Source organism: Heterocephalus glaber, unplaced genomic scaffold, assembly GCF_053883595.1.
Source record: "Heterocephalus glaber isolate CG9 unplaced genomic scaffold, H.glaber_assembly_v1.0 deba00001234, whole genome shotgun sequence".
In the NCBI taxonomy this organism is placed as follows: domain Eukaryota; kingdom Metazoa; phylum Chordata; class Mammalia; order Rodentia; family Bathyergidae; genus Heterocephalus; species Heterocephalus glaber.
The window spans coordinates 1-104,284 of NW_028258221.1; the positions used below are offsets into that span (position 1 = coordinate 1).

The following is a 104,284-nucleotide window of genomic DNA, read 5'->3' on the forward strand; positions in this document are numbered from 1 at the left end:
AGGACAATTTTTCCTCAAAGATTATCTGCCCCCCACCCCCGTCCCACGTGGCATCCTCTCTGCATCTTCTCTCCTGCAGGCTGTGTGTGCAGCTGCCTCACAGGCCTGTTTCGCCCATCTGCATTTGTCACTTACGTGTCTCCATTTCCTTCCAGCATGAATCTTCCTTGAGGCGGGCCACGCAAGCTACTCTTCTTCCCAATGCCCAGGAAGGTTTGTGCACATCATAGCAGCGCTGCACAAAGCTTCCTCTACAGGTCCTGTCCCCATCTTCTGAGGACACCGCCACATTGGATTCAGGGGCCCTCTACACCTCCCTTGAGCTCGAGGACCTCTGTAAAGACCCTGGCTCTATGTTCAGTCTTATTCTAAAGGTCTGGGGCTGTGACTTTGATGTGTCTCTTTGGGGGACACAATGCAAGCCACGGGCTGAGATAAAAGGTTGCATGGGAAATGCAGACAGGAAGGACGGGTGTGGTGAGGAGGGACTCATCCCACCGTGAGATATAGGTGGTGCTTGAAGAAGCAGCCAAGGAAGGGAAGCAAGTGAGTATTCCCAGGAAGGAGGCAAGGAGCCACTCAGCAATCCCAGAGCTTTCTCAAAGAGGGGAGGATCAGGAGATGGAGGGAGGGGCGAGGCAGAGGAGGGAAAGGGGATGGAAAGGGAATGAAGAGGTGTGAGGTGCACGGACCATGTCTGCACAAGGAATGGAAAGCTCATGTACCGCAAACATGTACGGAAAGGGATGGGGATCAGGAGATCGGGGGTGGGGGGGTGGGAGGAGGGGAGGAAAAGAGGCTAGAGAAGAACTAAGGTGTACTGCGCACACGTACCAGCTCCCCACAGGGAATGGAAACACCGGATGGTATGAACATGCACTGATAAAATGATCAGGAGAACAGGGTTGGGCACAGAGTTGAGTGTGAAGACCCTGGAGGCAGTTTCCACTGTAGCCTTCTCCAGTGAGACTTTTCTGCCATGGAAAAATATACATGGCATGAAGTTTATCGTCTCAGTCTTTTTGACATGTTGAGATCAGGAGCACTCAGTATATTTCATCATTCCCATCCGTTTCTAGAACTCTTTTATGGTCCGCAACTGAAACTCCATCTCCACTTCCTCCCATTCACTCTCCTCCCAGCTCCTGGCATGCACATTCTACTTTCTGTTTCTAGGAAATCTGCCTCCTATAGGTGTCTTGTATAAGTGCAACCTGCAGTATTTGCCTTTTGATGGCTTACCTCACTCAGCACGATGTCTTCAGGGTTCATGCAGGTTGTAGCATTGGCAGAGTTTTCTCCCTTTGTGTGCTGTGTCGAGGCCACATGTGTTTATCTTCCCATCCATCAGTGGACATTTGGGTTGTGTCCCCTTTGAATGACTGTGCATAATGCCGTGATCATCGCTATGGAAACATGTTCTCAAGACCCAGCCTTGACCTCTTTTTCGCGCATGCCCAGAAGTAGCAATGCTGACTCACATGTGGATTCCTAGGTCAAGTTTTCCAGGAATCACTGTACAATTCCCACAGCAGTGCACAAGGATGCCCGTGTCTCCACACCCTTGCTCATATTTCTCTTTTCATCTTTTTGGATGAAAGAGTTGACCTTGAAGATGTTTTTATTCAAGCCAAGAGGAGGCAAGGAACCAAGGGTTCTACATGTTTCCATCTGCTTTTGTCACTCAGGCTTCATTTTCAGAGGACACAGAAAAGGTCATGGGTAGGCATTATTATAATTGATGGGAGTCATCTGCATGTTGACACTCTTCTTTTGTGTCACTGCCGATGGGACCTAGGGCCTTGTGCGTGCTACACAAGTGCTGTACCCTGAGCGACACCTCCCGCCCTTGTTGGTTCTCTTGATGTGAATAAATCCCATCGCATAGCAAGACGGGCAGGAAGCACTGTGTGTGAGGGCTCTGGAGTCTGCACTGCCATTTATGTCTATGTCGCTTATTGAACTTGCATATGTCCTGCATCTCTTTGTGCTCTTTCTCTTCAGCAGTAAGACGGGGATCACAATTTTACATCTGTTACTGGACTCTGAGGATTGAACGTACCCATATGCACACAGCACTGACACAAGGGCCTGTGTTATGCAAAACACAGGGTAAAGCTGTAGTGACTATTTAATGGGAGCCAAGGATTTTGTAGGCCTTGTTTACTACCTCAAATTTTACCTAACAATACTTCTCTTCCTGTAGGTGGTTCATCACTTTTCATTATTGGTTGGGCATTTTCCTCTTCGTGAAGAATGATTCCTACTTCTGCAAAGGATAGTTATCATTCCATCTTTCTGTTGTGGACGGTGACCCTCCGCACCCCTAGGTAAATGTGTAGAGAAGTTACATGTAGTTCTCTTACTTGGCCTTTGAGAAAAACATGTCCCTACACAGACATCACCAGATCCACCCCAAACTAGCACATTTTCCTGACAACTGCAGCATTCTCCTTGCTGATGCCCTCTCTCCATCAAAAGTGCCTGATCCTGTGGTCCATTCCCTCAGATCTCCTTTGGCAAGGAAGTGCTCTGGACAGTGAATTCTCAAACCTGGCCATCATTTCCACCCCTGTCTCACAAGGCAACTTTCACAGTAGCCAGCTGCCTTCCCCTCATGAGAAAGCACATCCCAAGGAAGCCTGGTGCTTACTGGGGCCTGGTTGGAGACAGCAGACTGCATGGGAAGGAGATGGACTTTGGAGGCCCCTAGAATGATTTGCATGGGCAGCGCCCACATCGCCCACCTGCTTGGGCAGACATTACCACCACCTTTCTGGGAATCAACCCCAGGGGTGGCCCCCCAACTGTAATTTGTTATTACTCCTGTTATTACCACTTCCATGCATTTGAATTGACAGGGGAGACAAATAACTGAGTTCCCAATCTAAATGTGAAGTGTATGCTTTGCTTCATACAAGATATTTGCTGCATATGAGGTACATCAGGATGGTTTTAAATTGCACCCACAAGAAGCCAATAGGTAGAGTTTGGAGCAAGCAATGGGTTAAAAAGGTAAATGGGCGTGGTGTGTGACACTTCCCATATAGATCCATAAGGTCAGGCTCAGGCCACCTTTCCTTATAAAGTATGTGTGCTTTTCATTACAAAGCATTACAGATAGGCTGAGGGTTTATCTCAGTGGCAGAGCACTTCCTACCATGAGTGAGGCCCTTGTTTCAATCCACACTACTGTAAGACGAACCAACCAGTAAGCAAATAGAGAAACAAATTGTGGAAATATATGTAGATAAGAATGAAAAGCTCCTCTCTACCAAACTGATTTCCTTAGAATGACTCCTTTTGTGTGCATCTTTTCAACTTTTAACAAATATGTTCATATCTACTTGTATATATAAAGAAAAGCAGATATGGTTTTCCTTTAACACAAATGCTCACACCATGCATTTTCTTATTCATTTTGGGTTTTACATTTTATTCATTTTGGATAGTATTTTTTCTTCCTAGACTTCATATGGGTTAACTCGTTCTTCGTAATGGCCATGTACTATTGCACTATGATGTTGAAGATGCCATAATTTACTTGAACACCCCTCTATTTATCAACACTTTGGTTACTTCCAATTTTCTCTATTGCAAAGGACCCTGAAATGAACATTGCTCCATATATTTGTACAAACTCTTATTTCAGTATGAATTCTCAAGATGGGAATTGATAGACAAGACATGAACATGCCTGCTTTTGAAAGATTCTGCCACACTGTCCTCCAAAATCACCTACCAACTCATTCGCCCACAGCTGTCATGGATTCCTAGGCTTTTTTCCCTCCTTCTTCCCTCCCCTCCCTCCTCTTCCCTCTCCTCTCCTCTCCTCTCTCCTCCCCTCTGCCACTCCCCTCCCTCCCTTCCCCTTGTTTCTCTGTTTTCTCTCTTCTCTCTCCCTCCATCCCTTCTTTCCTTCCTTCCTCTGTCTTTCCCTTTCTCAGTTGTACTTTCTTTTCTTTCTTTGAGACAAGGTATCTGTATGTACCTGAGACCAGCTATAAATCACTATGCAGCCCGAGCTCGCCTTGAACTCTAGATCCTCCTGCCTCAGCCTCCTCAGTGCTGGGATTACAGGTGTTCTGCCACACACAGCTGCTAGGCTTCTTTCTCTTCTCATGTAAAATATTTAGGACAGCAGTACCTATGCAGAACTTTTCTGTTTGTTTGTTTTTGTTTTTGTTTTTTTTTGCTACCAGGGATCAAACTCGGGACCTTGTGCTCGCAAGTCAGGTGCCGGAACCACTGAGCTAAATCCCCGGCCCCTGAAGAACTTTTAAATACAAATTTCATATGTGGGCAACAGCATGTAAATATTTACCCCCCTCTCCCCATGACTCATGTTCTGTTTTTTCTCCCTTCCTTGGTGTTCCTGCCCTGGCTTCCTGCTTCTGCAACATCCTCTACAGTTTTCCTGGAATGAAGCAGCACATCTGTGCCCTGACTGCCTTCCTGCTTAGTTCCGTGGCCTGGGTGTTGGGTATCATCGTAGTGAGCAGCGTATCCTGGCGCATGTGGGAACTTGACAGCCAGGTTTCTCTCGTTGCCTTCATTGGCCTTTGGGATGCTCAGGATTCTCTCAGGCAAAACAACTCTGGCACAGTGGTTGATGTGCTAGTAGTGGCTAACATGCACAGGGGGTGGACCCAGGTAGTTGAGCTTGAGTTTGTGAAAGATCTAATGGTGTTGGTGAAGTTTATACAGCCAATGGCCCTGATTCTCAGCACAGTGGCCTTCCTGCTCAGCAGGCTGAAGCCCACCTACCCAGAATTCCTGCGACTCTATTACAGAAGCTCGGTCCTCCTTCTTTGCCTCAACTCTTGCTGTGTGGCTCTGGCTGTGAGCTGCAACTATGTCATGGACATTTCTGGCCAAAGCGCCCTTGATTTCCCATTAGTGCTTACTGTGGGCAAAGAGGCTGTGACCAAGAAACACTTCCCCTATGTGTTCCCACTAGGCATCGTCACTGCCACTCTGTCCTTCCTCAGTGGCATCCTGTGCTTTGGGGCCATGATCTGCACAAAGCCCAAGTCAATGGCAGTGGCAGATGTGCCCTAAGGGAAGCTCAGAGCTGAGATGGGATGTGTGGGAAGGCCTGAGCACTGGGGGTGTGGGGAAATTGCCACCTCGTTGGTATACTGAGGCAACTCTGTCCTCGCTGCAAATAAAATCTCTGCCTCTGATTCTCAGCACGTGTCTCAAGGTCCTGGCCTCCTCTGTGCTGTCGTCCATTTCTTCTTTGAAGGGTTTCATTTCTGGAAGTCTGCCGCCCAACACTTCCTGTTCACATGCTGCCAAAATCCACAGGCAGGGAAGTGTGCTGGCTGGTGTGTGCCAGCTCACATCAGTGACAGGGACCAACTCCAGGTTGGCTCCGAGTGTGGAAATAGGCTCCTGTGTGCACACAGAAAATACCAGTTCTCAGAGCTTAGAGGTCTGCCAGATGCACCCATTGGTGAGTTTGTAACAGCAAATGAGAAATACCAACAGGCACTCAGGATGTGAAGGCAGAAAGCAAACTTTATTTACATCGATGGGCCTGGTTGGATAATTCCTCAGAGAACCAGGCCCTGTCTTTCTGTCTGTCTACAGTTTATATAGGATTTGCAAGCAGGAACTAGTACAGATGCAGAGCAGGCAGTTGATTGGTTACATACATAAAATCATTCTCACTGATTGGTCTATAGCGAGGTCAAACTCAAGGTCAGAAACATATTTGGCGTATGCATCAGTTCAGGGTAGGGTCTGCCATGAGGAGCAGATAAGCAAGACACGTACTTAGAGTGGGCCTCATAGAGAGTACATTACATTCCAGAATGTGTTCAAGCTTGGAGCAGAGATAGGGAGTTATGCTCTTGGTGGTACTAGTAGGTTGCATGGGGAGTTATGCGTCTGGCAGTGCTAGAAAGAAAATGTGTTTACAATAATCATTCCCTACAGAGCACAAGGCCATGGAGATTTTAACTCCATTTTCAGATTAACCCATACCACACTTTTCCTTTTCCACGGCAGATCAAGTTTTCTCAACCTTGGCACTGTGGACATTTTGGGGTGGGTTGTTTGGGAACAGGGAGGCTGGGCTGTGCATTGAGGATGTTAGGAGCATCCGCAACCTCTTCCCACTAGAGGCCAGTAGTGGCATTCGTTCCCCCAACTGCAAAAACGCAAATGAGCAGACATTTCCAAGTGTCCTCTGAGGGGTGACCGTGTCCCTGCTGAGCCCCAGTGGTCTGGATGTCGCCCGTGACCCAGGCCACTGAAGTTACTGGTGTGTTGAGAGGACCCTGACAAAATCGCGAACCTCAAGAAACTGCACAGTCTCATGCATTACCTTAAGTCAGGGTCTGCTGGAGAATTTACTTCCCCTTCCTGGGGACATTTGACAGTGACAATGTCCATGAACAATGTGATCCCCAAAGTATCAAATGCTATGTTATGGTTACACAGCTGGATAGACGCAGGTGCTGAGAGAATCGGGAATCTTGGATTACAACCTAAAGCAGAATTATGAACCCTGAAACAGATTATGAAAAAGCAATAGATGAAGTGATAAAGAGTTTGTAAGAGGCGGGGAAGATAAAGTGAGAAGGCCCATTGAATAGTGCATGGAATTTCTGTAAACTAAAAATAGCCGGTGAGAAGGCAATCGTGGAAGTGCGCTTAAGTTTTTCCAGCATTCCTGAAAGACATGAATCCTCAAGTTGAGAAAGGATAGTGTGTCTCCACTAGGCTAAATTAATGTAGACTCATACATAGACACATAAGCAAACGCAGGGACTTTCAGGTACAAAGAGAAGTTGTTGGAGGAAACCAGAGGAGAAAAAGCAACAAATGAATGATAGAGGATGTACAACTAGACTGACAGACCACAGACTTTCAACCAACAGCAAAGTGAGAGAAAACAAAAACAGAAATGTCTTCAAAGACATGAACTTAATGCTCAAGTGCTGAGTCCGAGTCCATTAGTTACTAAGCCACTGCTCAAGAATGAGGACAAAGTCCCAGGGATGTAGCTCAGTGGCACCGGACCTGCCTCGCAAACACAAGGTCCTGAGTTCAATCCCTGGTCCCCCCCCAAAAATAAAAAGAATGAGGACACAATGAAGATAGTTTCAGAAAAAGGGCTGTCAGAAGGACACAGTTGGGAGAAAAGAGAATGTGCATGTTATTGTGCTATGTAAGAATTGAAGATGGGTGATGGCTGATAGCGGCTAAAGCTTGCTTGTGGTCTTTTTCACAAGTCATTCATTAACTTCAGAATTTAAGCCAATATAATGTTAAAAATGTAAAGCTAACTTTTAAACAGAATGAGATGAAATTCAAGTGGAAGTATGTAAAAGGAAAAATGTTATTTTTCAGTGTCAGTATGATTGTGTAAGAAACGTGAAAGACTGGTCCTATTCCACTTTTAAGAATTTTCTAGAAAAGGGAGTACCACAAAGACAAAACAGTGTTGTGATTCTTGTGGTGATAGTAAGAGGAGAGTAACCCCAGGAAGGCACTAGGGAATATTTTGGGATGATAGCCAGGTTCTGTATCTGGGGGATGTTCACTGTCCCACAATTGTACAATTTACTAAAATTCTTCAAAACACATACCCTAAATCATGTAAATTTTATAGTGTATAAATGACAGATGATGCCTCAGTTTACAAATGCTTCTGTTCACAAATACTTTGGTTCCCCAACACAAGTATTGGGCAAAATTTTGCTTCTGTTCACAAACTCTGCATTGGTTGACAAACACAACTGTGGCTGTCTTTCCCAGAATCAGGGAATGAAGTTCATGAACCGAGGTACCACTGTGTACTGTAGTAATGAAATTCAAAAAGAAAACTCTCTCCATTCCTATACATCAGTGGCAACCTTTTTTTTCAGTTCTGTGGCTTTAGCCCATGGATGGCCTCATTCAGGCCAGGCAAGCACTCCACCACTGAAGCATATCCTTAGCCCCAGACAAACTTTTTTTTTGCTAGTGAAGTTTATTTCGTGCTTAGAGTATTTTTTAAGGCAGCACAAATTACAAATCCAGTGGTAGAATATTTAATAGTTTAAAAAGGAACACTGTTGTGAAAATCTTATTGATTCGGTGGCGTGGAGCATCGCGCGAGGGTCTACTTTCAGGCGTCAGCCTCCACCGCCTCCTGGAGCCCCCTCCAGGCCGGGACCCGCAGTCCCCAGCATGTCCTCCTGGGCCCCCGCCTCATCCGTGTCCAAGAAGGAGCCCCAAATGCCCGACCCCCGTGAGAAGAGTGAAGAGGAGGAAGAATGAGGTACCTGTAGGATGTGAAGTGGAACTGACCAGTTGGCTGCCAGATTTGTATTAATCTGAATCTCAGGAAAATGCTCTGGCAAATTGCTTAGGGAGCTATTCAGAAGCAAATGAACAGTAAATCGCTGCGGGAAGGATGTTGAGTGATCATATGGATTGCTCAACAGTGCTTGATCTTCATTGTATATACCCCTTTCTCCTGTACATCCCTAAATCTTATCTGTCTTTCAGAGTCAGTGCCCATATTTTGTTCCCTTTTCCCTAATAATCCTTCCTTAGCACAAAAACTTATTTGCATTTTAAGGTGTTTTGTCATCATTATGTTAGATTATGATATCTGTGTCTCATTTTCCTATTACAGATGGTCATTTTCCAAAAATATTCAATGTCTTAGTCATCTGTTCATTTCTTCTATCAAGTGCAGCTTTCTAGAAAATAAGCATCTACTCAGATGATTGAAAGGACTGCCAACAATATCTAATGTTATTGGAACAATTTATTTGACTTTATTTCAATTAGTGAGTTTATTTTTTCCAGACAGGGTCTCACTATGTAGTTCAGGCTGGCCTTGAACACACTTCGTAGACCAGGCTGGCCTCAGACTCATGGTGATCCTCCTGCCTTAGCTTCCCTGGGATTGGTGCTCACCATCATGTACAGAGGTAAATGATTTTAGATAAAGTAACATCTTAAACTTTATAAAGCATACACTCATTTTCTGAGTCATTTTTTGTTTTAAGCGGTTAGGGCTAAACAGAATTTTAACTTTCAGAATGATTTATTTTCATCATTATGAACTTGTAGAATATTTTTTAGCTGGTAATAGATAAACTGTACCAAAATACAGTTGGATATGACTAGCTCTAGTATTCTTCAGCATAGCAGGAGGACTGTAATTTACAACAATGTATATATTTAAGGCACTGGGGGTGTAGCTCAGTAGTAGAGCACTTTCCGAGCATGCACAAGGCCCCGGGTTCAATTCCCAGCTCAGCGAAGAATGTATATGCTTGATGAAGAACTAACGGAAAGAGTTCAAAACCTACCAAAACAAAGAAATGAGGAGATGGGAAAAAAAGAGTCTCATCATGGAAGGCAAGAGGGAAAAGAAGAAAGTAGAGGCTGATAATCCAAGTGTCTTCTTTACAGAGAGAACCATTTATGATTGCACAAGGCAAGGGACAGAAACTTTGTGAAATTGAAAGGATACATTTATTTCTGAGTAAGAAAAAAGCAGATGAACTAAGAAATTTACACAAACCGCTTTACAACAGACCAGGCACAGTGTCCACATTAAAGAAGAATGTGGGTCAATTCAGTGGCTTTCCATTTGAAAAATGGAGTATCCAATATAAAAAGAAGGAAGAAATGTTGAAAAAGTTTAGAAATGCTATGTAAAGGAGCATATGTGAAGTTCTTGATTTGGAGAGATCTGGTGTAAACAGTGAACTGGTGAAGAGGATCTTGAATTTTTTTTTTTTTTGTACCAGGGATCAAACTCGGGACCTTGTGCTTGCGAGGCGGGAGCCAGAACCACTGAGCTAAATCCCCAGCCCTGAATTTTTTAATGTATCCAAAACCTTCAGGCAAACCATTGCCAAAATCTAAAAAAACTTCTAGCAAGGGCAGTAAAAAAGGAACGGAACAGTTCTAGAATGGCAAGGAAGGCAAAGCAAACCAAATGTCTTGAAATTCTGTCAGATGAATCTAGTAGTGATGAAGATGAAAAGAAAAATGAGGAAGAGTCTTCAGATGATGAAGATAAAGAAAGTGAAGAGGAGCCACCAAAAATGACATCTAAAAAAGAAAAAACTAAACAGAAAGCTACTTCTAAAAGTAAAAAGTCTGTAAAAAGTGCTAACACTAAGAAGGCCGAGAGCAGCACCACGAAGAAGAATTAGAGCAGTTCCAAAAAAGAAAGTGAATCTGAGGATAGTTCAGATGATGAACCTTTAATTAGAAAATTGAAGAAACCACCTACAGAAGAAGAGTTAAAGGAAACAGTAAAGAAATTACTGGCCAATGATAATTTGGAGGAAGTCACAATGAAGCAGATTTTCAGAGGTATATGAAAATTATCCTGCTTATGATTTAACTGAGAAAAGATTTCATAAAAACAACTGTAAAAGAGCTGATTTCTTGAGATAGAAGACAGAGATGACTTGTTCCCATAGTTTGGAAGATCTGATTTATACATTATACCAGCAAAGAGAATGTATTTCCTTTTCTAAATCCTTGTGTTGGTAGAACTTACTGCTGACCTTTTTAACTTGGGTGTTAATGTAAATTTGAGTTTGTCATTTTAAATTGCATGTTGTGCTGTTTTTAGTTTAAAATATTGCATGGCAGTAATTGTTACTTGCTTTTATAGTTGTATTTTGTACACTTTAATTTCTTTATATAAGGTTATAGATTCCTGAACTGGGCTTTAGTGCACTTAATATTAGCTTGCTTAAGACATACTTTCAATCAAGTAGGACAAAAACTATTATAAATGCCATTTATACATGCAGAGACTATTGCAGTATTTAGTATATGAAATATTTTGAATACATATCTCTCCTGTCAGTGAACTCAGTGGCAGTGTGTCCATCTTGTTAAATTACACAAGCTTTCTGGATGACTAAATCAGAACTTTCTTCTGCATGTGTATATATGCCAAATTGTCAGCATGACAGAAGGGACATATATTATTTTTGTATTTTTTAAAAAACAATTTGTTGTATATAAAGTATTTTTATTTCTTTTTTAAAAAGAACACTGTTGTGGATTACAATACTACAAATCTAATGGATTTGCACAAAGAGAACCTAAAAAATTGAGGAAGACTTTACAGAAATTATCTATCATATAACGACTGGGTGATTTTTTTCTGAGTATTTATGGTTTTCCTGTTTCTTGTGGCTTCCGTACTACCGTCCATCGGACCTGCCCCTTGTTGTCTGGTGAAAACCATGGTTCACATTGCTGATTTCCACCTGGGAAATACCACCCGGTATTAGCAGTCAAGAACAATAAAATATGAAGTTTGTCTTTTTAAAAACATTAACAGTGTTGTGATTTTAAAAACATCAAGCATACACTAGTGCAAATTCAATTAAGGACTTTTGCATAGAATAACAAAGATACACTGAAAACATACAGAAGACATTTTTTCCTGAGCAGAATACAAATATTATTTTATATCAAACTAAGCTTTGAATTTCCAAAATATAAAATACTAAAGCTTTTCTACATCACATAAAAATCAAGAATGTCCACCTTCACATAAAAAAATACACATACACAAAGAAAAATTCAAGATGAGATTCAATAACCATAATGTAAAATCTGGACTGATTGGCCAAAATATTAAATTATAGTAGCTCAGTTTGATGAATCTCAGTAAACTTCAATTTAAAACAACAAAAAGCACTGTTTATCAACAGTAAATATAACAATAATACTGTTCATATCATCCAACTTGAAAAATGTAACTCATGGCAAGAAAAAAAAGAAACTGTACACCAAATAAAGGAATAAAACAGGCAATCAACCTTTATAGGAATCAAGAGAACACCCAGGACTTAAAAAAAAAAACACAACTTCGTAAATCAGTAGCATCTCCTTTAAATGATGGTTAAAAAAAGAAAACTATAATTAAAGCAAGACTTTTTCTGTTTGTTTTTGTTTGTTTTTCTCCCTGGTACTGGGGACCAAACTTAGGACCTTGCACTTGTAAGGCAGGCGTGGCACCACTGAGCTAAATCCCCGGCCCAAAGTAAGACAGTTTTTATTATCAGCATAATCTAAAAAAATAGGAAATGTTGGACTATGTCTCTAAAAGACCTAAGTTATCACCCAAATACACATTTCTTGAGATAAGGGTCAAAATTCTCATTTATGGGAAATATGTTCTTTTTTTCACACAATGAAACTGAGAAAAATTACATCAAATGAGAAATCTTTTTCTCTAAGTAATCTTAAATACCCCCAATTATGTAAATCTTAGGAAATAAATTTTTTCTACTCAGAGTTGAAAAAGGTTATTATTAAACATACTCAAATCTTATTGCTTGGCATTAAATTTTCAAAAATTAAACAATTGTTTAAACCAAATGTTCTTAAATTGTATTTCAAACTTTATACCTGCTTTTATTTTCTGAATGAAAATGTTCAATGATAATTTAGACTGAACTCTGCAACATACAAATCAGCTATGATAAACTGTCCATTCAGTCCTGTCTGCTCTGTGACATCTATTCTTGCAACATTAACCTCAAAATCTTCTCCCCATTCAGCAAAACCTTCCCACTCTGGTTGAAAATGTCAAGCAGAGCATCAGGGAATATAAAACTCTACCATCCGCTCTCCTTCCAGCAGCTCCAGTTATTATCCGCGAGGATGCGCACATCGCGCCGCCTTGCAAGTGTCCAGGGAGTCCCTGAAGCAGCAGCCCCAAGACTGCAAGGGGACCCACGAGACTCCTGGAGGGCCCCATGTTGGCTGCTCCCAAACTTTTAAAAACTACAATTTCTAAAGGGAATATAAATCTTATTTATTTAAACTCATGAAAGATAGTTGATAGAGGTATAGAGTTGGCGCATCATGGAAACAGGCCTGTATTGTAAGTTTAGTGATTCCCCTCTACCTACTCCAATCGTAACTAAAACCTCAGGATTTTTGTGCTCATTTAAGGGCCATTAGTTGCTGTGATAAATGGTAAAATAGCCATGACTTCCCACAATACAGGGTTTTTGTTTGTTAAGCTATGTTTTCTTTGGAATTTTTTTCCTTTTGTATAATATCAAAGTGCTTAGCATAAAGTTGGTCTTTAAATTAACCAGCAGCATATGAATCTTCCAGTTGCCCTACAACCTTGTCAGTACTTGCAATGGTCAGTATTAGTTTCTACGGTGTATAGCATGGTGCATTGTTATTGTAGCGCTTCTAGTGCGCACTCATATCTTGGTGTCAATGTAAATTGCATGGGCATATCCCCCCCCACATCCCAATAAATAGAGGAAATAGATCATAAACCTGTTGCTAATCCTTTCAGTCTCATTCATATTTTGAATTAAAAAAGGGCTTGAGGATCTGAGGGTACCAAATTTGGGTCTCACCAACGAGGATGCTCTTCTAATTGAGGCCCTATCTTTTCAAATGAGTGCTTGGTACTTTTTTTTTTTTTTTTTTGCGGTACCGGGGATCAAACTCAGGACCTTGTGCTTGCAAGGCAGGCATGGTGAGTGCTTGGTACTTTTAAATGCAAGTGTTTGAAGCTTCCAGCTTTTCCAAGTTTTCCCAGTCATGTGGTTGTGCTATGAAGTCTCCCTGCCATCAATGAGTATTTATGTCTCTAAAAATACTGTTCCTTAAAATGTTTTAATTTTTTTCCCGTGCCCAAATAATTCAGTTTAGATATCAGTTTGTTTTATGACAAACAACACCAAGAAGAGCATCTTTTTTCTTTGCTTTTTACTTATTTGATTTAAATAATTATGGACTCCATGAATATTACTTAAGTACAAAATATGTACCAGGCACTGAGCCTATGATTTTGTTGCTTCATTGGGATACAGCCTAGTAGAAAAGAGGAGTAAATGAGAAGTCTATTATTAAGGGTAGACCTTTGGGTAATTTGTTATTTTGCCTTAGGACCAGAAAGAATTTATGTCCTCTTGAGTCACATTTAACTGATGCTCTAGGGCCTGGAATATGAATCTTTATCTGTTTCTTGTCTAATTTGAATTATAATAGTATCACCCAGTGTAAATAAACCTCACAACACCCCATCTCCATTAATTCCATTTCATTTATGGTCTTCTTGTCATATGTTTGCATATATAATACTATTTACCAATTTTGCTTCATAGCGTCAGATGTATTTCACAAGTGGAGTTTTAATTTGCATTTCCCTAATGGCCAAGGGTGTTGAGCATTTCTTCGTGTGTATATTGACCATCTGTACTTCTGCTTCCGTGAAGTGTCTATTCATTATGCTTGCCCATTTTTTGATTGGGTCTTTTATTTTGGGGGGGTTCATTTTTTGTATTTCTTTATATATTGTAGATATCAGTTCTCTGCCTGAGGAATAGCTGGCAAAAACTTTTTCCCATTCTGTAGGTTGTTTCTTTTTCTATGCAGATGCTTTTAAATTTGATATGATCCCATTTGTTGATTCTTGGTACTATATTCTGTTTAACAGGTGTTCTTCTCAGAAAGTGCTTGCCTACACTTAACACTTTAAGAGTTTTACCTATTTTATCTTCCAGCAGGTTGTTTTAATATTTAGAGCTTTGATCCATTTTGACATTAGTTTACTACATGGTGAGAGATGGGTCTAGCTTCAACCTTCTGCATGTGAATAGCTAGTTTTCTCAGCACCATTTATTGAAGAGGCTATGAGAGTCAAATACTCTTAAACAATAGAAGCAGATAAGCATAGCTATTAAAATATAAAGTGTAGCTGTCGTTTTATCAGTTCATCTTTATCAGCTAAGTGTTTTTACCATGGTTAACTCTAGTGGGAGGGAAACTGCAGTTTACAGAAGTGCCTTTATTTATTAACAGGCCTTTCTGCATTCTGTTTCACCAGAATCTAATTTTCTGTTCTTTTAATTTGCCCAGTTTTCAAGTTTAAATATTTACAGAACATACTTAATTACTCTTGGTATTTGACTTCGGTTTGCATTGAATGAGATTGCATGTGCTTCAAAGTAGGAAGAATTTGTCACCTAAAATTTAAATCTTCCACAAAATAAACATTGTTCGCCATTCCAGTTGTTCATATCTCCATTAATTCTTCTTAGTAGTTTCCTATAGTTTGCTGTGTAAAAGTCTTGCCTAACTTCATTACAATTGTATCAAATAGTTCCATAATTTCTGAAATTGTTGTAAATAATATTTTCATTAATTTGATCTTCTATTATTGGTAGTTGTTACAGCTTGTGTTTAGATGTCCCCTCAAAGCCTCATGCAGTCACAGATGGGGCTTTTTCTGGAATTGATTCATGGTGCAATGCTGGGCTCAAGGGCACTAGGATTAAGGGGGTAAATGCTACCCACCCTAAGTAGCCTGCATAAGAAAAAAGGGGCAGAAAGACTCTGTTGAGGGCCCCTTCCCCTTCCCTTGTTGCTTTGCTACCTTCTGGCCGCCATGAATTGTTTGACCCCCTGCCCTGTGCCATTCTGCCTTGGAGCCAGCCGAGTATGGATTGAAACCTCTACAAACTGTGACCTAAATAAACCCTTTCCCCTTTAACTTTGGGGGTTGAGTATTTTGTCTCAGCAAGGAGAGAAAAGTAACTAAGACAATAGTATTTGGAATTACAGTTACAGTTTATTTTTAGTAACCATGTATCCAGTAATGTAATCCTAATTCTAATGTATAGTATATAGATCCATGATGCTTTGGAAATAAACACATGCAGTGGGTGAATAATAACAGTTTTAATTTATTCCTTTTTAATCATTAGATCTTCTTTTTCTTTCTCTCATATTATTGTCTTACATATATGTTGAATAGAACTGGTGATGTAGGAATCCTTTTCTCATTCCTGATCACTAGGAGATATTTGAGGATTTCAGTACTGAATATGATACGAACCGCAGTTTAATGATTTTTCCCTAATCTTAATCGTATAATGCTATATCATTTTTCATATATTATATTTTATTTGTATTTATTTATTTATTTTGGTATGGGGAATCGAACTCAGAACCTTGTGCTTGCGGAACCACTGAGCTAAATCCCCGGCCCTCATATATTGTAGTCATAACATATATTTGTTTGTTTTCCTGAAGTTGTTTGAGTTCAAAATGTTAATCTATGTAAATTCATTCTGGGATATAACCCAATTTGTTCATGGTATATCAGATTTCATATAACTTGGACTCAGCTAAACACACTATTTTTTTTCATTTTATCATGCTTACATACTCTCTGATTTTCCTCTTTATGTGATACCCATGTCAGTTTGGTGTAACATTTATACAAAACACTGGAAACATTTGTAGGAGTTTCATAGAGTTTCTAATCTAAACAATGTCTTTGTGTGAGACTGATGTCACTTATTTCTTAATTGTGGGGAAAATTCACCTATTTAATCCCTAGAGCAATGGGACTCATAGGGAAGTTTTCTTTATAGGGGCCATTTGTTTAATAAACGTAAACCTATGCAGATTTCTTCAGTTTTATTTTTAACATTGAGTTTACTTTTGGTTTTATATTTCATGTTTTCAAATGTATTAGCAATCACTTGTCTTTTGTTTCTGTTTCCAGATTGAATAATGACATTTTTCATATTAATACATAATATGGGTTTTTTCTATTCATGATGAATGAATCATTTAAGCTTAATGAAATGTCCTTCTTTACTTCATTAGCTCTTTTTTCTGGGAATCTACTTTGGTATTACTGTACCCATTCCAGTTTTTTTGATGCTTAATTTTGCATGGTATATTCTGTATTATTGCTTTCATCTTTTCTATGGCTTTAAATTTATATTGCCCTTCACATGAATAGCATATATTTACTTGCTGTTTTTAAATCTGAAAATCTCTGCATTTTAATTTGAATTTTCAGTTGGGCATGGTGGTACACACCTGTAACCGCAGCACTTTGGGAGGCTGAGGCAGGTGGATTGCCCTGAGTTCAAATCCAGTGCAGAAGGAAACCATCTTTTAAATATAGGTAAGGAATTTTTATTTCTCAGATTACAGTTGCTATACATTTGTTCACTTAACTGATACTCTTTATATTTCCCATAAATGTCTTATACCGTATATAGTTCAGTAATAAAATACTTTAAAATTCTAATATATGTATTGTCAATTTAAATATTCTTTTTATGAAAATAAAAATGCAATTTATTTTATTGATAACGGCTAAAAACAGAGGAAAAACAAAAGAAAAGGCCCCATGTGGAAAATATGTAATTTTTTTCAAAATATAGAAATATCTACAACTTATATACAAAATAGTTTCCCTCCGTTTTCCATGCCCCTTCCTGGGGCGTCAGCGTCCACTGTGGTCCGGGAGCCCGTCCCCCGCGGGCACGAGGAGGTACTCTGATCACAGCATGCGCGCCACTTCTCTGCCCCAGACCTGGCTTCCAAGCTCAGTCACACGCTCGCCACAGAGCAGCTCATCTGCTATGACAGGAGAGGACACGGGGCCCAGAGAGGCCGGCTCACATGCCCAGGGCCACACGGCTAGGAAGTGACAGGGGTGGCTTTGCACCAGGCAAGTTGGCTCTGGCTTTTGGAGCACTGAGTGCCTCTGTGTGTTAGTAGACACCGCAGTGGCAGGTGGCACCCAAGAACAGCCCTGATCCCACTCCTCCCCGTGTCCACTCTTGGCCCTGTGTCCCCGCAGTGGCTTCCCTGAGCAGGGGGAGCCTGATCCGCTCCCTGCGACTGGGTTCGGCCCTGTGCTGTGCTTTGGCCATGGAAGGTTGGCAGGTGTGAAATGACCACAGCCAAGACAAGAGCTCTCTGACCGGGCTCGCGCTCTGGTGCCCTCCAGGGACATGGCCAGGCCAGACTGGCGCTCCTAGGAGGCAGGTGAGGGGCATGTGGGCCAGAGCCCTGCCTGGATCAGCCACTGATCTGCAAACTCAAGAGGTGAGTAAACACTTGGCACTGCATAGTGCTGAGATTTTGGGGGGTTTTGTTAGGCAGCTTTCTTGGCTTAATGACTAACAGATACATCCTGTGCCTTTGACTTTTCTGACTACACACAGATTGACCTTAACCAGCCTGGCAAGTTACAGACAGATAATCAATACTAAAGTTTACTCAAATATTTATTTTTTTTATTTTATGAAAGAATAAAACAGAATTTTACAACAAGAGAGTAATAATAGTTCATATATGTCATGTGTATTATCTTCAAAGTAGTTACTCAGAATATAAGATAGACCAAAAAGATTTTTACAAAGAAACAGGTAATAACACAAAACTTTCTTTTCAATGAAGATAAATACTCGTAAACACTATAGTGTTTCTTATGTGAGAGAAACTATGTGATGTTTAAGCTTGTGTGTCTGACTTATTTCACTTAAGAGTATGTTCTCAAGTTGCATCCATTTATCTATAAATGCATCTGGTTTATCTCTATGCCAGTGTAGTACTCCATTGTTTATAAACAGCACATTTGCTTTTTCCATTCACCAACTGATGGACATATATACTGTTTCCAACATCTAGATATTATATACTGTTCTGCTATAAACATGGATATGCACATATCCCTGTAACATGATGACTTTAACTCTTTTTGGGAAGATTCCTAGGAGGGGGGGAATAACTGGATCAAACGGAATTTCTATTTTTAATTTGTTGAGGAATCTCCACACTTATTTCCATAGTGGTTGAACTAGTTTTCATTCCTACTAACAATGTAGAAGGGTTTCTTTTTCCCCACATCCTCAACAGCATTTGTTATTAGATTTTTTGATGATAGCCATTCTTTCTTGGGTAAGATAGTATTTTTGTATTTCAAATTTGCATTTCTGTGATAGCCAGTGATTTTGTGTATATCTCCATGTATTTATTGGCCATTTGTCCCTCTTCTGAGAAGTGTCTATTCATTTCAGTTGTCCAGTTTTTGATTGGGGTCTTTTATTTTGGAGAGTCTAATTTTTTGAGTTTTCTATATAGTTTTGATGTTAGTCCTCTATCTGAGGAATAGCTGGCAAAAATTTTTTCCCATTCTGTCGCTTGTCTGTTCACTCTGTTGGTTGTTTCCTTTGATGTGCAGAAGCTTTTTAATTTGATGTGATCCCATGTGTTGATTCTTAGTGTTATTTCTTGGGCCATTGGAGTTCTATTCAGAAAGTCCTTGCCTACACCTATGTCCTCAAGAGTTGTAGCTATTTTATCTTCCAGCAAATTGTGTTTCTATTTTTTTTTGGTATCGGAGATTGAACTCGGGTCCTTGGGCTTGAGCAGCAGGCAATGAAACCACTGAGCTAAATCTCCGGCCCCTCGTGTTTCTATTTTAACATTTAGATCTTTGATCCATTTTGATTTTAGTTTAGTACATAGTGAGATATGTTGGTCTAGACTTACTCTTCTGCATATGGACATCCAATTTTTCCAGCACCATTTATTAAGAAGGCTATCTTTCCTCCAGTGTATGTTTTTGGCCCCTTTGTCAAAGATTGAATAGTAGAATGTGTCTGGGATTGTTTCTGCTTCTTCGATTCTGCCCCATTGATACACAGGCCTGTTTTTGTTCTAGTACCATGCTGTTTTAATCACCATAGTTTCATAGTATAACTTCAAGTCTGGGATTGTGATGCCAACAGCTTTGCTTTTATTACCCAGGATTGCTTTTGCTATTCTGGGTTCCCTCTGATTCCATGTATGATTTAGGATTGTTTTCTCTAGATCTGTGAAAAATGATGTTGGTATTTTGATTGGGATTAAATTAAACCTGTATATCAGTTTTGGAAATATAGTCATTTTCCATGTTTTGGTTCTGCCTACCCAGAAACAAGAGTATCTTTCCATTTTCTGATGTCTTCCCCTATTTCCTTTTTCAGAGTCATGTAATTTTCATTGTAAAGGTCTTTGGTTCCTTGGTTAGGTTAGGACCTAAGTAAATTTTGTGATGCTATTGCAAATGGTATTGTTTTGCTATTTTCTTTTTTTAGTGAGTTCATTATTAGTGTATAGGAATGTTACTCATTTTTGTGTGTTTATTTTGTATCCTGCTACACTGCTGAATTTAGTTATTAATTCTAGGAGTTTTAGGGTGGAGTTTTTTGGATCTTGTAAATAAAGGATCATGTTGTCTGCAAATAATGATATTTTGACTTTTTCCTCTCATATATATCCCTTTAACATTTTTATTTATTTATTTGCCTATTAAGTTTATTGGTACATTTTAGGTATACATTATGATCACGTTCATCACTGGGAATTTGTACCTGTACATGATATATCTTGGTTCTAGTTTTTTCCCCATTCCCCTTCCTTCTCTTCCACCCCTCCACCCCTCCCTATTTACAAAAGCTTTGTTTCCACTTTTTCCTTCTTTTCTCATATTTTTTCCTTCCCTTTTATTTCTCTTGCCTGATTGCTCTGGCTAATGTTTCAAGGACTATGTTTACCAGGAGTGGTGATAGTGGACTTTCTTGTCTTGTTCCTGATTTAGAGGGAAGGCTTTCAGTTTTCCCCCACTTAATACAACGTTGGCAGTAGGTTGGTCAGAAATGGCTTTTATCATGTTAAGATAAAGACCTTCTATATCTATTTTCTTAGGGCTTTTTTTTTTTATCATGAATAGATGTTGGCTTTTGTCAAAGGCTTTTTCTGCATCTATTGAGATAATCTTTTGATTTTTACCTTTGCTTTTGTTTATGCGATGAATTACATTTATTGATTTGTGTATGTTGAACTATCCTTGCATCCCTGGTTATGATGTACGATTTTTTGATCATATTTTGCATTCTATTTGCCAGTATCTTGTTAAGGATTTTTTGCATATATATTCATTAGAGAAATTGGCCTAGAATTCTCTTTTTTTGGTTGGATTCTTGTCTGGTTTTCAGATCAGGATAATGTTAGCTTCCAAGAATGATTTTGGAAGTAGTAATTCCCTCTTGATTTCATTAAAAAGTTTGGTGCTAGATCTTCCAAGAGTTTCTTGTAGAATTTGGCTATGAATCCACCAAGTCCTGGGCTTTTCTTGGTAGTTTTTAAAAATTATTATTACTGCTTCAATTCATTGCCTGTTATTGGATTGTTCAGAATTTTTAAGTCTTCTTGGTTCAGTTTTGACAATTCATACATATCTAGGAATCTCTCTATTTCTTCTGAATTCTCCAACTATTTGGCATATATTCTTGTAAAGTAGTTGCTGATAATTTTCTGGATTTTGGCAATGTGTCTTGTGATTTCACCTTTTTCATTTCTAATTGCATTAATTTGTGTTTTGTCTTTCCTTTTTCCGGTAAGGTTGGCTAAGGGCTTGTCTATTTTATTTATTCTTTCAAAGAACCAGCCCTTTGATTCATAGATTCTTTGTATTGTTTTTTTAGTATCTATTTCATTAATTTTTTCTCTGATCTTTATAATTTTCTCCCTTGTACAAGCTCTGGATTTGGATTGCTCTTGTTTTTCTAAGACCTTGAGATGCATCATTAAGTCATTTATTTGGGCTCTTTCTGTTTTTCTGATGTGGGCACTCACTGTTATAAACTTCCCTTGTAAGACTGCTTTCATTGTGTCCCAAAAGTTCTAGTATGTTGTACTAGTATTATTGTTTAATTCTAGGAACTGTCTTAATTCTTCTTTAATTTTCTCTGTGACTCATTGATTATTCAAGAGTGTATTGTTTAATTTCCATATGTTTTCATAGTTTCTGTGGTTTCTTTTGCTATTGATTTCTCATTTTTTTACACTGGGATCTGATAATATACATAGTAAAATTTTGATTCTTTTGCATTTATTTAGGCATGCTTTATTAGCTATTATGTGATCTATTTTGGAGAAAATACCATGAGCTGCTGAAAAGAATGTATATTCTGTTGTTGTTGGGTGGAACACTGTATATATCTATTTAGACCATTTGTTTGAAGGTTTGGTTCAATCCTGATGTTCCTTTGTTGATTCTTTGTTTAGTTGATCTGTTTATTTGCGAAAGTGGGATATTGGGATACTCCACTATAATTGTATTGATGTTTATCTGATCTTTTATGTCCATTAGATTTTATTTTATGCAGTTGGGTGCACTGTGGTTTGGTGCCTACATGTTTATAATTGTTATTGTTTCCTGTTGAATAGTTCTGTTAGCCAATAGGTAATGTCCTTCTTTGCCTCTTTTGATCAGCTTTAGTTTGAAATCCACCTGAAAATAGTATAGCTACTCTTGCTTGTTTTCAGGTTCCAATTGCATGGAATATTGTTTTACATCATTTGATTTTTAGTCTATTAATTTCTTTTTGTGTTAAAAATGTTTCTTGTATATAACATACTGTTAGATTTTTTTCTTGATCCATTCTGCTAATCTGTGTCTTTTGACTGGCGAGTTAAGTCTATTTACACTGATAATATAATTGATAGGTATTGATTTATTCCTGTCATTGTATTAATTTTCTGTTGTTATTTTGCTTTCTTTCCCTTCTATTTAATTGCTAGCCCTACTTGATGTATTCATTTTATTGGATCTTTTGGCATTGTTAACTTCATTATGTCCTTCTAGGATATCTTTGAGAATTTTTTAAAGTATTGGTTTGGTGGCCATGAGCTTTTTTAGGTTTTCTTCATCATGCAAATATCTTATTTCACCATCAGTTTGAAAGGTTTTTTTTTTTTTTTTGAGACAGGATCTCGCTATGCAATGCAGGCTGGCCTTGAACTAACTATGTAGCCCAGGCTGGCCTCAAACTCATGGCAATCCTCCTGCCCCAGCCTCCCAAGTGCTAGGACTACAGGTGTGCACCACCATGCCTGGCTTGAAAGATAGTTTTGTAGGATATAACAGTTTGAGTTGGAAGTTGTTTTCTTTTAAAGCTTGAAATACTTCATTCCATGCTTGTTTTGCCTTTAAGATGTTGTGATATCTGTTGTAATTTTGATAGGTTTTTCTTTATTTATAGTTGATTCATTGCTTTTGTCTAGCAGCCTTTTAAGATTCTGTTCTTGTGTTGTATTTATGGTATTTTAATTACATGGTGTAGGTTTTTTTTTTTGTATTAAATTCTTTCATTGGTACATTGTAGGTATACAACACAATTATACTTCTCCTTGGGAATTGTACCTTTATATAATGCATCTTGGTTCTTATTTTTTCCCCATTCCTAGCCCTCCCTTCATGCCCTCCACCCTTCCCTATTTACAAAGACTTTATTTCCATTTTTTCCATTTCTCATCATTTTTTCCTTTCCCTTCTTTCCTTTCCCCTGCCCCTCCCACTACCCCTACCCCTTTGAACCTTTTCTTCCTATTTTACATTATGGATTATTCATTCTAATCATTGGTACATTTTAGGTATACAATATAATGACATTCATCATTGGAAATTTGCACCTTTACATAGTCTCTCTTGGTTCTTATTTTTCACCCTTGCCCAGCCCTCCCTTCAACCCCTCCAGTCCTCCCTATTTACAAAGATTTTGTTCCTATGTTTCCATTTTCTCATATTAATCCCATTCCCTTCTATCCTTTCCCCTAGCCCTCCCACTTCCTTCCCCTTTGCCCCTTTTCTTCCTATTTCACATGACCTATTATACATTTAGTCCTTATTTACACTTTCAGTTTCTCACACCAGAGAAACTATTCGGTATTTACACATGTGTGTCCTATTTATTTCACTTAAGAGTATCACCTCAATGTGCATCCACTTAGCTATAAATGTCTCTAATTTCTCATTTTTTATGGCTGAGTAGTAGTCCATTTTATAAAAAAACCACATTTTCTTTATCCAGTCTCCAGTTGATGGGCATTTGGGCTGTTTCCAAGTTTTAGCTATTACAAACTGCCCTGCTATGAACATGGGTGCACATATATCACTGTGGTATGATTCTTTTAATTCTTTGGGGAAGATCCCCAGCAGTGGAATAGTGGAGTCAAATGGGACTTCCAGTCCTAGTTCTTTGAGGTATCTCCATACAGATTTCCACAGTGCTTGCACCAGTCTACACTCCCACCAGCAGTGGAGCAGGGTTCCTCTTTCCACACAGCCCTGCCAGCATTTGTTATTGGTTGATTTCATGATAGCAGCCATTCTTTCTGGAGTGAAGTGGAATCTCAGCATTGTTTTCATTTGCATCTTTCGTATGACCAGTGATGTTGAACATTTTTTCATGTATTTATTTGCTATTTCTACTTCTTTGTCTGAGAAATGTCTGTTCATTTCAGATGCCCATTTTTGGATTGGGTCTTTAAATTTGGGAGGTCTGATCTTTTTAAGTTCTTTATAGATTCGAGATAGTAGACCTTTGTCTGAGGAAGAGCAGGTGAAGCTTTTTTCCGACATTGTGGGTTGTCTCTTCACACTGCTGGTGGTTTCTCTTGCTGTGCAGAAGCTTTTTAATAAGAAGAGATCCCATTTGTTGATTGTTTGTGCTAGTTCATGGGCAACTGAGGTTTTGGTCATAAAATCTTTTCCTACACCAATGTCTTCAAGGGTTCTACCTAACCTCTGTTCCAACTGGTTCAGAGTTTCTATTTTAATATTTAGTTCTTTAATCCATTTTGATTTTATTTTAGTGCATGGTGAGAGATATAGGTCTAGTTTTAATCTTTGGCAAGCTGAAGCCCAATTTTTCCAGCACCATTTATTAAAGAGGCTATCTTTCCTCCAGTGAGGGTGTTTGGCTCCTTTATCAAAGATGAGATGGCTGAGTGTGTCTGGCGTTGTTTCTGCATCTTCTAATCTGTTCCACTGGTCCTCAAGTCTGTTTCTTTGCCAGTACCATGCTGTTTTTTATCACAGTAGCTTTGTAGTATAGTTGCAGGTTGGGGATTGTGATACCCCCTGCCATGTCTCTGTTACCTAGAATTGCTTTTGCTGTTCTGGGTCTCTTCTTGTTCCAAATGAATTTTTGGATTGTTTTCTCAAGGTCCGTGAAGTATGCTGCTGGGATCTCAATTGGAATTGCATTAAATCTATATAGCAGTTTGGGAAGTATGGCCATTTTCACTATATTAATCCTTCCTACCCAGGAGCAGGGGATGTCTGTCCATTTTCTGATATCATCTTCAAAGCTCTTTTCAGAGTGCCATAGTTTTCAGAGAAGAGGTCTTTGATTTCTTTCGTTAGGTTGATTCCTAGGTATTTCAGTTTTTTGGATGCTATTGTGAAAGGAATTATTTGCCCTATTTCTCTCTCAGTGAGTCTGTCATTGGTGTAGAGGAAAGCTATTGATTTTTGTGTGTTGACCTTGTAACCAGCTACTCCACTGAATTTGGTTATTAAGTCTAGAAGACTTTTGGTGGAGTTCTTAGGGTCTTCTATATAGAGTATCATGTCATCTGCAAATAATGACAATTTGACTTCTTCATTACCTATCTTTATTCCTTTTATTTCTTTCTCTTGTCTAATTGCCATGGCTAATGTTTCCAGAACTATATTGAACAAGAGTGGTGATAGTGGAGATCCTTGTCTTGTTCCTGATTTTAGTGTGAAGGATTTCAGTTTTTGACCACTTAGTATGATATTGGCTGTTGGTTTTTCATAGATGGCTTCTATCGGTTTGAGGTAGAGACCATCCATTCCAATTTTTGGTAGGGTTTTTATCATAAATGCATGTTGGATTTTGTCAAATGCTTTTTCTGCATCTATGGAGATAATCATATGGTTTTTGTCCTTGGCTCTATTGATATTACATTGATTGATTTTCATATATTGAACCATCCCTGCATCCCTGGGATGAATCCCACTTGATCAGGGTGTGTGATCTTCTTGATGATCTTCTGCATTCTGTTTGCCATTATCTTATTAAGGATTTTTGCATCTATGTGCATTAGTGAGATTGGCCTATAGTTCTCTTTTTCAGTTGGATCTTTTTCTGCTTTGGGGATCAAGGTGCTGCTTGCTTCCAGGAATGAATTTGGGAGTATTGCTTCCCTTTCAATTTCATTGAAGAGTTTAAACAGTAGTGGCAGCAGTTCCTCTCTAAATGTCTTGTAGAATTCAGCAGTGAAGCCATCAGGGCATGGGCTTTTCTTAGTTGAGAAATTTTTAACTACCTTTTCAATTTCATTGGTTGATATTGGGTTGTTCAGAATTTTTAGGTCTTCTTCGTTCAACTTTGGTAATTCATATGTATCTAGGAATCTGTCCATTTCTTCTGTGTTGTCCATCTTATTGGCATATAGGTTCTGGAAGTAGGTATTGATGATCCTCTGGATTTCTGCTGGGTCTGTTGTAATTTCACCCCTTTCATTCCTAATTGCATGGATTTGGGCCTTTTCTTTTCTTTTTCTGACAAGGTTGGCTAAAGGTTTGTCAATTTTGTTGATTCTTTCAAAGAACCAACTCTTGGCTTCATTGATTTTTTGTATCATTCTCTTAGTCTCCATTGCATTGATTTCTCCTCTGATCTTTATAATTTCCTCCCTTGTATGAGTTTTGGGGTTGTCCTGCTCTTCTTTTTCTAGAAGGTTGAGGTTCAGCATCAGGTTGTTTAATTGGGCTTGTTCTGTTTTCCTAATATGCATATTCACTGCTATGAATTTCCCTCGTAAGACAGCTTTCATTGTGTCCCATAGATTCTGATATGTTGTATTGTCATTGTCATTTTATTGAAGGAACTGTCTGATTTCTTCTTGAATTTCCTCTATGACCCATTGGTTATTCAGAAGTGTGTTGTTCAATGTCCATGTGGTGTTTATGGAATTTTTTGAGTTTCTTTTGCTATGGATCTCCAATTTCATGGCACTATGGTCTGATAATATACAGGGGATAACTTCAATTCCTTTGCACTTACTTAAACATGTTCTATGTGTGAGTATGTGGTGTATTTTGGAGAATGACCCATGTGCAGCTGAGAAGAATGTGTATTCTGATTTTGTGGGGTGGAAGACTCTGTAAACATCTGTTAAGTTCATTTGTTCAAGAGTTTGATTGAGTTCTTGTATTTCATTACTTATTTTTAGTCTAGTTGATCTATCTATTGGTGACAGTGGGGTGTTGAGGTCCCCCACTACAATTGTATTAGTGCATATATGACTTTTCATGTCTGTTAGTATTTGTTTTATATAGTTGGGTGCACTAGTGTTTGGTGCATAGATATTTATGATTGTCATCTCTTCCTCTTGAATTGTTCTCTTTACAAGGATGTAGTGTCCTTCTTCGTCTCTCTTAATCAGTGTTGGTTTGAAATCTACTTGATCTGCCAAGAGGATAGCTACTCCTGCTTTTTTTCTGGTTCCTGTCGCATGCAGTATTGTTTTCCACCCTTTAACTTTCAGTCTATGAGTTTCCTTTTGAATTAAGTGTGTTTCTTGTATGCAGCATATTGTTGGATTTTGCTTCTTGACCCATTCTGCCAGTTATTTCTTTTGATTGGTGAATTGAGACCATTAACATTGATGGTTATAACTGAAACGTATTGACTTGTCATTGCCATGACTTTTTCTTTTTGTTGGGTTCTCCCCCTTTACATTTAATTTCTTGTCATGCCAGATGGGTTCATTCTGCTTTGCTTCTTGGGGTTGTGATCCTCAATGTCTGTTCCTAGGATATTGTGTAAAATTCTTTGGAGTGCCAGTTTGGTATTCACGAAGTTCCTAAGGTGCTCTTTGTCATGAAAGTATTTTATTTCTCCATCCATTTTGAAAGATAGTTTTGCAGGGTACATCAATCTGGGTTGGAGGCTGTTTTCTTTTAGAGGTTGGAATGTGTCACTCCAAGCTCTTCTTGCCTTGATGGTTTGTGTTGAGAAGTCTGCTGTGATTCTGATGGGCTTTCCTTTGTATGTGATTTGTTTCTTTTCTCTGACTGCTTGGAGAACTTTGTTCTTCTGTTGTGTTTCTGGAATCTTAACAATTATATGCCTATGTGTAGATTTTTTTTGATCAAGGCTATTTGGAGTCCTATATGCCTGAGTTATCTGTATGTCAAGCTCTTTCCCCCTGCTTGGGAAGTTTTCTGCCATTATTTCTGTGAAGAGATTTTTTATGTCATCTGCACTCTCTCCTGTTTGTTCATTGAGCCCAATCAGTCTTATGTTATTCTTTTTTGCATCATCTAGCAGCTGCTGGATTGATTTCTCATGTTTCCTTATAATTTTGAAGCAATTTTTCTTTTCCTGGTCACTAATTGCAATCTTATGTTCTATATCTGAAATTCTGTCCTCACATTGGCTCATTCTGCTGTGTAGACTTTCAATGGAGTTTTTCATGTCCTGGAAATCTATTTGCATCTGTTTTATGGATTCTTTTTGTTTCTTATGTTGGGATTCCATCATGTTCCTCAGCTCCTCTCGAGATTTATTAATCATGTCTTGCACTAGGGGCACAATTTCTCCTGTTATCTGAGAAATTATTTCTGATTTCATTTTTTCCAGATCCCCTTTTGTTGCCAGTTCAGTGGGTCCAGGTGGTTGAGTATCAGAGTGTTCCCTCTCATTTCCCTTTGGGGTTGCTGTAGGTGACCTGGAAGTCTGGTTTTGAGACTTATTTATGTGTTTTCTCATTTTGACTGGGGCGGGGGACTGTTAGCGCCTGCACGGATTACCTCCTCTGAGCTGGGTGAGGTGGGACAGGGGCCGGGAGCAGCAGTAGGGATGGTGACCCAAAAGCCCTTTCCTGTGGGCTGGGAGCAGCCGGAGGGATGGTCGCCGAGAACATCCTTCCTCTGAACCAGGAGCAGTGGGATGGTGGCTCAGAAGCCCCTTCCTCTGGGCCGGGAGCGGTGGGAGGGATGGTGGCCTGGAAGCCCCTTCCTCTGGGCCAGGAGCAGCGGGACAGAAGGTGGCCCAAAAGCCCTTTCCTCTGGGCTGGGAGCAGCGGGAGGAATGGTGACCGGGAAGCCCCTTCTTCTGGACCAGGAGCAGTGGGACGATGGCTCAGAAGCCCCTACCTCTGGGCCGGGAAAAGTGGGACTCAGTACCTTGGTCTGGTGGTCTGGTGTCCTCTTCGTCTTTGTAGTGTGGAATTAGGTGGCTGCCTGTCTGCAGCGGGGTGATTCGGTGTCTTCCGCGTGACTCAGGACCTCGGTAGAGCGTGCACAGACCTGCCTTGTCTGCAGCTGGCTGATTCGGCGTGTTCTGTGTGACTCAGGACCTGGGTAAGGCATGGGCATACCTGCCTGTCTGCAGCGGGGTGATTCGGCGTGTTCTGTGCGACTCAAGACCTAGGTAGGCCATGGGCAGACCTGCCTGTCTGCAGCGGGGTGATTAGGCGTCTTCCACGCAACTCGGGACCTTGGTAGGGCGTGCACAGACCTCGGGGTTTTTTTTCTGGTCATGGCTATTTGTGGTTCTATATGCTTCTCTTATCTTTGTGTTAAATTTATTTTCCAGGTCTGAAAAGTTTTCTGCTATTACTTGTGTAAACAAATTTTTTATGCCCTTTGTTCTGTCTTCTGATTTTTCACTAATTCCAACTACTCTTGTATTAGTCCTCTTTGAGTAATCTAGGAGCTGTTAGACCCATATTTCATGTTCCCTTATTTTTAAGGTATCTCTCATTAATTGATCATTGACCACAATCCTGTCCTCTAGATCTGACACTTTGTCTTCACATTGGTCACTTGTGCTACCCATACTTTCAATTGTGTATTTAATTTCCTGGATTTCTGTTTGGAATTTTTAGGTAATTTTTTTTGGTACTGGGGATCGAACTCGGGACCGTGTGCTTTTGAGGCAGGCGCCAGAACCACTGAGCTAAATCCCCAGCTGTTTGGAACTTTTAAATAGACTCCTATTCTTTTATATGCCGGGGTTCATGTTTTGGATCTCATTCTTTAGCTCCACTAGCTGTTTATAAGTGTCTTCTCTAGAATTGCTGATTATTTGTTTCATTATGGTCATTGCCTGATTAGTTATATCTTCTTTAAATTCTCTAAGCACCTTATTGAACTGTTTTACCTCCATTGATACCCTTTCATAACAATCTACTGTGTGGCTTGTGATTTCCTCTTCCTAAATGTCCCCTGAACTGGTTTTGGGGGAGTTGGGAGTTTTTGGAGTCATTTTGTTGCCTTGTCTTTTCATGTTCCTGTTGTTGTTTGTTTTTTGTGCTGTGGTTTGCAAACTCTCTGGCCCAGTGCCCTGTTCTTCAGGACTGAGCCACAGTATTGTTTATGACCCCCAGGCAATCCAGATATTGTCATAGAGAGAAAACCAATTGTCAGCCACTACTGTGTTACCTTGGCTATAGTAGTAAATTCAACAGTGGCATCAAATGTCTCCTGGATGTTGGCAGACCCTAGGAACAACTCATGAGTAGCCCTTAAGCAGAAGAAAGAGGACTATGATTTTAGTGAAGACAATTAGGCCACCCACATATTGACCCGTTGTAATTCAGACCACTCATTTCTGCTAGATGCAGGCAGCAGTGCCAGAGCGCAAGTACACCATTTGATTAAATATCTTCTCCCTCAGGACCAGCCCTGTGGTGATTATGCTCTCCAAGCCTGGCCTCCTACATCAGAATACAGGCTCTGGGATCTTCCTGGGCTGAACCTTGCCCTCCTCGGGGCCCGGAGATCCCTGTCTAGCTCTCATCCCCTCTAAGCTTATCTCCCAGGGCTGTTTCTCACTCAGTCTCTGTGGTAGGGCACTACTTCAGTCAGGAAGCAAAACTCTCCTCCTAGGTGTTGGTCTCTTCTTCAATCACTTTGGTCTGTTGGTTTTCACCTCTGTCGCCCTGTGCTATGGAGAACCAGGAGCAGAGGTGGCATCACCCAGAGAGGGACACACATTTCTGAGTCCTCCTGGCTCAGCTTGGTTCCTGGGTCCTAGAGCACTTAACTCCTTAAGCTAAGTGCTACTTGTCTTTTTCTGTAAATGAGACTAAGTTCTTGTATGACAAACTGATTCTGCTGTACTGTATCATGGATAGTTGGGGGTACTATCAGGGCATATTCTGATATATAACATTTTGTTAACTTTTTGGCCTAATTTGAAGAGTGAAGTAGAATCAATCAGTAAGCATTCTTCATTACAAGTAAAGAAGAGAGAGAGAAGTAGATATGTATCTTTCTTTCCCTCACTTTTTTATATACATATGCTCAATTATATTATTTATAACTGTTGGTAGTTTTAAATAAAATATGTGTAAAGCAGTATGTACTAACAATAATACTTTTGACTTATCTTTAGCTGTTTTTAGAAGTTTCTACCCTCATAATAATGAATGTCCCAGAAATAATACACCTTCTCTACCTCCCTTTAACTCTGCTTCGGAAATACCCTTCTTTACATTGATATAATCCATGCAATTTTGTTTTTTATAAACTCTTGCCTAGGGTTATTGGAAACCTAGAGTAAGTATCATGTCCTAAATTCAAAGTAGTTGCTGCTCTCCCCTTATTTAGTGATATTTCTTTAATGAATTTAAAGTTTTCTTGTCTTCATATCTTATATTATAAATTCTTCAAATTACTTTGCAAAATCTAAAATCATTTAATTTCTAAAATGTCAGATATTAAAACTTTCTTATTATAGATCATATGCTATTTATTATGAGGTTTTACCATAAAAATAGGATGTCTTTAAAGTGATCATTTTTTTTTTTTGGTACCGGGGATCAAACTCGGGACCTTACACTTGTGAGGCAGGTGGCGGAACCACTGAGCTAAATCCCCGGCCCTAGAGTGATCATTTTAAGCCCATTCGTAAATCCTGTAATGTTTTAAATGTAGGGCATTTAAAAATAGGAATATAAATTAAAATGTGCAGTTTTCATGGGAATTGTTGGGAGTAGTTGGTATGAATTTCAAATACGACTATTTCTTTTTTTTTTTTTTGGTACCGGGGATCGAACTCAGGACCTTGCGCTTGCGAGGCAGGCGCCAGAACCGTTGAGCTAAATTCCTGGCCCTCAATATGACTATTTCACCAATAATAATGAGAATATCTTAGGAAGAGCCAAAATAAGTGATTAATTATGCAAAAGCACTTGCAATTCAAACCTATGCTTAATTAAATAAGATAGACTTGTAAAAAATGCTAAAGTCACTTTTCTAAGAAGACCTACCAAACTACCTCTTAACATCGATTTTTGTGGGAAGCAGGAATTCATGGGGAACTAACTACAAATGGGCCTGCCAGTGTCATAATGGCATGGTGAGGCTAATCTGTTGGCATTTGAACACACACACACACACACACATGCACACGCACACACACGCACACACAGGTAGACATTTTTCTCTCATTGCTCAAGCAGCCCCTCAGGGAAGGCAGGTCTCTATCCATGTCCCACCAGCAAATAAGTTAGGGTGTGTGACAGAGGGAGGTCAGATAGAACCCCCACAACCTTCAGGGACCTCTTAGCCAATTAGCCACTTGAGTGCTGTTGACACTGTCAGCCACAGGGCCAGCTGCTTGCTCACTCTCAGCAAGGGAGCCTCCTGCTGATGGCGGGGGTCCAGGGAAAGCTCTGGGTCGGGCCCTGCCCTGGGCTCCTCCAGGAGAAAAACAGCCACCCAGCCAGTGAACACACAGATCCGCCTTGGCCACCTCGGAGTGCCAGACGTCACTGTTCCTTTCTTCAAAGCAGCCTTCTCGGTGTCCCCAGACAGACTGGTGTGAAGTGGGCTTCCCTGCCCCTCTCTGCCTCCTCTTGCTCTGGGCCATCCTTTTCCTCCACAAGTGGGGTCCGTGGTTGGATGGGATGAACTCGCCCTGCTCTCAGTTTGCGAGTGTGGAGGCCGAGGTCGCAGGCTGTCCCTAAGTGGTCTGAGTGCTGGTAGGAGAGATGTATCCTACACCTGTTCCCACGGGCTAGCTCTCCTGTCAGTTTCGTTCGAATTATGCAATCACCGGAAGAGGACCGTGTACCAAAGCTGTCACTGGGCATCACTGAATTATGAGAGGCCAACCGAAAGACAGGCCATTACCCAATTATTTCCAGTACTGGGGATTGAACCCAAGGCCTTCACTGAGCTACACCCCCAGCCCTTCTACCACAGGGGTACCTCGGTTCTCAAACTTAATTCATTCCACAATTCTGAAGAAGATGGCCAGTTAGCTAGCAAGTATACGTTATGGAGGACCCAATTTTATTGCACAAATAATGAGTGAGTTGTAGATTTCTCACGAGCTTCTCATTCATTGCTTATTTAACTTATTAAAATGTCATCATGTGGATGGTTGGTGTCTGGAAATCCTGAAGAACATTTGCTTAATTCTCTCCTAGTTTTAGTTTAAAAGGAACTGGTGCCACCCGTACCTACCAGTACTAATACATTTGAGCAGAGTAAACATTAGTTTATTGCATCTGGTTTGCAATGTCCCATAAAGGGCCTTGGGGGACAACAATGGATATAAAACCACTGCCACCCTGTCCACTGTTCATTACTGAGCTAATCGTGCACAGGATACTTAAATATGCATTAAATATATATTTAAATATGCAAATTATTTCCTTAACTTTTGAAAAAATTGCTATGTACTAAACTCTATACTGTTTTTCATGCAATCACTTATGAATTTGATTTTTTTACAAATCTAAAAAGTATAGAAGTCCACATACTTTCTGTTTGATTTACTGTGTTTGTGAAAAGGAAGATGAGGTGTGGATTTTATCTCTTCAAAAGCCTTATATAACTGAAATTTGGAGTTTTTGTGAACAATGGGTGTTTTGAAAATATGATCAACAAAATTTTCCGTTATTGTTATTTTTGGGGGGGGTACCAGGGATTGAACTTGGGACCTTGTGCTTGCAAGGCAGGCGGTGGAACCACTGAGCTAAATCCCTGGCCCAATTTTCCATTATTTTTGAGCATTGAATTTGGGTTATGGTGGAAGAACTACCTTTAGCTGATGCCTCTAAGTAAGTTAACTGTAATAGACTCAGTATGGTTTGAAACAAGCAATAAGAATCTTTCCTTTTACTTTTCAATTAAAATGATGAGTAGTGAAATAAAAGGCTTAAAAAATGAGCATGAGAAGATGCATGCTGGCACTAAGAGTATGAAATGCAAACCTTATTGTGGTTGTGGAAAGTTTAAAAAGCTTGTCTTTCATAGATTAGAACATAAATGATTGTATTTGGGGACATTTCCTCTTCCTTCCTGTATGAAGTTGTGTTTATGGCAGCTCAGTTTGTTTTCCCTCCAGAAGGAGAAATGTTTAATTATTTTACTGGCAAATTGGTTGGGTAGGGAAGAGAAAAGTTGAAGATTTGGACAAAGATTCAGACTGATTTATACTTTTCTGTTGTGTATGTTTTCCCTTTGCCATGGACAAATCATGGATCGATCATTTGACAATGTTTCTTTTCAAAAAACTTGAATATGGAATCGATTTAGTATTTTCCACCAATACCTTAATGTTTGAAATTTAAATGTCAGGCCTTTGGAGATGGACTAATACACTTCTCACAAATGAATTTTTAATGGTCTGAATCCAGTGGTCCAATGCCTTCACGTGGTATACATACAAATTCCTACAGTTCTGACTGTCTTTATGAGATGGTACTTAGTGGTTGATTATTGAATTGGTAGAACTTTACATCCTATTACATTTTCATATTATTCAGAGTCACAAAAGAAAAAAGTTTACACTTATAATAAAATCTAGATATGGATGTGCTACTGCTGATTATTCATAATCATTCATTTTTCTCCCAGTCTACTTTCAACATCTTTTAAAGCTCTGAGTTTCTATTTTTTTTATTCCACCAAAATACATTTTGCATTTAAAAAAAAAAACAAAGTGCCTCTTTTGTCTCATCTTATGGAGTGACATATGGTAACATTTTTAGAGTCTTCAACAGAATAGTTTAGATTCCAGATGACTCAATTGTTCAAAAATCATTTTTAGAAGAAATAGTCTGATCATTTACATAACAGACACCACATTGAGAAGAGACCCCGTTTACACATCTGGTTCTGCAATCAGGAGGCTGGTTCGGTCTCGAGGACCTGCACCTGCAGTGGGGGCTGAGGTCTTAGGGGAGCAAGTCCCATCTGCACACAATTACCACAGCGCGCTGGAGTTACTTCCAATCGAGGGAGCCCATGAACCCTAATGCAAAGCAGATGGACCATTTCTTAACGTAGGAATTGTAGGAGCGTTGACCATCATAGTTAAAGAGAGGCGGAAATGAAGAAATTTGATTGACATTGTCCTTATGACCGATGAACGCTGTTGGTAGTTGAATGATAGTCCAGATAAATGCCTTATAGAGATTTGGACACTTGCATTTGTTTCTGGTGAGTTTAGGTTAGTTGAGCATCTTGAGTATTTATATGACTGCATTCAGTCTAGAGCAGTAATGGCTAACCATTTAGAGACCGAGTGCCCAAACTGCAACCTAAAACCCACTTATTTATTGCAAAGTGCCAACACTGCAATTAAATCTGATTACTGAGGTTTTAGTTTAGAAAAAAACAGCTCACACATTAACATCTTTTGTCTTAAAAAAAAACCACAATAACAGGGCTTTCAATGATACAAACAGCTTTTTATTGAAAGGTAAAAGTTTGCATTTGGCATGTTTTTGCACAATTAATGTGACCTTTGCTGTTGAATGTATGCTGATAATTTGTCAAAACTTGGCTCATACTGCATTAGTTTGAGAGCAATACATGCAGGACTAGGTCATCTCTTAGTCTGTTTCTTGTATCAGATTTGATATAATTCAAAGCTGAAAACAGCTGCTCACATGCTTAAGTAACTGGGGCCACTTGGCTTGTGTGCTAACAGAGAGGGCTCTTTGTGCCCACTGCGGCATGTGTGCCATAGATTCGCCACCATTGGTCTAGAGGATTAGACACCGGGCAGCCAAAAAGAAAGGTGGATTTGGAAGCCTTGGAAACTGCTCTCTAGGAGTTTGCAGAATGAACTGGTCATCTTCTCTATCGTGCAGAGAGAAGTCAAGTGAATCATGAAATGTTCTTAGATCTGCATCCTAGCCTCAGGAGAATATTTGTCTAGTACTTGCCTGGCTACCTTGAATGTAGAAATCACACACAATGGTCATTTTGTCCAGTTTGGTTTTTAATGCATTCTGAAGAAATTTTGCTTTTTTTTTTTTCTTGACACAACAGAGAGGTATTTTTGAATTAAAACTGATCATCAATTAGCTTTGTGATTTCCATCCTAGCAGGACTTTTTTTTTCTTAAAATCTGGGAAAGTCTTGTGGTCAGGGTAATAAAACTGTCTTATATTTGAACTTTTATATGGTACTGGGGATTGAACCCAGGGCCTTTGCACTGAGCTACATCCTCAGCCCTTTTTACTTTTTATTTTGAGACAGAGTCTCAAATTTATGATCCTCTTATGTCAGCCTTCCAAGTGCTGAGCTTACAGGCAGTATCTGGTTATGTTGTAAACATTTTTAACATTGCATATGTGTGTGTGTGTGTGTGTGTGTGTGTGTGTGTGTGTGTGTGATACTGGGAATTGAATGCAGGATCTTTGCACTGAACTACATCCTCAGCCCTTTTCTTACTTTTATTTATTTTTATTTTGAGACAGTTTTAGTAAGTCACTAAGTACTGGGCTCCAACTTGCTATCTTCCTGCTTTAGCCTCCCAACCAGCAATGTTGCTTTGTTTCTTAGTATTTACCTTTTAAAAAGCAAAAGTGATGGAGAGAGAGATTTAAGAAGGCAGCACAGAATTCCTGTGATAAGTTCCTCCCATCCCCAAGTCACCTTTGAGCAGAGAGGGGCTGTCACTGGTGCAAAGGTTTTTGTAAATATTTCGGTGTCCTCCTACTTCCCCTGGCTTACTCCTGAGTGGAGATAAAGTAGGTGAGCCTATTCCTTCAGCAAACATTTGCTTTACATTTGCAATTGCAGAGTTCTCCTGGGGATGCTGTGAGGGCCAAGAAGGACAGGGACATGACTGGACCTCTGGGGCTGTCCCTTAGAGAGGAAGACAGACATCGTTAAATGAGCATTTTGCTGCCAGGAGCAGTTAAATGCACATATCGCTGACAGTTACAGGCTCAGCACCGGAGAGGGGCAGAAGAATGGGGCCTTTATTTCCATTCAGAGACATTAGGGGAAGTGTCACAGGGGGGTGGCATTTGGTCTGAGCCTGGAAGTATTTAAGTGTCTGTAGTTGGAAAACAGACTGAAAGACATTTCAGAGTTTAAAACATCTAGCAGGCTATGGTCATGGGAAGGGCCTGGCGATGTGTTTCTAGGAAAGCTGGGCTTAAAGACAGGCTCTGTGGCAAAAATGTAAGATACACACCATGAGTAAGATGAAAGATACGTGGAAGGTGAGATACAGAGAAGATACCTCAGAGAGATGGAGATACAGAGAAAAGTTCACGTTCATCTTAGAGAAAGTAAGATCCAAGTGCAGGGCCTGAGAAGATGGAGGAGACAGTCTGACTTCCAACTTAGAAAATAGCCACAGTAGGAGTCGCAGGGAACGCGCCGAATCAGCCTGCGGCAGACAGGCAGGTCTGTGGACGCCATAGCAACGTCTGGGGTCGTGCGGAACGCGCCGAATCAGCCCACGCCCCGGCACCAATCCACTGGGCACCCACCCCCCACCCCTGCTCCTCTGTACAGCCACCTGGTTCCACACTACAAAGATGCAGACACCGGACCACCAGACCACTGTACTGGGTAAGTTGGAGGCATCTTCACCTCCCATCAGGACCAGGTCTATCTTCAGAGGAAGGGCAGCTGGAACCTGCAATACAACTCTGCAGAGTTCAACCCTACGGCAGGACAGGGAGCTCAACTTGGGACTTGCAGCCAGAAATCTGCCTGAATCTCATGGGTCTGCGACTGGCTTGCTGAGACTCACTGACTTATATCTGCACACTGCTGCCCACGTTGTCTATTGTGACAGCAGAGACAAACCCTGAAAGAGGCCCTTCATCGTCAATGCTTTTTTTTATTCCCAAAATTAGTATTATTAGTTTTTTTTCTCTTCTCTTTTCTTTTGCTCCTTATCTTTAATTTTTTTCCGTACTCTGCAAATATTTGTTTTTCTCTCCTTTTTTGCTTTTCTTTTCTTCTTTCTTTTCTCTTTCCTTTCTCTCTCTCTTACACTCACTCTCTTGCTCTCCCACATTGTTCATCTTCCCTTTTTGTCCCAGTTTTGGTCCTCATTCAGAGTCCTTCTTTATTTTCCTAGTATTCTCTTTTTCCCCTCTCATCTGTGTCCTCTGACCGCACTGCAAACCTTCCCCTATCCTTCTTCCCATCTGTCCCTCCCTCCCCAACCCCTTCTAACTCCCCATCCCAAAGGGTAAAGTTGTTATATTGAAGAGTTTATTCACTATATGTTGGGTTGGTCCTTGATCTTGCTTTAATTCACACAGCTAAAGGTGATAGATTAATAACTACCACAAAATGTCATTTTCAAAGATGTACTTGATGCAATGGTGTTGCTGATTGTATCACTTGGGCTAAGGTGTTGGTACTGATCTAGTCAATGAACCTTCCTAGGATAAGGAAAATGAGATAGTCTTAGAGTCATTAGAGACTCAAAACTTAAAGACCAGCTATATCTGGAAGACACCTCTGAGAAGAAAGCATTCCATAAGGGTTCTAATTACAAGCAACAAAGATACCTACAATAAGCAATTTCAAGCTATCAACCCAGGAGTTAAACCAAGGACAGTACCAAAAACAAAAATGAGAAGACATTTAAGCAAGGCACAAACTCAGACTTCCACCCCACCAAGGGGAAATCTGCACAGCAGAATGAACCAATGTGAGGATAGAATCGCACATATAGAAGATAAGATTGCAATTAGTGAGGAGGAAAAGAAAAATTGCTTTAAAATTGTAAGGGAACATGAGAAATCAATCCAGCAGCTGCTAGATGATGCAAAGAAGAATAACATAAGACTGATTGGAGTCAATGAAGAAAGAGGAGAGAGTGCAGATGACATAAAAAAACTGTTCACAGAAGTGATGGCAGAAAACTTCCCAAGGAGGGGAAAAGAACTTGACATACAGATAACTGAGGCATATAGGACTCCAGATAGCCTTAATAAGAAAAAATCTACACATAGGCATATCATAGTTAGGATTCCAGAAATCCAACAGAAGAACAAAATTCTACAAGCAGTGAGAGAAAAGAAACAAATCACATACAAACGAAAGCCCATGAGAATCACAGCAGACTTCTCAATGCAAACCCTCAAGGCAAGAAGAGCTTGGAGTGATGTATTTCAAGCCCTAAAGGAAAACAGCCTCCAACCCAGATTGATGTACCCTGCAAAGCTATCTTTCAAAATTGATGGAGAAATAAGGTACTTTGATGATAAAGAGCACCTCAGGAACTTCATGAATACCAAACTGGCACTCCAAAAAATTTTAGACAATATCCTAGGAAAAGACAATGAGGATCACAACCCCAGGAAACCCAGCAGAAGGAATCCACTGGTCATGACAAATTAAACGCAAAGGGGGAGAATCCAACAAAAAGAAAAAGTCATGACAAGGCTTTTAAAACTTTTGACTTCATCTCCCTAATGAGTGTATAATTCAATCTTATTATTGTACTGATTAGTATTTTTCTGATTCTAGAATTGCACACCATTCCTTGTGCTATACTGGCTATTTATCATCTTATGTCTACATTTTAATTGGGTTGTCTATTAATGAGCTGTAAGAGTTCTTTATATATTCTGGTCATAGGTTATATGCATTGGAAATATGGTCTGTTTAAGGGCTACTTTTCATTTTAATGATGTCATTTAAAGTTCTAAATATTGATGGAATCTCATTCATCAATTTTTTTCTTTTCTACATCATGTCTTTTGTATCCTAGGTAGTTCTTGCCTACCCTGAATTCATAAATATTTTCCCTTATAATTTCTTCTTAAAGTTTCATACTTTTAGGCTTTCTTATTTAGGTTCATAGATCCCTTCAAGTTATTTTCATGTATGGAAAAAAAGGGTTGAGGTTAAGTTTTTATAAACAGATACCAGGTGTTCTAGTGCCATTTGCTGAAAACACTATCTCTTCCTTGGCTCTTGAATTGAGTTTATATTCTATAAAATGCTAATGTTAAATAATCTTTCAAAAGTCAGTGGACCATATATGTGTGGTTCTATTTCTAGATTCTCTGTTTTATTCAAATGATCTATATGTCTTTCCTTACACCAACACTACCTTGATTACTGTAGCTTTAGAAGAAGTCTTAAAATTAGGTACTAAATGTCTTCCAACACTGTGTTTGATTTTGTTTTTGGTTTTTAACTTTTCTAGGTCCTTTGTACTCCTACACAACTTTTAAATTTCAATATCCAATTCTTCATTTATAGCAAGTATACACAGACCTGAATTTTTATATATACCTTGTGTTTTCTAATCCTGCTAAATTCAAGTACAAGTTCTAGGGGCTCCTAGAGATTTCTTAGTATTTTCTCTGTAGATGATCATTTCATCTACATATAAAGATTTTGCTTCTGCCATGCCAATCCTATCCTAGTTGTGTCATTTTATTGCCAGATTATTTTGGTGGGGACTAGGTTTCAAAGTTTAATGGACAGATAAAGAGTAAGCATATCTGGCCTTGTTCCCCACCTTAAGGAGAAAGCATTGTATCTTCTCCATTCATATAAGGTGTTCTCGCTGGAAGTATGGGGTACATGTCTTTAATCTGTTGAGAAGTTTCTGTTCTACTTCTAGTCTCCTGATAGCTTTTACCATAAACAGCTGTAGAATTTAGTCCAATACTTTTTCTCCAACTAGTGACAGGATCATATGGCTTTTTCCTTTCCTCTGTTAAAATGATGACTTTTGGGGGTGGACCTTCCAATGCTGAACCAACACTGCCATCCCTATAACAAAACCATTTTCTACATCCTGCCAGATCTGACTTCTGATAGTTTGTTTTGTTAAACAAATTTCTCTCTGTGTTCATACTTTTTTCTTCTATTATCTTTATCCAGTTTTAGGATTAGCACAATGTCGATTTCCTCAAATGAGGGGGGAAGTGTTCCTTCTTTTTTTTGCTTTAAATATTTGATATAATTTATCAGTTAAAATGTTTATGAGCCTGCTGTTGTCATATAGGTAGGTTTTCAAGCTAGGAATATACTTTCTTTAATAGGTGCTATTCAAATTTTATATTTCCTCCAGAATTAGTTTCATTAATTTGTCTTCCAAGGTACTTCTTAGAAGTTGTCAAATTTATTTCAAAAAAGATTTTTGTAATATGCTTTCTATATCCTTTTAAATTCTGTAAAATCTGTGGTCATGTCTCCTAGATCTTAATATTGTAATTTAAAAAATGTATAACTGATATTGTGTAACAGGAAGAAAAGGTCTAAAAGAGCAGGGGAATTGGGAGGGGTAGGGGAAGGGAAAAAAGGGAAAAGAAAAAATATGAGAAGTGGAAAAAAATGGAAACAAGATCTTTGGAAATAGGGAAGGGTGGAGGGGGTGAAGGGAGGGCAAGAGAAGGAGAAAAAAAATAAGAACCAAGAGACTCATGTAATGGTACAAGATCCCAGTGATGAATGTAACTGTATTTTATACCTAAAATGTACCAATAAAGTTAATGGGAAAAAAAAAAGAAAAAAGAGAAAAATTTCATGAACACCAAACCAACACTACAAGCAATTCTAAACAATATCCTAGAAAAAAACAATGAAGGCCATAACTCCATGAGTCCCAACAGAGGGAAGCCACCAGGCAAGGTAAGACACTAAAGGGAAAGGGGGAAAAAATAAGAAATAAAAGAGCCAACAAAAGTAAAACATCATGACAAGGATAAATCAGTATCTATCAATTATAACCATCAATGTTAATGGTCTCAATTCACCAATCAAAAGAAATAAACTGGCAGAATGGATTAAAAAGGAAAACGCAACAATATACTGTATACAAGAAACACACCTAACTCAAAAAGAAACTCATAGACTGAAAGTAAAAGGATGGAAAACAGTTCTCCACGCCACAGGAACCCAGAAGAAAGCAGGGGTAGCAATCTTATTTGCAGACAAAGTAGATTTCAAACCAAAACTAATTAAGAGAGACAAAGATGGTCCCTACATCCTTGTGAAGGGAACAATCCAAGAGGGAGAGATGACAATCCTAAATATATATGCACCAAATACAAATGCCCCCATCTATGCAAAACAAATATTAATAGACATGAAAAACCAAATAAGCACTAACACAGTTGTAGTGGGGGACCTCAATACCCCACTATCACAAATAGACAGATCATCTAGACAAAAAGTTAACAAGGAAATTCTAGAACTGAACCAAGCTACTGAACAAATGGACTTAATAGATGTTTACAGAGTGTTCCACCCCACAAAATCAGAATACACATTCTTTTTGGCCGCACATGGGTCATTCTCCAGAATAGACCACATGCTAGCTCATAGGACATGTCTAAATAAATGTAAAAGAACTGAAGTTACCCCCTGTATATCATCAGACCATAGTGCAATAAAATTGGAGATCAATAACATAAGAAACCGCAAAACCCCAACAAACACATGAAAACTGAATAACACCCTCTTGAGCAACCAATGGGTCACAGAAGTAATTAAAGAAGAAATTAAACAGTTTCTACAAGTAAATGAAAATGCCAGTACAACATACAGGAATCTATGGGACACAATGAAAGCAGTTCTAGGTGGGAAATTCCTAGCAGTGAATGCCCATATTAGGAAGACAGAGAGAACTCAGATAAGTAACCTAATGCAGAACCTCAAGCTCCTAGAAAAAGAAGAGCATAATGAATCCAAAGCTCATACAAGAGAGGAAATTATAAAGATTAGGGCAGAAAGCAATGCAATGGAGACTAAGAGAACAATACAAAAAAAAATCAATGAATCAAAGAGTTGGTTTTTTGAAAGAATAAATAAAATCGATAAACCTTTAGCCAACCTTATCAAAAAAAGGAAAGAAAAGGCACAAATACATGCAATTAAGAATGAAAAAGGTGAAGTCACAACAGATCCAGCAGAAATCCAGAGGATCATCAATACCTACTTTGAGAACCTCTACTCCAATAAAATGGAAAACACAGAAGAAATGGGCAGATTGCTAGATACAAACGAATTGCCAAAGTTAAATGAAGAAGATATAGAAATTCTAAACAGCCCAATTACAATGAGTGAAATTGAAAATGTAATAAAATATTTACCAACAAAGAAAAGCCCATGTCTGGATGGCTTCACTGCTGAATTTTACAAGACATTTAAAGAAGAACTAATGCCATTACTCTTTAAACTCATCAAGGAAATTGAAAGGGAAGCAATACTTCCAAATTCATTCTTGGAATCAAGTGTTACTTTGATTCCAAAACCAGGGAAAGACTCAACCCAGAAAGAGAACTACAGGCCATTCTCCCTAATGAACATAGATGCAAAAATCCTCAACAAGATACTGGCAAACAGAATACAGAGGGTCATCAAGAAGATCATACACCCTGACCAAGTTGGATTTATCCCAGCGATGCAAGGATGGTTCAACATTCGTAAATCAATAAATGTAATACACCATATTAACAGAGTCAAGGACAAAAACCATATGATCATCTCAATAGATGCAGAAAAAGCATTCAACAAAATCCAGCACCCATTCATGATAAAAACCCTAAAGAAAGTTGGAATAGAAGGTCTTTATCTTAACCTGATGAAGGCTATCTATGAAAAACCAACAGCCAACATCATACTAAATGGTCAAAAACTGAAAACTTTCACACTAAAATCAGGAACAAGACAAGGATGCCCACTATCACCACTCCTGTTCAATATAGTTCTGGAAACATTAGCCACAGAAATGAGAAAAGAGAAAGAAATAAAAGGAATAAAGATAGGAAAAGAAGAAGTTAAACTGTCATTATTTGCTGACGATATGATACTTTACATAGAAGACCCAAAACACTCTGGCAAAAGACTTCTAGACTTAATTGACAGATTCAGTAGAGTAGCTAGATACAAGGTCAACACTCAAAAAATGATAGCCTTCTTGTACACAAATAACAGACTCGCTGAGAAAGAAATTAGGGAAATAATTCCTTTTATAATAGCATCCAAAAAAATGAAATATCTAGGAATCAGTCTAACAAAGGAAGCAAAAGACCTCTACACTGAAAACTACAGCACTCTGAAAAAGGAGATGGAGGAGGATATAAGAAAATGGAAAGATATCCCTTCTTCTTGGGTAGGAAGAACCAATATAGTGAAAATGGCCATACTTCCAAAACTACTATATAGATTCAATGCAATGCCAATTGAAATTCCAACAATATACTTCACAGAACTAGAGAAAACAATCCAAAAATTCATTTGGAACCAGAAGAGACCTAGAATAGCTAAAGCAGTTCTAAGAAACAGAGACATGGCTGGGGGTATCACAAGCCCCAACTTGAAACTATACTACAAAGCTACTGTGATAAAATCAGCATGGTACTGGCAAAGGAACAGACCTGAGGATCAGTGGAATAGATTAGAAGATGCAGAAACAACTCCAGACATGCTCAGCCGCCTCATCTTTGACAAAAGAGCCAACCACTATCATTGGAGGAAAGATAGCCTATTTAATAAATGGTTGGAAAAACTGGATTTCAACCTGCCAAAGATTGAAACTAGATCCATACCTATCACCATGCACTAAACTAAGATCGAAGTGGATTAAAGATATAAATATTAAGACAGAAACACTAAACTTGCTGGAAGATAAGTTAGGTAGAACTCTTGATGATATTGGCATAGGAAAAGACTTCATGAACAAAACCTCAGCAGCATGGGAGCTAGCAGAAAGAATCAACAACTGGGCTCTCATCTTATTAAAAAGCTTCTGCACTGCAAGAGAAACCACCAACAGAGCTAACAGACAACCAACAATATGGGAAAAATTTTTTAGGAGCTGTAACTCAGACAAAGGACTACTATCTAGAATATATAAAGAATTGAAAAAAATCAGACCCCCCAAATTCAGAGACCCAATTCAAAAATGGGCATCTGAAATGAACAGACATTTCTCAGACAAGGAAGTAAAAGCAGCAAACAAATACATGAAAAAATGTTCAACATTACTCGTCATTCAAGAGATGCAGATGAAAACAACATTGAGATTCCACCTCACCCCAGAAAGAATGGCTGCTATCAAGAAATCAACAAATAACAAATGCTGGCAGGGGTGTGGGGAGAAAGGAACCCTTCTCCATTGCTGGTGGGAGTGCAGACTGGTGCAACCACTGTGGAAATCAGTGTGGAGATACCTCAAAGAACTAGGGCTGGAGGTCCCGTTTGGCCCAGCTATTCCCCTGCTGGGTATCTTCCCAAAAGAATTAAAAGAATCATACCACAGAGATATATGTGCCCCCATGTTCATAGCAGCACAGTTTGTAATAGCTAAAACTTGGAAACAGCCCAAATGCCCATCAACTGGAGACTGGATAAAGAAAATGTGGTTTTTTTATAAAATGGAGTACTACTCAGCCATAAAGAATGAAAAACTAGAGTCATTCATAGCTAAATGGATGCATATTGAGGCCATCCTCTTAAGTGAAATAAATAGGACACACATGTGTAAATACCGAATAATTTCTCTAGTGTGAGAAACTGATAGTGTAAACAAGGGTTAAAATGATTAAAATGAATGATTGATAATTTTAAATAGGAAAAAAGGTCCAAAGACGAAGGAGTGAAGGGAGGGGAAGGGGAAAGGAAAAGAGGCAAAGGAAAAACTATGAGAAAAGAAAAAGAAATGGAAATGAAATCTATGTAAATAGGGAAGGGTGGAGGGGGTGAAGGGAACACAGGTAATGGGGAAAAAAAAATAAGAACCAAGATATATCATGTACAGGTACAAACACCCAATGATAAATGTCAACAAATTGTATACCTAAAATGTACCAATAAAAGAACTGAAAAAAAAAATAGCCACAGTATGTCACAAAGAGTGAATTAACAAAAGAGGTTGACAGGGAGAAGGACAGGAAGATGGGTTTGAAGGCTATTGTGAAGGCCCAGAGGAATGAAGGAAAGTTGGGTGGTCACCATGGAGACTGATGATTTGGCAATTCCTGGAAATGTACTATGCAAGTAAACAACTAGATTGTGGTTGGTGTAAGAATAAAAAACTTCTATCCTAAGAAACTGCATTGTCTTGAAGACACATATCACAGAAACAGCTATTTTTTTGTTTGTTTGTTTGTTTGTGTTCTTAAATTCTTTTATTGGTACATTTTAGGTATACAATACATTTACATTTATCAATGGGTGCTTGTACCTGTACATGATGTATCTTAGTTCTTATTTTTTCCCCATTACCTGTGCGCCCTTCACCCCCTCCACCCTTCCCATTTACATAGACTTTGTTTCCATTTTTTTTCTTTTCTCATAATTTTTCCTTTCCATTCTTTCCTTTCCCCATCTCCTCCCACCACCCCTACCCCTTTGGACCTTTTCCTATTTCAAAGTATCAATTATTAGTTATTAAACCTTTTAATCCTTATTTTCACTCTCAGTTTCTCACACTAGAGAAACTATTCGGTATTTACACATGTGTGTCCTATTTATTTCACTTAAGAGGATGGCCTCAGTATGCATCCATTTAGCTATAAATGACTCTAGTTTCTCGTTCTTTATGGCTGAGTAGTACTCCATTTTATAAAAAAAACCACATCTTCTTTATCCAGTTTCCAGTTGATGGGCACTTGGGCTGTTTCCAAACTTTAGCTATTACAAACTGTGCCGCTATGAACATGGGTGCACATATATTTCTGTGGTGTGATTCTTTAATTCTTCTGGGAAAATACCCAGCAGGAGAATAGCTGGGCCAAACGGGACCTCCAGCCCTAGTTCTTTGAGGTATCTCCACACTGATTTCCACAGTGATTGCACCAGTCTGTACTCTCACCAGCAATGGAGAAGGGTTCCTTTCTCCCCACAACCCTGCCAGCATTTGTTATTTGTTGATTTCTTGATAGCAGCCATTCTTTCTGGGGTGAGGTGGAATCTCAATGTTGTTTTCATCAGCATCTCTTGAATGACCAGTGATGTTGAACATTTTTTCATATGTTTATTTGCTATTTCTACTTCTTTGTCTGAGAAATGTCTGTTCATTTCAGATGCCTGTCTTTGAATTTGGGGGTCTGATTTTTTTCAGTTCTTTATATATTCTAGATAGTAGTCCTTTGTCTGAGTTACAGCTCCTAAAAATTTCTTCCCACATTGTAGGTTGTCTGTTAGGTCTGTTGGTGGTTTCTCTTGCAGTGCAGAAGCTTTTTAATAAGATGAGATCCCAGTTGTTGATTTTTTCCGCTAGCTCCCGTGCTGCTGAGGTTTTGTTCATGAAGTCTTTTCCTATGCCAATATCATCAAGAGTTCTACCTAACTTATCTTCCAGCAAGTTTAGTGTTTCTGTCTTAATATTTATATCTTTAATCCACTTTGATCTTAGTTTAGTGCATGGTCATAGATATGGGCCTAGTTTCAATCTCTGGCAGGTTGAAATCCAGTTTTTCCAACACTACTTATTGAATAGGCTATCTTCCCTCCAGTGATAGTGGTTGGCTCCTTTGTCAAAGATGAGGCGGCTGAGCATGTCTGGAGTTGTTTCTGCATCTTCTAATCTATTCCACTGATCCTCGGGTCTGTTTCTTTGCCAGTACCATGCTGATTTTATCACAGTAGCTTTGTAGTATAGCTTCAAGTTGGGTATTGTGACACCCCCAGCCATGTTACTGTTGCCCAGAATTGTTTTTGCTATTGTAGGTCTCTTCTGGTTCCAAATGAATTTTTGGATTGTTTTCTCTAGTTCTGTGAAGTATGTTGTTGGAATTTCAATTGGCATTGCATTAAATCTAGATAGTAGTTTTGGAAGTATGACCATTTTCACTATATTGGTTCTTTCTACCCAGGAAGAAGGGATATCTTTCCATTTTCTTATATCCTCCTCGATCTCCTTTTTCAGAGTGCTGTAGTTTTCAGTGTAGAGGTCTTTTGCTTCCTTTGTTAGACTGATTCCTAGATATTTCATTTTTTTGGATGCTATTGTAAAAGGAATTAAAATAGCTATTTTGGGGAGAAGAAATTAAGTGCTCTGGCAAGCTGACCCAGGAGAATTGCAAATTCTGGCCCTACTGGGGCATTTAGTGATTTAAGGAGACTCTATTTCAAAATAAGAAATAAAAAGGACCGACCATAAAGCTCAGTGGAAATTCCCTAGGTTCAAGTCCCAACACTTAAAAAAAAAAATCTTACAAACAATAAATGAAATGCCAACTAAAATAATAACAGGATACAATTTTCTACCTTGCAAATAGGCAAGTAATAGATTAAAATTTGAATGATACCTGGTGTTCTTGATAGTGGGGGATTGGGAAATGATTCCTAATGCATTGTTTGAAAAGTATAAAGCAATGCAACTTTGTGAAAGGGAATTGGACCATAGCCATTAAATTTGTAAGTGCGTGTAGCCATTGAACAAAACCTTATTTGGAATTTATACTCTACAAATATATAATTTAATCAAGATTATTGTACATTAAATTTTTATGATAGTAAAAAAGATGAAGAAAAGGACAAGGATAATGAAGTTCTTAAAATCAACCAAGATATCTGACCATGATCAAATAACCAGCTATTTGTACAAATAAGAAAGCTCGATTATGGTTAAATAAAGCAAGAATCAAATACTGTATCAGAACCAAGTGCAAATAGCGGAAAAGCTGACTTTGCACAGAAAGAACTGCCGCCCTCTGAAGTTTATGTCTCCCCTGTTGAGGAAGTCAGACTCTCCAGTCAATGGTAAACTGAAATCATGGATTATTGCACTTTTTTTTACTTTTGTGGGTGCTCTAAAATTTATTTCATAATCATGTGTTGATTTTTGCAAATAAAAGTTATAAAGAATATCTTTATCCTTATGTAAATAAAATATCTGTAGCTTCACCCTACATTCTAAAGCATTCTCCCATTCATCCATAAGATGGCACCAAAAGCACATCAAATATCGCAGGAGTCAAAAGGGACAAGTATCTAGTTACCACTGTGTATTGAAATGGGGGTCTTCTATTTGTCCACAAGATGGCAGCAAAAGCACATCAAACACGCTAGGAGCAAACCCCGTCTCAGAGTACAGTAGTTGATCTGAAATTAAACACTGATGTTAATGACTCTGTTGCTTTGGACGTGTTAGTTGCACAACTTATTCATTACATTCTTATTGTTTCTAACCAAAAGACTGTGTTGATTGTAACTTGATATATATGAGAAAAACAAGTCACCTATTGTGGCAATACTCAGATACAGCCAAAGTTAACACTGGCACTAATCTTCCTGTCTATAGATATGTGGTGAGAAGGAGAAGGTACACAGTTTCTAAACAAAATATGCTCTGCATACAGTTGTTTTCCAATCTACCCTTTTATATCAAATGCATCTGAAGTGTTTTCCTAAATTTTTGATATGGTGATTTTTAAGGGGTACAAGGTGTTCTTCTTGCGGTTTATTGTAATTTGTTTAAGTGATTTAAATTAGTCATTTAGGCTGTGTCTTTAAACTAATCCAAGATTTCTCATATACAGAGTATTCTGAGAAAAATAGTACAATCAACCCAGTAAACCACCATCCAAATTTGATACACATTAATTTTTTTTTACCATCTTTGCTTCAGCTTTTTTTGTGATCCCAGGGCCTTTGTGCTGAGCTATATCCCCAGCCCTTTTATTTATTTATTTATTTAGGTACCGGGGATCAAACTGGGGACCTTACACTTGCTAGGCAGGCGGCAGCACCACTGAGGTAAATCCCCAGCCCTTTATATTTTTTTTAATTTTTTATTTTTTTAACAATAATAAAATGTATCTTTTATTGAGCACTTACAAACTCACAACAAATTCTGTGCTAAGCCCTTTACATAAGTTATCTTTCTTTTTTTTTTTTCATTGGGAATTGTACCTTTACATAATGCATCTTGGTTCTTATTTTTTCCCCATTCCTAGCCCTCCCTTCACCCCCTCCACCCTTCCCTATTTACAAAGACTTTATTTCCATTTTTTCCATTTCTCATCATTTTTTCCTTTCCCTTCTTTCCTTTCCCCTGTGCCTCCCACTACCCCTACCCCTTTGGACCTTTTCTTCCTATTTTGCATTATCGATTATTCATTCTAATCATTGGTACATTTTAGGTATACAATATAATGACATTCATCATTGGAAATTTCCCGGCCCTTTATTTTTAATTTTGAGACAGGGTTTCACTAAGTTGCTAAATTGCCCACGCTAGACTGGAACTTGCAGTCCTTCTGTCTCAGCCCTCCTTGTCGCTGAGATAAAGACATTTTAATCCTTAATCTCAGATTTTAACTATAAAAGTAGTTTCTCCAAGCAATGTAGTACTTTTCTGCATTTTAAAATTTTACACATAAATATAATCACATGAGTAAGAAGACTCTACATTATGATTGGAGATTTACTTATGTTGTTAGAGACCTAGCTAGCTTGACATGATCTCAGACATAATTTATCAATGGAATATAATTTATAGCACAATGTGTTTCCAATCATTGAATCAGCGCTGTTGTGATGCGGTAGATGCGGATGAGGTCCTGTAGGTGGCGCACTGAGACAAGAACTGAAGCACCCAGCAGGCCTTTGGGGTTGCTAGAAGAGGCGGGGCAGACTGACAAGGAGCCCGGCCTGTCTCCCTTATTTATTGTATTTATCAGCCAAACTTAGCCTTTTACTCAATTTCTTTTCTCAAAACCGTTTCTCAGTAACCGAAAGATAATGTGTAATGATTTTGTGATCCTCTGCTTTTTGTTGTTGTTGCCTGACACGGTGTGTGTAGATGGTTACATTTTCAGTGAATACTGTCTCTTTCCTTTGTCCTATTTCATTTGTTTTGCTATTGTCATTACTAAGTTACGTCCAGTCTATTTTTGAAGAGTAGAGTAGGCTTGGCTAAAGTCTTTTTGGGAGGTCTTCTCATCTGTATTTGTATCCAGGGAAACTGGCTTGTTGACATGAGTGGAGTAGTGGTAAATTCGTTTGTTTGGCTTGGGGAAGTTTACATTAGATGCTGATTTGATTACCTAATTATTTGTGCAACTGACCTCCAAATTTAGTTAATCCAGTGATATTTAGAGAATGGCTATGGAGGAGCAGTTTCAGTTTATATTTGTCAACTAAAATTTTCTAATACTAATAGTCTATCTAGTTCTATTTCATTAAACATTGGTCAGTTCATTGGGTAATCAAATATATAGGTATGACATTTATGCTAAAACTATTTTATAGGAAATGTCAGACATGTAATAATGTATAAAACAGTGAAATAAACCATGTATGCTTGACATTCTACATACCAATGTAGCAGTTGCAAGTGGAAGCTTGAAAAGATTTGTTTTTTCTCATCCATGTTTGTTCTTTGGCAAAACCGTGCCAGAGGTGATGCGTGAAACTTCTGTTAGATCAGTAACACTTACTATGATAGAGAGCTTTCTGTTGTTGAGACCAAATGCCTGAAATCAACAACTTCAAAATAGGAGAGGCTTATTTTGGCTCACTGTTTCAGAACTTTCAGTCCATAGTTGTTTCTATTGCTTTTGTGCATGTGGTGAGATAGTACATCAAGGCAAAGCAAATAATAGAGGAAAGGCTTTCTCATGGCAGCTTGGATATAAGAAAAGAGAGAAACATGCTGTGTGCCTAACAGCTCTTCAGAGGCATCTGTCCCAGTGACCTAACTTCCTCCCACCAGGCCTCATCTCCCAAAGAGTGCATTGTCAGTCAATAGTTCCGTACATGGGCCTTTCAGGGACACCTCTGCAGCATAATATTTGGATGGCATCCTCTTTCGTGATCTTGATAATCTGACATTAATGACCATTGTGGGGTTCAAAACGATCATTTCCTCATTCTGTGATTTTTTTCTTAATTTATTATCTGAAATTCTCCTATAGGTACAGGATTTCTTTCTCTGTCATTTTTTAATCCTCAGGTAATGTGATAACATAGTGGTAGTGTTTTCTCTAAAATAATAAAGTTTTCCACATTCATTACATTTAACTGCAGTGATAGTTAAACTTTCTTTAGAAATTCAGAGACCCTTTAGCATAAAATCCAACTACTAAAATTTGTCAACTGTAACAGTCATGGGTTAACCAAGGTGTCTAAATGTATAATTTGCCAAGTGTTTAATGCTGTACATTGGCAAGACAGGTGATGTAGAAACAAGAGGAGTGAGTCAGGAGAGTCAGCACTTAACAGCTATGGAAGCCTCTCAAACATCTAGTGTAGAGGGACTAGGGTGGAGTAGTGTTACTGGACCTGAGAAGTTAGGTTCAACAGGACCTGAAAATTGGCACTCTAATCTGATGGGAGCTGGCATCAAGAAGATGTAGAGTTTGAAGCAGAAACCACTTTATGCTGAGGAGAAGAATCCTAGGCATTCCTAGGATATCCTCCTAGGAGGATAGGAAGATCTTAACTCCTACAGTTGCCTCTTGTTGGGTTGGACAATTTGGGATCCACACGTGTATAGAAGTGGACAGAGAAGAGCAAGGGTGAACAATGGATGTGGAGACACGTAGGTCCAGGAGTGGCATACCACGATGACAGATTACATGAGAAAAACCCTTCACAAGTTGTCAGAAGGACATGGACCAAAATCATGACTAGTTCACGATAAAAAGATGCTCTCTCCGCCTAGGTTAAGCAGAGTCTAAAAGACTTGAGTAAAATCATACATCATGTGGAAAACTTGACAACATTTACACTAATTGTATGAAATAAAAATGCAGGCAATCGGCATAGCTAGTCTATGTTTTTAAAAATAAGAGATAGAGGGCCAGGGATTTAGCTCAGTGGTTTCATCGCCTGCTACCCAAGCACAAGGACCCGAGTTCGATCCCCAGTACCAAAAGAAAGAGAGAGAGAATAAAAATACAGTGATGGGTTAAATGTAAAAAGTACAGTAAAAGACACATTGCCATTGATCTGCCTGAAAATACTCCCCCTCACTTCGAGCACACTTATTGTATCATTGTTGCAACTTTTTGAAGAACTTTGGAAGTCCCCTTTCATGAGTGTGTTTAGTTGTGCTGTTGTGGCTGCCTTGATGACCTGAATGGGTTCAACAATTTTGCCTTTCATAGTCATTCTGACTTAAGGAAGACTCAATATTTTCATGGTAGCAGAACTTGTGAAGAAAGTGGTAATGTTTTTATGAGTACATTTCTTTTGGATTGCACTTTGTAGCAGCATTTACTGGATTTGTGATCATACCTCATGAAGACACTGTCACTTGCTGTGTTTCCAATTACTGATGGTATGGAGCATATAACTTATGCTCTTAGAATATCTACATTGTATGGAAATGGCACAGAGTATACAAAATTATTTTAAAAAGTGGTGAAGAGGAAGATGGAGATAGTTTTTTATTTAGAAGAAGTTTCAGGATACAGGGGTATTTTAGTGTGTTTGATTTAATTATTAATGAAAGAAATATAGATACATTGAACTACAGTGATACAGTTGACTTTTCTTTAGGACTTCAGTGAGGATTTAATATAAAAAATCAGTTAATGTAATTGGCTAATTTTAAGTCATCGATTATCCAGTGTGTCTAAATATGACTCAGAGGGCATTTAAAGCAACATATTGGCTAGGTAAGTGAATCAGAAACCAGAGAGGAGAGATCGAGGAGAGTAAGTGGTTAACTGGTTATGGAAACATCTCCTACATCTAATGTAGAGGGACAGAAGAGGAACTAGTACCGGGGTCAGCAGGACCCAGAGCACAACAGTCTAATATTATGAGAGCTGGAGTCAAGACAAGGTGATACTTTGTTAATAATTAAAATGTTTTATGCGAAAAAGGTATAGTATTATTAGGAAATGAGTTGAGAGATAGATTAGCAAGTGAAAACATATTCTTTTAAGATCATGATGCACAGTGTATTTATCATTGTTCTAATTATTTTTGTTATGAAAATTATTTTTCATAAAACTGCTTTTGTACTTTCTTTATTAATATCTACTTGTGTGACATAAAAGTAAATTTTAAAATTCAGAATTACAAAGAAAAAAAAATTGATGCAGAAGCCACCTGATGATGAGACAGAGAAAAATTGTAGGCATTTCCATCCTCAGGGACTTATTTCCTACTGCTGCCTCTTTGTGCGTGGACTATTGGACATCCAGAGGTTTCGGAATCAGGAAACTCAGAGATCCAGGAGGACAGTGAACAGTGGATCTGAGGACAAATAGGTCAAGGGCTGGCATAGCACAGTGAGCAGGTGAGTGAGAAAAATAATTCACAGATTCACAGAAGACCATGGTTCATAAATAATCATCACTTACTTATCACAAAAGGTATTTTCATATATTAGGCTAAGTATAGATAAAAACTCTGGAGTAATATAGTACATGCTGTACAAACCTTAAAATCTTTTAAACCAATTCTGAGAAATAAAGATATAAGCTATCATCATAGGTAGTCTACATTATCAAAACATACTACATGGAAGGGCCGGGAATTTAGCTCAGTGGTTCTGCCGCCTGCCTTGCAAGCACAAGGTCCTGAGTTCGATCCCTGGTACCAAAATAACCAAAACAACAACAACAACAAAAACTACATGGTAATGAGACAAGGAAATAATGAAAGAAATATGTGTGAAATTCAAAAAAATACTACTGTCATTAAATTGAATAGAGTGGAAATGAATAAAAGCTAAAGGAAAACAGTGTCATAAAGTCAATTTTAAAAGTTGTGTGGTCATATATTAATTCAATATATTAAAAGTATTTTTCTATAGCAAAAGTCAGTACACAGATAAAATTTAAGAAAAGAATAACTTGTAAATTTTCATAATAGAAACCTTATGCCTAAAAACAGTGTTAAAAATTATATGAATTCTATATATGAATAAAACAAGCAACAGGGAGAGAGAATACTGAATATACAATAATTGGAGAAATTTAAATTGTTGATAGAGGATACAATCCAGGAAAATGGAAAACTCTCTCTCTCTCTCTCTCACACACACACACACACACACACACACACACACACAAATACTGCGTATGGGTGGTCATTGGAGAAATCCCAACATCCTTCAGTGAGTGAAGACTGTTAGCTCTGTGGCAAACTCCTGTAATCCCTGGTACTCAAGAGACAGGTTAAAAAAAAAAAAGTATTTCTTTATTGGGGAACAAATAAGACAGTATTACTGTAAAATTGATTTAACAAGTAGTAATTTAATTGTAAAATAAAACTATTTTACATATTTAATATGCTACATACTTATTCCAGTGTACACGATCCTGGAGACATCAGTGAAGCACAGTATCTCTTTCAAGTCACCATTATTTCATTGCATATACATTTGAGGTATTGTAAATATGTTAGATAATTTGAGGTGATATCTTGGGCAGCACATCAGTGTCTTTCTGGAGAGGGGTGATGCCATAAAACCTTCCCTTTAGAGGTGCTTTGTTCTCCATTGCTGACTGTGAAGAATCAAGCTACCATGAATCCCCCAGACACAAGTAAACAGCCTGATTGATCTTGGAGGCAGATTGTCAGTTGAATCTTTGAGGGAAACAAAGGTCAGAACAATCCTTTTATTGAAAAGTTGAAAGCTCAAGTAGAGGACCCATCCGGGTCATGTCTGCCTGCACTCCTGGCCCAGAAAGAGTCACACAGTAGATGTGTGTTGCTTTAAGCTGCAAAAAGCTGTTATGTATCAGTAGATGGCTCCACTCTGTTCCTACAGAATTTCCCTGTACTCATTTTAGAATTTACTAGCAATTAGTATTCGAATTCTTACCTAATACTTATTCTTAAGGATAATTTGTTGTTTAGTACCTTGGAGATTAAGATTGTTATCTACATTTCTAGAGATTTCACAATGCTTAGCAACTGGTAGTTATTCAATAAATGTTTCCTGTCAAATATAAATTGCTATAGTGGGAAATTTAGGGTTCTCATTAAGCCATCATAGCAGTAGTAACAGGAACCTCTGAGGAAGAGGAATAGATTAGATTTTTAAAAGAATTTTACCATTCCATATTTTGGGATTTGGGTATATTACACTGGACTGAAAAAAACACTGTGCTACATACTGTTTCAACACATTGAGAATAATTGCAGAAGCACGGTTAAAAATTATCTTCATTGCTTCTTAGGCAATTCTTCAATATTTCAATGGACTGAGAAGAATGGAGGGAAACATGTAGTTCCTCAGAATAAAATATGAGGTAAGTACAACAGCATGAAACTATAAAATTTCAAAAGGGAAAATATGGAGTTGGCTAATACCAAAAGACATAATACGAGTACTTTAAAATAATTTGGACTGGGTCTGAGATGTAGCTCAGCAGCACAGCACCTACCTGGCAAGTGCGAGGTCCTGAGTACAAAAAAAAAAATTTGGAGTATTTTCATTGTAATAAAATACAGGCAACCTTAACTGCAGTTTTAAAACCATTTGAACATGTACAATTCAATAGTATTGAGTATATTCCAAAGGCTGTGCTACTCCAAGTTTCTGAATACTTTTATCACCCAAAAAAGGAAACCTTCTACTGATGAAGCAGTCATATCCCATTCCCCAACCCCTGAGTCCCAACAGACACTAAAATGCAGTGTGAATCAACAGTGAAAACTTTATGTTAAATAAAAAACCCAGGCAAAATCATATGACTCCATTAATATCAAAGATCCAGAATAGGTAAATTCACAGAATCAAGTATTTATCATAGACTTGGAATAAAGGTGAATGAAGAGTAATTGATTAATGTTTATGGGGTTTCCTTTCATAGTGATAAAAAGTTTTGGAGCCAGATAATGATGATGACTGAACAACATTTTATATGCACTTAACCCCACTGAACTGCACACTTTATAATGTTAAACTTTATGCCATACGGATTTTACCATGATAAAAAGGTACTAAAGAAGTCTGAACAATAAACTATGGATTTTAGTCCTTGATAATTTATCAATATTGGCTCATTAATTGTAAGATATATATACATATTAATATAAGTTAATAATATAAGAAAGTGTGTGTAGGCGGTTATATGGGGATGTTCAACACTCTCATCTAGATTTTTCTTAAAATATGAAAAGTGTTCAATAAAATCAAGTCTATTTTAAAAAATTACGGAAAGGAAGGCAAAAGGAAAAAGTACATGGAGTTTAGTATCAGAAGGTGCGAATCTTGGCCCAGTTCCTCACCCACATCAATGTCTGGTGCTGTATAAATTATGTGACGTTGTCTAGCTTCAGCCCTCCTGTTGGCAAAGTGTTAATAGTGCTGTGCCAATTAAAAGAATTTGATTTAAAGCACTCAAAATTTAGTTGTTTTTCTCAAATTGATTTCACTTCTACAATGACCACATAAAAGTGAGCCCTCCAGTGTTGTAGACTGCTGTAAGACACATATCATGGGTGCATGAATATTGATAGCCATAAGATAGACTCAGGAGTCTCTCTCGACTGACACTATTTGTCAGTTAGCAGTATGATGCCACTTGGCCCAGGGATTCCCAACCCTAACCCTGGAATGTCCAGGAGACAAGGCCACCTCAGCACAGACGCAACTCTCATAAACCTTAATCGTAGCTTACACTTACAGAAGAGCTACAGTGTGCTTGTGAAAGAAGCACTTTGTCACTGACGGGACTGAACACAGATATTTAAAAAGAGAAGATGCCCTCAAATGCTGAGAATGGTCTTCATACAGAGATCTTCCTGGCCAGGGCTCATCTGATCCCTGACTGTATCTGACCCACGCCACTGGCCTGGTCGCTCTGCCAATCTTGTAAGGAGGCCTACAGAGTAATCTGTGTGAGCCTCAGGGGGTGCCTGAGACTCATCAATAATGAGAATGGGACTGCGGGGGACAGGCAGCTCCTGGAGATGTTCATTCACTTGGACAAACCTAGCCCCTCCCTTCCCTCCCCAAACATGACAATACAATCATCAGAAACCTGAGAAACAGAGCAAGTCTTAGCTCTGACAGACTTCAATGTGAGAATACAATGCTTCTGAATGAATGTCTTTGTGACTATATGTAAAAGGGGTCTGACCGCGTTATGCCATAAAGGAGAATAAACTAAATCTACACAGAGAATGGATGTATTTGAAGAAAAATAATTTTTTTAAAGAGACAGGGAATCGAAAATAGAGGATAGGGTGGTGCAAAGGGGAAGATGAAGCTTTTCAGTCAGTGGTGTCTCAGTGTCACCCTCGTCACTGTCGTTAGCTCTCTTAATGTAACTGAGCCACATAGGGACGAACAAGACTGGAGTCCTCACTTTTGAGCCTTGTGACTCCTGAAAATGGCAACGTGGATGTATTATCTGTCATCGGTGTGCTTCTGGAGGGCAGATTAAGGGGGATATTACTGGTCACAGGATGTGATTCCACACATGAAGAGCCCTGTAGCCTGCAAGTCACTTGTTACCGGTTACTCCGTTCAGGTGGCAGCTGATGCTGAAGGTGTAGACCACAATCCTCACCTTTCGCTTGTTCTCACTAGCGAAGATGGCTGTTGAAGGGAAGAATGCAGAGCTCCTGGCTAGAAGTTCCTTTCGCTGTCAGGAGAAAAGCAGCCTTGAGTAGAAATCGCTGATGAAATTGAACGCAACTGCTGCCAGAACATGAAGCGGAGGTCGTTCGAACTGGTCTCAAAGAACTGGAGCGCTACGCCAGAGAGGTGGAGCAAGTGCACAGTCTACAGGTGAATATAATGGATAGTTTAGAAAAAGTCCCCTTAGTAATTCCAAAAGTGCCTAGGTTCAATGGGAATTCTGTTGTCTCATGGCAGAAACCTCAACCATGTGTGCTGGGCGGTATGAATGAAGTCACACACATGAAATCTTGGTTGCTTCGGGCATATGTGTCCAGAGGCTAGAGGATTCACGCGAAGCTTCTTAATGAGTGAAAAGTGATGTTTTGTTATTATATTAATAGAGTATTAAGCATGAACTCCCCTCTCCCCTTGCCTCATCTCTTGGTCCCCTTCCACTTATGTGTCTTATTTACTACCAAGTATTGCTAGTACGTACATCTTGTTTTTATTAATGTTTCTTCACTATTGGTAGCCACTGGCAAGTCAGTTCAAATATTGGAATCAGCATGACAAGTCTCACATACACAGACATCTGCATAAAAACTTGAGGATGCAGTTGTAGGGGAAAGATTTCAGTTATCAATTGATTACATTTTGGGAGAATTAACATGTTTATACTATTGTTTTCTCTATTAACATATATTTCTCTGATTAGTTGGATGTTTAGTAATTCACTTCCATATAGTTGTTTCATTGTTCCATAGAGTTCATATAATTGTCATACTACTTATTATTAGACATAAGGTTTCTTTTTTTGTAATTTGAAAAATACGAAACGCTTCACAAATGTGCGCGTCATCCTTGGGCAGGGGCCATGCTAATCTTCTCTGTATCATTCCAATTTTAGTATATGTGCTGCCAGAGCGAGGACGGCATAAGGTTTCTATCATAGTAGTTAACAAGTTAGGTTCTATTATTTTCTTTTGTATACTATGTGCTGCTACAGAAAAATGTACTTTTTTAATATACTGAACTAATATATGACCTAACAACTTTCAAATTGCTTTTATTGCATCAATAATTTTTTTTAGGTTTTCTTGGTTTACACACTATTCTTTTTTCCCCCCCCCCATTAACTTTATTGGTACATTTTAGCTATACAATACAGTTACATTCATCATTGGGATCTTGTACCATCACATGAGTCTCTTGGTGCTTATTTTTTTTCCCCTTCCCTTGCCCTCCCTTCACCCCCTCCACCCTTCCCTATTTTCAAAGACCTTGTATCAATTTGAATAGCACCTATTAAAGAAAGTATATTCCTAGGTTGAAAACCTACCTATATGACAACAGCAGGCTCATATACATTTTAACTGATAAATTATGTCAAACAATTAAAGCAGAAAAAAGAAGGAACACTTCTCCCCTCAATTTAGGAACGCAACATTGTGCTAATCCTAAAACTGGATAAAGATAATAGAAGAAAAAGTATGAACATAGATAGAAATTTGTTTAACAAAACAAACACTTAGAAGTCAGATCTGGCAGGATGTAGAAAGTGGTTTTGTTAAAAGAATGGCAGTGCTGGTTCAGCATTGGAAGATCCACCCCCAAAGGTCATCTTTTTAGCAGAGGAAAGGAGAAAGCCATATGATCCTGTCACTAGTTGGAGAAAGAGCATTGGACTAAATTCTACAGCTGTTCATGGTAAAAGCTATCAGGAGACTAGAAGTAGAACAGAACCTTCTCAACAGATCAAAGACATGTACTCCATACTTCCAACAAAATCTCCTTCTATGAATGGAGATGATACAATGCTTTCTCCCTAAAGTGGGGAACAAGGACATATATGCCTACTCTTCATCTGTCCATTAGACTTTGAAACATAGGTCTAAACCAAAAGAGTCTGGCAATAAAATGACACAACTAGGATAACATTGGCACAGCAGAAGCAAAATCTTTATATGTAGATGAAATGATCATCTACAGAGAAAAATACTAAGAAATCTCTAGGAGTCCCTAGAACTTGTACTTGAATTTAGCAGGATTAGAAAACACAAGGTATATATAAAAATTCAAGTCTGTGTATACTTGCTATAAATGAAGAACTGGATATTGAAATTTTAAAGTTATGTAGGAGTACAAAGGAGCCAGAAAAGCCAAAAACAAAAACAAAAACAGTGCTGGAAGACGTTTAGCACCCAATTTTAAGACTTCTTCTAAAGCTACAGTAATCAAGGCAGTGTTGGTGTAAGGAAAGACATATAGATCATTTGAATGAAACAGAGAATCTAGAAATAGAACCACACATATATGGTCCACTGACTTTTGAAAGATTATTTAACATCAGCATTTTATAGACTATAAACTCGATTCAAGAGCCGAGGAAGAGAGAGTGTCTTCAGCAAAAGGCATTAGAACACCTGGTATCCATATATAAAAACTTAACCTCAACCCTTTTTTTCCATACATGAAAATAACTTAAAGGGACCTGTAAACTTAAATAAGAAAGCCTAAAAGTATAAAACTTTAAGAAGAAATTATAAGGGAAAATATTTATGAATTCAGGGTAGGCAAGAACTACCTAGGATACAAAAATCATGGTGTATAAAAGAAAAAAAATTGATGAGATTCCATCAAAATTTAGAACTTTAAATGACATCATTAAAATGAAAAGTAGTCCTTAAACAGACCATATTTCCAATGCATATAACCTATGACCAGAATATATAAAGAACTCTTACAGCTCATTAATAGACAACCCAATTAAAATGTAGACATAAGAAGATGATAAATAGCCAATATAGCACAAGGCATGGTGTGCACCTCTAGAATCAGAAAAATACTAATCAGTACAATAATAAGACTGAATTATACACTCATTAGGGAGATGAAGTTAAAAGTTTTAAAAGCCTTGTCATGACTTTTTCTTTTGGTTGGATTCTCCCCCTTTGCCTTTAATTTGTCACACCCAATGGATTCATTCTGCTGGCTTTCCTGGGGTTGTGATCCTCATTGTCTTTTCCTAGAGTATTGTCTAAAATTTTTTGGAGTGCCGGTTTGGTATTCATGAAGTTCCTGAGGTGCTCTTTATCATGAAAGCATCTTATTTCTCCATCAATTTTGAAAGATAGTTTTGCAGGGTACATCAATCTGGGTTGGAGGCTGTTTTCCTTTAGGGCTTGAAATACATCACTCCAAGCTCTTCTTGCCTTGAGGGTTTGCATTGAGAAGTCTGCTGTGATTCTGATGGGCTTTCGTTTGTATGTGATTTGTTTCTTTTCTCTCACTGCCTGTAGAATATTATTCTTCTGTTGGATTTCTGGAATCCTAACTATTATATGCCTATGTGTAGGGTTTTTTTGATTAAGGCTAGCTGAAGTCCTATATGCCTCAGATATCTTTATGTCAAGTTCTTTTCCCCTCCTTGGGAAGTTTTCTGCCATCACTTCTGTGAACAGTTTTTTTATGTCATCTGCACTCTCTCCTCTTTCTTCATTGACTCCAATCAGTCTTATGTTATTCTTCTTTGCATCGTCTAGCAGCTGCTGGATTGATTTCTCATGTTCCCTTACAATTTTAAAGCAATTTTTCTTTTCCTCCTCACTAATTGCAATCTTATCTTCTATATGTGCAATTCTATCCTCACATTGGTTCTTTCTGCTGCGCAGACTTTCGATGGAGTTTTTATTCTTTTGGAAATCTGTTTGTATGTGTTTTATGGATTCCATTTGTTTCCTATGTTGGGATTCCATCATGTTCCTCAGATCCTCTATTTTTTATCTGTGTCCTCTCTAGATTTATTAATCATGTCTTGCACCATGAGCAAAATCTTTGCTGTTATCTGAGTAAGTATTTCTGATTTCATTTTTCCCAGATCCTCTTTTGTTGCCAGTTCAGAGAGTCCAGGTGGTTGAGTATCAGAGTGTTCCATCTCGTTTCCCTTTGAGGTTGCTGTAGGTGATCCAGAAGTCTGTTTTTGAGGCTTGTTTATGTGTCTTCTCATTTCTGGGGGAGGTGCTTCTGGCGCCCACGCGGCTCACCTTCTGTGCCCTAGGAGCTTGGGATGGCAGCAGGGGAGCTTCCTTCCAGGTGCTGGGACCAGCTCACCTTCTTGGCCCTAGGAGCCTGGGATGGAGGCAGGGGAGCTTCCTTCCGGGTGCTGGGACCAGCTCACCTTCTTGGCCCTAGGAGCCTGGGATGGCAGTTGGGGAGCTTCCTTCCAGCTGCTGGGACTGGCTGAGCTTCACTGCCCTAGGAGCCTGGGATGGAGGTGGGGAGCTTCCTTCTGGGTGCTGGGACCAGCTCACCTTCTTGGCCCTAGGAGCCTGGGATGGCAGCAGGGGAGCTTCCTTCCGGGTGCTCACTATTCTTGTTTAATGATAGCAGCACTGCTTCTTATTTTATGATTTATATCTCATTTCTCATTACTATGCTATATAGTATCATTTTAAAATGTAGACTAGCTAGTAGTTTCAGCTTGCATGTTTATTTCTCAATAATTGATGTAAAAGGTATCAAAGTTTCCACAGGGTGCATGATTTTAGTCAAGATTTGTGTAGCTATGCTTGATCAAATTTGAAAAAGGCATCTTTCCATCATAAACAAGTGATGGTTATTTCTATGACCCACATTCTTTTGTCAGCCTGTGAATGATTTTTCTCACTTTATCTTTCCCTGTGTTATGAACCTGGTTTTCCTCAGATCCATTGTTCACCCTTGTTTTTCTCTGCCCATTTTGATACAGTGTTTGAGTCTTGTTTCCTTGAATTTCTAAATTTTGGATGGCAAACAGGCCCCCCAATGAGGCATAAGTTAGAGACAGGACTGAAGGAGGATCAGAGTGCCCAGGGTGTTTTACATCTCAGCATCAAGCGACTTCTGCTTTCAACTGCTACACCCTTCTCTTGAGCCAGTTCCCCTCACATTAAATTAGTGGCAGTTCCAGGGCCTATAAGCCACTTCTAGGCTCCAGTAACACTACTTGTTGGTCAAAGGTATGTTACCACTTCCATGGAGAGCTGTCTACCTGAAACAGTGTTACAAATCTAGCAGAAGTATGAAGCATTACCTCTGGAATGCTTTTTCTCAAAGAACAGTCCTGTTCATAAGAAAACACTTATCTGACCAAGTTTCTCCTTTTAACAACTAAAGACGGATTTGCTGAGTGTCAAGTATACAGGATTTCTTCTACTGTTTTGTACATTATTATGTATTGCATTTCCTATAAAATGGTTTTTGTATAAGTACCGTACCTATATGTTTGAATACCCAAGTGAAATGGATCAATGTTTAACAAATTTAAATAACTAAAAATATCATTAGAAGTAGAAAACTGTAATTGAGAAATGTCAACTGAAGCCCTACTCCATGGCCATTCTCCAAATATCACTGGATCACCTAAATTTGGAGGTTAGTTTCAGTATCAGTTAGGTAAATGAGGTCAGCATCATATGTAAACTCATCCGAGCCGAAAACAAAACCATAAATGATTTAGCACTACTCCATTCGTGTTAACAAGCAAGTTTCCTTGGATACAAAAACAGAAGAGACCTCAAGAAAAAAAGAAGTAAGCCAAGCCTGCTTCATTCTTCAGTGGTGGACTGGAAAGCATAACAGTAATGAGGGTAGCAAAATACATTATTATATATGAAAAAATAATATTCAGTGAAAATGTAATCATCTGCCTATGCCATGTCAGACAACCTAAAAAAAAACCAAAACAAAACTGAGAGAATCACAAAATTACTACACTTTACCTCTCACATATTGGAAGTAATTTTTTTTTAAAAGTGAGCTTTTATTAAGTATGTATAGTTCTTATGATGATTAATATATCTGAAGCACAAGTGATAGTCCTTTTTATCATTGTTTTAAAAATCAGTATATGGAAAACATGCAATGGCAAGTTCTTCTTTTGTACATCCCCTAAGACAACATTTATCTGAGTGTCCTCTGCGTTTCCTTTGAGGATGATTCCCCCAACATGTATTGCTTAAAGCATTAATTTTGTTTCTACTTTTCTTCTGAAATTTAACACTTTTGTGAATGTATGGATCGACATCGTGTGATGAAGAAAATTTTCTTGTCTTATCAAGGAGCAAGTTGGTCTTTTTATACTGATACTCAGGCAATGACTGTCTCTTCCAACTGTTTATTGCTTCTTCCTGAGAGGCAGAAGTAGAGGCTGGATTTGTGACTCCTCCCAACACCGGGAAAGGCATTTCGGGTCTTTTGAACTGCTCGAGGCCAAGGGCTTCAACTTTCGGAGTGGCCTGGGGAACCAATTGTGCCAAAGAGGTTTCTTCTTCAAATTGGAACTGGCTCCAGTCAGCACTGCCACAGGGTTTTACTATTTCTTTCAACGGGTGGCTGCCGCACAGCTTCCTGGCTCTGCTGATCTCTTGGTTCAGCTCATAGGAGAAGGGAACCAACAGGAGCCCAAGCCACAGCAGACTTAAACCGAGAAGCCACGACATCCTGCGCCCGCAGGCCCCGGGGCTCTGCAACTGCCTTAGTAGCTCCTGGCCCCGCCCCCCCGCCCCCGCCCCGGGAAATAATTAGTTTTTTAAAAGTTGTTGAGCAGGAGGCAAAGTCTGGCTGATGAAAAGAAGGAATTATATCGCAGTGTGTGTTTTCTCTGATACTCCGTGACCTATTCTAGTCCTACTAATGGCCCATCTCATTTGGAACCTGTGAAGAGAAACAATCCAAGCTCTGCAGTGGTTACTGTAAGTAAGGGACTCAAGAGGTGGCACGTGGGAGGTAGAGGTGTTATTTTCTAGGAAGCCCTGAATCAAAAAGAAAAGAACAAAGATGAGGGTGACTATGAATGATGATGAGGAAGCAGTACTGCAGAATTCAAGGAGTTATACAGAGTTGCCAATTCTTGCACTGCTTTTTGCATGAAAACGCTACAGGCGGGGCTCCCCAGCACAAGCACCTGCTCACTCTACAGGGCTGTCAAGCGAGGAGAACACCGGCGGGAGTGCAAACTCTGCTCAGCAAGAGAAAAGCCCAGGGCCCAACAGAAGTCATCACGAGGGGCGTGGTGGCACATGTCTGCGAGTTCAAGGCTACCCTGAGCTAGAGTGAATTCAAGGCCAGCCTAAACTGCATAGCGAGACTGTCTTAGTTACTTTCTCCTTGCTGAGACAAAATAGCCGACACTGAAAGTTAAAGGGGGAAAAAGCTTATTTGGCGCGCAGTTTGTAGAGGTTTCAGTCCATAATCAGCTGACTCCAAAGCAGGCTGGCAGATGGCAGAGGGGCAACAGTTCACGGTGGTGGAAGACAGCAGAAGCACGGAGAGACCTTAACAGTATCTTCTTGCCCCTTAAATCTCACACCCTTAAATGCCAGTGCCCTCGGGCCTAGCATTGCACCGCAAATCAATCACACACTCTAGATTTAGCCACCTCCTCCGAAATAGCCCCACCTCATTGGCATGAGCCTTTGGAGGGACAACCCATAACAGGGACCCTGTCTCAAACAAACAAACAAAAACAAACAAACAAAGAAACCAAAACCAAGAAGTCATCACGAAGACTCTGGGTAAAGACCTGCATGCAGCAAGCTCAGTAAGGAGCCCAGGAGCATGCGCAGAGCGCACCCTGCAGAGGGCACAGAATGTTCCCGAGTGAGAGGGGTGACCCGGATGTGATGCCCCTTCATTTCCTCCTCGCGGTGCGTGGGGTCTGTGAGGGACTTGATCCTAAGCAAGGCGAGAAGCTGGTGGTGTCCAGTCCGAAGAGGGTGAAAGGAGCTGTCACAGGCGCTGCCAAGTGTTAAGGTAAGATTAAGTGAGCCTTGAGGGGACCCAACGTGCGCCCCACAGCACGGAGAGAACCTCGCAGTGCGTGACCTCGCTTCCCGCAGGTAGTTCTGGGAGCCGTCAGCCTGAAGGTCTGCGTGAACCTGTGCCTTCGACACCCCCTTCTCCGGGTCTGATGCGGGCGAAGGCCTTGTTTCGCAGGGGGAGGAATCCTTAGTCCTGCATTATTTAAGAGAAAAGCTCCTTGCGGGTGTGGTGGTGGACAAAACCCCAGCACTTTGGGAGGCTTAGACAGGAAGATCACAGGTTGGAGTCCTGTCGGACCAACTTAGCAAGAGTCTGCCCCAAAATTGGAAAACTAAACGGCTGGGGATTTAGCTCAGTGGTGGCGCCGCCTGCCCCGAAAGCGCAAGGTCCTGAGTTCGATCCCCGTACAAAAAAAAGCCTGACTAAAGTGCAAGGACCCGAGTTCGATCCCCGGTACCAAAAACAAATCAAAAATATTAATTAATATCACTTAAAACGTTTTGGGCCGGGGATTTAGCTCAGTGGTGCTGCCGCCTGCCTCGCAAGTGCAAGGTCCCGAGTTCCATCCCCGGGACCAAAAACAAAAAACAAAAAACAACACAAAACAACAACAACGAAAAATGGAAAACTAAAAATAAATGTTTTTTTCAAAAGTTCTGGTGATGTACTTCAGTATGAAGGTCCTTGGCTCCAACCGCTGAGTTGGGGGTGTGGCGGGGAAGCTGGGTAGGTGGCAAATGCCTGTAATCCCATGACTAGAGCCTAAGGCAGGATTGTACGTGTGAGCTCCGTTTGGCCAATATTTCCAGATCTATCTCAAAAATTTAAAAAATGTTTTTAAAAGGAGGAGGACTGCCTGTTAGGTTGATTTAAGACCCGGAGACAACTGGAGGCAGATTTATTAGCAAGACAAATAAACAGCAGCATCTTGGGGGTCTGAAGTAGAGACTTCAGCATCTTCCAGCCTGAGAGTCAGAGCAGCACCTTTTAAGCCAGAGGTAGGGGCGGGAGCTTGGGCTGGGGAATGGAATGAGGGACGGAATCAGGAAGTCAGCTGGCTTTAGACCTAGAACGGAAGTGAAGGGGAGCTTTAAGCTAACATTTCAGCCTTTTGTTAGAACTAGAAAAAAGGGGGTAATAAGAATAAAATAAATATAAGAATGAAGGGTGTTGTTGGGGACAGGGCAGGTAAGATCGGAAACTGGCCAGGCCATTGCATTCTTTTGGCTACTTTCTGATGTGTCGAGGCATCTTTGTTTAGGGTTATCTTTTTGCCACCCCAATGTGTAGCAAACATCTCTGCCCAATATTAGCAGGCTATAGTGGCACAAGCATATCTTTGTCGAAGAGAACAAACGTTAATTCAGAGGGGAAGAATTTAGTTGGAGTCAGTTGACCTTGACTGGGAGTGAACACAGCCAAGTTCTGCTACTTCCAGTGTAACACAGCTGAGTTGTGGAGGGGCAAGAAGCTTGTGCCACTACAGCCTGCTAACACAGGGCAGAGGTGCCTGCTACACTGCTGAGAGAATATTTGGTATCTGTTTTTTTGTGTTTTAGTAGAAGAATGTTGTCCACCTGTTGCCGGGTGAAGTTTTGGAACTGTTGGTCAGACGAAATGCATCACGGTGCAGAACATGAATGGTCCCACTGGTTCTGGATTTTGATTAGGAATTGCGAGATTTTATTGAGGCTTTCCTGTAAGTCCTGTGATAAATTTTGGTAGAAGGTGAGAGAAGTGGTCAGGTTTTCCACCCCGGGGGCTCCTTCTGTGGGTGTCTCTAATGTTCTTCGAGGGGGGGTTGAGGGTCTGCCCGTTTTTAGTGGATGTAGTCAGTGATGGGGATGGGGAAGCATTGGTTGGTGGAGGCTCCATTGATATTGGGGCACAAACAGGCTAAGGTACATGTTCCTGTCTAGTTAGTGGGGTAGGCACAGGAAGGATTGTTGGCTACAAAGGGAAAAGATTCCTATTTGGAACAGGCAAGTTGTGAGAAGGTGTTGTAAAGTATCAGCCACCATGGAGCTGAAGGATTGGGTTCGCTTTCCCAGACCAATATGGCACTGGCTAAGGAAGCCCCTATTATCGGTTCTATTAATACAGAGTCACTGGGGGATGAGATACTAATGAGATCTCATGGAAATAGTCCAGAGGGCTTGTGAATAGCTAGGCCTGGGGAAAAGGTTGAGATTGTAGGTGGTCGAGAGAAATGAACAGACTGGGTGAACTTTCTGTTTGCCTGAGGTGAGATTTTATAATTGATCCCGTGAGTTTCATAGTCTCAGGGACTCCTCATGGGAATGGGCTGTTTGCATCAAGAAGTGTTTCCCTTAAAGGGACTGTCCGGTGTTGGCTCATGTTAAAAGTACAAGAGGACTGGGTGTATGACGGAAGTGTCCAGTGCAGGGGACCATAATACTGCTTAACTGCAGGGGTCTTTGGTATCCAGGGTTATGGATCCAGTAATTGGGTGGGTAATTGTAGGGAATTTAGAGGAACAAGTGGAGTGTGTCTGAAAGAGTTTGATAGGCCTGTGTGCCACGGCTCTTGGGTAAGACTTAAGGAGGGTATTGGCTTGACCTTTGAAGGGCCGGCCTAGGCCTTTTTGCAGATCAAGTTGTGTGTGGGTGTTTCTCTAGGCAAACTGGGGGGTGGAGACTGCCATATAAGTTGAAGACAGAGACAGGCACAGCAAGCCATCTTGGACCAGAGAGGGATTTGTCCTGTTTAAAAGCTGGAAGGTAAGATGGAAGGAGTGTTCTAGATGTTGGGCTAGAAGTAAATCTTTTTATAAGGGCCAGTGTTATGGAGAAAAAAAGAGGGTGTTATGAAGCTTGTGTACATCATGGCGAGTTTGGAGGAGAGATGAATTGAGCCCCAGTGGTATAAAGGGGCCTCTAGTCAGCTTGAGAGGCTATCAGGAGAAAAGTCTAGGACATCTCCTGTTGGTAGTCTCTAAGGAGGACCAGAATAAGGTAATAGAGTAGTAGAGAATTCTTTGTGTGTTGGCTCACAGTCTAAGGGATATTGTATCTCATTGGGGAGGGAGGTGGGGTCTTTGAGGTAATCTTGATAGGAGTGTGATGAGAAGCAGCTGAGGGGATTTAGTGTCTCACCTGATGGGATTGACTTTTTGGGGTATAATGGAGGTAAAGTTTGTGTCATCTGTGGTGAGGAGGGGTGTGGGCTAAGAAGAAGAGTAGCTAAGATGGACTGGCAATGATAAGATGTATATTTGAAAGTATATCTCATCCCATTTATGGGGCTGGACAGGTTAGGAGTGCTAGAAAGGAATGTGCAAAAATGGTTGCTTTTAAGGTGTAAAGCAGAGGTTTGATACAGGGTGGTTTGGAGATAAGGCCATCAACCCCCATAATAGCAACAGAGAAGAGGTCTAAAATGCCCGTGTGTTCTTATAAAGCCAACTAAATGGAGCCTGTATCTAGAAGAAAAGAGATTGGCTTACCTGCTACTATGAGACAAACCCTGGGTTCTGTTGTGGTGATGGAGGTCACAGGGGCCTCAGAACTTGGGCCTAGCCAGTCAGTCGTCCTCAGTAGGTGTTTCCAGCAGACTGGGGAAGGACAGATCAGTGTCGGCCTTGAGACTGGAACACTTGGCCCCACTCCCAGAGGTCTGGGACAGTCTGACTTTCAATGTCCCTTTGTCCGGAGGTGGGACATGGCCTTAGTGGGGGCTGAAGTTTTGGGCAGTCCTTGGCCCATTGTCCTTCAGTGTTCATTTGAAACATGGTCTTGGAAGCTCTGAGGAGACCTTGCTAGGGCTTCGTTTCTTTTTTTGATTACCTTGAAGGGAGATACCAGCAGCTGGAATTTAACCTGTTTCTGTTTTACGATTTCCTTGTCTGTATTATTAAAAACCTTGAAATCTGCCTCAGTGACATCTTTTTTAAGGCTCTGTGACACCTCCTCTAATTTTTGGAATTTCTTTTTGATATCTGAAGAGCATTGGGAAATAAAGTGTAGGTAAATACAATTTTCCTGCCTCTGAATCCAGGATCTAGAGTGGTGCATTTTATTATTATTTTTTTTTCCCCATTAACTTTATTGGTACATTTTAGGTAAAAAATACAGTTACAGTCATCACTGGAATCTTGTACCATCACATGAGTCTCTTGGTTCTTATTTTTTTCCCCCTTCCCTTGCCCTCCCTTCACCCCCTCCACCCTTCCCTATTTGCAAAGACCTTGTTTCCATTTTTTTCCTCCTCTCATATTTTTTCCTTTCCCTTTTTTCCCTTCCCCTACCCCTCCCAATTCCCCTGGTCTTTTAAACCTTTTCTTCCTGTTACACAATATCAGTTATACATTTTTAAAATTACAATATTAAGATCTAGGAGACATGACCACAGATTTTACAGAATTTAAAAGGATATAGAAGGCATATTACAAAAATCTTTTTGAAATAAATTTGACAACTTCTAAGAAGTAATTTAGGAGACAAATTAATGAAACTAACTCTGGAGGAAATATAAAATTTGAATAGCACCTATTAAAGTATATTCCTAGGTTGAAAACCTACCTATATGACAACAGCAGGCTCATAAACATTTTAACTGATAAATTATATCAAACATTTAAAGCAGAAAAAAGAAGGAACACTTCTTCCCTCAATTTAGGAACGCAACATTGTGCTAATCCTAAAACTGGATAAAGATAATAGAAGAAAAAAGTATGAACATAGATAGAAATTTGTTTAACAAAACAAACACTTAGAAGTCAGATCTGGCAGGATGTAGAAAGTGGTTTTGTTAAAAGAATGGCAGTGCTGGTTCAGCATTGGAAGATCCACCCCCAAAGGTCATCTTTTTAGCAGAGGAAAGGAGAAAGCCATATGATCCTGTCACTAGTTGGAGAAAGAGTATTGGACTAAATTCTACAGCTGTTCATGGTAAAAGCTATCAGGAGACTAGAAGTAGAACAGAACCTTCTCAACAGATCAAAGACATGTACTCCATACTTCCAACAAAATCTCCTTCTATGAATGGAGATGATACAATGCTTTCTCCCTAAAGTGGGGAATAGGACATATATGCCTACTCTTCATCTGTCCATTAGACTTTGAAACATAGGTCTAAACCAAAATAGTCTGACAATGAAATGACATAACTAGGGTAGGATTGGCATGGCAGAAGCTAAATCTTTATATGTAGATGAAATGATCATCTACAGAGAAAAATACTAAGAAATCTCTAGGAGCCCGTAGAACTTGTACTTGAATTTAGTAGAATTAGAAAACACAAGGTATATATAAAAATTCAAGTCTGTCTATACTTGCTATAAATGAAGAACTGGATATTGAAATTTTAAAGTTATGTAGGAGTACAAAGGAGCCAGAAAAGCCAAAAACAAAAACAAAAACAGTGTTGGAAGACATTTAGCACCCAATTTTAAGACTTCTTCTAAAGCTACAGTAATCAAGGTAGTGTTGGTGTAAGGAAAGACATATAGATCATTTGAATGAAACAGAGAATCTAGAAATAGAACCACACATATATGGTCCACTGAATTTTTGAAAGGTTATTTAACATTAGCATATTATAGAATATAAACTCGATTCAAGAGCTGAGGAAGAGATAGTGTCTTCAGCAAATGGCACTAGAACACCTGGTATCCATATATAAAAACTTAACCTCAACCCTTTTTTTCCATACATGAAAATAACTTAAAGGGGCCTGTAAACTTAAATAAGAAAGCCTAAAAGTATAAAACTTTAAGAAGAAATTATAAGGGAAAATATTTATGAATTCAGGGTAGGCAAGAACTACCTAGGATACAAAAAACATGATGTATAAAAGAAAAAAAATTGATGAGATTCCATCAAAATTTAGAACTTTAAATGACATCATTAAAATGAAAAGTAGTCCTTAAACAGACCATATTTCCAATACATATAACCTATGAGCAGAATATATAAAGAATACTTAGAGCTCATTAATAGACAACCCAATTAAAATGTAGACATAAAAAGATGATAAATAGCCAATATAGCACAAGGCATGGTGTGCACCTCTAGAATCAGAAAAATACTAATCAGTACAATAATAAGATTGAATTATACACTCATTAAGGAGATGATGTCAAAAGTTTTAAAAGCCTTGTCATGACTTTTTCTTTTGGTTGGATTCTCCCCCTTTGCGTTTAATTTGTCACGCCCAGTGGATTCATTCTGCTGGGTTTCCTGGGGTTGTGATCCTCATTGTCTTTTCCTAGGGTATTTTCTAAAATTTTTTGGAGTGCTGGTTTGGTATTCATGAAGTTCCTGGGGTGCTCTTTATCATCAAAGTATCTTATTTCTCCATCAATTTTGAAAGATAGTTTTGCAGGGTACATCAATCTGGGTTGGAGGCTGTTTTCCTTTAGGGCTTGAAATACATCACTCCAAGCTCTTCTTGCCTTGAGGGTTTGCATTGAGAAGTCTGCTGTAATTCTGATGGGCTTTCGTTTGTATGTGATTTGTTTCTTTTCTCTCACTGCTTGTAGAATATTATTCTTCTGTTGGATTTCTGGAATCCTAACTATTATATACCTATGTGTAGGGTTTTTTTGATTAAGGCTAGCTGAAGTCCTATATGCCTCAGATATCTTTATGTCAAGTTCTTTTCCCCTCCTTGGGATGTTTTCTGCCATCACTTCTGTGAAGAGTTTTTTTATGTCATCTGCACTCTCTCCTCTTTCTTCATTGACTCCAATCAGTCTTATGTTATTCTTCTTTGCTTCGTCTAGCAGCTGCTGGATTGATTTCTCATGTTCCCTTACAATTTTAAAGCAATTTCTCTTTTCCTCCTCACTAATTGCAATCTTATCTTCTATATGTGCAATTCTATCCTCACATTGGTTCATTCTGCTGTGCAGACTTTCGATGGAGTTTTTAATCTCTTGGAAATCTGTTTGTATGTGTTTTATGGATTCCATTTGTTTCCTATGTTGGGATTCCATCATGTTCCTCAGATCCTCTATTTTTTTTATCTGTGTCCTCTCTAGATTTATTAATCATGTCTTGCACCATGAGCAAAATCTTTGCTGTTATCTGAGTAAGTATTTCTGATTTCATTTTTCCCAGATCCTCTTTTGTTGCCAGTTCAGAGAGTCCAGGTGGTTGAGTATCAGAGTGTTCCATCTCGTTTCCCTTTGGGGATGCTCTAGGTGATCCGGAAGTTTGTTTTTGAGGCTTATGTGTCTTCTCATTGTGGGGTGGGGGTGCTTCTCGTGCCCAGACAGCTCACCTTCTGTGCCCTAGGAGCTTGGGATGGCAGCGGGGGGAGCTTCCTTCCAGGTGGTGAGACCAGCACACCATCTTGGCCCTAGGAGCCTGGGATGGAGGCGGGGAGCTTCCTTCCAGGTGCTGGGACCGGCTCACCTTTTTGGCCCCAGTAGCCTGGGATGAAGGTGGGGAGCTTCCTTCCCCGAGCTGGGACCGGCTCTAGAGTGGTCCATTTTAGAATGGCTTCTGTGAATCTGTTCATAAAGGCTGCTGGATTTTCATCTAGTTTTTGAGTGATTTCTTGACTTTTGTCATAATTTACTGCTTTAAATGGCATGTTTTTCTTTCCCTCTATCAAATGCGAGATGCAAAGGTACATATTGTTTAAGTTAGGGGAGTCAGCCTGATAATTCCTTTTAGGGTCTTTGTCAGGAAGGTCAGCTACATTGGGTTAGGGCCTCACACGTGGAGAGAGTCTGAGAAAGCCATGCAGAGGCTCAGATGCCTGTCCTTCTTTCAGGGGTGGTGGTAGAAATGAGGATAAAATTAACATCTTGCCAGTTGAGCCTATAGGAGTGGGTGAGAAGTTAGAATTCCTTGGATCCTAAATGTTTTTCAGTTTGCGAGAGGTCAGAAGGAAAAGGGGATCATGGATGTGCACAATGTGTTCTGCTCTGCCACCTCACAGAGAATGAGGGCAGAGGCTGGCAGAGGCTGTGGTTTAAGAGAGAGTCGGTGTGCACGAAAGTGGGCAGTGGGTGGGCAAAAGGGTGGTAGAAAGGGAGAAGAGGTAGAATGAGAAGAAACGTCTGATGGTAGAGTTGGGAAGACTGGAAGAAAGGGAGGGAGGGAAAAGGTGAGGATGAAGAAGAAGGGGCCGAAGTTTGAGGGACATGTGGGGGTGGAGGTGGATGGTTGGAGAGATCAAATTCAAGTGCGAGGAGAGAATTAGAGTCAAATGTAGATTGATCACAAAGGAGAAGTTGGAATGTAGTAGAGGATTACCAAAGTGAAGGATGACTGAGAAGGTGGCAACATGTCTGTATAGGCACTTCTGAGCACTTGACCTTGTGGTGAATAAAGGTATTTAAATGTTGAAGTATTTGGGATTCAAAGGTGTCATAAATTGTTTTGGTTTGATAGTTCCCCCTCCCAGGTAGAGGGTTTTTTGATTTTTAAAAAGCTAAAACAAAGGTGAGTCTTCGGGTAGTCAGAGGGCTGAGTCGGAGTTGCCTAGAGTAGAGTGGATAGGGTCTCCAGGTCAAAGGAAGAAAAACCATAGAGACAGAAGTGTCCTTGAATAATCTCAGGGAAATGGTGGCCACCAGCAGGAGACCAGTGTCCTGCATCTCCTGAGGGACCAGGGGAAGAGGACAGCGCCCCAGGCCTGGGAGGACCAAGATCGAGTAACAGGACTTATGGACAGATGGATGGAAGGAAGGGGCAAGGACCTTTGGAGGAGATCCAGAGACTCACTGGATTCCTAGGAGTTTACTTCCTGGATCAGAGAAGATGGCCGGTGTTGTGTGGAAGGATGACAGGAGCTAGGGTGGCCTTGTGGACTGACGTCACCTCACAATGGCCTCCCAAGTTTCAGCACCAAATATTAGGTTGATTTAAGAACCAGAGACTACTGATCAAGGCAGAATTAGTAGCACAAGTACAGTAGCATTTTGGGAGTCTGAAGTAGACTTCCACCAGGCCCCAAGAGGCAAGGCAGAAGCTTTTATCCCTGGGGTAAGAGATAGAGCTTGGGCTGGGAAGTGGAATGAGGGATGGAATGAAGCAGTGAGCAGGCCTTAAACATAGAGTAGAAGTAAGGCTGCTGGGGGGCTTTAAACTAACAATGCCTGTAAGTGCACAGGGCCTGCTGGGGTTCAATCCTCAGTACTGCAGGGCAGGAAAAAACCCTGTGTTATGTCACAAGGCTGTGACTACAACAATCTGGGAGGCTGTAGCAAGAGGATGGCCATTGCCAGCCCAGAGAGATGGTCTTAGCCTCTTAACAAGTCCTTGTCACAAAATTTTTTTTAAAAATTGAAAAGCACTGGAGATGAATCTCAATGCAAAGACCCTGGGCTCAGTGGCCAGTACAGAAAACAGAAAACAACAAAACCAAACCTCTTTGAGTAACTAAGCTATCATTGCAGAATTGTGACCAAAGGACTGAGCTTCAGCCCTCCTGTCAGTCCCCAGTCTCTGGGCACCAGTGGAGGAAAGAGTTCCCCACAGATATCTCCCTAAAGAATCTAAAGGTGGTGAGGCCTTAGTCATACGTAGGCAGCATCGTGTCTTCAGAGAAAGAAATCCAGTTTCTGAGGCCTGAAAGGACCCCAGGTGGGGACCTTGAGTGAATTCTTAAGGTTATCCCCCACCCCAAAGCAGAGAGTGCAGCACAGTATCCAGGACCTGTGGTCTGTTCTGGATGTCCCGTGCCTGAGGTGTCTCAAAAATCCCTTCTGGGCTATGTGAGAAAGTTGGAGTCTTGACTGATAATAGATAACAGGCGGCACATTCAGAGTGCATGTGAAGGTTGCGAGAATAACAAGTAGCAGGCAGAGGAGGATCCAAAAAGCTCTTCCCTTGCTGTCAGCAAGGTCCTGGGAGACCAACAGGACAGATGACAGCCTGAGGAGATGTCTCATTTCCTTCTGACCTCTCAGGGAAATGTAGGTTTTGTTCAAAGTATACAACTGGATTTTGTCAGGTTCACAGAAGTAATGCTGGGTTTCCAGAGGTTTCAGCAAGATGTGTCTGAAGGAAAAAGACCCCACGTGCACATATGTGGTCTCACAGTTCACGTGGAACTCTGGGTAGTTTTCAGCAGAGATATCTGGAAGAGAAACTCGATCACTACAACGTGGCTTTTAGTGGGAAGGAGATTTTATGGTGGGAGGGCAAACTCAGGTCAGGTGGATAAATCCCAGGCCCTGTGAGGACTCAGTCACTCTGACAGAAGATCATCTGAACCACATACTCTGAAATAAAGGATCAACCTGAGCCTCTACACAAACTCTTTGGTCCACTCTGGAAAGAACGTGGGATAGGAACAAACAGGTCAGATAACTTCATGGTGTCCTTTCTGTTTTCTTTTAGAGGAGTGAGGGCTTCAGTGTGAGAGTGCGTGACCAGATCATCGGACAGAGAATTCCCAGGTTCTGGCAGAATTTAAGGTAAGAACTCGAATTTAATTGTGATACAGCCAGTCAGCTCAGAACACAGGTGGCCCCACCATGTGCATCCATGTTGTCCATCATGGGATGTCAAGCCTTGCCATGGCTAAAGGTTCCACAGAGTGAGAAATGACAGTGGGAGATTAAGAAAAGACAGATATAGGGTGGGGCCAGGTGGGGCATTAACTCCTGATGGGAGAAAAAGACCACCAGGCAACAGCAGAGCATTTACTTATAGTGGTGGAGATAAGGGAAGCGCAGGGGGAGGAAAAGGGGGCTGGTGTGTAAGTGGAGCCAGGGGAGTAGCTAAGGTCTGCAGGATGTCATGCTTGATGGTTGGCTGGCCAATGGGCAGGGAGGAAGCCAGTGCTCTTCTCCACCAGGCTTTGCTCCCCCACGCCCTCTGTCCTCCTGTGTCCTGTTCTCCTCCCTCAGGGCCCTGCCTCATCCATGGGAGAAGGCGAGTTAGGCCTGGCCATAGTGATCTAGAGGGCAGGGCTCCCAGCAGAGCCACACATATGTAATATTCCATCAGTTCCTCCTAGTTGTTCTTTAGGAGGTGAGTCTTTAGCATAAGGAAGGGATAGCAGGCCAACAGAGAGAGATTCACACAGGAGCAGGAGCCAATGTGTAGACATTAAGTGACTACTGGGAAGATGTTTATTCTAGTACATTTGGGACCCTCATAACTTCACTCTGGCTGCATTGATCCATTAGAACCTCCTGACAGGAATGGTCCGAATTTCTATGCTCTCATTTGATTTTCACACCTCTCAGGGAAGTGAGTGTCTTGGTATCAAAGGCAGTCTCTGGTTAACATAGGAGTAAGTGGTGAGCAAGGCGAGGTCAAGGACCGACGCTATCATCCCCCTAAATACAATAGGGGCCCAACCAACTCCATTTCTGCGCTCAGTTCAGGAGGTCTCAGGCAGGCATCACCTGAAGAGGTATTCGTTCTTTTCCTTCCTGGGCTTCCAGCGAGGGAAGTATTTTGCTGTGTAGGGCCCACATCACATCCATCCCTTGGAGGGCCCTCTAGATAAGCTGGAGAATGAGTCAGAAAGCCTACCAAGATCAGAGTGAGGACCCTGAAGAGGTGTGAGGAGGCTACCTACCCTTATGCAGAGGTCTTCCCTTTGGTGAGAGCACTGGTAAGCCAGGTTTGGTAGATGTATGAGATGTCTTATCCCTTCCTTCCCAGTTGTCTCATGGATGTGAGGCCAGTTTCTAGCAGAAGCGATGATAGTTATCAGAACTGGGGACCGTAGCTCGGTAGGGAAGGATTAAACACTGACTGAGTGCCCGAGGAAGCAGCATTTCAGAAGATGGCGTCTGATCATTCCTTGCTTCATCATGATTTGAGCTGCTGGAAGCATGGTAAACCAGTCAGTCTATCATATCTCTGTATTTCATGTAAGGTAAATGTAGACTTGTGAAGGTTTGGGTCTGAAGAAGTGATATTACAGTGGTACCTTGGTTTACACATGGATTTCTTTCCTGATTTGGGGGAGATGGCTCTATTTGTGTTTGTGTGGGGAAGATGGTTGTGGTCATGTTTGTCGCCTGATGTGGACTCTGTGAACGGAAGCAAAGTTTTGCTGAACGCTTTTGTTTGAGAACCAAATTGCTTGCAAACGGAAGTATTCTTGAACTGAAGCATTGCTGTATGTCCCAAAAAGTTGCATTACTCAAGGGAAAGCCCCAGAGTCAGGATGACAACACACATCTCAGAACACACTGATCCAACAGAATTCAGGCTTGCCACAGCACTTGGGAAAATGGAGACAAACATGGTCACATGTGATGTTGCTGACTCTTCCTGAATGGTCATAGTGACATAGGTACTTAGTCAAAGTCAGCAATGTCAGTTCAGAGGACAGAAGGAGCATCCCACACTGTAAAGAGTTGTGTCGACCTTGACAGGGCCAAGTAATGACCACCCTCCACAGTGTAAGTGAGAATAGACATACTGGCTGCAATCTCCTGTTCATTCCATTAGAGGATCCGGACATGGTGGCCCAGTCTCACCAGCTCACTTCATGCACTGGTGTTTTAGGGAGGTGGTGGTGTAGTATGAATGTTGCATGTTGAGCCTCCAGTGTGTATGGTGCCCAGGAAATGTGGAGGATGCACATGGAGACATGCAGTAAGGCCTGGGAAGACTCCACCACAGGCATAGGGTTACCAAAGTACCGTGACAACTTTATCAAGCCAGGGAGCCATAGGCAGCTTTCAGCTGAACAGTGGCCCACAGTGGTACTTCTGGGGAGTTTTTGGTCAGGATTGTTTGTCACAGTGTGGGATTGTGGTGCCACGAACGATGAAGAAGGATTGCTCAGAGATGAGACTTAGTCCAGTCACTGAGGAGGTCAGAGGGGCTCTCTCAACCATAAGCACCCAGTATTAGGGAGACTCCTAGGAGCAGCAGTGAAGCTGAGAACTCTCTGGCTTTTATTCAGAATATCAGTGCAAGAGAAAAAAGCCAGAAATACAGCAGTTGGGTCAAGGATCTGTCTCAAGGATAGGCAGCTTTCTTGGGGAAAGGAGAATGACAACAGCTAGATACAACACGCCTCACTAATCTAAAATTCTTGTCTTTAGCTATTCCCTTCTCACAGAGCAAGCCTGCTTTTGTCGTGCAGTTTAACCCTTCAGCCCCTGCCCAAGTCCCCGAGAGTTGTTCTTGATCCAAATGCCAGTGTCATATCACATTAGCAGACGGCAGTGTGTAGATGCTGTCAGTGCTTCTGATTAGGGCCTTGAAGCAAGTGCATGGCCCTCCCCAGAACACAGTGTTCTCTCCCATCTAGCCCTTGAATTGCTCCAGGGAAGTGCCAGTGGATACACAGTGTCATTCCTTGATTTATTCACAGGCAAGTAAGACAGAGAGCTGCTTTTGTAGATAGAGGATATGAACTTGCTTGAGAGTGGTTAGGCCTCAAGACCCACGGGAAGCTAAGGCAAGAAATATAAATGATCACCTACTACAAAGAGTTGGATTCCCAAAGAATCAATCCTAGCCTTATGTTTAGACATGCAAGTGAAAAGGGAAGGGTTTGAGTTACAGGCGACACCTCACCAAATCATCTGATGTCTTGGGGAGGCCACTGCAATTGTCAGAGGGGGTAAAAATACACTCATTAGTCATCGCTCCTGCCTGGATACAAATGATATCTCCTACATAATCTACCACCTTCCTCAGCAATGAAGTGGACAGTGATACAGAGCCCAACGTTGCTGTCTCCTATGATTCCAGAGAATTCTCCAGTCAGATCTCTGGCAGTGCCCTCTGGAGGATTGTTACTTGCTCCTTCAGGTTTTTTGGGGACATAGAAACCAGGAGCACAAGAGTCTAGAGAGGCCTTATAGCACTCTTCTCAGGTAAAGTGTTTGGTAGAAGCTTCCATCAGAGCCACTATAGTTGAGCATTAATGCTGAGGACACTGACATCCTCCCTTTCTTCCTTTCTCCCTTAGGTAGCGATTCTTCATTGCCCACTCTGTCAACTTTCCTTCCTCCAGCCGTTCACTCACGCCATTATGTCTCAGTGTCAGGAAAATCTAGCATGCCTAGAGGATGAAGACCTTCAGGTATGCAGTGAGACCCCAGGCCTAGAGACAGCCCAGGTCTGCCGGGCTGAGGAAGAGAAATTTTCCTCCTCATGCCATCCTCTTGTTCCTGGCACTCTGGAGGAGGCACCTGTGGCTGAGTCACGCAATACTTCTGAGGGCCTTCAGTATTCCTGTTTCTCTCTGAGCAATTCTGAGGAGGGTGTTAGTAGCCAAGGTAATGAGCAGATCTCAAGTACCAGACAGGCTGCGGCAGCCCCTGGGAATGTGCCCCGTGATGCTCTGGATGAGAAAGTGTCCTTCTTAGTGGGTTTCATGCTGCTCAAGTATCAAATGAAAGAGCCAATAAGGAAGGCAGATATGTTGAAGGTTATCATGCAGGAGGATGAGGCGTACTTCCCCCAGATCCTACTGCGAGCCTGTGAGAGCATAGAGACGGTCTTTGGCTTAGATGTGAAGGAAGTGGATCCCATCAACCACTGCTATGGTGTCTTCATCAAGCTGGGCTTCTCCTACGATGGGATGCGGAGTGATGGAGAGAGCATGCCCAAGACTGGCCTCTTGATACTTGTCCTGGGTGTGATCTTCATGAAGGGCAACCGTGCCACTGAAGAGGAGGTCTGGAAAGCACTGAATCTGGCAGGGATGTATTCTGGGAAGGATCACCTCCTGTTTGGGGAGCCCAGGGAGGTCATCACCAAAGAATTTGTGAAGGAAAAGTATGGGAATACCGGCCGGTGGCCAACAGTGATCCTCTGCAGTATGAATTCCTGTGGGGCCCAAGAGCCTGTGCTGAAACCAGCAAGATGAAAGTGCTGGAGTTTTTGGCCAAGATTCTGGGGACTGACCCGTGTCATTTCCCATCTCAGCATGCAGAGGCTCTGCTAGAGAATGTGGAGAGAGCACTAGCCAGTATCTCCCTGAGCGCTGCTTCCGGTTCCAGGTCCACTGCAAGTTACTGAGCGTGGGGCAGTAGTTTCTCCCACACCTAGTCAAGTGACAGGTGGATTGTTCACTTATTGTTCCAAGAGTAGATAGTTTGTTCCAGGAGAATGCTAGTATTGAAAGAATATAGGTACCTGTGGTGGGATGGGTCTGACAGGAAAACAGAATATATCATTCACATGTTAGTTTTCAATGTGTAACCTGACAATTTAGTGTTTTATTTTTGAAGGTTGTATTTTTCAACAAATGTTACTTCATTTAAAAGAGGCTTAGTTTCAATATCTTGAATATCCAAATAATAATATTCACACATCATTCCATTTATGAGATTAACTAGTATGATCATGTCTATATGATAAAATGAAATCTCAAAGCATCATTTTATATGGTCATGTGGAATATAACAACACATTGAATTTACATAGACTTTTTTTGGAAATATGAAAGATCTCAGTCTTAATGCACCTGGCATCAGCTGAAAGAAGTAGAAATTATAAAAGTCGCTCCCTTTTCTTATTCCTTTTAGTGTCTTGTTCTGTAAAATTAAATGACTTATAAATGGCTTTGTTCATCTGCTTTACCGAGTTTAGGAGAAATAAAGCTGAATGAATGGCATAATGCGGATACTGGTTCCGTCTTCTCCAACCCTGAATCGTGTACCTGCTCTGGGAAAGCAGCACACTACTACTGGGGATCCTGGGGTCAGGGGAACTGAGAAGCCACCTGTAGAGTTTTAACGTAGGAGCAGTAGCCTTGGAGACAGGAAAATAGGCCTTCTAATATCCAAGGACAAGTAGAAAGAAGGTACGTGCACGGAGGAGGAGGGGGCAAGTCCACATCCGTTTCTGTGTAAGTGTTTTCTCACAAGCATTGCTTGGAACATCTGAAAACCAAATTCTTTAAAGGAACTCAGCGTTAGTTCAAGCTGGACTGTGTGTCAGAGGAGGATGAAGGAATGGCGAGCAGGGACTAGCCTCTCAAAATGTATTTCTCAGATTTGAATCCCGGAAGCCTGTAGTGAAAATTGTCTATCAGTGTTCTCTGTTGATCCTGGGTAATTCTGAGAGGCTTCTCACCTGTGCCAGAAATGGTAGACATTCTCCTCTCTTCTTCAATACAGTTGATCACTACACAAACGGCATGTTTTATTCAAGTGTTTTTTGAGGAATAAGGATGATGCTCCTTTGACTAGTTACTGAAAATCAAGTGTGGGTGGGGATGCATTGCCTTCACCCAGGAGAGACAATGCTCACTTCTTTCAGGGCAACATTTTGGGAGGAGGTACTGTGTGCTGAACCCAGGGCCTTCGCACTACGCTACATCCTCAGCCCATTTTATTTGTTATTTTTGAGTCAAGACCTGGCCAAATTGTTACATCGCCCAGGGTGTGCTAGAACTTATCCTCCCACTGCTGCCTCCCAGGGTGCAGGGATGACAAGCGTGCACCCCAGGTCCCCCTTAAAAGGGAATTGTATGTTGCTTATCTTGCTTGTAATTTGACAAGCCATAAGTAAGGGCAAACATTTGGTGGAGAGGTGTGGCATGAATAAAAGCAGGATTTGGATTGTAGGACAACTTCGAGCAGGGACAGGAGTTTGAATTTCCACAAGATTTCAATCATACTACTGAAGAAGGCAGCCTTAAACCTAAATTAAATTCTGAATGTTGAGGGCGCAACATTATTGTTTTACTTGCTGATGATAATTTTTGTCTGATTGGATAGTCCCGGCCCCATGGCATTTTGTTTTCTGAGAAAGCCTGTATTTACATCATACACAGATAAAAGTAGATAGTTTTTGGTACCAGGGATTGAGCTCAGGACCTTGTGCTTGTGAGGCAGGTGGCAGCATCATTGAGCCAAATCCCCATCCCAAAAGTAGATTTGAATTCTACATAATCAAAGCAATAACTGCTCTTCAGCAAAAACTTGAAATACACCAGGCATTTTGCCATCTTCTTCATATACTTTACACACTGTACATGGTCCTAGAAGATGGGAATTATCCAAGCCAATTGACACTCTGGTCTGAGCGCGTGTGATCGTGTCCTCTTTCACATATCTGGTCATCCACACTGGGGTGAGACCTCTTTATTGAGTTCATCTAGAATTGCCTCTTTCACCTGGATTACACCTCTGTCCCTGGGCTGATTTCTATTGTCAGAATCCTTTCATGACTCTCAGGATGTAAAAGGAAACATGCTGTGACCAATGAACTTAAAGCAGGATTAAGACAGGAAGGTGAAATCAGATTCAAACACAACTTTAGGTTTGTTTATCTGTGGGATTCCTTTGGTAGAGTGCTGCTTCCCCTTCTCCCAAGATTTCTTGAGAACCACCTGGGTCTCCGTGCTGATATTTTGCCGACTCCTTGCCTTATGGCATGTTTCTCTTGGTTGTCTACAGTGTGCCCTCTTGTTCATACTGGAATCAGACTTGCTGGCCTTCAGCACACCCTCCTGTAAGGGTTGTATGCTGTTCTCATGGGGAGAAACAGTGCGGAATCTCCTGTCCTCCCCCTTCCAGAGCGCACTCCCACTCCTTGTTGGTTTCTTCACACTGGCGTTCCTCTGAGGGCAAATCACGTTCCAGTTAGAAGATAAATTTGACAATGAAATTCTGGCATGACCACCCTGTTGGGTGTCTCTTCCACATTCGAAAAGTAGTTTTCCAGAAAGCTGCTGAGGAGAGTCTCTTTTGCTGTGTCATCCATTGGGAGGTCTAATACTGAAGTTGGAGAGAGTGCACGGAAGTCACAGTGACATTTGCAGTGGAGCTTTCATCAGATGATATACTGGGAACTGGTTACTGATCACACAGATCTATGATTGAGCTTACCCGTGCAATCAAACCCAGTAAGTAAACTGAGTATTCTATACATGTGAGCTCCAAGGAGTTTCTGAAAAGAAGGATGTCTCTGGAGATCGGTGACCTAAAATCTCCTGAGGTGGGTGTAATATGCCAAGGGCATGGAGAGGCAGCACTCATTTCTTTCAAAGAGAAGTGTAATAGGTTCCCCTCATTGCAATTTGGCAAACAATAAACTCAGGGCAGTTATTTTGGCAGGGGTTTAAAGAATGACAAAATGTGAGTTAGAAGAATCTGTGGTAACTTATGAAGCCTCCATCCATGGAAAAGAGGTATGGTAAAGCACACGGAACTCACCAGGTGACGCATCTCATGTGGATGTTTTCGTGACCTTCCCAGACTTCTTCAGAGAATGAAACCTGTTTTATTGCCAGACATGGCATCTTTGTTCAGCAAAGACAGAAGTAATTCAACACTGTGTCTTTTCTGACTTACAACCCAGGGGGAAAATCTTGTTTTTCTTTTTCCTCTTTTCTATGGGTGTAGCACCACTGTCAGGTGTGTTCCCTCATCCTGAAGATAGTAGAAATTTAGACTTTGACCATGAGTCAATAGGAAGTAGAAAATTGTCACCCTCTTAAGGTGTTAAAAATTATGGCATAGCTATGTGTGGAAAGGTATTGTCATATTTTGTATTGAAAATGTACCTCAAAGGCCTGGTGATGGGATTGTGGGGATTGCTCTGGCCCAAAATCAGTGGACCCAGCTGACCATGGACTGAAATCTCTGAAACCTTGAACCAAAAGACAAATTTCTTCCTTCAAGTTTACTTTCTCAAGAATTTGGTCACAGTGAAAAAAACCTTACTAATACAGGTATGATTTGATGCAAACTATCATAAGAAAGCAAAATATCAGGCAGGCATGGTGATGCATGCCTGTAATCCCAGGAATCACATAGGCTGAGGGAAGAGAATCTAAAGTCACCCCAGGGCCACATAACAACTGAGACAGACCAAATCTGAAAATAATAAAAATAAAAAATTCGCAATTGATGTTTATGCAGGTAGCTCTGTGTCATGGTCCTGGGTTCAATGCCCAACCCAAAAATGGCTAGGGAGATTTCAGTGCTTAGTCTCACTGTATGGGATCATTTAAAACACTCGCTGTTAGCCCGTGTGTGGCGATAATCCCCCAAAAAGAGAAACACAACATGACAGGATGTGGAAAATGTTTGGAAAATTTCACAGAATTTGACCTTGGAAACTGAGCCTTGAACTGAAAGGGGTATTAGAAAAAGTTCTACCAGTTTGTCTATTGGAGACCTACTCTGTAAAGTGCAAGGGAGGCCTCAAGTGCTCCTCCGTATCTGGGCTTTTTCTCCTTCCTGGGCCTAGGGAGAGATAAAAGTGTTCTTGTAGTTAGAAATAACCACATGACTAGGCCTTGCCATTTGTGCATGACTCAAATAATAGCACTCATTCCAGGCCAGATTCTTGATACTCACTGTAGCACCTTCCATGCTTTGCTCTCCTTCAACATCAAATGCAGAGATCATGAGTTTCGAAGTAGAACTTCGAGAAGAGAGCGGCGTAGACTCTTTGCTGTCCGTTAGCACAGAATGGCTGCCAGTGCACATGTATGATAGTTAGTGTCCTCAGGCGGCCCGGTGCTTCCAGCCGATCTTCATCAGAAGTAGAAGTTGTATAACTCATAAGTCAATCTAAATTATGAAAACATGCAAATATCCCAAAAAACAAGCTAATGTTTCAGATGCATCAAAATTGAAATGCGAAGGCTGTGGAAAACATACAAATTCTTAATTTTGTCCGTTAGAGAATATTACACACTTAAGAGATATATATTGATTTTTATGATTTGCTTTGTGTCACTCAGCATAATGACCTGGAGATGAACTCAGATTGTTGCCTGTACCACCTTTGTGTTGTTTTCGCTTACGGCTTGGTATGTCTTATAGAAAACAGAGCTTTTCTGTTTTCTCTTAGTGGTACTGGGGAACAAACCCAGTGACACTCTGCCAGCGAGTTGCTACCTGGCCCCGTTTATTTAGTTTTTCATTTTGACACAGGGACTCCCTAAGTTACCCTGTCGGGCCTTGAAGTTGCCATCCATCCTACTGTGTAGCAGGGATTACAGATATGCACCATAAGCTTCTGACTAATGATCTTTTATCCACTCCCACAGATAAGGACAACTGGTTTTCTCCCATGATTTGGTCTTTACCCAGAGAGCTGCTGTGAACATCCATATGCAGTTTTCGTGTGTGTGCCTGCAAGTCTGGCCTCTGGCTACCTGTCCTGGGTGTGATCATCCTGAAGGCAAGCGTGCCACTGAAGAAGAGGTCTGGTCTGGGGAGCACTGGATCTGACAGAGCTGTATGCTGGGCAGCAGCATGTTCTTTATGGGGAGCCCAGGGAGCTGCTCACCCAAGACGTTGTGCAGCAAAAGTGCCTGGAGTACCAGCAGGTGGCCAACAGTGATCCTGTGCAATATGAGTTCCTGTGGGACCCAGAGCCCATGCTGAAACCAGTAGGATAAAGTCCTGGCCTTGTTGGCCCAGGTTCACAGGACCAACCTGGGTGCTTTCGCACCTCAGCATGTAGAGGCTGCTAGAGGAAGGAGAGAGAGCACCAGCCAAACTTCATTCACAGCTGCTTCCAGTTCAGGGCCTCTCCAAGTTCCGATACCTGGGGTAGTAGTTTCTACCAGACCTAGTCACGGCAGAGTGACAATGTTCACTTGTTGTTCCAAGATGGTATTTCCTTAGTTTGTTCCAAAAGAATGTTAGTTTTCAAAGAATGTAGGTCCTGTAATGAATCTGAAGAGAAACCAGAATGTGTCATCCATGCATTTTTTACTTCTATGAGTAATCCGGCAATGTACAATTTTGGAAGCTTTAATTTTTCTAATATCATTCATTTAGAAGAGCTTTGATACTCTGTCAATGCATGATGTCATTAAGGTTTTTCCTCCAAATTTGGAAACTGAGAGTTTGTTAATGTTTGCATACTTGTTGGCATCTATATCAGTACTGATTGGGTAATTCTGGACTAGCTTAAAATTTCCTTTGCATCCTCAAGGGGTATGGCCTTTGAATAGCCCTTTTCCACCCCAGAACAGTTGCGGCTAAGCCAGCCTTGTCTGAGGGCCAGGGTTTGATTTGTATGGAGATCCTAACTGAGCATGTAACCCTCCCTTGTAACCACACAGCGTGTAAGCCATGCTTCGAGGTTATCTTGGAAAAGGCACACTCGTGCTGTCCCTTCTGTCTCCTCCTGATCACTTTGTGTGCTCAGTACCACTGTGTACAGTCTCCAGTATGAAACTGTGGGAGCCAATTCAAAGGCACTATCCCAATGCATGCTGCTCTGGCTGGCAAGGATTCCACTTGTAGAAATCATGTGGCGAGAATGGGCCTCCCTGCCTAATCCTGGATCTTAGAGGAAAAACTTCCACTGTTTTCTATTGACTTTCGGACGAGGTTGGGTCCGCTTTCCAAAACATAATACCCACGTCCACAACTCAGAGGAGGAGAGGTCTAATTTGGCTCACGGTTTCAGAGGTTTCAGTCCAGGATCTACTGTCTCTAAGATGGAGACATCAGGGCCGAAGGTGTGGGAGAACCAAGCTGCTCACTTCATGGTGGCCAGGAAGCGGAGCACAGGGAAGAGCACCAGTGAGAGATGTCCCCTCCAAAGGGACGCTCCCAGGGACCCGCTGCCCACTGGGCCGACTTCCTAACAGCACGTGTAGCTGTGAACATCCGTGGAGTCATCTGTGCATGGTGTGGGGCCCCCGTGATCCAATCACCAGTCCAGGAGTCTCTTCATCCAGGGAAGTGGACAATTAAGTGGAACTTTCCAGCCCCACCCCTAAGAGTGTAATGAGGGTGGGCCTTCTGCGGTAGCCTTGTCTTCCCCTCCCCTCCCCTCCCCCTTCTCATCCTGCCCCCTCCCGCCACTCTCTTCTCCTCTCCTCTATTTTTTCACACAGGCTCTTGCTACTGGCCTTCATGTCAGCATGGAGCTCGGACTGGCCCAAAACTCTCAGTCACCCTGCCTCAGCCTCCCAAGTTCTGGGGCTACATGCTGCACTGGCACCGCTAAAGCTTCCTTGATGATATTTGTGTGCTGCTGCTGTCCCAGCTCATTCCCTCTTCAGCAGGTTTGTTTCACACATTTCCAATGAGCATTCTCTCTCCCTCTGGTCTCTCTGTTTGTAGTCTCTTCCTGTAGTGCTGTAGGACTCTAGTAACAGGCCCAATGCAGTCTTGTCATTTGTTCTGAACTAACTGAAAATATCATTCTGAGTTGTCCTTAGCAGCTTTTGCACAGAGCAGCTTACGGCCTTCCAACTTCTGTCCCACGGGCTCTGCTAAGCGCTCAGGTTCATCCTTGGCTCTGTTGCCCTTTCCATCTCTTTCCACAGCCTTGCCCACTTCAGCTTTCCTGCACAGCCACTAGCATCCCCTTGACTGCTTCTGACTCCACCTGCACTCTTCCCCATGGCTCTCACTGATGAGGGCGGCACAGCTCCATTTTGCGGGTGTTCTATCACCCTGGTTGCAAAGACCCTTGCAGTGTCCTGGGCCACGAAAAGAACCCTCTCTGGTCTCAGTTAATTTTGAAATCTATTTCCCTGATACTATATATGGTCTAAGACTAAAGCCCACGGTCTTCTATCTCAGTATTCTCAGTTGTTCCAAGAATCCAATGACTGATTTCACTGTCAAAGTCAAAATAAAGTCTCGGAGAGGAGCTTACTCCCTGCTCCACAGCTTCTTAAAGATGAAATTAGCACTAGAAATACACCAGGTGCTTTTTTTCATACCTTGTAAATGGTGAGACAACTTGGGAATCATTTATGAGGGACATCTAGTGGACAGGAATCAGAAGGCAGCTAAACATCCTCCAATACGTAGACCTTTACAGCCTGACACGTTGACAGCACACAGGTTGAAAAAATCTGCACAGGCAAATAAAATGACACTGCCTGGGATGGGGCAAAGACAGCAGGATTTTGGGGCTCCCCGGGTCATTAGAGCGTACATCATATAAATTAGGGAAACAGGGTATTCCTGCTCAACCTCTGTTATGTGATACAGATTTTATCTCTAGGACGCACAAGCTCATACACTTCTACCCAGTTTTCTAGTAAATGTTTTCTTTCTAGTCATTGGTAAAATATCATGATGTTCTGGATACCATTTTTCCATGTGGGCATGTGTGTGTGTGTGTGTGTGTGTGTTTGGGCATGTGTGTCTGAAGAAGACCGTCCTTACCCAGATGTTGTAGAGATGGTCTTATATATTTCCTTCTAAAAGTATCATCAGGGAGCTTATTTTATTCTGTGTGGTTTAAGCTATGGGGCTAAATTTATCTTTTCCTATGGATAATCACTTGGCCTAGCTGTTTAAAAGTTCTATTCCTGGCCGGGCCTTGAGGTGCACGCCTGTAATCCCAGCACTCAGGAGGCTGAGGCAGGAGGATCACCGAGAGTTCGAGGCCAGCCTGGACTACATAGTGAGTTCAGGGCCAGCCTGAACTACAAAGGGAGACCCTGCCACAAAACAAAACAAAACAAAGTGCTATTCTTTTTCCACATTTCAATGCCACGTGGGTCATAGGCCAAGCTGTCCCATGTTGGTAAATCTGTTTCCAGGAACTCTATTCCATCGTCCTCTTTGTGAATCTCTTTGCAATAAAACAGCTTTATCGAGATTTAATTGATAGGGAGGAAATTGCACATACTCAAAATATATTATTTGGTAAGGTTTAAGAAACAATCTTAACCATTTCAAGTATAGAGTTCTACAGAGTCACACTGCTGTGTGACTAGTCTCTGGAATGTTCTAGTGTCACAAAACTGAGTCTATTATCCATTAAAACTCCCCATCCCCCTGCTCCCAGCCCCTGACAACCTCCATGCTACTTGCTGGTTCTGACTTTGATCATTCTAGGTACTTCACACAAGTGGAATCACACAATGCATGTGATTTTGTGACTGGTTTATTTCCCTTAGCCTGACGGGCTTGAGGTTCACCCTTGTAGCATGGGACAGGAAATCTTTCCCTTTAAGGATGAAAAATAAGTTACTTATTCATTTCTCCTTGAACATCTAAAATTATGCCACTATAGACGTGTCTCTTCCTGACAATAGTACAAAGTATCTGAGTAACCACAGCTTTACAGAAAGCTTGATATAATCAAAGTCCTCTCATACTTTTTGCATGACCACCTGGCTTGTCCATTGGTGCTGTTTTACACTTCTAAGTGAGATAAGATCTGCCCATCAAGCTTCATGAGAAACTGCAGTGACCACAAGTCTGTGTTCCCCATAATCCTGTTTCCTTGCTCCTGAACACACAGTTGGAGTCAATAGCCCAGCTATCTGGCTGCTATTAGTCCTCGTTATGTGAGCAGGAATGGCTGCATCCCCCCTCCAGCCAGCCCATAAACCCCCATGAAAAGACGCCAAACTCCTTGGGCTTCCAGACAGGTGCAGATAAGCACGGAGCCCTGGCCACCTCCCTGCTAAGGACTTGTGGCTACAAGATTGAAGGACACTGAGCCACAGCCAGAAGGGACCTCACTTTGGACACAACAGGAGTCAGAAATAACACTACTGTGGGAAGTCACGGCTGTTTCTCCATTTATCAGAGCAACTAATGGTCCCTAAATGAGCATGAAACTCTTGTGGACTTTTGGTTGGAACTGGAGTAGACGGAGGGGACTCACTAAACTTAGGACACAGGCCCGTTTCAGTGATGTACATAGCCTATACCTTTACTTACTGTCTTGTGAGAATTTCAACAAAGAAGATTTACTCCCACTTAAAGTCATATTTATTTTCCAAAAGCTTCTCTGGGGCTAGGGATCTACCTCAGCGGTGGAGTGCTTGCCTAGCATGTGTGAGACCACAGGCTCCATCCCCAGAGCTGAAAGAGTAAGACTGTCACTGATGTATCGGAATGGATAGAGTTTTCTTTGTAATTATTGAAGTATAATTTGTAAATTAAACAATTTAAGTAATTTCGGGTATAAGGTCTGAAGAGTTTTAGTAAATTTTGTAATGGTGGGACCGTGACCACACCCCTGCTACAGAACCTGCTTATCACCCCCTAAATTCCCTAGTGCCTCTCTGTGGTCACGCTCCACTCACTCTCACCACGGGAATCACAACACTGTTTTCTCTCTGTGGCGCTCCTTTTCTAGAAAATTCTTAAACATGGAGTCGTGACTATTTAGTCTTTTCCTGGATAATCATGTTGACAGTAAAAATTGTACTTTCCTTTCTTCCTTTGCATTTCTTTCACTTTAATTTCTTTCTCTTTCTGTTTAGAAGTTACTCTTACACTTTCCCATACATTTACTGAAAAGCTAAAGTTAATGAACGACTCAGAACAGACTCTAGAGACCGTTAGCACTTATCAGCCCTCTCCCATCTTAAGCTTTTATATGCAACTCATAGATAGCCATTTAAAATTTCAATCCGGGCTGGTTTACCTTAGCAACAGGCTCATCATTTCATTTGTTCATCATTTCTTCTTGATCTGGCTCCATTTTGGGTCCAATTGCATTCCTTCCCAGATTGGCTCCTTTGGAAAGCCCTTCATCTGGAACAGTCTTCATTTTGTCCTCATGCTTGAGCAGTGGTGTAGTAACTAATGGACTCGGACTCAGCACTTGAGCATTAAGTTCATGTCTTTGAAGACATTTCTGTTTTTGTTTTCTCTCACTTTGCTGTTGGTTGAAAGTCTGTGGTCTGTCAGTCTAGTTGTACATCCTCTATCATTCATTTGCTGGCTTTTCTCCTCTGGTTTCCTCCAACAACTTCTCTTTGTACCTGAAAGTCCCTGCGTTTGCTTATGTGTCTATGTATGAGTCTACATTAATTTAGCCTAGTGGAGACTTCCTATCCTTTCTCAACTTGAGGATTCATGTCTTTCAGGAATGCTGGAAAAACTTAAGCGCACTTCCATGATTGCCTTCTCACCGGCTATTTTTAGTGTACAGAAATTCCATGCACTATTGAATGGGCCTTCTCACTTTATCTTCCCCGCCTCTTACAAACTCTTTATCACTTCATCTATTGCTTTTTCATAATCTGTTTCAGGGTTCATAACTCTGCTTTAGGTTGTAATCCAAGATTCCCGATTCTCTCAGCACCTGCGTCTATCCAGCTGTGTAACCATAACATAGCAGTTGATACTTTGGGGATCACATGGTTCATGGACATTGTCACTGTCAAATGTCCCCAGGAAGGGGAAGTAAATTCTCCAGCAGACCCTGACTTAAGGTAATGCATGAGACTATGCAGTTTCTGGAGGTTCGCGATTTTGTCAGGGTCCTCTCAACACACCAGTAACTTCAGTGGCCTGGGTCACGGGTGACATCCAGACCACTGGGTCTCAGCAGGGACACGGTCACCCCTCAGAGGACACTTGGAAATGTCTGCTCATTTGCGTTTTTGCAGTTGGGGGAACGAATGCCACTACTGGCCTCTAGTGGGAAGAGGTTGCGGATGCTCCTAACATCCTCAATGCACAGCCCAGCCTCCCTGTTCCCAAACAACCCACCCCAAAATGTCCACAGTGCCAAGGTTGAGAAAACTTGGTCTGCCGTGGAAAAGGAAAAGTGTGGTATGGGTTAATCTGAAAATGGAGTTAAAATCTCCATGGCCTTGTGCTCTGTAGGGAATGATTATTGTAAACACATTTTCTTTCTAGCACTGCCAGACACATAACTCCCCATGCAACCTCTTAGTACCACCAAGAGCATAACTCCCTATCTCTGCTCCAAGCTTGAACGCATTCTGGAATGTAATGTACTCTCTATGAGGCCCACTCTATGTTCGTGTCTTGCTTATCTGCTCCTCCTTGGCAGACCCTACCCTAAACTGATGCATACGCCAAATATGTTTCTGACCTTGAGTTTGACCTCGCTATAGACCAATCAGTAAGAATGATTTTATGTATGTAACCAATCAACTGCCTGCTCTGCTTCTGTACTAGTTTCTGCTTGCAAATCCTATATAAACTGTAGACAGACAGAAAGACAGGGCCTGGTTCTCTGAGGAATTATCCAACCAGGCCCATCGATGTAAATAAAGTTTGCTTTCTGCCTCCACGTCCCGGGTGCCTGTTGGTATTTCTCATTTGCTGTTACAAACTCACCAATGGGTGCATCTGGCAGACCTCTAAGCTCTGAGAACCAGTATTTTCTGTGTGCACACAGGAGCCTATTTCCACACTCGGAGCCAACCTGGAGTTGGTCCCTGTCACTGATGTGAGCTGGCACACACCAGCCAGCACACTTCCCTGCCTGTGGATTTTGGCAGCACGTGAACAGGAAGTGTTGGGCGGCAGACTTCCAGAAATGAAACCCTTCAAAGAAGAAATGGACGACAGCACAGAGGAGGCCAGGACCTTGAGACACACGCTGAGAATCAGAGGCAGAGATTTTATTTGCAGCGAGGACAGAGTTGCCTCAGTATGCCAGCGAGGTGGCAATTTCCCCACACCCCCTGTGCTCAGGCCTTCCCCCACATCCCATCTCAGCTCTGAGCTTCCCTTAGGGCACATCTGCCGCTGCCATTGACTTGGGCTTTGTGAAGCTCATGGCCCCAAAGCACAGGATGCCACTGAGGAAGGACAGAGTGGCAGTGACGATGCCTAGTGGGAACACATAAGAGAAGTGTTTCTTGGTCACAACCTCTTTGCCCACAGTAAGCGCTAATGGGAAATCAAGGGCGCTTTGGCCAGAAATGTCCATGACATAGTTGCAGCTCACAGCCAGAGCCACACAGCAAGAGTTGAGGCAAAGAAGGAGGACCGAGCTTCTGTAATAGAGTCGCAGGAATTCTGGGTAGGTGGGCTTCAGCCTGCTGAGCAGGAAGGCCACTGTGCTGAGAATCAGGGCCACTGGCTGTACAAACTTCACCAACACCATTAGATCTTTCACAAACTCAAGCTCAACTACCTGGGTCCACCCCCTGTACATGTTAGCCACTACTAGCACATCAACCACTGTGCCAGAGTTGTTTTGCCTGAGAGAATCCTGAGCATCCCAAAGGCCAATGAAGGCAATGAGAGAAACCTGGCTGTCAAGTTCCCACATGCGCCAGGATACGCTGCTCACTACGATGATACCCAACACCCAGGCCACGGAACTAAGCAGGAAGGCAGTCAGGGCACAGATGTGCTGCTTCACTCCAGGAAAACTGTAGAGGATGTTGCAGAGGCAGGAAGCCAGAGCAGGAACACCAAGGAAGGGAGAAAAAATGGAACATGAGTCATGGGGAGAGGGGGGTAAATATTTACATGCTGTTGCCCACGTATGAAATTTGTATTTAAAAGTTCTGCAGGGGCTGGGGATTTAGCTCAGTAGTTCCAGCGCCTGCCTTGCAAGCTCAAGGTCCTGAGTTTGATCCCCGGTAGTGGAAAACAAAACAAAACAAAAACAAAAGCAAACAAACAGAAAAGTTCTGCATATGTTCTGCTGTCCTAAATATTTTACATGAGAAGAGAAAGAAGCCTAGCAGCTGTGTGTGGCAGAACACCTGTAATCCCAGCACTGAGGAGGCTGAGGCAGGAGGATCTAGAGTTCAAGGCGAGCTCGGGCTGCATAGTGATTTATAGCTGGTCTCAGGTGCATACAGATACCTTGTCTCAAAGAAAGAAAAGAAAGTACAACTGAGAAAGGGAAAGACAGAGGGAGGAAGGAAAGAAGGGATGGAGGGAGAGAGAAGAGAGAAAACAGAGAAACAAGGGGAAGGGAGGGAGGGGAGTGGCAGAGGGGAGGAGAGAGGAGAGGAGAGGAGAGGAGAGAGGGAAGAGGAGGGAGGGGAGGGAAGAAGGAGGGAAAAAAGCCTAGGAATCCATGACAGCTGTGGGCGAATGAGTTGGTAGGTGATTTGGAAGACAGTGTGGCAGAATCTTTCAAAAGCAGACATGTTCATGTCTTGTCTATCAATTCCCATCTTGAGAATTCATACTGAAATAAGAGTTTGTACAAATATATGGAGCAATGTTCATTTCAGGGTCCTTTGCAATAGAGAAAATTGGAAGAAACCAAAGTGTTGATAAATAGAGGGGTGTTCAAGTAAATTATGGCATCTTCAACATCATAGTGCAATAGTACATGGCCATTACGAAGAACGAGTTAACCCATATGAAATCTAGGAAGAAAAAATACTATCCAAAATGACTAAAATGTAAAACCCAAAATGAATAAGAAAATGCATGGTGTGAGCATTTGTGTTAAAGGAAAACCATATCTGCTTTTCTTTATATATACAAGTAGATATGAACACATTTGTTAAAAGTTGAAAAGATGCACACAAAAGGAGTCATTCTAAGGAAATCAGTTTGGTAGAGAGGAGCTTTTCATTCTTATCTACATATATTTCCACAATTTGTTTCTCTATTTGCTTACTGGTTGGTTCGTCTTACAGTAGTGTGGATTGAAACAAGGGCCTCACTCATGGTAGGAAGTGCTCTGCCACTGAGATAAACCCTCAGCCTATCTGTAATGCTTTGTAATGAAAAGCACACATACTTTATAAGGAAAGGTGGCCTGAGCCTGACCTTATGGATCTATATGGGAAGTGTCACACACCACGCCCATTTACCTTTTTAACCCATTGCTTGCTCCAAACTCTACCTATTGGCTTCTTGTGGGTGCAACTTAAAACCATCCTGATGCACCTCATATGCAGCAAATATCTTGTATGAAGCAAAGCATACACTTCACATTTAGATTGGGAACTCAGTTATTTGTCTCCCCTGTCAATTCAAATGCATGGAAGTGTCAGGGGTAATAACAAATTACAGTTGGGGGGCCACCCCTGGGGTTGATTCCCAGAAAGGTGGTGGTAATGTCTGCCCAAGCATGTGGGCGATGTGGGCGCTGCCCATGCAAATCATTCTAGGGGCCTCCAAAGTCCATCTCCTTCCCATGCAGTCTGCTGTCTCCAACCAGGCCCCAGTAAGCACCAGGCTTCCTTGGGATGTGCTTTCTCATAAGGGGAAGGCAGCTGGCTACTGTGAAAGTTGCCTTGTGAGACAGGGGTGGAAATGATGGCCAGGTTTGAGAATTCACTGTCCAGAGCACTCCCTTGCCAAAGGAGATCTGAGGGAATGGACCACAGGATCAGGCACTTTTGATGGAGAGAGGGCATCAGCAAGGAGAATGCTGCAGTTGTCAGGAAAATGTGCTAGTTTGGGGTGGATCTGGTGATGTCTGTGTAGGGACATGTTTTTCTCAAAGGCCAAGTAAGAGAACTACATGTAACTTCTCTACACATTTACCTAGGGGTGCGGAGGGTCACCGTCCACAACAGAAAGATGGAATGATAAATATCCTTTGCAGAAGTAGGAATCATTCTTCACGAAGAGGAAAATGTCCAACCAATAATGAAAAGTGATGAACCACCTACAGGAAGAGAAGTATTGTTAGGTAAAATTTGAGGTAGTAAACAAGGCCTACAAAATCCTTGGCTCCCATAAAATAGTCACTACAGCTTTACCCTGTGTTTTGCATAACACAGGCCCTTGTGTCAGTGCTGTGTGCATATGGGTACGTTCAATCCTCAGAGTCCAGTAACAGATGTAAAATTGTGATCCCCGTCTTACTGCTGAGGAGAAAGAGCACAAAGAGATGCAGGACATATGCAAGTTCAATAAGCGACATAGACATAAATGGCAGTGCAGACTCCAGAGCCCTCACACACAGTGCTTCCTGCCCGTCTTGCTACGCGATGGGATTTATTCACATCAAGAGAACCAACAAGGGCGGGAGGTGTCGCTCAGGGTACAGCACTTGTGTAGCACGCACAAGGCCCTAGGTCCCATCGGCAGTGACACAAAAGAAGAGTGTCAACGTGCAGATGACTCCCATCAATTACAATAATGCCTACCCATGACCTTTTCTGTGTCCTCTGAAAATGAAGCCTGAGTGACAGAAGCAGATGGAAACATGTGGAACCCTTGGTTCCTTGCCTCCTCTTGGCTTGAATAAAAACATCTTCAAGGTCAACTCTTTCATCCAAAAAGATGAAAAGAGAAATTTGAGCAAGGGTGTGGAGACATGGGCATCCTTGTGCACCGCTGTGGGAATTGTACAGGGATACCTGGAAAACTTGACCTAGGAATCCACATGTGAGTCAGCAATGCTACTTCTGGGCATGCGCGAAGAAGAGGTCAAGGCTGGGTCTCGAGAACATGTTTCCATAGCGATGATCATGGCATTATGCACAGTCATTCAAAGGGGAAACAACCCAAATGTCCACTGATGGATGGGAGGATAAGCACATGTGGCCTCGACACAGCACACAAAGGGAGAAAACTCTGCCAATGCTACAACCTGCATGAACCCTGAAGACATCGTGCTGAGTGAGGTAAGCCATCAAAAGGCAAATACTGCAGGTTGCACTTATACAAGACACCTATAGGAGGCAGATTTCCTAGAAACAGAAAGTAGAATGTGCATGCCAGGAGCTGGGAGGAGAGTGAATGGGAGGAAGTGGAGATGGAGTTTCAGTTGTGGAACACAAAAGAGTTCTAGAAACGGATGGGAATGATGAAATATACTGAGTGCTCCTGATCTCAACATGTCAAAAAGACTGAGACGATAAACTTCATGCCATGTATATTTTTCCATGGCAGAAAAGTCTCACTGGAGAAGGCTACAGTGGAAACTGCCTCCAGGGTCTTCACACTCAACTCTGTGCCCAACCCTGTTCTCCTGATCATTTTATCAGTGCATGTTCATACCATCCGGTGTTTCCATTCCCTGTGGGGAGCTGGTACGTGTGGGCAGTACACCTTAGTTCTTCTCTAGCCTCTTTTCCTCCCCTCCTCCCACCCCCCCCACCCCCGATCTCCCGATCCCCATCCCTTTCCGTACATGTTTGCGGTACATGAGCTTTCCATTCCTTGTGCAGACATGGTCCGTGCACCTCACACCTCTTCATTCCCTTTCCATCCCCTTTCCCTCCTCTGCCTCGCCCCTCCCTCCATCTCCTGATCCTCCCCTCTTTGAGAAAGCTCTGGGATTGCTGAGTGGCTCCTTGCCTCCTTCCTGGGAATACTCACTTGCTTCCCTTCCTTGGCTGCTTCTTCAAGCACCACCTATATCTCACGGTGGGATGAGTCCCTCCTCACCACACCCGTCCTTCCTGTCTGCATTTCCCATGCAACCTTTTATCTCAGCCCGTGGCTTGCATTGTGTCCCCCAAAGAGACACATCAAAGTCACAGCCCCAGACCTTTAGAATAAGACTGAACATAGAGCCAGGGTCTTTACAGAGGTCCTCGAGCTCAAGGGAGGTGTAGAGGGGGCCTGAATCCAATGTGGCGGTGTCCTCAGAAGATGGGGACAGGACCTGTAGAGGAAGCTTTGTGCAGCGCTGCTATGATGTGCACAAACCTTCCTGGGCATTGGGAAGAAGAGTAGCTCACGTGGCCCGCCTCAAGGAAGATTCACGCTGGAAGGAAATGGAGACACGTAAGTGACACATGCAGATGGGCGAAACCGGCCTGAGAGGCAGCTGCACACACAGCCTGCAGGAGAGAAGATGCAGAGAGGATGCCACGTGGGGCGGGGGTGGGGGACAGATAATCTTTGAGGAAAAATTGTCCTAATTTCACCCTAAGGAGGAGTCTGAGGCCTAGAAATGGGAGGAGGGGAGGTCACTGCGTGTGGAGACTTGCCCTGAATGCTGGGTGGCTCCTAGGGTGGGGCAGTGAAGAAAGGGAGAGGCAGGAGCAGCCACAGAAGCCTGTCCTAGAGAGCACTGAGGGGGCAGGAGTGGGTCATGGGAGGGGCGTGGCTGTAAGAGGAGGGCAGGGCCAGGGCTGCTGCATGGTGACAGCAGGAGCCAAGCTGATGGCCAAGCCGTCCGGGCAGGTGCATATCCCAGGCAGTCCTCTTATCAGCCAGCTCATCCTGAATAAGTTATAAGGAAGGGACAGTGTAAGTGGTACCCTGGCACCCTGAGTGGGTTTAAGTGACTGTGAGCATTTCTGTAGCGATCACATTAGGCACTGCCCTTGAGGTTGTGGGCACACTTGCTCACAGTGAGGAAGAAAGATCCATTACTCCAGGGCTTAGGGAGTGACAACACATCATGCACTTGATGGCCTCCCTGGGTAAACAGACAAGAATCTCCATGGCTGTTTGCAGGCTTGGGCAGATGCATGGAAAGATCTGGAAGGACAGCCCCTGGCAACCTGAAGGGGTCTCTGTGAGGGGCAGGGGGGTCTGGGGTGACGAGGCCTTGTCCCGTTCACAGTGTGTCTTTGTGCACCATTTATTTATGCTCACGAGTAAGGTTTCCATGGAGGAGGCCGAGAAAGACGGAGACACAGAGACAGACTCAGAGACTGAGAGAGACCCAGGGAGACAGAGACAAAGGCATGCACAGAACCTGAAAGACAGAAATTGGGAGGATGGACCGAGCCAGAGAGAGAGAGAGAGACAAAGGACAGGTGGAGAGAAATTCACACACAGAAGCTGACAGAGGCAGAGAGGGGCAGAGGGAAGGGTGGGAGGGTATATATTTCCAGGAAAGCTGTTCCAAACCCTTTGCTACGTAAAAATCTCAGCTGCAGAAGACTGCGTGGAAATGGCTCCACTTCTGTGCAAACTAAGGAAAGGATACATGGCACAGGTGTCTGTAAAAGCACAGAAGAGACAAAGGGTCTATATGTGCAGACAACAAACATCACCTCTGGGATGTGGGACAGCGGATGGGGACACAGGTGGGGTCAACATCCTCTTGGTCCCAGGTCACGGCTAATGAAGAGGACATTCCATTCAGTGAAAGAAGCGAGGCAGCAAAGGTCCGTCCTGGATGACTCCCCTTCTGGGGTCCCTGGAGAGGTAACTCCAGAGACAGACAGGAGAAGATGGTGCCCAGGGCCTGAGGACAGGGAGGAGGGGGAGGTGGCAGTTCATGGCCACCGTGTTTCCCATGGGGACAGTGAGAGAGTCTGGACATGGATGGTGATGACAGTCCCGTCTGCATGGCAACACACTAGGTGTCACTGAGCTGTACACTGAGAACTGGTTAGAAAGGCACATTTGATGCTTCGGGCCATTTCCCACAGTGAAGAGTCCATAAACATGAAGGACAGAGCATCCACTCACCAGCGTGCTGTCTTGCGGGACCCGGTGACAGGACGAGATGATGGCCTGCTCCCTGGGCCACCAGGGCTGACAGGCAGGGCTGCTCGCAGGGTCCTCACAGGCTCCTCTCGCTGGCGTCTTGGTCCAGGAACCAGGAGCTCACACGCACAGGATGGGCCTGCCTCTCAGCTCCAAGCCTTTCTGCGGCAGTTTCCATGGTCACCACACTCCACCCCTCCCCCATCCATCCAGTCCTGTGCTGCCAGCTCATCAGCACAATGACGCCCGTCATCCAGGTTGGCCCTGGCACTCACTGTGTGCCCTGTCTCTCTGCCATCATCCGGGTACAGCATATTCACCCATGGGTTATCAAGATCCATGTGACTGATTCTGACCAGTTTCCTCTCCCTTTATTTTTCGACCCTCCAAAGCAGGCCCTAACCCACCTCATGTGGAGACAAGGAAGGACAGTCTTAACAAAACCATGGCCCTGCTGGGGATTTAGCTCAGGGGTGCCGCCCCCTGCCTTGCAAGCACCAGGTCCTGAGTTCAATCCCAGGTACCAAAAAACAAAAACAGTGGCCCTGGATCAATGGGAGGATGAGCAGGAGGAGCCCCCAACTGCATGTGGTTTCCTTGAGAAAGGCCACTGAACACCAGCACACTCAGCCAGATGCTCTTGAACTTGGGCAAATGACCCCTTCCACTTGGGTCTTGAACTACTCTTACAGGAAGGAGGCCACATGGGGAAGACAAGGCAACAACCTGCGGGGCGGGTCCCTCAAGTGTGAAAAAGGGGCCTGCTCAGGGTGGGGACAGGAGTTGAGAAGGACCTTCTGCCAAGACAGGGCTGCCCGAAAGGACCAAAGGCCCAGCAGGCTTTCCTCAGCCGCACATGTCCCCCAGGCATCCAAATCCCAGGACATTCCTATTTGCCAGCCATTGCACAAGGAGGAATGAATCCCTTCCAAGAAGTGAGGGGAGATGTGTACAGAGATTTAAGGAGAAAGTCCATACCATGAGGTCAAGTGCTCCTCCGTATCTGGGCTTTTTCTCCTTCCTGGGCCTAGGGAGAGATAAAAGTGTTCTTGTAGTTAGAAATAACCACATGACTAGCCTTGCCATTTGTGCATGACTCAAATAATAGCACTCATTCCAGGCCAGATTCTTGATACTCACTGTAGCACCTTCCATGCTTTGCTCTCCTTCAACATCAAATGCAGAGATCATGAGTTTCGAAGTAGAACTTCGAGAAGAGAGCGGCGTAGACTCTTTGCTGTCCGTTAGCACAGAATGGCTGCCAGTGCACATGTATGATAGTTAGTGTCCTCAGGCGGCCCGGTGCTTCCAGCCGATCTTCATCAGAAGTAGAAGCTGTATAACTCATAAGTCAATCTAAATTATGAAAACATGCAAATATCCCAAAAAACAAGCTAATGTTTCAGATGCATCAAAATTGAAATGCGAAGGCTGTGGAAAACATACAAATTCTTAATTTTGTCTGTTAGAGAATATTACACACTTAAGAGATATATATTGATTTTTATGATTTGCTTTGTGTCACTCAGCATAATGACCTGGAGATGAACTCAGATTGTTGCCTGTACCACCTTTGTGTTGTTTTCGCTTACGGCTTGGTATGTCTTATAGAAAACAGAGCTTTTCTGTTTTCTCTTAGTGGTACTGGGGAACAAACCCAGTGACACTCTGCCAGCGAGTTGCTACCTGGCCCCGTTTATTTAGCTTTTCATTTTGACACAGGGACTCCCTAAGTTACCCTGTCGGGCCTTGAAGTTGCCATCCATCCTACTGTGTAGCAGGATTACAGATATGCACCATAAGCTCTGACTAATGATCTTTTATCCACTCCCACAGATAAGGACAACTGGTTTTCTCCCCATGATTTGGTCTTTACCCAGAGAGCTGCTGTGAACATCCATATGCAGTTTTCGTTGTGTGCCTGCAAGTCTGGCCTCTGGCTACCTGTCCTGGGTGTGATCATCCTGAAGGCAAGCGTGCCACTGAAGAAGAGGTCTGGTCTGGGGAGCACTGGATCTGACAGAGCTGTATGCTGGGCAGCAGCATGTTCTTTATGGGGAGCCCAGGGAGCTCCTCACCCAAGACGTTGTGCAGCAAAGTGCCTGGAGTACCAGCAGGTGGCCAACAGTGATCCTGTGCAATATGAGTTCCTGTGGGACCCAGAGCCCATGCTGAAACCAGTAGGATAAAGTCCTGGCCTTGTTGGCCCAGGTTCACAGGACCAACCTGGGTGCTTTCGCACCTCAGCATGTAGAGGGCTGCTAGAGGAAGGAGAGAGAGCACCAGCCAAACTTCATTCACAGCTGCTTCCAGTTCAGGGCCTCTCCAAGTTCCGATACCTGGGGTAGTAGTTTCTACCAGACCTAGTCACGGCAGAGTGACAATGTTCACTTGTTGTTCCAAGATGGTATTTCCTTAGTTTGTTCCAAAAGAATGTTAGTTTTCAAAGAATGTAGGTCCTGTAATGAATCTGAAGAGAAACCAGAATGTGTCATCCATGCATTTTTTACTTCTATGAGTAATCCGGCAATGTACAATTTTGGAAGCTTTAATTTTTCTAATATCATTCATTTAGAAGAGCTTTGATACTCTGTCAATGCATGATGTCATTAAGGTTTTTCCTCCAAATTTGGAAACTGAGAGTTTGTTAATGTTTGCATACTTGTTGGCATCTATATCAGTACTGATTGGGTAATTCTGGACTAGCTTAAAATTTCCTTTGCATCCTCAAGGGTATGGCCTTTGAATAGCCCTTTTCCACCCCAGAACAGTTGCGGCTAAGCCAGCCTTGTCTGAGGGCCAGGGTTTGATTTGTATGGAGATCCTAACTGAGCATGTAACCCTCCCTTGTAACCACACAGCGTGTAAGCCATGCTTCGAGGTTATCTTGGAAAAGGCACACTCGTGCTGTCCCTTCTGTCTCCTCCTGATCACTTTGTGTGCTCAGTACCACTGTGTACAGTCTCCAGTATGAAACTGTGGGAGCCAATTCAAAGGCACTATCCCAATGCATGCTGCTCTGGCTGGCAAGGATTCCACTTGTAGAAATCATGTGGCGAGAATGGGCCTCCCTGCCTAATCCTGGATCTTAGAGGAAAAACTTCCACTGTTTTCTATTGACTTTCGGACGAGGTTGGGTCCGCTTTCCAAAACATAATACCCACGTCCACAACTCAGAGGAGGAGAGGTCTAATTTGGCTCACGGTTTCAGAGGTTTCAGTCCAGGATCTACTGTCTCTAAGATGGAGACATCAGGGCTGAAGGTGTGGGAGAACCAAGCTGCTCACTTCATGGTGGCCAGGAAGCGGAGCACAGGGAAGAGCACCAGTGAGAGATGTCCCTCCAAAGGGACACTCCCCAGGGACCCGCTGCCCACTGGGCCGACTTCCTAACAGCACGTGTAGCTGTGAACATCCGTGGAGTCATCTGTGCATGGTGTGGGGCCCCCGTGATCCAATCACCAGTCCAGGAGTCTCTTCATCCAGGGAAGTGGACAATTAAGTGGAACTTTCCAGCCCCACCCCTAAGAGTGTAATGAGGGTGGGCCTTCTGCGGTAGCCTTGTCTTCCCCTCCCCTCCCTCTCCCCTTCTCATCCTGCCCCCTCCCGCCACTCTCTTCTCCTCTCCTCTATTTTTCACACAGGCTCTTGCTACTGGCCTTCATGTCAGCATGGAGCTCGGACTGGCCCAAAACTCTCAGTCACCCTGCCTCAGCCTCCCAAGTTCTGGGGCTACATGCTGCACTGGCACCGCTAAAGCTTCCTTGATGATATTTGTGTGCTGCTGCTGTCCCAGCTCATTCCCTCTTCAGCAGGTTTGTTTCACACATTTCCAATGAGCATTCTCTCTCCCTCTGGTCTCTCTGTTTGTAGTCTCTTCCTGTAGTGCTGTAGGACTCTAGTAACAGGCCCAATGCAGTCTTGTCATTTGTTCCGAACTAACTGAAAATATCATTCTGAGTTGTCCTTAGCAGCTTTTGCACAGAGCAGCTTACGGCCTTCCAACTTCTGTCCCCACGGGCTCTGCTAAGCGCTCAGGTTCATCCTTGGCTCTGTGGCCCTTTCCATCTCTTTCCACAGCCTTGCCCACCTTCAGCTTTCCTGCACAGCCACTAGCATCCCCCTGACTGCTTTCTGACTCCACCTGCACTCTTCCCCATGGCTCTCACTGATGAGGGCGGCACAGCTCCATTTTGAGGGTGTTC

The 104,284-nt window shown here is 41.6% G+C and overlaps 3 protein-coding genes, 1 long non-coding RNA gene, 1 other non-coding gene and 2 pseudogenes across 17 annotated transcripts; 4 read left to right on the forward strand and 3 right to left on the reverse strand.

Moving 5' to 3' along the window:
* The first annotated feature begins 42 nt into the window (after window positions 1-42).
* LOC147828201 (uncharacterized) lies at window positions 43-5,199 on the forward strand. 3 transcript variants are annotated; one of them, XM_087210890.1, is made up of 4 exons: window positions 43-546; window positions 2,005-2,112; window positions 2,207-2,330; window positions 4,413-5,199. In XM_087210890.1, the coding sequence occupies exons 3-4, from the start codon at window positions 2,257-2,259 to the stop codon at window positions 5,059-5,061; spliced, it is 723 nt and encodes a 240-aa protein (XP_087067016.1). In that variant the 5' UTR covers window positions 43-546; window positions 2,005-2,112; window positions 2,207-2,256; the 3' UTR covers window positions 5,062-5,199. The 3 variants fall into 3 exon arrangements, with proteins under 3 accessions (XP_087067016.1, XP_087067017.1, XP_087067018.1); XM_087210891.1 differs by having other exon boundaries at window positions 43-374; XM_087210892.1 differs by having other exon boundaries at window positions 45-213.
* A 2,502-nt stretch (window positions 5,200-7,701) lies between these two features.
* On the forward strand, window positions 7,702-10,877 carry LOC147828202 (protein DEK-like; annotated as a pseudogene).
* A 5,963-nt stretch (window positions 10,878-16,840) lies between these two features.
* On the forward strand, window positions 16,841-56,078 carry LOC147828203 (uncharacterized). The gene is made up of 3 exons (XR_015451179.1): window positions 16,841-16,948; window positions 53,947-54,092; window positions 55,984-56,078. It is a non-coding gene; the product is annotated as an uncharacterized LOC147828203 (long non-coding RNA).
* A 3,122-nt stretch (window positions 56,079-59,200) lies between these two features.
* LOC147828204 (U6 spliceosomal RNA) lies at window positions 59,201-59,307 on the reverse strand. The gene has a single exon (XR_015451181.1). It is a non-coding gene; the product is annotated as a U6 spliceosomal RNA (small nuclear RNA).
* A 4,238-nt stretch (window positions 59,308-63,545) lies between these two features.
* LOC101724293 (insulin-like peptide INSL6) lies at window positions 63,546-69,804 on the reverse strand. The gene is made up of 2 exons (XM_087210904.1): window positions 69,643-69,804; window positions 63,546-67,242 (listed from the first exon to the last, which is right to left on the reverse strand). The coding sequence occupies exon 2, from the start codon at window positions 64,853-64,855 to the stop codon at window positions 64,250-64,252; it is 606 nt and encodes a 201-aa protein (XP_087067030.1). The 5' UTR covers window positions 64,856-67,242; window positions 69,643-69,804; the 3' UTR covers window positions 63,546-64,249.
* Window positions 68,842-88,305, forward strand: LOC147828205 (melanoma-associated antigen B16 pseudogene; annotated as a pseudogene). Its single transcript, XR_015451180.1, has 4 exons — window positions 68,842-68,917; window positions 76,496-76,572; window positions 80,049-81,890; window positions 86,097-88,305. The product of XR_015451180.1 is annotated as a melanoma-associated antigen B16 pseudogene (transcript).
* Window positions 88,306-90,312: 2,007 nt separating this feature from the next.
* On the reverse strand, window positions 90,313-101,415 carry LOC147828206 (uncharacterized). Of its 10 annotated transcripts, XM_087210900.1 has the most exons (6): window positions 101,221-101,415; window positions 101,059-101,107; window positions 100,063-100,238; window positions 96,441-96,548; window positions 96,223-96,346; window positions 93,354-94,133 (listed from the first exon to the last, which is right to left on the reverse strand). In XM_087210900.1, exons 5-6 carry the CDS (start codon window positions 96,294-96,296, stop codon window positions 93,485-93,487), a joined length of 723 nt encoding a protein of 240 aa, XP_087067026.1. In that variant the 5' UTR covers window positions 96,297-96,346; window positions 96,441-96,548; window positions 100,063-100,238; window positions 101,059-101,107; window positions 101,221-101,415; the 3' UTR covers window positions 93,354-93,484. The 10 variants fall into 10 exon arrangements, with proteins under 10 accessions (XP_087067019.1, XP_087067026.1, XP_087067022.1 ...); XM_087210896.1 differs by lacking the exon at window positions 96,441-96,548 and having other exon boundaries at window positions 101,221-101,414; XM_087210894.1 differs by lacking the exon at window positions 96,441-96,548 and having other exon boundaries at window positions 100,063-100,242; window positions 101,221-101,414.
* Between the last annotated feature and the right edge of the window lie 2,869 nt (window positions 101,416-104,284).

Bases quoted from the DNA above. Each gene is read 5' to 3' on its own strand.
- LOC147828201 (XM_087210890.1), top strand. From the start codon at position 2,257: ATGATTCCTACTTCTGCAAAGGATAGTTATCATTCCATCTTTCTGTTG. The intron at 2,331-4,412 runs GTAAATGTGTAG...CATCCTCTACAG, and splicing joins GTGACCCTCCGCACCCCTAG to TTTTCCTGGAATGAAGCAGC.
- LOC101724293 (XM_087210904.1), bottom strand. From the start codon at position 64,855: ATGTCGTGGCTTCTCGGTTTAAGTCTGCTGTGGCTTGGGCTCCTGTTG.
- LOC147828206 (XM_087210893.1), bottom strand. From the start codon at position 96,296: ATGATTCCTACTTCTGCAAAGGATATTTATCATTCCATCTTTCTGTTG. The intron at 94,134-96,222 runs GTAAATGTGTAG...CATCCTCTACAG, and splicing joins GTGACCCTCCGCACCCCTAG to TTTTCCTGGAGTGAAGCAGC.